Raw genomic sequence first — 144,179 nt, forward strand, 5'->3', positions numbered from 1 at the left:
GATAGAATCATAATCATGATTGAATATGGGAGCAAATAGATCACGACCTCTATGATCATCAAAATCAATGATTTCATCGGCATCCACATGATCTGATGAATCAAATAGAGGGGTAGATGAGAAGCAGACAAAGTCACCCTCTATGTTTTTGGAAAAGGCATATAAAAAGTCAAGTAAATTTTCAATGAATAATCTATCCTCGTCGTTGTCAGATGATTGACTAACATTCGGTGTGTCCTGCCAATGATCAACAATGGATGCATCCATAGATGGAGATACACATGCGAAATAATGGATGGAAGGTTCATCAAAGATGTTAGGAAATAATGGAGGGGGCTCAGATAGAAGGGAGTCATCCTTCACCGAGTTTTGATGTTGAAGCTCCCAATCATACTCTTCATGAATGACAACGTATGTTGGTTGTGCAACACCAACTCTGTCGATGGCTTGATCTTCATTCACAACAAGTGTAGAGTCTGGAATGGAAGAACACAACACAGTATCCTTCGGAGGATCATCCAAGTATGAAGACGTAGGTTTAGGTACAAAATTCATTTGACAACTCAATGGACTCACAACCAAATCTGTACGAAAATTCAACGAAGGGATGTTGGGAGGATGTGAGAGTTGAACAGATGTTTGTGTTTGTTCTCATGCATCACTCTATAGTGGTGGAGTTGTTTGATGAGGGGATGACAGATAGTCCCTTGTGACAATGACCCTATCCATTTTTTATTGCACAAATCCATCACTAAAGTATGCTGAGCGAGGCTTGGGATCAAATTTCTTCTTGGGATTGACTGATTTTTTAAGACAATACTTGAATCTATCCCAAAGATAAAGAAACTTCATCTAGCTTTTCATAGCTTCAAACTGCAAAACACGGAAGCGTTGCCAAAAAAACATAGCCGATTCATGTGGGGCCTTCCGTTGTTGTAACAATTTTTTGTCAAGAGGTTCTGGATAAAAATGATGGAAAGTAGATTCAATGAGATCACAGAACTTCTCAAGTGAGTGTGTGATGTTAGCCGGTAGTCTACAACACCACCGTAGTGGGGGTTTGCGAAGTGTGTATGCAAGAAGCAGACTGACCTCTTCTACATAGAACTCATACACATTCTCAAGGAATTCATAGAAGTCATCTAAGTACTCAAGCTAGGCCACTTCGCCTAAACCATCATACATGAATTTGGAAAAGAGATCAAAAAAATCCCTCGTGATGTTGAGAGGCTCAGTATGTGAAAAACATCGTGGAGGGGTGAGTGTAACAGAATCCATGATATATGTGAAAGGTTCAAAACAAAATGAGAGGACACAGCTTATCATCTGGCCCTCCTTCTAGTGGCAAAAATGTTGATGATGTTAGACCCGCCAACATGTTAGGGGATCTTCCCAGTAAGAAGTCCCAACTAGACCTCATACCATTTGGTGTAGGAGTCCTAGCAATGGGTTGTACGATATCGCCTTGACCATGGTTTAACACAGAGGCAAGTAATATGTCCCAGTTGGTAGCAAGGGTGTGACATATGCGACAAGTCAAGTAAGGTGCATGAGTGGTTCTACCACATGGAGGGTGAGGTGAGTGCACCCCTTGGAAACCCATGAAAGCACGAAGTTAAAAAGGGAACACAGGAGAAAAGATGCATCACAACATGGTAGGAAAGTAAGCTAGCAATGTAAAGTGATGGTTAAACCAACATCACATTTCATTATGATTCATACATGCATATACAAAATATAGCTACACATGCATCCGTAAGGAAACATATACATATATCATTTAGAGTAAACAAGATAGTTGAAATAAAATATGACATATGGATGAAGTGTGTTAGCTCTATTATATTAAGAAGAGTAAGTTCCAGTCATACAATACAACCATGACCAACTACTAGTCCTGACAACGGAATGTGATAGTCATTGTCGCCTGCTCCTCTAAAGAGATATACTAGCTCTTTACAGTGGAGAAGCCAAGGCTCGTTACAATACTCTCCAAGCTTTCTCTAAGATACTCCTATTGGAAGCTTGGATGACCAAAAATAATCTACAATTATTTATGAGGGAATATGTATAGCAAAGGGTAGGGTGGCCCTTGAAATTCCCCTTTGTGACAATTTGTCTACCCTCATGACTCTTCATCTACTCTATGACTATTACATCCAACTATCGACAATTGAACTTCCACTTGACAATATATTACATACAATTTTCACATGTACCCATGTGAGGTAAAATAGGCTTGAGCAAGCCATGCAATACATCACTATGTCTTGGATGATTGTGGGAAGACTAGCTCCTCGACATCTTCATAGTGGTCGATCGTAGTGAACTCATGCCAAGCTCGGTAGTCTGCGATGGTGTTCATGTACTCTAAGGTGACATATTTCTGGAAACAAACTCTTTCCTCCATGGCATCCGGGTACACCTCTCCAGCTCCTCTGTCCAACTTGTCTGATAACATGTGCATCATTGTCTCGAGCACGACTAGACCACCGACATACTGATGCATGGTGTCTACACTGATCACTAAGATTGGGCTGGTGGTTATGCACATTAACTCGTCAAAGTACGATTGAAGCTCCAATCGGACCTGTGCATTTTCCTTTGCCTGGGTGAGTGTCCCAATAGATGGGATCGTGTGTGCATGAACAACAAAATCCATAATCCTGAATACTTGTCCATGGGAAGCCTGGAAACTAGTGATGAGGTGTGGGAGATATTCATAGTTGTGAATCCTCTTAGGAAGGTGTAACGGGGCTCCCTTGTTTCTCATTGTCCATGTTTGCATGTAATCAACAACAACATGCACGTTCAATAAGATACGTGCTCTCATAACACATCACTGCTACCAACAATTGAGATGGACAAACACGTTATGCACAGTAGCAAAATTGGAATATAATGTCTGCATGATAGTGTCAAGGGAGAATACTTCCTCCAGCATTGTCTTCTTCAACTCTGCTCGAGCGGATGCTGTCACCAATTATCCTTCCTTCTTGGCTATCTGTAACTCCTTAGTCATTCGCTTGTTCTTTGCTATCAAGAAGCAAACAGTCATGCTAGTGGCTTCAACATATGCTCTGGTAGCATCGGCCAATGTTGTAGGATGCTTGCGCACATCAGACATGATCACTTGTTCCTCAAACTACGCAGGAGATGTGTCATCATCCGGAGTGGACACTCTGCGAGATTACACAACACTTTCTTGGCACTCATCGAATGATATGTTGTGCATCTCTCCCTCCGAATTGTCTCCAAGGATCTCAGTGTCTCCTTGGTCACTTGGGACTTGCTTCACTTCGGGATCGAGTGAAGTTGGTGGGTCAACCTCTTGGTGGTGAGGCATGAGGTCGATGTATTTCTTTAACTCCTATTGCTCCATGTATGTATCCATCTACTCAAGTGCTTGTTCCATCTCTTAAGCGAGGTCCTGCTCTTGCAATTTCTCACCTTGTCTGCTTGGTACCAACTATTCACATGAGTCGACTACTTGTACGGGTGCAGTTTGTTCTGTCTATACATGTTTCACCCCTTGTTGTACCTGTTACTGTTGCGCTTCCTTTTCCTATATGTGCATCTCATGTTCCTTTCAGAGTTTCTCCTTCAACTCATGCAACTCCTTCTATGTTTCCTCCATTATCCGTTTTTCTCTCTAGCTTTGTGTGTTCCTCCTATCGCGATGTTCCCTCTTTGCCTCTATTACCAAAGCTACTTTTTGCAGAAGTGAGTATGTTCGAAACTTGGAACTTTGTTTTTCCTCCACGCTGTTGACAAGCTTCCTATAGGCTTTGTTGTGCGTTGGTATGTTTAGCTTTGCTATTGTTTCTCTCCTGGATGTTGCTTCACGCTACTTTGCTAAACATTCAACAACGATGTTGACCAGTTAATTGGGTCTAGAGAAGTTGTAACAATATCTCCATGGGTCTTCCTTCGCCCAATGATATGCCCCTTGGATCCACTGAAACTGTACTTTCGTGAAGTGATATTTCACAAGACAATGTAGTTCATATGGATTGTAGCTACAGGCATCGAATGGATTTTTCTTGATCTCCTCTGCTTTGACATCTGCGTTCCTAAAATTTCGTATCTCGTACAACCTGATCTGGAATGGAAGAATGGGCCAAGGTGCCTTCTTCTTCTGATGCAACCTAGCTAACAGTCCTGCGAAGATGTGGTATGATACTTCTTTGCATGACGAGCTTCTCCAAGGAAAACATTGGTAGAGCATGCAAAGGACTCTCCACGTTTTACATCTGTATGAAAGTACCAGATGGTGAGGCATACCAATCTGCTATATCAATCAGTGCGTCCATTGCTTCCTTCAACATGTAACCCAAATCCTGCTCAAATATCATCCTATACACCAAGGTGAAAAAATGATCTGACAATTGTGTGATAACTCCTCTGAAGTTGCATTCAGATAACATCTTACAATAAGTGTTCACAAAGGTCTCCGCTGATATCCATGCCCACTTCAAACCCGAAAACTCCTGACGGGAATAGATTGCATCCAATATGTAAACGGGCATGTATATTTCTACTTGGTGACCTTTGGGCAACTGTCAAGTTCTTGTTACATGTTCCTTCAACTTGTGAGCCAAGTTGTCAGACTAGTTGCATTATTTTCCATTCCTATCCAGTTGGTCCAATGCGATCACCCAACTCTGCGGGAAGATCTTTGTGCTTTCTTGGGCATACAAGCGACATGGAAAGATGACCAAGTATTGATATGCCTTCTGATGTATCTTCTTCTTGTAAAACTGGTTGAGTGACATCTTGAATTTGGCCGACTCCTTTTTCCAGTTCTTCAAGATATCACTAAAGTTGGCATTATTGCTGGGTATGGTGAAGGGTGTCTCCATGGTGACCACTAGCTTCGAAATATGGTACATCTATTCATAATCCTGCACCCTAAAGGTAGCAATATCTGTCCCCCTGACACTTCTCAATGTCATCGTCTCAGGATGAGTGTGTGAGATGATCCAATGTATCATGTCCGCACATGGGAACACAGGATACCTAAACGCAATCCAATACAAGCCGGTCTTGTAGATGTTCACATAGACTCGGTAGTCTTTGAGGTCTTCCCAAAATGTGCCTATAAATGCATCATTGACCTCTTCACATTTCAGCTTGATTTACTTGTCTATAATTAGCTTGGTGTCTTCGTAGATTGCCAAACTTCTAGACACTCGCTCAACTGCTGCTCCAGTTGCGCTTCCGTCGGTGTCCTTTGATCCTACTCTCTTGGAGGCCATTGATCCTGAACTATTGAGAGGCGGACAAATACCTGTCAGATCTGAAGACATGATGACATGCATGGCAATCAATCTATCAGCTAAAACCAAATAAAACTTGCTGAACAACATGCAACATACCTCGGACTAACTGGCAAGGATTGTGCAATTCTTCATGGGAGGCTGGGAGACTGGTGACCGTCATTGTGAAAAAGGGAGCTTGGACTACTAGGAGGTTGGCTGGATGCTGGAACTACATAATTCACAATCGATACTAGCCTGCTAGCTGTTGGAATTTCACAATGCGTAATTTCTACTGGTAAGGGTTGTAGGCCCAGTGACTGCGTTGTGCAATTTCCTGGGCCAAGAGTCACTACCTCTCATAATTGTGCAATACAAGACTCGAGGACAGTCACTAGATAGGAATACGCATTTTCTAGGATGAAGGGAGAACCTTCCCTCTCAAGATTGCGTAATGATGTCTTGGTGAGGCAGAGTCTGGGCCAAGGTTTCCCAGACCCGCCGATGGGCAACTGAAAGCAAATGTGGATGTGAATGCATTGTGGTACCGACTGGAAGAAGGAGTGAATGATCACGAATAAAATAGTGAATGCAAGGTTGAGAAAATGGAACAACATGCATGTGTGTGAAGTGAGCTGTCAAATCGATGACTGTTCGTGCAAAAAAATATCATGCATGCAACAACAGTGAGATTATAGCGAAAAATGAAATGGTGCTAGTAGAAGTTAATGTGCATCCAAATGAAATCAAGCATTCATAGAAATCAAGAAGACACCACTCACATAAGCCAAAACTAAAAAAGTGACAGAAATGCTACAAAAGACAAGTTAAACGGACTTATCTGGAAATAGATGAGCTGGATGTGTCGAAGACTCATGGATGTGTTGTGGGATGTCAGAGCTCCAAAATCGATGTGAATAAGTGAGCTATGAAGCATCGAATAAATAAGTTTGACGCTCATGACATGCATGCCACAAATCTAAGAAAAAGCGACACTTGGAGGAAAGATTCTAAAATGATCTTTGCATTTAACCTCCAGCTACTAAAAATATCTCTTTAAAATCTAGGGATGCTTTTTTCATGTTTCTTTTTGCTATTTCAGGAAAAAGCAGCCCATGCATGCAAGTCAAGTTTTATCGGCCCTCGGTGGAACCGGTCAACCCGATGGCACATGCAATAGCCTGCATGAATGAGGGTAACTTTTGCATAGTTTTTGGGAGGAAGCTGGGTTGGCTGCCCAGAGGGATTGTGTAATTTTTGGGCTAACCAGTTGACTGCTACCCATGATTGCACAATTTATGGGTTGAGCAGTCCTACTAGTTCAGATTGTGCAGTTTTCTATGGGAAGGTCGGCTAGGAGGATTGTGTAGTTTCTCCGACCAGCAAGCTGCCAGAAAGGATTGTGAAGATTTTTGAGGGAAGTCTAGTTCCCCTCCATAATTTTGCAATTTCTTGAGGGAGTTTCTCAAACAGCAGCTGGACCAAGTCCGGGGAAGCAATGTCTGAGGGGAATTCAATAAGATACCATGCATAGGCTATCATGTTGCTAGAAAACCACTGAAACTTGTGTATCTGACAGTGCAAGACATGCTATTGGGGATGGTTGGTAGGGAGGATCGAAAACGAAGCTAAGAAAATTTTTTGAAGGGTGGTTATAGCCGCTACAACACTTGGTGACACACTGGTAGAACTCCAACTCTCTGAATGGACCTTGTTCGTGAAGTCTAACACCTCCGGAAGTATTGTTCAGTTATTTGTTCATCTTGGTTTCCACACTTTCTTGATTGTATGATGTAGCATCTACCAAGCACTTCGTAAGTCGAAACAAATTCTAACCCAAGCGAATACAATTTTTTCGATTGGGGATGAGGTGTATATTGGTGCACAAGCAGTACAATTGTTAGAGTTTTAGTTTCTTCTCTAGTGTTTCTCAGCTGCGAGTAGGCCTAGACAGTACCCCAATGGAATCACACAAAGCCACAAGCATGGATCTTCTACCAGCGAGCCTATTTAATACCCCATTAGAGTTACTTGCATCACCTCTTTATGCAATAAGCCTTTCTCTTCTTTCACCTTATTAATTTCCATTTTGAATTTTTTCACTTTTCATCTCTTTTGTTTTTCATTTTCATAACTGTACATAGAACTGTTGTGGTAAAACACAACCCCCCATCTTTTATTTGTTCACTTCAAATAATGGGGACCCTTTCTATAAAAAAATTCACTAAATGCCTTTTAGGATTCTTATTAAGTTGATTATCCTACAATTTTGTCAATTTTTCATTTTCTTTATATTCTTGTTTTAATTGTTTTGTTAAAATCTATTTTTTATAAGCTTCTCATTGATACTTTTTTCGCCTCATTTGGTCAACTGATTTTTAAATGGCACCCATTTGAAGTCTAATCATTTATGTCGCCTCGGTTAAAAATGGATAAAATGTATAATATTCCATTTTTGTAATTAAGTTAGTTCAATAATGCATTTATTTTAAATATTAACCCCTAGTTAGTTATTGCTAACATTTTTCATTCTTTTACTTATACAGCCAAATCATGAAGCATCGAGATTTCAGTGATTTACTCCAATTTTCAAATAGATTACTAATCTCGAAAACCTAGAATATCAAAGTGGCTGTAGTTTAGATAATTTCATAACTTAACTAAACTTCGTTAAATTAAAACCAAAATAAAAATTAATGTTAAATCTTAATTTAATTAAATTAAATTATTATATAAAATATAATTAATTGAATTAAATCAAAATTTAATATATATATATATATATATATATATATATATATATTAAATAAAACTTATTTTTTGATCGGAAAATCACATCGAAACTTTCTAATGGATGTGTTTTTTTTAACACCCGATAACCCTCATCCACGGATATGCAATCGTCAAAGTCAAACACAAACAACATTCATAAAAGCCTCCTTATAAACTTTGGTTTTCATTTGAGTTTCAAACTCATTCTTATGAATGAGTTAAATGGTAATGGAGTAGTCGTAATTTAATATTAGATTAATGTAAAATATAATTAACGTAATTAAATTAAAATTAGTTAATGGATAAATTAATATTAATTATTTAATTAGTTTATAAATAGTTAATTTATTTTATAGATAGATTAAAATTAATTGTTAGATAATTAAAGTTTAATTTAGAATTAGATTTTTAATAAAAATTTTGATTTTTAGCGCTGCAACAGAATTTCCAGATTTATGCCAGATTTGACCCATCAACTTTGGAAACTCATAGAATGAGTTTTACTTGGCCAAATGAGACCGAGGACGGCTCATTGGAAAGATAAAATCAAGGAGAAAATTTATGAGGAGGTTTCACTAATAGATTTGATCATTTATTGGGTCAAAAATCAGGTAGAAGATCAAGCTCCGAATTTTTAAAACAAAATTATTTTTTTGAGTTTTATTTTCTACATTTGCATTTGTCCAAGCCTCTTCTGAATGCAGATCTATTTGTCGATGATATCCTTGGCCAATTAAACCATACTAGGGATCAATAGAAAGTTTATATTTTATTTTCAATTATTTATTTAAATTGTATTTGATTGGATTTGTTTTAAAATCCTAGAAATGGTATTTTGATTTTATTGTTTTTTTTTTCTCGGCAAAGCTAGCTAATCTATTATATTATATACAGAGAACATTACATTCAAAAAAGCAGGCTACCCAGGGCCGACAATGGCGCCTTGGGTAGCTGTACTTGACTCAGAATTCGCCCTCGCAGGGGCAGCACTTCCAGTTTATACCAAAACACATGACACAGAGATGTTCCCAGGTAGTAAAAAAACGGCCCACGCAGGGGCATCCAACAAAACGATGCATAACAGACTTTGCCAGGCCTACTTCCCATACTATAATAAACGTGAACGTGAAAAAGAACAAAAAGGACACAAACATAGATATTTAGCATAATCCAGAAACCAACCGAGACCCCAAACCTATACCAGACCTGAGAGAGAGAAATGTATGCCAGTGAGTGCCTCTCGGAATTAATCTTCAGGTTTTTCCTCAATAATTATGCACCAGCCTTGGCCTTCTGGGATGCCTGCCCACATTTCCATAGGATCCTGCGCGGGGGCCGACATCTCTTGCTCTTGAGGTCGGGTAGGGGCTTGCTGAAGCTCCTTCTCTGAAATACCCTCGGCATTTGAGGGCTGCACCACTCGGCGTTTCTCCCTGTTGCCCTCTGGAAGTACCTTAGCGGAGACCGGTTGCATTTCTTCTGCATTCTCCTCAGGAACCTTTGTAAAAAGAACTGAGATGTGTGCGTTAATGCCAGCATTATCCCGCGAGCTGCCCAGGGTACAAATGACTGAGCCGAACGCTGGAAGCATGGGCGCTCCATCATTGGAGCTGCCGGCCTCCAAAAACTGACTGGCTGGAATTGGTGTGGCTCCCGCCCTTCTGTAGCAATAGCAGCAGCAGCATTGATGATGGACATCCGCTGCAGGGGGACACGAAGACTCACCACGCCCAGTACCTCTTCTACATGGCATTATGTCACGCAATCGCACCATGGTTTCAACGACGCCCTCAGCTTGTTCCAGAGCAGTGCTTGAGGGCCTGTTGTTACTGCATTCACCCCCAATTGTGTGTTGTCCCCAAATTGACTCGAGGCAGAGCTCAATTGTACATAAACAAAGCCCAGGATAAACAAGCAGGGGCCAAACCTCTTCCGAATGAATGTCTTCGCTCTCAGCATCAATGGCGCAACACTTTCCCTCAGAGATCTAAGTAGCTTGCTCGGCACTCTGAGCCCATAACTGCAACATTCCATCCCTCTTAAACCAGCTGACATTCCCTTGGATTTTGTCCGCATTGAATGCTCTCTGCAGGCTCGCCATCATTCCCAGCGACCTCATTAAGGATTCCGCTATGCTTCTCCCGTCTTAACGTCTCGGCGGCGAGGGGCATTAAAGTCCTTAGTCCATCACGTGGCGGCACATGCTAGGCATGTGGCTCCCCATGTCCTCGCTCGATGACACCCGCATCCGAGGTATTTTGATTTTATTGTTGCATCTTAATTTATTTTGATTTTTTTTGGCAAAGAGATATGGAGAAAAGATCTCAATCAATGAGAATGCTTCAGCAATTAAAGATTGGAATTTTGAGCAAATAAAATTGGATTGGAGAGATTTACCTTGAAAAAACTTTCCTCTCAAAAATACCTTTGGAAACATTATAAATGGCTGATTGCAGAATGTAATTAGAGGTTGTTCTCCTCTACAATTTTGGACTTCTAAAAGCATTTTTGCAATAGGAATTTAGAGTTGTAGGAGGGAGGAGAGAAAATATCAGATTTGGGAGGATTTTTCTTTTGTATCTTGAATTATGTATGATGGACAGAGTTTCCACTATTGTGGCTCTAGCTTTGAAAACAAAAGTTCAAGCAATGTAAATAACTGTTAGAGACCAGGGTCAGAGAAATGGGTGCAATAAATTAGTATTTCTAATAAACTGTTCAAATACTAGTTTCATTTTCATGATAACAGGAATGTAGCATTTTATTCATGTTTGTGCAATTGTGTTGGTATGGGTAATTTGTCTCAATATTGTTATTATGTATCTCTCCTCTTATGGATTAAATTTTTATTTCCGAGTAACTATTTACTCAGAAAGTTGTCTTATAAAATTGATTTATTAAATAGTGATGTGCTTCGAACTATTTCTGCATATTATTGTTTAATTATTAGATTTACTGATTTCATAATCAATATCATTTTTGTGAATTACTTCCTGAGTCTAGTTGGTTTATTATTTCAATTAAGAGGTCTCAATAGGATGTGTTTTGATATTCATAATATCAGCTAATTGAACTACTTCATTAACTTGGTATTCATTATAAACAAGACATATTTAAATCTCAATACTTTAATTATCTTGCTCTTAGTTGGGTTAGATCTATATCTACCTAATTCAGATAGGATTAAGATTAGTTTCTTCTACTTGCATCATAGAATAAGTGTGCATTTATATTAATTTATAAATTCTAATAAGTCCTTCTCTAAAAGAGACAAAATTTTAGTTGTGGCTTGGCTGAAGCCAAATCAGCTTAAGGGTCATTCTCTTGCCTGATCAGCAAGAAGAAGTGATCTGATATCCTTATCTATTGGTAGTTAAAGATACTTCATAAACCAATAGCGATAGGGAAAAGGTAACTGGATCTAGTTAAACCAGTTGAAGTCACCACTCCAAACAGAAAAGGAGTTGCTTTAATATTCCGACCGAGTGGTTATCCCTCAATGTTGAGGCAGACATTTTTGGCCGTCAAAATTTTTGGCGCTAGAAGGAGCGCCTGAAACTTGTTGTTTATTGGAGTCTTTTCAATTTTAACATTTTATTTAAATCATGATGGCTCCTCTTAAACTTCCAATTTGGAGTTTTATCCATCGACGTGCATCTTCCAATACTCTACCCGAAGTGGTAAGTCTCTTGTCTCAGGTAAGGTTTAACGGTAAGAGGAATTCTCTTGATTTTAATCATGTCTTTCAATTTATTCAAAATGTTTCAAATTATGATTTTTAAGGAATTGATGAAGGCATTTTATGCAGAATTTTTACTCTCACATTCTCGGCAAAAACTAAAAACTGGTGTAGAACTCTTCCAGTTGCCTCAATCCATAACTGGGATCAATTTGTTACAATTTTCATTTGTAAATTTGATGACTATGGTTATAAACAAGTATGTAATAAAATTGAATATTTGCAAAAATTTGAAAATGAGTATGTTAGAGATTTTAATATTCAATTTCATTTCAATTGTTTAAGATTTAAAATCGAAGATAAACGTACGGAATAAGAATCACTAGATTGGTTTGAATATATTTTGTCTCTTCCTCCCATTCCCAATCCATATGAAATTAGTTCAAGCTTTGTTCCATCCACTTCCAACATAAATGAGAATTCCAATATGGATGTGAAAATAAATTATGATGAAGTGGTCTCACAAATCTTAGAAAATATTTCTAATCAAATGCAAGAAGACAACAGCAGCAATTTTGGAAAAAGAGCTGCCTTGAAATTTGAAAATTACTCTGCATTAAATTCAGAAAATCAGATTGCAAATCAACAAGTGAAAGCAACAATCAAAGTAAATAATAACACACAAATTGTTGTACAAATTTCTGAATTGTTCCATGATGAGCAAATGCCAAAATCAGAGCAGCAAAGCAACGTTCTTCAAGAAAGCATGACTACACAAAGGAATGATCTAGAATCTGAAATTTATAATGAACAAAATGCACAATAGTTCTCAAACAGAGACATTTTTAAATGCATTGTTTCAGATTCACATATTTCCCTTTATCCTAATATTTTTAATAATTGTAATTTCTCCGCTCTAGCTATTAATGATATTTCAAAAAATAAAGAGGATGATCTAAATGAATTACCAATAAGTTTTTATCAAGATAGAGAAACAATTACTGATCATTCTTTTGCCATTAATAAACATCAAATTTTTATTCCTCCTTGTTTTGATATATTCGACAAAATAGAGGGAAATTTGAGAGAATATTGTGAAGTCATTTATGATAATTATTCTGACATTGAGGATATTGATTTCTATCCTCATGAGAAAACTCAAAAGACATATGAGAATGAAGAACATTTCAATTTAAAAATTATTCCAACCAATCCTCATTCTAGAGCAGAAAATTATCTTCATGATTTCACTATTCGAGAAAACATTCCAATTTATGATTCATATCATGATCAAGCTCCCATTCCTACTCGTAATCATAATTCTCTTTCTAATTCACAAGTTGGAATTGGTTATTATTCAAATTCCATTATTCTGGCCAATCCTTGTGAAAAAAATTATTTCAAGATGATCCTAGTTGTGTTGTAACATTAGTTGTACCAATAGTAATTTCATTTTATTTTTTATTTTACACTTATTTTGTTTAAATTTAGATTTATTTTTTGATTTTATTTTTCAAATTTTTGATACTTTATGCTGGCATATTGAGCACTTTACTATCAAACACTCAATTGATGCATTTTCCTATTAGGAAATTCAAGGTTCATATTATAATCATGAACATCAAAAGCTATTAATATTTCAATTTCAATCAATGCTAATGTTTTATCAAAAGCTTCTATCTTCTCGAAGGCAATGTCAACAAGAGAAGGTATTTTACAATTTGGCCAGCAATCCAATTCAATTAATAATATTCCATTATATCTAACAGACAACTATCCATTTTTCATTAAATCATTTGAAAAATATTTGAAAAGTTTTCCTTCATGGAAGATTGTCAATAATTTAACATTTGTAAATAACACTAACAATTTTTTCCAGACCTTTGAATTTAAAAGCTTATATTTACAATCTGGTCTGTCATCTTCACTTTTGAACATTTTCCAATCCCTAATGGAAATCCATCCAGATTTCTATGATCCAATTGGTATTCAATTGGAAAGGAAATTTCAAGAGAAAGAGATTATAAATAAGTTGCTAACAATAACTGTAAATTCTACTGTTGTGGAGGTAAATCCTCTCTGCGGACAGAGATGATCCCTACTAGCCCAGACTGGGTCTAGCAACAATCAAACAATGCTATCACGCAAGTTCCTAATTGCAAATTAAAGGTGGATGATGAGAACCTACTTGAATTCCAACGCTAATATTCGTAGAAGAGACGTCGCTCTCGTTCCTTTGCTTCGGCCGATCACGATCCCCACGATCTCCGTGATTGGACACCTGCACATGAAAAGAACAACACAAATACAAGCATAAAATCAAATAGATGCAATTATATATCAGTCAGAAAAGATATAACTCAACATCAATCATTACAAAAGACAATGAGAGTGGAACCATAATGATAGTCATCTATTATTGATAAACAAAAAAGAAGAATACAACCATAGTTCTGATGTCAAATCCTCCTTCGGCTGGGTGATCAGCTACACAAGTCTTGCAAAGCTTGTTGGGATGGGAAACAAGCCTCTCTCTCTTTGGTGACAAGAATCTCCTCACTTACATTTAGCCTTATGGATGCAAAGAAGGCTCTTGCAACTTCAATCTCTTGAACTCCTGGAACTCTTACTATCACTAGCACTAGCTTGCCCAAGGCATAGAGACAAGCTTTTATAGATAGAAGGGAGGAGATAAGATCAATCACAATTTCCATGGGATTGGCTTTATCACTTAGAAACTTCCATGGAAGGTGTCAAACCACTTCCCTTCTATGGAGATTCGAAGCCAAACCATCCTAACTCAACACGGATTCAGTTGGTGAATGGGTTAAGGAGAACCTTCCGAAGTTTGTTTGTTAAAAACTTTACCCAACTGGGTTGGCGCGAGTGCGACTCTGAGACAGAGCACCAACTGGTGCACCCTCTTTAGAGTATTTCCCCCATTGGCGCGGGAAGTACACTGCGGACCCGTGCTAATGCAAAAAGGGCTGTTTTTATGGGTATACTGCAGGAGATGTCTTCAGTGCATTAGAAGCTCACACTTAGAGGAATATAATGCAAGTGGTGTTAGGTTATGTCACTTCTCACAAGTCCCAGAATGATTCCTCCAATGTACGGGAGAGGGGAAACAGGGACGGTGGTAAACGGTGACAAATTACTATGTAACAGATGCCCCCTAAAGCATGAGGCCCGAGGGAGAAAGAGGGGTGAAATGCTTTTACAAGAAATGCGTAACTGAAAACACTGCCGCCGGAGAACCTATGTAAAGAAGTACAACTCATATCTCAAGTACATGATATATGTGGTATGGGCGCAGCCATCCATAATAGAGCACACAAGAATCTAGATCCAAGGTATGGGCGCAGCCATCCAGTGAGGATCGATAAATAGACTCAGGCATGGTCGAATCCATTCAGTGAATGAGTCATGTAATGATCATAATAAGCCACAAATCATAGCCTGGATGCCAACAAACAAAATCCGGGGTCTTGCGCTCCATCTCGACCCTAATAGAGTACAAGTTCAGGCATGCGAATACATGAGTTGGATTCGAACATGCATGAACATCGTCTGATCACCAGCCAATAGGGAAAACTATTAATAGATGCGAGAGGTACCACCAATAATGAAAATGGCCCTCAAGGTACTATAGGTACAATCTACGGCGTGTGAATGAGTGAGCTGACATTGAACACCCGTAGAATCATTCGATCAGAGGCCAATGATGAAAACCTCTCATCGAACACGAAGAACTTTCCATTAAGGCATGCAGGCTCCAAGGCACCAGAAGGGAGTCTCTAGATCAGCTTCCTGGATAATGAGCTGAAGTCGACAAGAAGTGACATTGATCAAAGGTGGGCCATAGTGTTTCCCACATCATTGACACAAGACAGACGAAGAATGTTGTGGTGAATCAGAATTATGTGAGGTATCAGAGGGAGGTTGTAATTCTACAGAGGTCAACTTCTCTTGAACATATCGACGGCACGACAGTGGACTTGGCAGTATTTGACATCAACGGATCACAGGTCATGGTGACAAGGCAATGAGTAGATGAGAGGTCAAACAGGATCACCCAAAACCCACGGAAGCAAGTGAAAAGCGAGATGAGATGTCCCCACCTAGACACGAAAGCAGACAAGTGCCATGTTCAAGAGCGACATACTGCCGACACGACAATAATTATGGGTCCATTTCCCCACCATTTCTGGCGAGTACCCCAGTTATTTTTAACAAGCTTGATGGGGATAGCATATGCTTGTGAGGCGTCATTCCGACGGACTCCAATGTCATCAAGTTTTAACGAGTCTGACAGAGGAAGAACTTGGCGTCTTTTCATGTTTAGAGAGTTTGAAAAGACAGAAGAAAAGAAAACTCCAAGGGTGTCCTTTTTCGTAAAGTTGTGTCTCTCGAGCCCGAAAAAGTATAAAACAATGCTCGAAAAAACCACTCGACCATTATGATTGAGGAGTACTTTTCATGAGTAGTGACATCGACCTGAAAAAGTAAAAAAGTGATCGATATCACGTTGTTTCGTAACCATTAACGATCCTGAAACGACAAAGACCCGACAATCTTTTTGTTTTTTACACGGTCAGAAAAGAGTTTAAAGACGACCGCCTCTTATTTACGTTTAACGAGTCAAGAGGAATAACTCGGCAATCTTTTCATATTTAGACGGTCGGAAAAGAGCTGAAAGCAAACCTCCATTTTTATTCTCTTTAACGAGTCAAAAAGGGAAAAATACTCGGCAATCTTTTCATCTTTTACGAGTCAGAAAAGAGCTTAAAGGAGACTCGTCCTAGAGGAACGAGTGGTATAAAGGGTAGCAACTGGTTCCGGTAATGGTGGAACTGCTCAAAACATGTAATGGTCAAGAGGCTGGCTAATAAAACCACTCATCGCTGCGGCTCCTCAGGAAAGGAAAAACCACCAAGTGAGAGCATATGATCGGCCAAAGAGATGGTAGCAATAGAATGAAACAACCAAGGCTCATTTAGCAAAATTTAGCGGATAAATACAACAATCACGAGATGTAAAATGGGTATGGGTTCATTTTTACACAAGCTTGAACCCTGGAGAACTTTGCTTGGATTCAGTTTCTTTTTTACACAAGCTTGAAACGAAAAACTATGATTGTTATGAGTTCACATGCCCCCAGGCATAATGTCGCAAAACAAGGTACATGCCCCCCAAGCTTCATTGCATTCAACAAAGTGGATGGAATGAAGGTTCACTCTCGAGATCTATGAAAGACTTGACTTATATTTTACGAGATCTTAATCAAAGACTCGATTTGGAAAAGAAGGAGTTGTTTCATTTTTTAATGAGGTTGACAGAGTAAAAGAACTATCCTCATAACCCTTGTTTCATTTTTTTAACGAGCTTGACACAAGATCAAGAACTATGCTCGACCACCTTGTTTCGTTTTTTAACGAGGTCGCCACAAGATCAAAACTATCCCCGGGACACATTGTTTCATTTTTTAACGAGGTCGCCACAAGATCAAAACTATCCTCGGGACACAAGCTTGAACCAGGAAGGACTCTGCTTGTTGGAAATGCACATGCCCCTAGTGCAATGGCGCAGGATGAGGTACATGCCCCCCAAGCTTCATTGCATTCAACAAAGTGGATGGAATGAAGCTTTACGAGATCTTAATGGAAAGACGCGATTGGAAAGGGGAAATTGTTTCATTTTTTAACGAGCTTGATACAAGACAAGGAATTGTGCTCCAACACCTAATTTCATTGTTTAAGGAGCTCGACACAGGGAAACAAACTATGCTCCTATGGAACTTCACCATAATGAATAGGAGGGTGAGGCTCCCAAGAGTGCCATTCCTAATGGAAGGCCAAAATCTTGGAAGTCAGGGCCCAATGCCTCCAGGACATTATGCATGATGGCGGCATCACTGGATCCAGACACGGGATAGGTGGCCACGTAGTTGATCTGTGATGGGGCAGATGCAACTAGTGGATGAAAACCAGGAGGGGATGACAACTGCACAGGAAGCACTCGGGGACGGACGAATGATAATTGATCTATCGTCAATATTATTCCATTGTGTGGAAAGCAAACCACATGGAAAAGTGAAGAAACCAGGCCCCCCATGGCATAAACATAGTCACGACCAAGGAGAAGACTGAAGTGTAAAGCAACTTGGGTAACTGATATGTCTATATAGATGGTCTTTCCTCCTAGAGTAACAGGGAATTGTGGAAGGATCCCTAATGGTTGACTAGTTCCTCTGTCGAAAGCCGTCAGATTCAGTGCGGCTGGCACAAGCTATGGGGAACCCAAGGCTTGCCAAGTAGTGGTAGGCATAAGACTAACCGATGCTCCCTCATCCAACACAGTGCCAGGTAGCACCTTATTATAGGCATGTACCGTGACCCAGAAAGGAACATGGGATGGAAGGGGAGAGGTAGTCAAACGACTCCAATCGAAGGAAACGACTGAACTACTTGGTGTGGGAATCATATGATTGACCCCCTGCTCTAAAGGAACTGAAGCAGGACTCTCGGGAGCAGCTGAGATAGGAGAGCCATTTCCGGACTCAGGAGAATCTGAGGAGACGAGAAGAACATAAGAGTGATGCTCTTCTGAAACAGAGTGATCGACGGGTGGTGAACTCGAGTTGACACTCTTTCCGACCAATGGTTGGTCTGGAACAGGCTGGGCACAGCCAGGTTCGGTAAGAGGAGGTTGGACAAGAGAAGAATATGAATCAATCTCTTTGTCAGTAGGGGAACGATCTATGGTTACAGAGAGACGTTGATAACCAACGGGAAGTTCGGGTGAAGGAGTTGTAAGACTTTCCAAGACAACGGAGGCTTTATCCATGAGTGGACAAAGGTGAAGGGGATGATTGCCTTCACAAAGTCTACAGGGGATTTGAATCTTCCCTTTTCCCTTACCATTCCCCACTAATAAGGTAGCATCGCCGTGAGCTTCAGAGTACGATGAGGGGCGGGCCGGATTGTGAGACCATACTTCTAGTACCCTGGGAATGCCAGGACAATCGTGAAGAAGATGGTCCTCCTTACATAATCGACAAGGAAACTTGACCTTCTGCGGAGGAACGGAAGGGGGCCCGACTTCAGGTGTACTTGAGGGGGTAGCTGCACTTGTAACCTCACCCTTAGGAGCCTTCTTCTTCTTCTTCTTAGCCACCCGGTTACTCGAATCTAGACTTTCACCAGGTGAAGTAGAAGATGAGGACGTAGAAGTGGGCGTAGAAGGGGAGAGAGCCACCTTAGAATCAACATGATGTTGTTCAGGTGGAGGGACAGATTGACTAGATGGTGAGACGGTAGGGACCAAAGAGGTTGAGAACAACCAAACCGGCAACCCAACAGTTAACCCTGGGAGGGACAACGTTGCCATATAAGGAGCACCAACATTTCCAAAAGGAGAAAAATGACCAGGGTTCCCGTCAGAGGGGGTCCCTGGGTTGGTGAACCTTGGAAAAATTGCCATCGAGAACGAAAAGAAGCCTACTTAAGCTAAAAAAAACAAGATCTAACCGGGTAAATGTGAGCGCGGCCAAATAAATTTTGAGACAAAGGAACTGAATTTGACTTTTTCATGTTTTAAGACTCGAGAAAAGGACAAAAAGGTGACTCTAGTCACCTTCGAATGTTTTGTGAGCCCGAAGTGACAAGTTCTCAGATGAGCCTTTTCGTTTAAGGAGTCTGAAAAGGATCAAATGTGACTACTCGGGAGAACTAGGCAAAAGGGTTTACCAAACAAATCCGTAAAATTGCATATACACCTTGGCAGTCATATGAAAACCAAGGACTTCTCGTACGGAAGTCAATCTTCCCGAATGCTGTGTTCGGTGCGTTACGGCTTGTAAGGTGGCAGACACGGCTTCCTGTGGATAAAGGATGATAACCTAGTGGGGTCTCCCCATATACTCGACGGTACGTGGGAGCTCAAGTCCGTGCTAGACCACTTGTTGCGTCACGGAAAAAGGAATCACCCAACCTTAAGTGAAACAAAAGTGACTAGGTTTAACGACGCCAAAGCACATCTCTAACCTAGACCTCTAAACGGTGAGCGTTATGTTCCAATGCATTTTTAAGTTCATTCAGTTCATTTTACGGTTGATCTTGAATTAGGTTTCGGTTTTCAGGTCCTACCGTATGTAATCTCTCACAATTCCCTAAATGCAAGCTATATGCCAAAAGGTATCATTTCGTTCGATGAACACTAACTACGAGAGAGTTGAGAACTTTTCAATCAAACAAAATAACCATAAACAATCAAGAACCACTCTAATGCAGCTAATGGCAATAAACGAAACTTTTCTTTGAAGTCACTAATCAATGAAAAGCTCTAATTTCCATTAACTAATTCAACGCAAAAGAGACTGTTCGTTTTCTTTTCAATGGCAAAGTGCACTAAACAAATTTTGAGAGATAATAACACCGAGTAAAAGAGACAAATTTCACTCAATGAGAACGAAATCAAGTTCCCAAAACACCAAGGCAGTCCTTCAAACCAAAAGAAAACACAAAGACCTCTATGAGCTATGTGATCTGAACCCGAACGAAACCAAGTGAAATCCAAGCGGAAAAGAAGAAAATTGCTTGAATAATAATAAAAAGCTTTGACAACCACTGAGTAGGTGCAAAAGAGTAATCACAAAGTCGACTGGATGATCAAAGAACCCAAAACTCCTAAGGTAGACTTGATGCACAAAGCCACTAGATGCCCTAGGGCTGAAATGTGAAATCGATGGAAAGAGGCAAACACCCGAAGGATGGAGGTCGAAAACCAGTCAAACAAGGATCAAACACACACTAGTAATTGAAAAAGATGTGGCAAGATTCAAATCCAAGCTTAAAAGGCTTGCAAACAAGCAAACTGGAAAAGGTGACAGGCCTAGCGCGACTGTTAGGCTGTAACTCGCGCTTTAAAGGGATTGGCGTGGGTTTTCTTTGAGCAACATGTGCCAACTGGCGCGATTGTCAAGGAAAAAAATCGCGCTAATCAAGTTTTCTAGATCAAAAATAAAAACATGCAGTCCAAGGCTTGGTTAACAGTATCTAGGCAGACCAGGAAGCAAGAGAGAGTAAAAAATCCAACCCAGAAAGCTACCTAAGCAATCAAATAAGAGAACCAAAGAGACAAGACAACTCCAAGTTTTTTACGAATCAAACAACAAGCTAACTCCCCAGCGGAGTCGCCAAATTGTTGTTGAGGTAAATCCCCTCTGCGGATAGACCGGGTCTAGCAACAATCAAACAATGTTTTTACGCAAGTTCCTAATTGCAAATTAAAGGTGGATGATGAGAACCTACTTGGATTCCAACGCTAATATTCGTAGAAGAGACGTCGCTCTCATTCCTTTGCTTCGGCCAGTCACGATCCCCACGATCTTCGTGATTGGACACCTGCACATGAAAAGAACAACACAAACACAAGCATAAAATCCAATAGATGCAATTATATATCAGTCAGAAAAGATATAACTCAACATCAATCATTACAAAAGACAATGAGAGTGGAACCATAATGATAGTCATCTATTATTGATAAACAACAAAGAAGAATACAACCATAGTTCTGACGTCAAATCCTCCTTTGGCTGGGTGATCAGCTACACAAGTCTTGCAAAGCTTGTTGGGATGGGAAACAAGCCTCTCTCTCTTTGGTGACAAGAATCTCCTCACTTAGATTTAGCCTTATGGATGCAAAGAAGGCTCTTGCAACTTCAATCTCTTGAACTCCTGGAACTCTTACTATCACTAGCACTTGTTGGAACTAGCTTGCTCAAGGCAAAAGAACAAGCTTTTATAGATAGAGGGGAAGGAGATAAGATCAATCACAATTTCCATGGGATTGGCTTTATCACATAGAAGCTTCCATGAAAGGTGGCAAACCGCTTCCCTTCTATGGAGATTCGAAGCCAAACCATCCTAACTCAACATGGATTTAGTTGGCGAATGGGTTAAGGAGAACCTTCGAAAGTTTGTTTGTTAAAAACTTTACCCAACTGGGTTGGCACGAGTGCGACTCTGAGACAGAGCGCCAACTCGCGCGCCCTCTTTAGAGGATTTCCCCCATTGGTGTGAGTAGTACACTGTGGAACCGCGCCAATGCAAAAGAGGTCTTTTTATGGGTATTCTGCAAGAGATGTCTTCAGGGTATATGAAGCTCATACTTAGAGGAATATAATGGAAGTAGTTTCAGGTCATGCCACTTCTCACAGGTCCCGTAATGAGTCCTCCAGCATGCGGGAGAGGGGTAACAAGGATGGTGACAAACGGTGACAAATTACTGTGTAACATCTACTTACGGATTTAATTTTCTTAGTTTCATTATATTTTTATTTCTATTACTAATGTTTTAATTGTACATACATGTAGAAATTAAAATGAGAGAATGGTTACATTGAAAATATGACTATACCTAGCCATTTTCCTACATATGGGTAGAATAGGAGTAGAATTAATGTATTTAATTTATTTTCAACAGTTTTGTAGATATAAATAAAGCAAATAATCAACCCTTCTCATATCATATACATCTTGAGTGAAATATTTTCTCCTCATCGGAAACATTTTTATTCTTGCTTTCCATTTTTAAATGAAAATCTATTGCAACCATACCTCTACTCTACCTATTTTGAATAATGTCTTGACTAAATTCAATTAAGTTTTCACTTGGCACCGATCGCCTCAAAGCCACTTTTCTTCATTTTGAGATTTCCTTCTAAGATTCTCTTTTGGAATTTTTATATTGAAGGTTTTGGTGATACAAAGTTTCTTGACATCATTATCCCGTGGAAAATATGACTATTTATTATAAGCTTAATTCCAATTCAATCATTATTAGTCAGTCTAACTTTTCACTATAATCACATGAAGTTTATGTTATTTCCCTCGAAATTGGTTAAAATAACCTTAAGGGTGTCTATGTTGCTATATGCACACATTTAAATCTGTGTTGATATTTTTTCACAATGAGTGGCTTTATCCCATTCTAATCTTTAGTTTATTATCTGATGTTACAATCTGCATCATATTTATTTACTAAAGGAATTATTGAATAGTCACTATAACAATATAGATTTTTCTCAAGTTAATTCAGAATGGGCAGAGGTAATAAATTGTTGTTACAATTCAAAAGGGAAGCAAATTTTCATATTTATTTCTAGTGAATTTTATGAATTTTAAATTTCTTGAACATGAATAATTGATTTCCTTAAGCTGATTTCCCACTCTAATTTAGAGTAAATAATGAGATGATTTTGCAAAGTCATAATTTTGATAAATCGAAGGAAGAATTTGAACATTCATGAGGTAAAATCTAAAGACAATTTCCTTCTAGGTACGCATTTACATGTTCATTTTCATCTATTATTGGTTTCTCTTTTCCTTAGTTTATTTTTTATTCTTGTTCTGCTTTATTTTCAGGTTTTCATTTGTTTTCGAAATTTGAAGTAAGAAGCGAACCCATTTCAAATTTGCAACAGGTTCAGAGAAATTTTATTTGTGATTCATTAGAATTTGACCATTCTTTAAATTTTCTTTCAATCATTAGAGAACCCAATTGAAATTCAAAACAGTACCACAGGATTCATATCAGAAACATTTCAACTTAATTTTCATATTGTTGATACTATAGTGAATATATATTCACAATATTCTCATCCCGCTCATCTTCGTCAATTATTTCATTCTGATATTACATCATCCATATTAAAAATATCCGTATCGCAATATCCCATCGGAAGTGACTCTTAGTGTTTATCGATAAAAAAATGTTGATACAAGACCTCTGATGTGTTACCTCACTCATTTTTTCATAAAATGCCATATCACATTTCGCATATCAGAGGTTTTCAGTTGAATATACTTCCATTATCTTGAATCACCGATCTCCGATAATCGACTTTACCAATATTGTGATGTACACATAATTCTGGACCCGATATGAAAGTTAAATCAAGTTCATAAGAAATATCACATCCGATCAATCGCAATAATGGTAGAGGCATAATTTTAAAAGTACTGATGTCTCGGATCCAATATGATATTAAATGGTCATAATAAATCCATCAGGTCCATTCTTCATCGCATATCGACGTATCAAGAATATTACATCATGTACTTAAGATTGCCGATCGCCGATTTCTTTTGAGGTCCAAAGCCGGTCCCACCTAAGAGCCTCGTCATTCATCGCAATCTCGCTATCGCAAGAATCATATTGGCATTTACGACATGACTGCTTTCTAATATCCCGATATGCTAATATCGCAATCACTTCATCGTATTTTTATTTATGCTCACATCACAATTCTGAATCTACGATGTGTGATGTATGATGTGTGATGTGCGAAGTACAAAGCATGACATGACTATCCCTGATCCTCGATATAACATTTCTTCAATGGTGTGATCGCTCGATCTCATCACACATATTATCTTCACATGTTCTCATATCGGCAATTTGTCATTGCAACTTCTGATGCGATAGACTCCAAGACATCCCTCTATGCCATTAACGTTTAATCGATATATGGCATATTAACAAAGGTGAAATTTTGCAGATTGGACTATAGGCATACTAAAGAAAGATGCAATGTGAATCATCTGATAAGGCGTTGTGTTATTTTAAAAGCAATCTTGGGTAACCGCTATGGTACTAAAGCAATTGATAACAAATTTGCAACATATTTAAATCATTTCGATTTCTCATATATTTCAATTTTAAATAATTCCATAATTAAATAAGAAATTCAAGACCTCTATCTTCACATTTAAATTTCATTATCTTGGATTTGGTCTTAATTATGGACAATTTATAAAATTATGGAGTTTATATGAAACTTATAATATTTTGAGAACATTCATTACTGCAAATTCTCATTCTCATTTTTGATGCATTTGTTTTAATTTCGATTCCCTTCAACACAAAGCATTCCATTTTTACATTTCACTAATTTCTTTAGTTTAAATAAAATAAATAATGATTTTGGGTTAGAAGATTTTGGCTAGTTTGACTTCTTCATGTTTTTAATGTTAACTAAAATAAGGAGTCAGCTAGTATTGGAGAAACTGATACCTTTCAGGTAAGATCAATTGCAATCATCCAATGGTAAGATTCATGTACCCACTTTCATTAATTACCACTTTGTTACTTTAGTTTTAGTTTTGTTTCGAAATTCTATTGATATATAAATCTGTTCTGCAACAGCTCTCCATGAAAGCTTTCAATCCTCCGCCAGATCATATTTTGGAAGTCCTATACTCTTCTCCTGGTTTTATTTCAAGAAGTAGTGATAATCTTCGTTGAAACGGCTACACTAGGAAGTTTCTGAACCTTTAATTTGTTTCTTTAAGCATTACTTTTATTAGAAAATGATTACGATAATGCTTTGAAACAAGAAGATTGATATCAGATAGAAAGTTTTCATTGTGGCTAAATTTTATCATCACTGCTATCTAAAAAGCCTAAAGAATTTACAACCCTACAAGGTATAATTTTTCTAAATCTCGACATAAGAAGGAATGATTACATGATTATTTTAATTTACTTCATTTTGTTGAGACATTGATATAAACATTCTTCTTAGAGTTTATCTTTTAAAACATAGATTTTTCTTTCCACTTTTAAATTTATTCATTTTTATTTTTGTTTACTGATTTTTCTTTTCTCACTTTAGCTCAAGAATTCTTTTCGTTTGGTTTTTAGTTTTAATATTAGTGACTCTTCCATCACTTATATGGAAGTCCTTCTTGTTATCTAACAATGGTCGACATACATAGGAAAAAATTGTTAATAGTCACCTATTACTTTTTATTAAAATCTCTTAGTAAAGTTTGTTTTTCTTATTATAAAGGTAGACATACTTAAGGAAGAGATTACCAATCAAGAGAAGTTGATAAAGTATCATAAAATCTGAAAGTTTTCTTTTTCCTCAAAATTGGAATCATTTTTAGATTTCAATATTTTATTAAGATCTTTCAAAATTTTATTATAAGTAAAGAAAAGTTATTTTTAACCAAGTAAAGAGACTTTACACCAAAGCACCTTTAACTCTGAAATTGTCATTCTTAACTTTTAAGGAGTCAATGATTCTCCCTATGTAAAAAAGTCTTATTTTTCTATAGTGTAATTCAAAAATATATTTAAAACTTAAAAGATAAGAGGTCTCATCATGAGCCTCCTTACCATGATCATAGGGAAAAAATAGGCTGACATTACCAACATTGCTAAACAAACCAAGGTAATGGCTTATGATTTCAAACAATTATAAGACAAGGGGTCTCATGACGAGCCAACTTGTTCAATCTAATTATAACCAGTGAATGGAATTGTCAAATATCTGGCGACCAAACCAGGACAATGCCTTTTACAAACTAAAAAAAATAAAATAAACATATACCAATGGGTTTATCTCTAGGTTAATAATTTTTAAATAGATGGGATTCTCAATCATTGATGATTAAAAGGTAACCCTGTCGAGACTATAGATGTTTGCTAACAGTAGTTGCTCTACTTGTAACAAATGAATATATTTTAAAAGCTAAGCTATAAAGTGACCCCTCCTTTATCTCTACAACTAATTAAAGACTGATATAGAGTTTTGAAATATTTTAATTTATGAGGAATTTGAAGAAAAATTACAATAAGATGATTCTTGCTATTATTCAGATTAATGAACCTAGTCAAGCATTCCAAAAAATAATTTTCTCTTCTTTAATTATTTTTACCTCAATTTTAGGAAAATATCATTCATATCAAACAGAGATAACTGGTTCTTCTCCGATGAGTCGCCATTGTTGTGGTAAAACAAAACTACCAATTTTTTATTTGTTCACTTCAAACAATGGGGACCCTTTCTATAAAAATATTCGCGAAAAGCCTTTTAGGATTTTTATTAAGTTGATTATCCTACAATTTTGTTACTTTTTTCATTTTCTTTAGATTCTTGTTTGATTGCTTTGTCAAAATCTATGTTTTATAAGCTTCCCATTGATACTTTTTTCACCTGATTTGGTTAACTGGTTCGTAAATGGCACTCCTTCGAAGTCTAATAATTTATGTTGCGTTGGTTAAAAATGCATAAAATGTACATTATTCCATTTTTGTAATTAAGTTAGTTGAATAATGCATTTATTTTAAATATTAACCCGTAGTTAATTATTGCAAACATTTTTCATGTTTTTAATTATATAGCCAAATAATGAAGCATCGGATTTCAATAATTTACTCCAATTTTCAAAGAGATTACTAATCTCAAAAACCCAAAATATCAAAATGGTTGTACTTTAGATAATTTCATAGCTTAACTAAATTTCATTAAATTAAAACCAAAATAAAAATTAATATTAAATCTTAATTTAATTAAATTAAATTATTATATAAAATATAATTAAATTAATTAAATTAAAATTTAATATAGAAAAATATATATAAAATAAAACTTATTTCGTAAAATCGCAAGGCGATTTTTCAATGGACACATTTTTTTTTAACACTCGATAACCCTCATCTGTAGATATGCACTCGCCAAAGTCAAAGAGCATTCATAAAAGCCTCCTTATAAGCTTTGGTTTTCATTTGAGTTTCAAACTCATTATTACGAATGAGTTAAATGGTAATGGATTAGTTGTAATTTAATATTAAATTAAATATTTAAATATCTAATTTTAAATTAATTAAATTAGTTAACATGTAAAATATAATTAATTAAATTAAATTAAAATTAATTAATAAATATATTAATATTAATTATTTAATTAGTTTATAAATAGTTAATTTATTTTATAGATAGATTAAAATTAATTATTAGATAATTAAATTCTAATTTAGGATTAGATTTTTAATTAAAATTTTGATTTTTAGCCGAGCAACAGAATTTTCAGATTTATGTCAGATTTGACCCATCAACTTTGGAAGTTCATAGATTGAGTTTTACTTGGCCAAATTAGGCTCAAGACTGCTCATTGGAAAAATAAAGTCAATGAGAACATTTATAAGGAACTTTTACTAACAGATTTGGTCATTTATTGGACCAAAGATCAGGGAGAATATCAAGCTCCGAATTTTTAAAACAAAATTAATTTTTTGAGTTTTATTTTCTGCATTTTCATTTGTCTAAGCCTCTTATAAATGTAGATCCATTCATCAAGGATACCCTTGGCCAATTAAACCGTCCCAGACATCATAGAAAGTTTATATTTTATTTTCAATTATTTATTTAAATTGTATTTGATTGGATTTGTTCTAAAATCCCATAAATGGCATTTTGTTTTTATTGTTGCATCTTAATTTATTTTGATTTTTTTTTGCAAAGAAATATGGAGAAAAAATCTCAAGCAATGTGAATGCTCTAGTAATTAAAGTTTGGCATTTTGAGCAAATAAAGTTGTATTGGGTATATTTACCTTGAAAAAACTTTCCTCTCAAAAATACCTTTGGAAACATTATAAATGGCAGATTACAGAAAGTAATTAGAGGCTTCTCTCCTCTGCAATTTTGGATTTCTAAAAGAATTTTTGCAATAGGAACTTAGAGTTGTAGGAGGGAGGAGAGAAAATCTCAGATCTAAGGATTATTGAGGATTTTTCTTTTGTATCTTGAATTATGTATGATGGACAGAGTTTGCACTATTGTGGCTCTAGCTTTGAAAGCAGGAGTTCAAGCGATGTAAAGGACTATTAGAGACTAGGGTCAGAGAAATGGATGCAATAAATTGGTATTTCTAATACTATTGTTTCAAATACTAGTTTCATTTTTATGATAAGAAGAATGTGGCATTTTATTCATGTTTGTGCACTTGTGTTGGTATGGCTAAATTGTCTCAATATTGTTATTATGTATATCTACTCTTATGGATTAAATTATGATTTCTGAGTAACTATTTACTCAGAAAACTGTCTTATAAAATTGATTTATTAAATAGTGATGTGCTTCGAGCTATTTCTGCATATTATTTTTTAACTATTCGATTTACTGATTTGAAAATCAATATCATTTTTGTGAATTACTTCCTAAGTGTGGTTGGTTTATTATTTCAGTTAAGAGGTCTTAATAGGATGTGTTTTGGTATCCATAATATCAATTAATTGAACTACTTCATTAACTTGATATTCATTATAAACAAGACATACATAAATCTCAATACTTTAATTATCTTGCTCTTAGTTGGGTTAGATCTATATCTACCTAATTGAGATAGGATTAAGATTAGATTATTCTACTTCATCATAGAATAAGTTTGCATTTAGATTAATTTATACATTCTAAGAAGTCCTTCTAAAAGAGGAAAAAAATTAATTGTGGCTTGGTTGAACCCAAATCAGCTTAAGGGTCATTCTCTTGCCTGATCAACAAAAAGAAGTGATCTAATATCCTTGTCTATTGGTAGTTAAAGATACATCATTGACCAATAGCGATAGGGAAAGGGTAACTGGACCTAGTTAAATCAATCGGAGCCACCACTCCAAATGGAAAAGGAATTGCTTTAAGGTCCAGACTAGGTGGTTATCCTCCAATGTTAAGGCAGTCATTTTTGGCCCTCAACATTTTTGGTGCTAGAAGGAGGGCCTGAAACTTGTTTTTTATTGGAATATTTTCAATTTTAACATTTTATTTAAATCACAATGGCTCATCTTAAACATCCAATTTGGAGTTGTATCCATAGACGTGCATCTTCCAATACTCCACCCAAAGTGGTAAGACTCGTCTCAGGTAAAGTTTAACAGTAAGAGGAATTCTTTGGCTTTTAATCATGTCTTTCAATTTATCCAAATGTTTCATATTATGATTTTCAAGGAATTGATGAAGGCATTTTATGCGGAATTTTTACGCTCACATTCTCGGCAAAAGCTAGAAACTGGTGTAGAACACTTTCGGTTGCCTCAATCCACAACTGGAATCAATTTGTTACATTTTTAATTTGTAAATTTTATGGCTATGATTATAAACAGGTATGTAATGAAATTGAATATTTGCAATGATTTGAAAATGATTATGTTAGAGATTTTAATATTCAATGTCATTTGAATTGTTTAAGATTTAAAGTCGAAGATAAACCTATGGAAGAAGAATCACTAGAAAGGAAATTTCAAAAGAAGGAGATTATAAATAAGCTGCTAACAATAACTGTAAATTCCACTTACAGATTTTATTTTCTTAGTTTAATTAGATTTGTATTTCTATTATTAATGTTTGAATTGTACATACATGCAGGAATTAAAATAAGAGAATAATACATTGGAAATATGACTATACCTAGCCATTTTCCTGCATATGGTTAGATAGGAGTAGAATTAATGTAGTTAATTTATTCTCAACAGTTTTGCAGATATAAATAAAGTAAACAATCAGCACTTCTATTGCAACAATACCTCTCCTCTGCCTATTTTGAATACTATCTTAACTAAATTCAATTAAGTTTTCACTTGGCATTGATCGCCTCAAAGCCACTTTTCTTCATTTCGAGGTTTCCTTCTAAGATTCTCTTTTGAAATTTATATATTGAAGGTTTTGGTGATACAAAGTTTCTTGACATCATTATCCTGTAGAAAATATGATTGTCTATTATAAGCTTAATTCCAATTCAATCATTATTAGTCAGTCTAAATTTTCACTATAATCACATGAAGTTTAGGTTATTTCCTTTAAAATTGGTTAAAATAACCTTAAGGGTGTCTATGTTGCTATATTCCCACATTTAAATCTGTGTTGATATTTTTTCACAATGAGTGGCTTTATCCCATTCTAATCTTTGGTTTATTATCTGACGTTGCAATCTACATCGTATTTATTTACTAAAGGCATTATTGAACAATCACTATAAAAATACATATTTTTCTCAAGTTAATTCAAAATGGGCAGAGGTAATAAATTGTTGTTGCAATTCAAAAGGAAATCCTATTTTCATATTTCTTTCTAGTGAATTTTATGAATTTCAGATTTCTTGAACATGAATAATTGATTTCCTTAAGCTGATTGCCCACTCTAATTTAGAATAAATAATGAGATGATTTTGAACAAAAACAGAAGTTTGATAAATCAAAGGAAGAATTTGAAGATTCATGAGGTAAAATCTACAGACAATTTCCTTCTAGGTACGCATTTACATGTTCATTTTCATCTATTATTAGTTTCTCTTTTCCTTAGTTTATTTTTTATTCTTTTTCTGTTTTATTTGCAGGTTTTCATTTGTTTTCGAAACTTGAAGTAAGCGGCAAACCCATTACAAATTTGCAATAGGTTCAGGGAAATTTTATTTGTGATTCATTAGAATTTGAAAATTCTTTAAATTTGCTTTCATTCATTAGAGAACCCAACTGAAATTCAAAACAGTAACATAGGATTCATATCAAAAACATTTCAACTTAATTTTCATATTGTTGATACTACAGTGAATATATAATCGCAATATTCTCATCCCGCTCATCTTCCTCGATTATTTCATTATGATATTACATCATCTATATTACAAATATGGGTATCGCAATATCCCATCGGAAGTGACTCTTAGTGTTTACCAATAAAAAATTGTTTATACAAGACCTCCGATGTGTTACCTCACTCATTTTCTCATAAAATGCCATATCGCATTTTGCATATCAGAGGTTTTCAGTTGAATATACTTCCATTATCTTGAAGCACTAATCTCTGATAATCGACTTTACCAATATTGTGATGTACACATAATTTTGGACCCGATATGAAAGTTAAGTCAAGTTCATAAGAAATGTCACGTCCGATCAATTGCAATAATTGTAAAGGCATAATTTTAAAAGTACCGGTGTCTCATATCCAATATGATACTAAATGGTCATAGTAAAACCATTGGGTCCATTCTTCATCGCACATCGGCGTATCAAGAATATTACATCATGTACTTAAGATTGCTGATCACCGATTTCTTTTGAGGTCCAAATCCGCTCCCACCTAAGAGCCCTGTCATTCATTGCAATCTCGCTATCACAAGAATCATATTGGCATTTCCAACATGACTACTTTCTAATATCCCGATATGCTGATATCGCAATCGCTTCATCACATTTTTATTTATGCTCACATCACAATTCCGAATCTGCGATGTGCGATGTATGATGTGTGATATCTGAAGTACAAAGCATGACATGACTATCCTTGGTCCCCGATATAATATTTCTTCAATGGTGTGATTGCTCGATCTCATCACACATATTCTCTTTGCATGTTCTCATATCGGCAATTTGCCACTGCAACCTCCGATGTGATATACTCCAACACATGCCTCAATGTCATTAACATTTAATCGATATATGGCATATTAACAAAGGTGAAATTTTGCAGATTGAACTTTAATCATAGTGAAGAAACATGCAATGTGAAGCATCTGATAAGGCGTTGTGTTATTTTGAAAGCAATCTTGGGTAACTGTTGTGGGGAAAAGTATCCGATGCAGATGACACTAACCCTTCTAAAGGTGACAGTCTTTAGCAACAACTGAATGATAAAGTTTTCATGTTCCACTTTATGAAAGTACAGAGAGAATAGTAAGAAGGTCAACCAACCTGGTGTCTTGCGCTTAGTCGATCCTTGTCCTTCTCTCTTTGTATCCTGCTCCCAGCTCTTTGCTCTCCTAGCCGATCCAGCTACATACAGATCCAGCACAAAACAAGAGAACAAACTACAAGATACATGTACTCATAACTGAAGCATGGATTAGGGTGCATCAAATATACATGTAAACAAAAAGCATCTATGTAAAACAAGTATATAGGAGAACATGAAAACTTTATTGATAGAAAGTAACAGGGTTCCAGAGGAAGTTACAACCAATGATGTTGGATCCAATCCAGCAGCACTTCCTCGGCAGCAAGAACTCTCCTCTTCACCTCTAGTAAAACAATCACCCAATAATCCTGGCGGTATACCAACAGCACCTCCTTGCTTATACTAAATTCCAGCCTCCCTAGACCTCATAGAAGAGCTCTATATATAGGAGAGAAGAAGAAAGGATGAGTAAGCTTGAGACTGACATGAAGCTGCCTTGTGTCCTCTTCCTCTTCAGTTAATCTTCAGTTCTTGAATCCACTTGGAGATCCTTGCTTACACATGGTGATCAAGTACCTCTTACTCATCACAAGGCGAATCTGATGAACCAAGTGTCAGTTTGGAAGCTTCCTGGGCAGTTGACACCTTGCAGGATGACTGTGCCACTTGGCCAATCTCGCCCAGCGCAGGTAGCCTTCATTGTTTTTGACTTCCAGCGCAGGTACAGAGTGGGACAGTTGCAATACAGCGCAGATGCTCAGTTAAGCAGCTGACATGATCCAAAATAAGCCTGTTTTGAAGTGTTTTCAGGTGGAGAACTGATTGGAAGTGCTGTTGTTTGATGACCTTGTTCTTTTAGGGGTAAGAACAACATATTTAGGGACTGAGGATCCCTGTAATTATTGACATTCCATGCTCCTTGACGCGAGGCACAAAAATGTCTATAACAGTTGCCCCCTAAAGTATGAGGCCGTTTATCGGGTGAAATGCTTTAGCTAGAGGATCCGAAGTTCGTTCCAGTGCTGAGGAGAGTGCCCTGTAATACAATACAATACAATACACTATTTTTCATTCATCATTATTCTCATGATCTAGCTGAGGCGGGCATTCCCATGCTCAGCTTTCTATAAATACATTTTGGTACATATGACAGACGATCGTCTGAAGATAGACTGATAATTTTCTGCTGAAACTATCATCCTTTGAATAGGATGATCATCTGCTGCAATGATGTACATGGCAAATGTTTTTATATTTCCTGAATATATATCGCAGCCCGGATGGATGAAACTAGATCCGGGGTCTTCAAACTCGTTCGATCTTCACTCTAAGTACAAGTCGATCCATGTGAGAATTGCGCTGAAGTCGAACATGGAAAGACATCGCTTGATTACCGGTCAATAATGAAAACCGTTAACAAGCGCGAGAGGGATCACCAATAATGACGATGACCCTCAAGGTACTGCAGTACAATTCACGTGGCGTGAAAAAGGACTTGGCGTCGAATGCCACGCAAAATCTTCTGGTCGAAGGTCATTGATGTATACCTGTCGCCGGAAGTGAGAAACTCGCCATTGAGGCATGCAAGCTTCAAAGTACTGATGGGGGTGTTCCTAGATCAACTTCTTGGATAATGAGCTGAAGTCAACAAGAAGCGATCCGTCAAAGGAGGGCCTTAATGAATCCCACATCAATGACACGGAACGGAGCTAATGACTTTAGTGGAGGTGAAAACAAACTATGAAATATGATTCAGGGTGGCGATCATGAATGGATGAAGGATAATGTATGGTAGTGGATGGGACACGGTTGACACTTCCAGAATGACCCCTCTTGAACATATAACGACACTGATGCGATGGATCGGTAGCATTACCCCAAATGTGGATGGTGTGGCGAGGACCATGGTGATGAGACCGGTGAATGAAACAACCCAACCCGATATGGTACGGAGGAAAAGTGTCATGTCCAAGAGTGACTTGCTACCTTTAAACTTTGATGTTCTCCCAATTTTTCCCCAGTCATTTCTGACCAGTACCTCTTTATTTTTGTCAAGCTTGAAGAGGATAACATATGCTTGTTCTATAACCTGCCCTTCGGGCAAGCCCATCGCTATGATTTAACGAGCCTAGCGATAGGGAAACTCGTTCTCGTCTAAAGACAAGTTTGTCGCTATTTAATCATTTTAACGAGTCTAACGACAAAGAAAACTCGGTCCTTTTCATTTTTAGAGAGTCTAAAAAGGTACATAAAGTTAACTCCGTAATGCCTTTTTCGTCATCTAATCCCTTAAGTCCGAAAAAGTATAAAACAATACAGAAGGGATGGCTATTCGGTACTTTTACGAGCCGAACAAGACAAGCGCTCGATCTTTTTGTGCAATAATCCCTCAGGTCCAAAAAGATTAAAATCTAGAGGAGGGATAGCTTTCGGTCGTTTAACGAGCTAGAAGGCCAAAAAAACTCGGCAAACTTTTCATATTTTACGAGTCAGTGAAAAGAGCTCAAAGAAGACTCGTCTTTTGAGGAACGAGCGATAAACAGAGATAGCAACTGATTCCAGGTACAAATTGGAATTTTCCAATCACGGTAGTGTCACAAGGATGGCTAGGTGAAATCACTCTTCGCAGCTGTTCCTCAAAATAGGTAAACACACATATGGGGGTGAACGATCGGCCAAATGAAATGGAGGTGATGGATGAAAACACGACCAAGGCTTTTAAGGCTTATAAATTTGCGATCGCAATGGCTATTTACCGAGATAGGTTCATTTTTTAATGAGCTTGAACTTTGGCGGAAAAACTCTGCTCGCTTCATGGTCAAATTTAATTTTTTACTTTTACTAGCTTTTCTCTTTTCAAATGTAGTACTTCATCTTCAATTGCTGCAACAAATTTTGTTAGAAATGGACAATATTTGCATGAAAACGAGATTATAACCCTAATATTTAACTTTAAACTGTGTAAAAGTCATAAAAAGGGGTTTTTACCTCTCATTTACCATTTCATTTGCATTTTGCTTGTTGGAGCTCTGGAGGTGCCTCTTCTTCCTTGATTTTCACCAGCTGATTCCGGGAGATTCTGTGGACGATTTTCGGTGCCGTTTGGACCAGGTAGGAGCTAAACCTTAGCCCTTTACTTTCATGGTTTCCTTTTTCAGTTTCATGCACATTTTTCAGGTTTTCTGGGCCCCAGGGGTTTCATTAGAGCGCCCTGGCATCAGCGCAGGTTTCCCTTTCGAAACTTGCGCTGTATTTCAGGTGGTCTTAAAGCAGACTGCCTCTCAGTGCAAGGGGAAGCTTCTCTGCCTGCGTTGGGCCTAGAAACACTGATCCTGCATGTGTTTTTTGATGATTTTTTCGCCAGTTTTTCATCAAAATTAGGAACTTACTCCTTCTCTTGTTTGCTTGCAAGGAACTTTGAACAAAATGTCCCTTACATGGCGAGAACGAGAACATGAAGCAGAGGATAGGGTTGCACTCCATGACCCGGTTACGGTGAGCGCGCTTCAGAACTGTGGCCTACTGAAGTTCTTCCGTATCTCTAGCATGAGAGCACAGATTTCTTTACTGCAGTATATGCTTGATGCTTGGGATCCTGTTAACCAAGTATTCCAGATTAGGGGGACGTCCTTCCCTTTGACCATAGAGGACATGTACTTCTTGACTGGGTTGTCAAGGCGGGGTGCTCCCATTTCTTTGTCAGGTACGTCTCGAGGGACTACTTCCACCAGAGACTATATCCGTCAGTATTGCCGGGAAGGTTCACAGCCGAGCAAAGACGGCAAGATCAATATCCGTGACATTACTGACAGGTCTCTCAGGTCCATTCTGTTTACTATTGGTAGGATGGCCGGTAGCGCAGCTTTGCATGTTGCCAACAGATCTTATATGCAGCACACCTTGGAGTGTCTCCAACCGAAAGTGTTTAACTGGTGTGATGCAGTACTTATCCAGATGAAAAGTCAATTGACCAAGGTAAAGGACGGGGGGCTGAAGAACTTTGGATTTGGTTCCATTCTGACTGCCTTTGTCTTGGAGAAAATCCCATTGATGCAACCTCAGTACATCTTGCTTGATGTGCCTTCTCCGACCGAGCCACGCATGCAGAGGTGGGTTGACCATATGTCCCGGCATGCTGGTCAACCTCATATTACATTCACTGAGTCCTTCTTTAGGTGGTTCGAGCGTCAGGAGATGGCATTTTCTGAGTATCCATATGTGGGTATGGACTACCGAGGTGATCCGGACTTGGTGCTTCCGGACGGCGAGCAATGGGGTGCTATTGGTAAAATCTCTGACCATATCACTGTTTATTGTTTTCATTCATGATGTTTACTGTTCAAAACTGATCGAACTCTTGGGTGCATGCAGATGTTGGTCCTGTTCGTCCAGTAGCTCGTCCACGATCGCCAGTTGCTGCCCCAGCAGCAGAGCCTGCTAGGAGAGTTGTTATTCGCGACCTTGGTGATACTGAGATACTTGCAGCTGTGCAGGAGCAGGTTGAGAGCCTTACTCGTGGTCTTCCGGATGTACAGATTGACGAGTTACCTTTACAGTTGCAGCGGCACACCATCGGCGTGCCTAGACGATGGACTCGTCTCTTGCGCATGATCGCACAGACCGTGACGTACTTTCATGAGCACCACTAGGCTAGGGTGCCCCCTAGGATCTTTTTGAGTTCTAGGTCAGATGACCAATTTTGTTTTGATTACAGCACATTATGTACAAACTATAAACAGCTTTATATATTTTGATTTTCGGAGTTTATTTCAGTTTATTTGTGATCCACTTACATAGCACCGATGCATCTCTTTTTATATATGTTGTAAATGTCTATCTAATACATAGTTTGCCAATGAATCTGTTAATGTGTTCAAGTTTCTAGAAATATGCTGGTATTGAATTGAATCAAACTCTCTTTCCAAAATCTTAACTCTTAGAAACATACGATAAATAGCTGGATTGCGGACTGAATATATACCAGTGAGTTGTAGTATCACAAGTTGTGAGTCTAGCCTAACAATTAGTCGGCGTATACCATGAGCGATGGTATCAGAGAGGAGTTCGATCAACGCACTATACTCAGCGATATTGTTTGTTGACCGTCCAATACACACACCTCTGAAACTCACTAACTCGCCGCTTGGATCAAAAATGGCCCAGGCAGCGGAGGACAAATTCCGCGTACTACGACTTGCTCCGTCGGCATATCCCACATATGTATCAGAATAATTTGACATCTGCAACAAACGAGAAGGGTGGATTACTACCGAAACAAACATTTTAGCGAAAACAAAATACAACAAAAGCACTCAGGTTACTATTTAGGCATAGTAACGCTTGAGGAACAACCCGTTACGGGGTTGCGCCAGTGGTATTCCGTCATAATCCATTAACTCGTAGGCTCCTTTTGCTAACACCCTTTTAACAATATAGGGACCCATCCATAAGGACTGAAATTTTCCTGCTCCTAATTTATCGGATTCCTGGTCGTAAAGCAAAACCAAGTCACCTTCAGAGAAGTTGCGCGGTTTGACATTCTTGTCAAACTGTGCTTTGACTCGTTTCTTATGAGCCTCGTTCGCCAAAGCGGCATCACGATGGTTTTCATCCAACTGGATCAATTCCAGGAAACGAGCCTCTTCTTCTGAGGTTCCGGGGAGGAGGTCAATTGCGAGTTTAAGAGACGAAATTTCGCACTGGATCGGTAAGACTGCCTCCAGGCCATACACCAATTGGAATGGTGTGAACCCAGTGGCGTTCTTTACCGAGGTTCGGTAAGCCCATAATGCTGAGTACAGGATTAGATGCCATCTTCTCTTGTGAACCCCGATCATCCTTTGCAACATACGCTTCAGGACCTTGTTGATTGCCTCAACTTGTCCGTTGGCTTGTGGATAATACGGGGTAGAGCCGTCGTGTGATAGCCCTAGTTTGGCAGCTAATTCAATCATCATGTGATTGCGAAAATGCGATCCATGATCTGTCACTATAGCTTGCGGAACGCCGAACCTGGCGACTACATGATTAAAAAAGAAAAGGGCAGTTGTTTCACCAGTGTTATCCAATGTAGGCATCGCCTCGGCCCATTTGGTAAAATAGTCAACAGCGACTATAATATACCCATGCCCCCCGGTCGAGGTGGGGTTACATTGCATGAAATCGATGTCCCACTTGGCGAAGGGCCCAACAGCAACTATTGGCTGTAAGGGTGCGGGCGGTCTTCTGGTTTTGCTATCAAAGATCTGACATGCATGGCAACTTCTGACAGCTATTATGCAATCTTTAAACATAGTTGGCCAGAAATATCCTGCTCGTAAGATTCTTTGTGCTGTTGCATATCCAGATTGATGTCCTCCGCACGCGCCTGAGTGACAATCATTCAGGGCTTTTTCGGCCTCCTCATGGGTAAGGCACCTCCTCAGAACCGTATCGACGCCCCGACGGTAAAGTGTATCACCTACGATCATGTAGTCTTTTGATTGGTATCGTATACGTTTCCGTTCTGAGTGTGAGGTATTAGGCCTAAATTTTTTGGTTTGGAGATAAACAATGATGTCTCCATACCACTCATCGCTTACTGATATCAGAAACAAATTTTCATCCACGATTGACTCTTCTGATGTTTCATCGTTGGACGACGATGGGAGATCGCACAATAATTCCGCGAAAACTAGAGCTTTCTTCGATTTGGATTTTACAAAATCTAAATCAAACTCTTGAAGGATGGCTATCCATTTTGAATATTTGCCCCCAAGCAACTGTCGCGATAGTATATATGTCATGGGATTGCAATCTGACAAAACGGTAGTTTTCCTAAAGAGGACATAATGTCGAAACCTTTGAATCGCTTGAACAGCAGCAAGCGCTAGTTTTTCAACATAGGAATATTTACTTTCTGTATCATTTAAGTTTTTACTTAAATAATAGATAGGAAGTTCGATTCCATCGACTTCTTGCACTAAGACCATCGCAATGGTCGTATCTGCTGCAGCTAGATACAGGTTAAAATCTCTTTGATAGTCCGGGGCGTACATTAATGATGCTCTTACTAGACAATCTTTCAGAGCGTCAAAGGAAGCTTGCGCAACCTGGTCCCAGACAAAAGGTACATCCTTTTTCAAAATACGAGTATAACCTTTGGCAAGTTCTGCGTAATTCGGAATGAACCTCCTCAGAAAGTTTGCTTTCCCTTGGAGTTTCTGAATCTGAAGCAAATTTGAAGGTGGAGGCAAATTAATGATTGCCTGAACCTTACAGGGGTCGAGACGAATCCCATCCTTAGAGACAACAAAGCCAAGTAAACGACCAGAACCGACGCAAAACACACACTTGTGCGGATTGAGTCTTATCTTATAATGTCGGCAACGTAGAAATATTGCTCTCAAATGCCGCGGATGATCAGTCCGCTTTCGCGAATGAGCCGGAAGATCGTCGAGATAAGGTTGAACAATGTTCTTGATGTCATGGAAGGCATAATTCATTGCCCTCTGAAACGTCGCCCCTGCGTTCTTTAAACCAAAGGGTAATTTTCGATAAGCGAATGTGCCCCACGGACAGATGAATGCAGTCTTAGACTGGTCCTGTGGGCGGATATTTATTTGATTATACCCGGAAAATCCATCCATAAAGGAAAAGATTTCACATCCGGCGCATTCATCAATTATCTGGTCGATGAAGGGTGTAGGGTAGTTGTCCTTTGGACAAGCTTTGTTTACATCCCTATAGTCGACGCACACTCTTATCGTCCCTTGTTTTTTCATAACAGGGACAATATTCGATACCCAATCGGTTAGAGGAACCAGGTAGATGAATCCAGCATGGAGGAGTTTTTCAACTTCCTTCTTAATGGCAGCGGATTTCTTCGGATGTACCTGCCGAAGCCGTTGTCTTACTGGTTTGACATCAGGATACATTTTAATTTCATGTTCAACTATGCTCGAGTCAATGCCTGGCATTTCATCATATGACCATGCAAAGACATCTCTAAATTCGCGAAAGAGAGCACTATATATTTCCAGTTCTGAAGGGGAACAACTTTTGCCGACATGAATATTCTCAACAACATCAGATTTCGTCGAGATGTTTATGGCTACTGTCTCTTCAATATTGGATAGGTTTCTCTTTGAATCCACCGTATTTACAGTATTTGTTAGGAATTCAAACACTGAAGGGTGGTATAGGTCGTGATGAGTTTCTTCTTCACATTCTGGAAGAAGGGAACGATGGTGGTGATCATTCCATGGTGCCCCCTCAATCATCATTGATTGTAAGATTCCTTCGTCAGTCCCATGAACTTTTGACCATGGATCTAATGGGGTACCATATTCTTCGGACCTATCTACCCAAACGCTTGACGAGCATTCATTTGGGCTTGCCTCCCATGCCTGAAACATTGATTGCTACAATATTTCAATGGGGCTAGGAGGCAAAACCACTTGATGATCCATGACGACTTTGTCTTCTGCGACTTTCGATGAAGATATCATGTTGCATGTTGCTACAAACGGGATATTCCCTTCATGGAAAGGAGGTGGTAACGCGAAAGTTCCCATCATTGTGGGATCTTTTAGCAAGCCTACTCCTATATCTTTTATCGAATGGTCGCTCCCATGGATCAGGGGAATGCTTCCAGTAACTTGTGAACCATTAGGGAGGAAATTCTGTTGGTCGACGATCGTAATTCCCCCTTCAAATGGGAATGTGATCTTCCTAAAGTATGTCGACACTACAGCTGCCATGGCATATATCCATGGTCTTCCCAGTATGATGTTATAGTCAAGATTGCCATCAATGACTTCGACATCAATTTCCACTGTTTTTCCTCCTAGTTCAACCTTAAAGTTATTTAGGATACCGTACGGAGTGTACGATCTACCGTCAAATGCTTTCAATGTCGTCGAAGATCGCGACAAGGTTGGAGATCCGAGATTTTTCCAGCAACTCATCGACATGATACATGTCGATGCGCCCTCATCAATAATCGTTCTATGAACAGTTTTGTTGAGTGCTTTCACTTGAATAAGGAAAGCTAATTGCGCTGGTAACTGAGGATCATATCCTTTGTGATCAAAGGATACAAGACTGGAATCTTTAGGATCCACTCCACCAATTGCAGATAACAATGCCTGTCTTTGGGATGGGCAATTTTGTAGTACCTCAAGAGTCGACATAGCAGATGGCGATTGGGCCAAATCCTCCACTATATTATAGTGTTGCGCCGCTCTGGCGCGAGGGTTGAACGTCGATTTGTGCACTACTCCCTTAGGCGGCTTTATTGTTAATTCATGCGTGAGGGGGGGTACAACTTCTGCCGAAGTCGTTGTCGAACTACTGGGTTGATCTTTCCCTTTGTCGTTCGACACCGGCGGATTCCCATAATCTTTATTCCTAGTCGATATCAAAGCATCACTTTGCTTAGAAACCGACAGCATAAGCACTTGAGACGGGGAAGCATTTCCACTATCAACCATATTCTGACCTGGGGTAGGAAACGGATCAGTCAACACAGCTGAAGTTTGGGAACTTTTTAGGAACCTCTTTAACTCAGCTTTGAACGGACAGTTCTTTGTTGAATGATTTTCATCACATATTTGACATGGAGGAAATTGTTTCTTTTGCCCAGGAGGGTTTGAAGAAGTTTTTTGAGGGGATGATCCACCTTGTTTCTTCTTCTTCCCTTTGTTTTGTTTCTTCTTGCTTCCTGGTTGATTGGAGTTTTTGTCTTTATCCGTAGATACAACATTTACCTCCGAAGCAAGAATCTCCTGATTTGCTTTTTGATTCGAAGTCTTACGGGCTTTCTTATTCGAATCCCTTGTCGACTTAGCGTTTGCAGTTCCAATCACGCCATCACCGGCATGAGAGTCACTGTTCGATCCGGGAGGAGGAGGGATTGAAAATTCCGGTCTGGGGGCGTCAGGTATCTTATCATAGAGCGTGCCCGACTGAGTATACACTAAGTCCAAATATTGAGCACGAGCAATAACTTGCTCCTCTGTTACGACGCCTCCCTTGGCCACATCTTCTGTTATTGCCGGCAGAAGCGACTTTATAAACCACTCAGCTAATAGCTGATCTGGAACATAGGTCTTTACCATTCTGCGATGATGACGCCACTCATGTATATGATCAGATATATGTGTGGCTGTTGTCTGCTTGAAATTGGTCAAGATTTCTGTTCCAGTTTCGTACCTTATAGGTAACTGAAAGTGTGTTAAGAAAGTCGTGGCTAGGGAACTAAAATTGTCGAAAGAGGCTCTGGGTAATTCAATATACCATTTGGCCGCCGGACCAGTCAATGTCCTCTGGAAAAGACGAAGCCTTATCGAATCATCATTCAAGGTATTCGACGAACACCACAGATGGAATGTCATCACATGATTCGACGGGTCTTCGCCCAGATTTCCATTGAATTTAGGAATGTCCGAGGGAAGTTTGTGAGGAATCGCTGGCCACCAATGGGCATAGGCGATTGGATCGTTCGTCAATCGATGTAAATCTGGTAATTCTAAGGTTGCCACGAATGGCAACTGCTGATTCAGGTTTGGCGAGGCGTACCCAGGATATGATGGAATCGCCTGAGCAGTAGGTCTTTGCACACCAGCATAATGCAACTGATGTTGATATGACTGATATGGCTGGTGGGCTTGGCCACTGTAAAGTGGTTGGTTTAACCCGTTCTGAATATAGGGTTGCCCACTATTCGCAAAGATCTGTTGTTCAGATCCTTGGTACACCTGTTGAAATTGAGGTTGTTGGTATTGCACCATCCATGGTTGTGAAGCCATGTTTTGCTGAGCAACACTAACCGACGGACCAAGATGCGGGGTTATGGTCCCCGTTTGTATCTGTGTCGTCCCGGCAGTTGGCGATTGTGGTTGTGTTGCAGGGTCAATAGGCCGTTGCATTACAACTTGTGGTTGACATACAACAGGTATCGATTGAACTTGCGACACGGTTACAATTGCTGGCGTCGTCGGGATACTAGACATAGGTACAGATTGTTGCATAGAATATACAACTCTTGGTTGTTGGGGTAACATAGGTACCCAACTACTCGTCGTTACTTCAGTCAAACCTGAATGTTGTTGAAAACTGCCGTATGGGTATCCCCCCGAAAGGGGAAGTGAAAGGGCATATTGCCCCCCATATGGTAACAATCCGGAGCTCAAGGGTGTAGATGGCCTTTGAGGACTGGATGGCCCAAAATGATTCCCAAAGGGATCAATTTGTCTAGTTTCAACATAAGAATTACCGGGTATTATACCGGAAGAACAAACTGGAACAGACCAAGTTGTCATAATAGTCCCTGGGTGGACTCCTTCTAGCTGATGAGAGCTAGTCGGGACGGATGGTATGCCGGCAAACATCGTTGGAGTGACAGCAGGAGCTTCTGCTATCGCCGTGTCATTTGGCATAGTCCTAGATGTCGACGGTTGTTCAGACATTTTAAGTCTATCCAATAAACTTCCTAACGATTCTTCAGGAACTTCTGGTGGCGATAGACAAACTTCTGATGCAGAAGGAAAGAGAGGGGTACCTACTCCAAAATGAATTGGAGTATTTGCTTGCTGGTCCTCTACGATTTCCTCTATTGCAATCAGACCAGGAGGAAGAGGCAGACCGTCAGGTCCGTAAAAGATTTCTGGTGCCGAAGAAGGAGTTGCTTCGACAGCGACAGTCGTTTGAGAAACAAGACTCTGTGGACCGGTTTCAGATGGAACTGGTTCAGTTATGCAAGTACTCGTCTTCAGACTAGGATCAGTACAACTGTCCCTCTGTTGCTGTTGAACTTCTTCAATAGAGGCAGGGATTCCAGAAATATTGGGAGTGACCAGAATCTCAGATGTTGTTGGAACTTCCGTTCTAACTTTAAAAGGAGATTTTGACCTGGTCAAGCGAGTTCGCTTTGTCCGTACTACTCTCGGTTCCGGAGACAAAGGTGGTTGACTCGCAAGCCTCCCTGAACGACGGGGTTTTAATTGACTTTCCTCCACGGTTGCGGATTACTTGATCAACTAAAATACAAAAAGGGGAATTATGTTTCCGTATTGAATGAATTTTATTAGACGCTTTTAGACACAACTTTGCTTTTTCATGTTTTAAGAGTCGAGAAAAAGCTAAAGATGACTCTAGTCGCCTTCGATGTATTAACGAGCCCGAAGTGACAAATGCTCGGTTGGACCTTTTCAGTTATAGAGTTTGAAAAGGGCCAAAAGAAACTGCTCTGGAGATCTAGGCAGAGGGTGTGCCAAACCTTTCGCGAAACCACAGAATATGTTTTACGGTACGGGTGGTCGATCTTCGTGAATGCTGTGTTCACTGCATCGCGATCAGTAGGGCGGTCGACACGGCTTCCTAAGGATAAAGGATAATTGCCTATAGGGGTCTCCCAATATACGCGACGGTACGCGGGAGCTCAAATCCGTATTAGTGCTATCGTCCCTCAGGAGGAATCACCCACCTTCGTAGAGATCGACAGTCACTACGTTTAACGACGCCGGAACACGTCTCTACCTAGACCTCTATTGTGAGCGTTATGTTACAATGCGTTTTTAGATTCATTCAATATATTTTAAGTTGATCTTGTTTATCAGTTTGTCTTTCAGGATCACCACGAGATGTATTGGTACAAATTCCTAAATGCAGCTAAAATGATAAGCAAGCTTTCACAATCTTTTTAGCTTTGAAAATCCTAACTACTGAGGGGAGAGAAAAACAATATCTTTCCACACAGAGCACAAAGCACAAACTAATGCACTTTCTCCTAGATCAGACACCCAAACTTATCAAAAATGCAAATGCAAGATGCATGTATTTCTTTTCTTTTCCTTTAATGTTGATGCTAACAAAAGGAAAACTGTTGTATGACTTTCGAATTCAATTTGAAGCGTAAACAAACCAGTTTTTCTAAAATGAAAAGACGCTTTACAGGTACTTGTTTCAACACTAAAAATATATGAATTCAAACCATAAAGTGAAAAACAAACAAACTTAAACAGCCATGAATAGTAATAAAACTAGCTCATAAGATCTCAAAGACACTTTTACAGTTCAGGATCTAAGAGGTCACAGCTATACTGGTTCGCTTTTCACAATGGGAAACTGTAACTGCAACAAGAAATACTGAAAGAACATTCACAGTTTCATCACACAACTGAGGCGGAATAAAGTCAAGGAGAAGTGGTCTACAGCAAATACAATGACCAGCAAGCAATCAGCCAAAAACAAGTGCAAACAGGGCCAAGACACAAAAGGAAGACTGAGCAAGACAAGGGCTAACTGGACCAGCGCAGGTTCTAGTCTGCCAATCTCACTCTCAGCGCAGTTCCCGAAGGGAGCACCTGCGCTGTAATGCAGACTGCCTGTGGACAGCCTGCACTGACTTACGAGAGTTACGTCTGCTAAGAATTCCGGGTCATAAAAAGCTCAAAAATGCACTGTATTTGCTGAAATAAAAAGCTATAGGTCAAGTACAGGCTAAGGGATGATCAAGAGGATAAAGATCTATCACAAAGAGTAAAGATTCATCTGTAGATTAGCTCTTTAAATCTTGAATTTGCTCAGCAAAGGAGCAAGAGTAGCAGTCCCTCTACTTCGCTTTTGATATAGTCAAAAGCTTTTCGATTTGGTACTCTTTTCTTCAAGAAATGAATAGCAAAATACTACAAACAACAACAAGATACTAGGCTCCCCAGCGGAGTCGCCAGTTTGTTGTGGGGAAAAGTATCCGATGCGGATGACACTAACCCTTCTAAAGGTGACAGTCTTTAGCAACAACTGAATGATAAAGTTTTCATGTTCCACTTTATGAAAGTACAGAGAGAATAGTAAGAAGGTCAACCAACCTGGTGTCTTGCGCTTAGTCGATCCTTGTCCTTCTCTCTTTGTATCCTGCTCCCAGCTCTTTGCTCTCCTAGCCGATCCAGCTACATACAGATCCAGCACAAAACAAGAGAGCAAACTACAAGATACATGTACTCATAACTGAAGCATGGATTAGGGTGCATCAAATATACATGTAAACACAAAGCATCTATGTAAAACAAGTATATAGGAGAACATGCAAACTTTATTGATAGAAAGTAACAGGGTTCCAGAGGAAGTTACAACCAATGATGTTGGATCCAATCCAGCAGCACTTCCTCGGCAGCAAGAACTCTCCTCTTCACCTCTAGTAAAACAATCACCCAATAATCCTGGCGGTATACCAACAGCACCTCCTTGCTTATACTAAATTCCAGCCTCCCTAGACCTCATAGAAGAGCTCTATATATAGGAGAGAAGAAGAAAGGATGAGTCAGCTTGAGACTGACATGAAGCTGCCTTGTGTCCTCTTCCTCTTCAGTTAATCTTAAGTTCTTGAGTCCACTTGGAGATCCTTGCTTACACATGGTGATCAAGTACCTCTTACTCATCACAAGGCGAATCTGATGAACCAAGTGTCAGTTTGGAAGCTTCCTGGGCAGTTGACACCTTGCAGGATGACTGTGCCACTTGGCCAATCTCGCCCAGCGCAGGTAGCCTTCATTGTTTTTGACTTCCAGCGCAGGTACAGAGTGGGACAGTTGCAATACAGCGCAGATGCTCAGTTAAGCAGCTGACATGATCCAAAATAAGCCTGTTTTGAAGTGTTTTCAGGTGGAGAACTGATTGGAAGTGCTGTTGTTTGATGACCTTGTTCTTTTAGGGGTAAGAACAACATATTTAGGGACTGAGGATCCCTGTAATTATTGACATTCCATTCTCCTTGACGCGAGGCACAAAAATGTCTATAACAGTAACCGCTATGGTACTAAAGCAATTGATAACAAATTTGCAGCATATTTAAATCATTTCGATTTCTCATATATTTCAGTTTTAAATAATTCCATAATTAAATAAGAAACTCAAGACCTCTATCTTCACATTTAAATTTCATTATCTTGGATTTGGTCTTAATTCTAGACAATTTATAAAATTATGGAGTTCATATGAAACTTATAATATTTTGAGAACATTTATTACTGAAAATTCTCATTCTCATTTCTGATGCATATATTTTAATTTTTATTCCCTTGAACACAAAGCATTTCATTTTTACATTTCACTGCTTTCTTTAGTTTAAATAAAATAAATAATGATTTTGGATTAGAATATTTTGGCTAGTTTGACTTTTTCATGTTTTTAATGTTAACTAAAAGAAGAAGTCAACTAGTATTAGAGAAACTGATACCTCTCAGGTAAGATCAAATGCAATCATCCAATGGTAAGATTCATGTACCCACTTTCATTAATTGCCACTTCGTTACTTTAGTTTCATTTTTGTTTTTAAATTCTATTGATATATAAATCTATTCTGCAGCTCTTCATGAAAGCTTTCAATCCTCTGCCAGATCATATTCTGGAAGTCGTATACTCTTCTCCTGGTTTTATTTCAAGAAGCAGTGATAATCTTCATTAAAAGGGCTACACTAGGAAGTTTCTGAACCTTTATTTTGTTTCTTTAAGCATTACTTATATTAGAAAATGATTAAGATGATGCTTTGAAACAAGAAGATTGATATCAGACAAAAAGTTTTCATTGTGGCTGAATTTTATCATCACTGCTATCTAAAAAGCCTAAAACATTTACAACCATGCAAGGTATAATTTTTCTGAATCTCAACATAAGAAGGAATGATTACATGATTATTTTTTGTTACTTCATTTTGTTGAGACATTGGTATAAACATTCTTGTTAGAGTTTATCTTTTAAAACTTGGATTTTCCTTTCCACTTTTATTTTTGTTTGCTGATTTTTTTTTTTCACTTTAGCTCAAGAATTCTTTTTCTTTTGTTTTTAGTTTTAATATTGGTGACTTTTCCATCATTTATATGGAATGCCTTCTTGTTACCTAAGAATGGTCGGCATACATAGGAAAAAATCATTAATAGTCACCTATTAGTCTTTTCTTAAAATCTCTTAATAAAGTTTGCTTTTCTTATTATAAAGGTAGACATACTTAAGGAGGAGATTACCAATCAAGAGAAGTTGACAAAGTATCATAAAATCTGAAGATTTTCTTTTTCATCAAAATTGTAATCATTTTGAGATTCCAATATTTTATTAAGATCTTTCAAAATTCTCTTATTAGTCAAGACAAGTTATTTTTAGCCACGTAAAGAAACTTTAGAGAAAGTCACCTTTAACTCTGAAGTTGTCATTCTTAACTCTTAAGGAGTCAATGATTCTCCCTGTCTAAAAAAGTCATATTTTTCTAGAGTGTAATCCAAAAATATATTTAAAACTTAAAAGATAATAGGTCTCATCATGAGGCTGCTTACCATGATCATAGGGGAGAAATAGGCTAACATTACCAACATTGTGAAACAAACTAGGGTAATGGCTTATGAATGCAAACAATTATAAGACAGGGTCTCATCACGAGCCAACTTATTTATTCCAATTATAACCAATGAATGGCATTGTCAAATATCTCGCTACCAAACCACGACAATGGCTTTTAAGAACTAAAAATAAGTAAATAAACATATATAAATGGATTTATCTTTAGGTCAATAATTCGTAAATAGATGAGATTCTAAATCATTGATGATTAAAAGGTAACCCTTTCGAAACTATAGATGTTCGCTGGTACCAGTGGCTCTACCTGTGACAAATGAGTATATTTTAAAAGCTAAGCTGTAAAGTGACCGCTGCTTTATCTCTACAACTAATTAAGCACTGATATAGAGTTTTGAAATATTTTAATTTATGAGGAATTTTAAGAAAAATTACAGTAAGATGATTCTTGTTGTTATTCAGATTAATGAACCTAGTCAAGCATTCCAAAAAATAATTTTATCTTCGTCAATTATTTTTACATTAATTTTAGGAAAATACCACTCATATCAAACAAAGATAACTGGTTCTTCTCCCATGAGTCGTCATTGTTGTGGTAAAACACAACCCCCCATTTTTGATTTGTTTACTTCAAATAATGGGGACCCTTTCTATAAAAAAAATCGTTAAATGCCTTTTAGGATTTTTATTAAGTTGATTATCCTACAATTTTGTTAATTTTTCATTTTCTTGGGATTCTTGTTTTGATTGCTTTGTTAAAATCTATTTTTTATAAGCTTCCCATTGATACTTGTTTCGCCTCATTTGGTCAATTGGTTTGTAAATGGCACTCCTTTGAAGTCTAATAATTTATGTCGCCTCGATTAAAAATGCATAAAATGTACAATATTTCATTTTTTAAATTAAGTTAATTCAATAAAGAATTTATTTTAAATATTAACCCCTAATTAGTTATTGCTAAAATTTTTCATTCTTTTACTTATTAGTGAAATCATAAAGCATCGGGATTTCAGTAATTTACTCTAATTTTCAAATAGATTACTAAACTCAAAAACCCAGAGTGTCAAAGTAGCTATAATTTATTTTTTTATTATTTTCAAAGTGGCTGTAGTTTAGATAATTTCATAACTTAACTAAATTTCATTAAAATAAAACTAAAATAAAAATTAATATTAAATCTTAATTTAATTAAATTAAATTATTATATAAAATATAATTAATTTAGTTAAATTAAAATTTATTATATAAAATAAAACTTATTTCACGATTAGAAAATCGCATCGGGACTTTCCAATAGACACATATTTTTCAACACCCGATAACCCTCATCCACCGATATGCGATCGCCAAAGTCAAAGAGCATTCATAAAAGCCTCCTTATAAACTTTGGTTTTCATTTGAGTTTCAAACTCATTCTTGCGAATGAGCTAAATGCTAATGGAGTAGTTGTAATTTAATATTAGATTAAATATTTAAATATCTAATTTTAAATTAATTAAATTAGTTAATATGTAAAATATAATTAATTTAATTAAATTAAAATTAATTAATAAATAGATTAATATTAATTATTTAATTAGTTTATAAATAGTTAATTTATTTTAGAGATAGATTAAAATTAATTGTTAGATTATTAAATTCTAACTTAGAATTAGATTTTTAATTAAAATTTTGATTTTTAGTCGAGCAACAGAATTTCCAGATTTATGTGAGGTTTGACTCATCAAATTTGGAAGCTCATAAATTGAGTTTTACTTGGCCAAATGAGGCAGGGCGGCTCATTGGAAAGATAAAATCAAGGAGAACATTTTTGAGGAGGGTTCACTAACAGATTTGGTCATTTGTTGGGCCAAAAATCAATTATAAGATCAAGCTCTGAATTTTCAAAACAAAATTAATTTTTTAAGTTTTATTTTCTGCATTTTAATTTGTCCAAGCCTCTTCTGAATGCAGATCCATTCGTCAATGATATCCTTGGCCAATTAAACCATCTCAGGCATCAATAGAAATTTATATTTTATTTTCAATTATTTATTTAAATTGTATTTGATTGGATTTGTTTTAAAATCCCAGAAATGGCATTTTGATTTTAGTGTTGCATCTTAATTTATTTTGATTTCCTTTTACAAAGAGATATGGAAAAAAGATCTCAATCAATGAGAATTCTCCAGCAATTAAAAGTTGGAATTTTGAGCAAATAAAATTGGATTGGGCAGATTTACCTTGAAAAAACTTTCCTCTCAAAAATACCTTTGGAAACATTATAAATGGCAAATTGTGGAATGTAATTAGAGGCTTCTCCCCTCTGCAATTTTGGACTTCTAAAATCATTTTTGCAATAGGAATTTAGAGTTGTAGGAGGAGGAGAGAAAATCTCAGATCTGAGGATTATTGAGGATTTTTCTTTTGTATTGAATTATGTGTGATGGACAGAGTTTGCACTATTGTGGCTCTAGTTTTGAAAGCAAAAGTTCAAGAAATGTAAAGGGTTGTTGGAGACTACGGTCAGAGAAATGGATGCAATAAATTGGTCTTTCTAATACTACTATTTCAAATACTAGTTTCATTTTTATGATAACAAGAATGTGGCATTTTATTCATGTTGGTGCACTTGTGTTGGTACGGGTAATTTTTTTCAATATTGTTATTATGTATCTTTGCTCTTATGGATTAAATTATGATTTCTGAGTAAATATTTACTCAGAAAGCTATCTTATAAAATTGAATTATTAAATAGTGATGTGCTTCGAACTATTTCCGCATATTACTGTTTAATTATTAGATTTATTGATTTGACAATCAATTTCATTTTGTGAATTACTTCTTGAGTGTGGTTGGTTTATTATTTCAATTAAGAGGTCTTAATAGGATGTGTTATGGTATCCATAATATCAGTTAATTGAACTACTCCATTAACTTGATATTCATTATAAACAAAACATATTTAAATCCCAATACTTTAATTATCATGCTCTTAGTTGGGTTAGATCTATGTCAACCTAATTGAGATAGGATTAAGATTAGTTTATTCTACTTGCATCATAGAATAAGTTTGCACTTAGATTAATTTATACATTCTAATAAGTCCTCTTCTAAAGGAGGCAAAATTTTATTTGTGGCTTGGTTGAACCCAAATCAGCTTAAGGGTCATTTTCTTGCCTGATCTATAAGAAGAAGTGATCTGATATCCTTGTCTATTGGTAGTTAAAGATACATCATAAATCAATAGCGATCCATAATATTGGTTAATTGAACTACTTCATCAACTTGATATTCATTATAAATAAGACATATTTAAATCCCAATACTTTAATTATCTTGTTCTTAGTGGGTTAGATCTATGTCAACCTAATTGATATAGGATTAGGATTAGTTTCTTCCACTTGCATCATAGAATAAGTTTGCATTTAGATTAATTTATACATTCTAATAAGTCCTATTCTAAAAGAGGCAAAATTTTAGTTGTGGCATGGTTGAACCCAAATCAGCTTAAGGGTCATTCTCTTGCCTGATCAGCAAGAAGAAGTGATTTTATATCCTTGCCTATTGGTAGCTAAAGATACATCATAAACCAATAGCAATAGGGAAAAGGTAACTCGGCCTAGTTAAACCAGTCGAAGACACCACTCCAAATGGAAAAAGAGTTGGTTTAAGGTCCAGACCGAGCGGTTATCCCCCAATGTTGAGGCAGACATTTTTGGCCCTCAATAAGAACTTATTCAATTCAGAGGCCAAAGAGAGATCCCGAATTATGGAGAGTAGAAGAGGTTGTTCTTTCAGGGAAGTAGTTTTATATATACCTCTGACATGCTTGTTAGGGTTTTTCCCCTCACCATACTCTACTTGACTCAGCTGACAAGGGTTAAACAAAAAACAACGGACTATAGTAGGTGACACTAGTTAGTGTGCAATTGTTGTGTTTTCACGAAGGTTCACATCGAACGGTATGTGTTTTCCATTGATGTATCATGGACTAAAGATAGCAAGTTCTTCATATAGAGGCATGATGACAGTTAACCAAGTAGTGATAGTTTCACAAGTCTTGTACTTTACACATCTTGCTTCAAGGGTCACACAAGGTTTCATGTGAAACTAACCTACGAGTGCAAAACAAACAAACAAACAAACAAAAAGGCAAAGCAAAAGTAGCAGTAACTGCAAAAGCAAAGGGAAAAGCAAATAAGAGAGAAAAAAAAACAAACATGTTAGGTAAGTAAGAAAACAAGCATGTAAGAAAACAACCAAAAGAAAACACTACTCTTATTCCTAAGCTAATGGTGCATGGGTCTGATCACATGAAGTGATACTTCCAATGCAGCTATCGGCGTATTGGTTAACGCATGTTGCTGAAGGTATGGTTCGCAAAAAAACAGAGTTGTGTGAACTAGCAAACATGAAAGATATAACAATGAAGACAAACACACTCCAAGTTTCAATGTGTCCACAGAATATGAGAGTGCAAGTGCATGACATATAGTCTATGGATTTGTCATGTTGTTGTGTGACATTACATGTAGTTGTTAAGCATATGCATACTCTTGACTACGACATGAAAGCAAACGAAAGAAACAAAGACAAATTGTGTCATGTACTTGTGCTTGATATGTATGATTTCTCCAATGCATGAGCAATAGAATCATGTAGTTCGAGCGGAGACGTATGATCTGTGTGTGAGATTGGTTTTCAATGCATACAAATGAGTGATGAGGAGCCCTGGGTGTTTCAAGAATTTCCTGATCGGAAGTGAAACCAACCTCGGGATAGCAAGGGCCTGACATAACCATCAACTCGGGCTTAAGTGCCTTGACAGTCTGGGGGGCTTCAACTTCGTTGACAGATAGATCGTCATAAACAGGTGGCTTCAAAAAATCAACCATGATAGAATCATAATCGTGATTGAATACAACATCAAATAGATCATCAAAGCGACAATTAGAAAAATTAATGATCTCATCAGCGTCCTCATGATCTCATGAATCAAATAGAGGGGTAGATGAGAAGCAAACAAATTCACCCTTTTTGTTTCCAGAAAGGGAAGATGAAAAGTCAAGTGGATTTTCAATGAATAATCTATCCTCTCCATTTTCGGATGATGGACTCACATTCGGTTTATCCTCCAAATGATCAACAATGGGTGCATCTGTAGATGGAAATACACATGCGAAATCATGGATGGCAGGTTCAATCAAACATGTTAGGAAAGAATGGAGGGGGCTCGGACATGAGGGAGTCATCCTTCACTGAGTGTTTATGTTGAAACTCCCAATCATACTCTTCATGAATGACAACGCATATTGGTTGTGCAACACCAGCTTCGTCAATGGCTTGATCCTCATTCACAACAAGTGTAGAGTCTAAAATGGAAGAACACAAGACATTATCATTCAGAGGATCATCCAAGTATCATGATGGAGGTTGAGGTACAAAATGCATGTGACAACTCAATGGACCCACAACCAAATTTGCGTGAAAATTAAGTGAAGTGACGTTGGGAGGATGTGAGAGTTGAACAGATGTGTAATGGTGGAGTTGTTTGATGAGGGGACGACAGATAGTCACTTGTGACAGTGACCGTGTCCATTTGTGATTGTCGAGCTCCATCACTAAAGTATGCTGAGCGAGGTTTGGGCTCAAATTTCTTCTTGGGATGGACTGATTTCTTAAGATAGTACTCGAATCTATCCCAAACATAAGGAAACTTCATCTGGATTTTTGAAGCGTGAAACTATAAAACATGGAAGCGTTGCCAAAAATAAATAGGTGATTCATGTGGGGCCTTCCATTGTTGTAACAATTTTCGTTCAAGAGGTTCTGGATCAAAATGATGGAAAATAGATTGAATGAGATCATAGAATTTCTCAAGTGTGTGCACTCTATCAGCCGGTAGACTGCAGGACCACCATAGTGGGGATTTGTGAAGTGTGTATGCAAGCACTAGATTGACCTCTTCCACATAGAACTCGTTTTCATTCTCAAGGAATGCATAGATTTATTCTATGTACTCAAGCTAGGCCACTTCACCTTCACCATGATACATGAATTCAGACAAGAGATAAAAAAACTCCCTTGTGATGTTGAGAGGTTCGTAATCCAAAAATAATTGTGGAGGGGTGAGTGTAACATAATCCATGATATATGTGCAAAGGTTCAAAATAGGATGAGAGGACATATCTAGTCATCTGACTCTCCTTCTAGCGCCAGAAATGTTGACGGTTTTGGACCCGCCAGCATGTCAGGGGATCTCCTTGGTAAGAAGTGCCAACTAGACCTAACACGGTTTGGTGTAGGAATACCAACAATGGGTCATACGCTATCACCTTGACCATGGTTTTGCACAGAGGAAAGTAAGATGTACCTATTGGTAGCAAGGGTATGACATATGTGGCAAGTCAAGGAAGGTGCATGAGCAGTTCTAACACACAGAGGGTGAGGTGAGTGTGCCCCTTGGAAACCTATGAAATGATGGAGTTAATAAGGGAGCACACGAGAAAAGATGCATGACAACATGGAAGACAAGTAAGCTAGCAATCCAAAGTGATGGTTAAACCAACAACACATTTCAGTAAGATTCATACATACATATGGAGAAAATAGCTACACATGCATGCATAAGCAAACATATACATATACCATTTAGAGTAAACAAGAGAGCTAAAATACATTACAACATATGCATGAAACGTGTTGGCTCTTTTATATTAAGAACTGTAAGTTCCAGTCATACAATAAAACCATGACCAACCACTAGTTTTGACAGCATAACGTTACAGTCACTGCCGCATGCTACTCCAAAGAGATATACTAGCTCTACACGGTGGAGAGGTTGAGGCTCGTTACAATACTCTCCAAGATTTCTCTAAGATAGTGCTATCAAAATCTTTGCTAACCAAAAATCCTCTACAATGAGTTATGAGGGACTATATATAGAAAAGGGTCAGGTGGCCCTTGACATTTCCTTTTGTGGCAGTTCATCTACCCTCATGACTCTTCATCTACTCTATGACTGTTACATCCAACTATTCATACCTGAACTTCCACTTAACAAGACATTACATACAATTTGCACATGTACCCATGTGATACAAAATAGACTTGAGAAAGACATCCAATACATCACTATGACTCCAATGACTGTGAGAAGACCAACTCTTTGACATCTTCGTGGTGGTCGATAGTAGCGAACTGATGCCAAGATCGGTAGTCCGTGACGGTGTCTGTGTACTCTAAGGTGACATATTTCTGGAAATGAACTCTTGCCTCCATAACATCCAGGTACACTACTCAATTTCCTCTATCCAAATCATCTAATAACATGTGCATCATTTCCTTGAGAATGGCTGGACCAACGACATACTCATGCATGCTGCCTGCACTAATCACCAAGTATGGGTTGGTCGCTATGTGCATCAACTCATCAAAGTATGAGTCAAGCTCCAGTCGGAACTGTGCCTTTGTCCTTGCCTGGGTGAGTGTCCCAATAGATGGGATCATGTGTGCATGCACAAAAACATCCATATTCTTGAATACTTGTGGATGGGAAGCCTGCAAACTGGTGATGAGTTGCGGGAGATCTTCATAGTTCTGAATCTGACTCCAAATGTGTGTCTTCAGCTCAATCGATCTGGGCTTCATCATCTTGGGCAAGTGTAACAGGGTTCCCTTGTATCTCATTTTCTATGTTTGCATGTAACCAATAGCAGCATTCATGTTCAACAAGATACTACATTATGCACGGTACCAAACTTGGAATACAACGCCTGCATGAATGTGTCAAGGGATAATACTTCATCTAGTATTAGCTTCTTCAACTCTACTCGGGAGGATGCTATAACCAATTCTCCTCCCTGCTTGGCCATTTGTAACTCCTTATCAATTCACTTGTTCTCTCTTATTAGGAAGCGGACACTTGAGCTAGTGGTTTCGACATATGCTCTAGTAGCATCGGTCAATGATGCTGGATTCTTGCACACATCAGACACGACCAATCATTCCTGAAACTGTGTAGCAGATGTGTGATCATCCAAAGTGGACTCTCTACGAGATTTCAAAACTCTATGATGGGACTCATCGAATGAGATGTTGTGCATCTCTCCTCCAGATTGTCTCCAAGGATCTCAGTGTCTCCTTGGTCAGCCAGGACATGCTCTACTTCTAGATCCGGTGAAGCTGGTGGCTCGACCTCTTGGTGGTGAGGCATGAGGTTGATGTATTTCTCTAACTCCTATTGATCCATTTCTATATTCATCTACTCAAGTGCTTATTAAATCTCTTGAGTGAAGTCCTGCTACTGCCACTACTCACCTTGTCTACTTGGTGACGGCTGTTCAGATGAATCCACTACTTATAAGGGCACAGTTTCCTCTATCTATACATGTTGCACCCCCTATTGCACCTATTCCTGGTGCACTTCCTTTTCCTATCTGGGCAGCTCTTGTTCCTTCTAGAGTTGCTCCTTCAACTCATGTAACTCCTTATATGTTTCTTCCATTCTTCGTTTCTCTCTTTGCCTTTGCACGTTCCTCCTATCGTGTTGTTGCTTCTTTTCCTTTATTTCCAAAGCTTCTTTCTGCACAATTGTGTATGCTCAGAACTTACAACTTTGTCTTTCCTCTGCTCTGTCGACCAGCTTCCTCTTTCCTTTGTTGTGCGTTGGTATGTTTACCTTTGTTGTTGTTGTTGGTGGTGCTCTCATGTATGACGCTTCGCTAACCATTCCACAACAATGTTGATTAATTCATTGGGCCTGTAGAAGTTGTAGAAATATCTCCATGGGTCTTCCTCCACCCAATGACATGTACCGTGGATCAACTAAAATTGTACTATCGCATAGTGATCTTTCACAAAACAAAGGAGGTCATACAGATTGCAGCTTTGTGCATCGAATGGATATTTATTGATGTCCTCTGCTTCGACATCCACATGCTTCAAATTCTGTATCTCATATAACCTGATCCACAATGTAAGAATAGGCCAAGGCGCCTTCTTCTTCCAATGTAGCCTAGCTTACAGTCCTGGCGAGATGTGGTATGATACTTCTTGCATGACGACCTTATCCAAGGAAAACTTTGGTAGAACATGCAAATTCTTCTCCGCATTTTACATCCATATGAAGGTGTCAGATGGTGTGTTATAGACATATTTGGGCACTGCAACCCCAATCACATATGTTGATAAACCAAGGGCTCTCAAACCCTTAAAAGTGTTGTTTCAAACCCTAAAGGATCAAGGTCAATTGATTACATCATTTCCCAGAAGTTCTACCTGAAAAACTACTCAGAACTATTAAAAACTAGACCATACAGATTGCTCCATGCTGAGGGTGTGATGCATCTCACCTATTACACACAAAGGATGTGATGCATACTGAAAAGCCCTTCTGTAGGGTGCGATGAGTGAGAGCAGATACATGGTAGAGGCAGTTTGCCAGGTGGAAACACAAAGAATCTTTTAGAAACTACTCATATGACACTTGCCTCTCTAAATTCACCCAGGGATGAGTAAGAGATCATGAAATCTCTAAGTGGAACTAAGAACTATCAGTGAAATGAAACTAATCAAAAACCCAGAAGCTGACTCAGCCCCCTAGAAATATCTATATATGGATCCCACATCCTAGAGATCCAAAGGCTGAAATTTTGTAATTTGTAAGGAAGTGTTGTTGGTTTCTCTTTGAGACATCGCATTGTTGGGTGATCTTGCTTTTCATGAGGTGAAGAGGGCTTTCATGTTAGGAGGATGATGCTCGATCAGACAACTGGGCTATAATCCTCTCTTCTACTTCTACTATCAATAAATCTATTTGAGTTTTCCTCCATATACTTGTGTACTTGTAAATATTGTATTTGTGAATGCAATTGTATGATTAATGTACTTTTGATTCTGCATTGTTTATGGTATTATAGATCTCTATGCTTTGATGGTATTTTGTTGCTTTGCCTCTATAAGTGTTCTTTGAAGTGGGACAAGTGAGAAAGGAGTGGTGAAGCTCTATCAAAGGAGAGATGAAACAATCAAGGAGCCAAGCAAAAGACTATGGTTGGTGCTCTCTGTTTCTCTCTCATCTATCTCCCATAAAGGAAAACACAAGTTACTTTGAATTGTTTGTTTCTAAGATAGCTACCTATCTTAGTGGGACTAGTAGATCTGAATAGACACCAATTTTCCTGGAAAAAAAATGGCGACTCCACTGGGGAGCGAATAGTTTGTTTGTTTGTTGCTGTTGTTTGCTTTATAAACTACAGACAGAGCCTGAAGTTAAGCCAGCTAGCCTTCGAACTACTTTTGCTATGCAACTGCAAAGTATATCAATGCTTCTTCAGTCAATCTCTGGGTTGGTTTATGAACTAAACATCTAACTTGTGAGCATTCTATGTGCCCTGGTGTTAGCTCAATAACATCACTAGATCATACCTCTATACTTTGTGCTTACTGTCTATCATAAGTGTAGCCTAAACCCCTGAACTTAGTTGCAAACTGTGGGTGAAAACCAAGCTCAATCTCATCCCTAGACCATCGCACTGTATCTCATTGGTAGTCTGGATGCATCACACCTCGTGTGTGCTGCAGGTGAGATGCATCCTTGTTTCCCTTAAGGATAGGCGCGATGATTGAATGAGACTGTTTCTCTCTCCATATTTTGGTTTTTCTTTATTTTTTTTAGCTCTATTCAGTAATTTTGTAGCCTATGATCAGTATATCACTGTTGAAGCCTTCTTCCTTTACATTATTCAGCCTCCATTGATAAGGAATTGTGAATTTTTCTTATGTATTTTTCGTCATTTATAGTCCTCCTTTGCAAAAAGTAGCTTAATCAAGCTATCGTCTTTTGATTCGAAAGTGTCGCAATGGTCGTTTTCAGTCAAGAAAAAGAGTGTCGTAAAGTATTCCTCTTTTAGATATTCAATTGTACTTTTGCCATTGTATTTGATTTGAATTGTCAATTATTTAAAGTGTCCAAAGCAGTTTTCCATTCGAAATTGAAAGTGTCATCTTAGTCTTCCTTTCGTTTTTGAAAAGAAATTGTTGAAGTGTCGCTTTGAAGAAAAGTAGTTCAGATCTATACTTAGTTTTCTTTTTGGCATTCTCACATTAAGGAAACTGAAAAAAATATACATGCATGTGCATTTGCATTTAGACTGCATGCGGAAATTGATTTAGGAAAAGTGCATTTAGTGTGTACTCTCTGCTCTCTATTGAAAGAATCATACTCTTCTTTCCTTAGTAGCTAGGATTTTCATTGCTAAAAAAAAAAAATAACCGTTTATCATTTTAGATTGCATATTTAGGAATTGTACATCTACATCACGTGGTGAACCTTGAAAGGAAAACTTCTTAAGAAAGATCAATTGTAAAATAAACCTCAATGAACATAAAAACGCTTTGGAACATAATACACAACATCTAGAAGTCTAGGCTAGAGATGTATTCATGAGTCGTAAAGCCTGGTAACTATTGTTTTCATTGTAGGTTGGGTGATTCCTCCTCTTTGATATGACAAGTTCCAGTACGGACTTGTGCTCCCATGTACCATCGAGTATATATTGGGAGACCACAATAGATTGATATTATTTATCCTTAGGAAGCCGTGTCTATCACCCTATCGATCACAATGCATTGAACACAACATTCAGGAAGATTGACTGCCATACGTAAAGTCCTCAGTAATTTCTCTATATTTCACCACCGAGGTGTATATTGCAGTTTTGCGATTGGTTTGGTAATCCCTCTGTCTAGATTTCCAGAGTAGTCACTTTCGTTCCTTTTCGAATATTTAAAAGAAAAGTTCCATCTGAGCACTTGTCACTTAAGGCTCATTAAAAAACGAAGGCGACTAGAGTCACCTTTAGCTTTTTTTCGACTCTTAAAAATTGAAAAAGTAAAGTTGTGTCAAAGCATCATAAAATTCATTTAATTCGAAATAACATTTTTCCCTTTTAATGTTGAGTTGATCAAGTAATCCACAATTGTGAAAAAAGTCAATCAAAACCTCGTCCTTCATGGAGACTAATGAGTCAACTGTCTTTGACTCCGGAAGTGAAACCATTCCGGGCCAAACTGTCTCGTTTAACTAGGTCGAAATCTCCTGGTTTATTTGAAACTTGTGTTGCAACATCATTAGAGACCCCAGTTACTCCAATTATTTCTGGTACCCTTCCCTCTACAGAAGAAGTTCCGCAGTTACAAGAGGACATTAGAACTGATCCTAGTGTAACAGTAAACACTTCTATTCCTAAACCAGCTCCATCTAGGATTGATTCGAAAGGTGTCACCCCTCTAGCATCTGTTGCTGCAGAGTCTATACCTTCTTCGGCACCAGAAATATTTTACAGACCTGATAGTCTACCTCTTCCACCTGGACTGATTGCTATAGAAGAGATTGTGGAGGATCTTCCATCCAATACCAGGTTGCATTTTGGAACTGGGATCCACCTATATCCTTCTACCACAAAAGTTAGTTCTTTTGATCATCCTTCATCGCAAGTTCCGGTCAAATTCGTAGGAAATATTTTGGATAGATTGAATATGTCTGAAAAACCGTCAACATCCAGGACTGTGTCATCTGATACAACTGTAGCAGAACCTCCTGCTACCACTCCTACGATGTTCATTGGTATACCATCTGTCCCAACTAGTTCTCAACCACTAGATGGAGTCCACCCAGGGACCATTTCAACAGCATGGTCTGTTCCTATTTGTTCATCTAGAAACTTATCTAGAATTTCTTATGTTGAGACTCAACAAATTGATCCTTCACATTAGTTTCAATTTGGGTAGTCCAGTCTCCAAAGACCAAACCATTTGAACACTGGATTGCCACCATATGGGAGGCAGTATGCCTTTTCATTGTTCCCTCCAGGAGAGCAACCATATGAGAGTTCGCAACAAAATTTGGGTCAAGCTGGAATTATATCCAGTGGTTGGGCACCAATACTACCTCAACAGCCAAGAGTTGTATATTCAATGCAACCAAATAAACCTGTGTCGAACATTCCCACTACACCAGCTATTTTGACGGTGTCGAAGGTACAAGCGCTGCCTATTGTATGTCAACCTCAAGTCTCTCAGGTCGTAATACAATAGCCTCTTGTCTCCATGACTCAATCACAACCGCAGATTAGTGGCTCCTTAACTGAAGTGACTTAGGCTCAAACAGGTACTATCACCCCTCATCTTGGTCAAACATCCAGTATTGGACAGTAGCAAATGGTCCAACAACCATGGCTAGTACAATATCAACAACCACAACTCCAACAAGCTTACCGAGGACCTGATCAACAAAACCTTGCGGGTAATGGGCAGCCATATATTCAAAATGGTTACCAACAATCATATTATAATGGTTATGCCCATCAACCTTATCAAAGTTATCAACATCAAATACATTATGCTGGTGTGCAAAGACCCACTTCTTAGGCAATCCCATCTTATCTTGGGTATGCTTCGCCAAACCTGAATCAACAATTGCCTTTCGTAGCAACTTTAGAATTACAAGATCTGAATCGGCTAACAAACGATCCAATTGCTTACGCCCCTTGGTGACTAGCGATTCCTCATAAACTTCCATCAAATATTCCTAAATTCAATGGAAACCTTGGTGAGGATCCATAGAATCATGTAATGACTTTTCATTTGTGGTGTTCGTCTAACACCCTCAACGACGATTCGATTAGGCTTCACCTTTTTCAGCGAACGCTAATTGGTACGACAGCAAAATGGTATATCGAATTGCCTAGAGCTTAATTCGATAACTTCAGTGCCCTTGCCACAACCTTTTTAACCAATTTTCAGTTACCCGTAAGGTATGAAACAAGAACGGAGCTCCTTACCAATTTTAAACAGGCAACAGCCACTCACATATCTGATCATATTCATGAGTGGTGACGTTGTCGTTGAATGGTAAGGACATATGTTCCTAATCAGCTTCAAGCTGAATGGTTTATTAAGTCATTGTTACCTTCTATTACAGAAGATGTGGCCAAGGGAGGAGTTGTCACTGAAGAGCAAGTCATTGCTCATGCACAATATCTAGACTTGATCTATAATAAGTCTGGCATGATCTATGATAAAATTCTTGATGCTCCTAGACCATAATTTTTCGTTCCTCCTCCTCCTAAATCAAACAGGGAATCTCATGTCAGCGATGGCATGATTGACACCTCAAGTACGCAAACCGCAAAGGCTCAAACCGGTAAAGCCCTTGCAGTTTCTAGCAAAAAATCAAATGACAAACTTCCTGCTTCGGAGGTTAATTTTGTATCATCAGACAAAGGCAAAGAACCGAAGCAACCAGGGGGCAAGAAGAAAGGGAAAAACAAAAAGAAGAAACAGGAAGATTCACCTCCTGAAAAACATTCTAGAAACCCTACTAGGAAAAATAAACCTAATAAGCCATGTTTCATATGTGATGAGGACCATTATACGAGAGATTTTCCACATCGAGTTGAGGTCACGAAGTTCTTCAAGAAACCAAGTACCTCGGCAGTATTGACTGACCCATTTCCAAACCCAGAAACCAATCTAGTTGCTATTGATAATGCATACCCATCCCAAGTGCTTATGTTATTCGTGTCAAAGCAGCAAAATGATGCTTTGATATTGACAAGGAACAAAGGTTACAAGGATCCACAGATCTCAAACAACAACAAGGCTACTGATCAACCTAGTAGTTTGACAACAGCTTCATCAGAAGTTGTGCCACCCATCATTCCTGAACTAACAATAAAGCCGCCAAAGGGAGTAGTACATAAATCGACATTTAATCCTCGTGATCGAGTAGCACAAAATTATAATATAGTAGAGGATCTGGCCTAATCTCCATCCGCTATGTCGACACTTGAAGTACTGCAGAATTTCCCCTCCCAAAAACAAGCTTTATTATCAGCAGTAGGTGGGATTGGCCCAATGGATTCCAATATTGTGGCCTTTAACCACAAAGGATATGAGCCTCCATTACCGGCCCAACTGGATTTCGTTATACAGGTAAAAGCCCTCAACAAAACTGTTCATCGAAGAATCATTGACGAGGGTGCATCTACCTATATAATATCAATGAGCTACTGGAAAACTTTAGGCTCACCACCCTTGTCGCAATCATCAATGACATTCAAAGCATTGGATGGAAGAACATACACGCCATATGGGATATTAAGTAACTTTCAAATTGAAATGGGGGGTAAGACAGTGGAAATTGATGTTGAAGTTATCGATGGAAACCTTGATTACAATATCCTACTGGGAAGGCCCTGGATTTACACTATGGTTGTTGTTGTGTCAACATACTTTAGAAATATTGCATTTCCCTTCCAAGGCGGAATTACAAATGTTGACCAACTAACCTTTCTCCCCAACATTTCACAAGTTACGGGAAGCATTCCTATGATCGATGGAAGCTCTCAATCACTTCAAAATGTCGAAGTAGGCCTCCTAAAAGACCCTGCCTTAATGGGTACTTTTGCCCTCCCACCTTCGAGTAATCTGGCGGAAGTGGCCACGGTGGAAACCTGTAATATGGTATCTTCTACATCAGCAAAGATTAAGAAGATTTCCAAACATTTTGTTAGCATGGATCATCACCAGGTATTGCCTCCAAGCCCTGTAGAAATTTTGTAGTAATCAATTTTCTTGGCCTGGGCGGCAAACCCAAATCAACACTCATCGAGTGTTTGGATAGATAGGTCTGGTGGGCTCCAGTATTGCAGCAATAATGCTACAACTCCTGGGACTCCCTTCTTTACTTTTATCAACCTCGTAGTTTGTAAAAAACATGGAAGCGGCGGTGCTGTATGCACAAGTACTAGCTTTTGCCACAGTTGTCACTTGGTCAGCTGGCACAAGTCCGCTATGGGCTTAAGCCAATTTATATGAGCTCTTAGAAGAAGCTTTTTAACTGATGGATGAAAGCTAACTCAAAGGAAGCTAATCTACTTGCGGAAAGAACTGAAAGCCATAAAGTAACGCAAACCGTAGCAAACCCTAACTCTACAAGCTAGTCCTACTGATGCAAAGGAGAGAATGCAAACTATTGGAAGAGATGCCATTACTTCTATGAAGGTAAAATACATGTGTCTAGACTACCTCTATTTGAAGAAAACATCTTTTTGTATTTTTGATTAAGTCGTCAGTTTCATCATGCATATGCTTTCACTGTTCTTTGACTGTGCAGGGGTGGATCAAGGAGGAGAAATGCTTGGAAGAGGCCAGCAAGGTTTAGAGAGGGTCTAAGGAGTCCCTAGCACCCTTCCAGAGATTTTCAAAAAGTTTGGTGATTAAGAAACCTCATTTGCGAGCTTCTATAGGAAGTCTGCAGGGGTTCTACAAGATGTTCAGGAATTTCTACAGGATGTTCAGAAATTTCTACAGGATGTTTAAAAATTGGATTTTGGAGGATGGGTGAGTGAGGGAAGATGCATGAAGGGATATGGAGGTAGGATAGGGGTCTGAAGTGGCCCAGGGACTGGTGGATGGAGTGGTTAGAAGGTGTAGGTGGCTAAATTGGCTCAAAGAAGGCTGAAACAATGATTGCACAAAAAGGTAGGGTTACGTGGGCAAGAGGACAGATGTGAGACACGGAACCTAGCTAGGAGATGGAACAGATGGCTCTGATGAAGCTTAGGTAGATGAGAGAGTGGTAGAGATGCCCTGTACAATGTACATTTAATCGAATCAACAACGTCTTACAAATAATCAAAGTCCTAGCTAATCTAATCTAACTGTCAATAAAGCGAATGAACAACAGCTTTATTTGGAAGAGAACCATGTATATCAACTATGAAATGAAACATTTCAGAGATCTGAACACATAAACAACTTCTGCAAATGAAAACAGTACACTAAGGATTGCATGGTAAAGCAAACTAGTGTTTTTGTTTGGGACAGCACTGTTACTTCAATTCCAGCCCCTGATCCAATAAGGAAGAGGTGAAACCAAAACTGTTTTTTGACCCTTTTTTGGAGCCTTTTTCCTGTTATTATCCTGCCAATCTATTCTAAACATAAAAAACTACTTTAACCATCAAAAGAAATCTAAATAACAAAGCAAGATTTAAATCTAAATAGCAGATTTTATTCTAAGAATGCAGCAAAAAAACATAAAGATAAACAAAGGAGGTACTGAGCACTTGAGATGGGCCCAACCCCAAGAGCTACAGCCTCCTAAGAGAGATTTAGAACTGGTGCAAAGCTGGACTCATCTTTATTGAGCAAGAAAGGAAGAGTTACATCAAAACTGTCCACAAGGGAAAGCTTGAAAATGTGCTGAAATGCAAAGCTAATCTACTGACTAAAATCAAACTACAAGCTAGCTAACTTCTGCCTACAAAGTGAATAACTACTGGCTAACAAAAATGACTAACTAAAATGAGGCCCTAAGCCCTCTTATTTATACAAATTGAGGACCCAACAGTCCTCCTAAACTTTAGGGACTCGGCTGCCCAAAACTTGCAGTTAATAGCAGTCCTACTTGACTTGCTTGGCTGCCCTTGTGATAATCGATTTGGTGGCTCTTGAACTCCAAGATGATGGTGGAGAATTTGAGGTAAGGGCCCATAAATGAAGGGGACACCTTTCTACAAATCCTCTCCCTTGTTATCCCACGAATTTGGCTGCCATGTGCTCATTAAAACCTTTGATTTTGTCTCGAAATTGACCAAGAAGACTACACAAAGCACACATTAGACTTGTTGGCATAATGACTAACCCAATTCACTCTATTAGCATAAATATAATAAAAAACATGCAATAAATTAATGAGAATGGTGGATTAGGTCAAATTAGGAGGTTCAATGAGCCCATATAATTATCCATTTTTGGGGCTCATCAAGGTCTATGGAATATGAAACCTCTTCAGATCCTTGGTCGCATGTACATTCTACAGATGAAGGAATCATTTAGTCAATGATGATAGGACAGGCATCATGGGAAGATTACTACCATCGTTCCCATCTTTAGGATAACAATGAAGATTATTCCAGTGACCTTAATCATCCATCAGTTTTTTATTTTCGATCAAATACTGTAAATACGGTGGATTCTAAGCGAAATCTATCCAATATTGAAGAAACTATCACCATAAATATCTCAACTAAACCTAATGTTGTAGAGAATATTCATGTTAGCAAATATTTCTCTTCTTTGTTGGATGTGGAGCATGATTGTTCAGAGGTCTTTGTTTTAGTTGGATGTATACCCCAAGAAGTTTGTACACCCCTCCATGCGAGGGGGTGCGGGGGGGAACTTGTCCCACCTGTGGGGGTCTGGGGGGGCCGATCCCCCAGGCTGGGGGGTCTGAGGGCCAGCAGTCGCGCGACGGGGACTCGGGGGAAGTGCCCCCTAAGCTAAAAACAGATGTAAAATTGCCTTGTAAAAGTATAGTAATTTCTAGTCAATCTGGGTCGTTCATTAGGCGGATGATCTGACGGTAGAACTTATGTTTAGTTTAGGGATTTTTGCCCTAGAAGGCAACCCCTCTCTAGATATGAGGGCATTGTATTGAGGCTGTGTAATATATGTGTATTCTCCGAGCGAGAAACAGAGAAGTGAGGCTGTGAGAGAAAGCAGAGGATATTACAGCGGATCTACTGTAGGTTGTGTCTCTTCATTTTGCTGGATAATAGAAAGGAAGCACTGGCTGTTCGGGGTGGATGTAGCCCAAACTGGCTGAACCATGTATATTTGTCTCTCTTGTTTTATGCGTTTTCTGTGTTTATATTTCTGCAATATTTTATGTGTTCCATTGCTCCGCAATATATAATTTTCTAACAACTCGTATAAGAGCCAAAGGCCTGTTTGGCTAATAAAATCGCAGGAAAGAAGGGTTCCTGGTTCGAGTAGGAGCAATGGTGGAAGATGGTAAGTTTAGGGTCGAAAAATTTAACAGCTGAAACTTCTCGCTATGGAAGATGCAGATGGAAGATTATCTGTATCAGAAAGATCTATACCTACCATTTTGTGGAAAAACAAAGATGCCAACGGGTATGATAGATGAAGAATGGAACCTTCTCGATAGAAAGGCACTCGGAACAGTACGATTGTGCCTCGTAGGATCAGTTGCCTTCAACATTTCAAAGGAAACAATGACAGAGGGTTTGATTAAGGTGTTGGAGAAATTATATGAAAAACCTCGGCCTCAAACAAGGTATTTCTTATGAAACGGTTATTTAATATGAAGATGTTGGAAGGTGGATCCGTTGCAGACCATCTAAATGATTTTAATACTGTTACAAGTGAGTTATCTTTTGTAAGGGTAAACTTTGATGATGAGGTTAGAGCTCTGTTATTCTTGTGCTCATTACCAGAAAGTTGGAATGGTTTAGTAATGGCCATTCATAACTATGTTTCTGGATCTAGTACTTTAAAGTTTGATGATGTTGTCGGTGCTATCCTTAGCGAGGAAATGCAATGGAAAAACTCTGGTGAGACATCAGGTAATTCTTTGAGTGCAGAGTCTAAGGGAATAAAAATGGAAAGAGGAAAGAGCTTAGGATATCGCAGTAAATCAAGGAAAGGTAGATCCAAGTCCAGATCAGGGATAGTGTGCTGGAAATGCGGAAAGAAAGGACACCTAAAGAAAGATTGTAAATCTCGGAAGGGAAAATAATGAGATGCATAGCAAGAAAAAAATCATGAAGCAAATGTGACAGGTGATGTGTTACAAGATGCTTTGATTCTTTCTTTCGAAAATATTACTGATTCCTGGGTGGTAAATTCAGGGGCATCATTCCATGCCACACCTGATAAGAAATAGTTTCATGACTATGTTCAAGGAGATTTTTGACAAGTTTGTTTGGGTGATGATAAACCCTGTAAAATTGTTGGAATGGGTAAGGTTCTTGTAAAACAACAGAATGGAAACCAATGGCTATTAAAGGAGGTAAGGCATGGTCCAAATCTAAAAAAAAATTGATTTCAACAGGGCAATTAAGCGGTGAAAGTTGTGTGACAACTTTCACAAATAAATCTTGGAAGGTCATCAAAGGAGCCCTGGTAATAGCAAAAGGAGAAAAGGTTGGTACATTGTATTTATGCAATGGTATTTCTAACTCTGTTAATGCTTTAGCTTCTAAAGGAGAAGATGTAGCATTATGGCATCATAGGCTCGAACACATGAGTGAAAAGGGGATGAAGATTCTTCACTCAAGAAATTTGTTGTCAGGTTTGAAGAATGTTGATTTGGACTTCTATGAGAATTTCATTTATGGAAAACAAAAGAGAGTCAGATTTTTGAGATTTGGGAAAGAAAATAAGAGCGAAAAATTAGAGCTTGTGCATACAGATGTATCGGGACCTGCTCAGGTATCATCTCTCAGTGGTTGTCGTTATTATGTTACTTTTATTGATGATGCAACTAGAAAAACTTGGATTTATTGTATTAAGAATAAATTTGATGTATTTGATACTTTCAAGAAATGGAAAGCTTTGGTTTAGATTGAGACAGGAAATAAATTGAAGTGTCTTAGATCAGACAATGGAGGTGAATATTGCAGCAAAGAGTTTGATAGGTACTGTTCAGAGCATGGAATTCACAGAGAGAAGACAGTTCCAACAACACCACAAGTAAATGGTGTGTCAGAAAGGATGAACAGAACAATCATGGAGTGTGCAAGGTCGATGAGATTGCATGCAGGATTGCCTTTACAGTTTTGGGTAGATGCTATAGATACTGTTTTTTATCTAATAAATAGAGGGCCTTCAAGTTCTTTGGATGGTGGTGTTCTAAAGGAAGCATGGATAGGTAAAAAGGTAAACTACTCTTTTTTAAAGCCTTTTGGTTGTGAGGCCTTTGTCCATATTGATAAATAAAATAGAACAAAGCTTGAGGCAAAGTCAAAGACATGTACCTCTATTAGATATGGTGTTAATGATTTTGGTTATCGCTTAAATGATTACGAAAATCACAAAATCATTAGGAGCAGAGACGTAATATTCAATGAAAAGGTCTTGTATAAGAATCAGTTGTAGGAAAAGGAATAGGAAAAAGAAAACAAGGAATATGTAGTCCTTGATGAGATCACTAAAAATGTAAAGGTGCCTGAAAATAATAATAATCAATAACCACAACAACAGCAACCACCACAACAGTAACAGGCACCCCTAACACCTAAAAGTGGTGTTAGAAGATCTACCAGGATAAGTAGACCCCCTGAATGATACTCTCCTTCATTATATTATTTATTGTTGACTGATTTTGGTGAACCCGAATGTTATGAAGAAGCAATGCAGGCTGAAAGTAGGAAGAAGTGGGAGGTAGCCATCGAAGAAGAGATGGACTCCTTAATGCATAACCAGACTTGGAACTTAGTCAGGTTGCCTGCAAGAAAGACTACATTGAAGAATAAATGGGTTTACAGGCTGAAGGAAGAAGATGGAGGAAAAGAAAGGTACAAAGCTAGACTTGTGGTGAAGGGGTTTTCACAGAAGAAAGGTATTTATTTTGATGAAATATTTCCTCCTGTTGTTAAAATGACTTCAATCAGCACTATTTTAAGTCTAGTAGTAGCTCAAGATTTTCATCTTGAGTAGTTAGATGTAAAGACAGCCTTTCTCCATTGGGATTTGGAGGAAGAGATATATATGCAGTAGCCACAAGGATATGAGGTAAAAGGGAAGGAGAAACTAGTGTGCAGGTTGAAGAAGAGCTTGTATGGCTTAAAACAGGCTCCAAGGCAGTGGTATCTAAAATTTGACAAGTTTATGTCTGAACAAGGTTATACTAGATGTCACTCTGATCATTTCGTTTATCTAAAAAAACAAAATGATGGTAGCTATATTATATTGTTATTGTATGTAGATGACATGCTTGTTGCATGGTCTAACATGCAGGAAATAAATGTGCTCAAAAGAAAATTGGTAAATTCATTTGCAATGAAGGATTTGGGCACTGCAAAACAAATCCTTGGTATGAGAATCACTAGAGACAGGAAAAATTGCAAATTAACATTGTCTCAGAATGAGTACATACAAAAGGTGTTGAAAAGATTTAATATGAACAATGAAAAACTAGTTACTACACCTTTTTCTAGCCATTTCAAACTTAGTAAGGAAATGTGCCCAAAGACCCAAGAAGACATGGATTATATGTCTAAAGTTCCATATGCATCAACAATTGGAAACTTAATGTATGCAATGGTCTGCACAAGGCCTGATATTGCACATGCAGTGGGAGTTATAAGAAGGTACATGAACAGACCAGGAAAGGAACATTGGATGGCATTGAAATGGATTCTCAGATATTTGAAAGGTACCACGAATCAAGCATTATGCTTTGGTGGTTCAAACATTTCTCTACACGGATATGTTGATGTAGATATGGCAGGTGACAGAGATAACAGGAGGAGCACTATAGGATATGTATTTACTATTGGTGGAACAACTGTCAGTTGGGTTTCAAAAATCCAACGTGTTGTTGCACTTTCAACAACAGAAGCAGAGTATGTTGATGCTACAGAGGCTAGTAAAGAAATGATTTTGTTACAATGTTTTATGGGTGAATTGGGTAAGGAGCATGATATGGGAATGTTATACAGTGATAGCCAAAGTGCCATTCATCTTGCCAAGAACTTAGCATTTCATTCCAGGACTAAACACATATAGCTCAAGTACCATTTCATATGATCAGTGTTGGAAGATGGAGAGTTGAAGCTGGAAAAGATACACACTAGCCAGAATCTTGCAGATATGCTAACAAAAGTTGTAACCAGGGAGAAACTGAGAATATGCTCAGTTTCAATTGGTCTTCAAGGATGATGATGAATATGAGAAACAACCAGGTCCAAAGAGGAGTCATTGTCCAGCAAATGAAGCAGCGATGGAGTTGCTACAATCATTCTCCAAGTGGGAGATTGTTGGATGTGGAGCATGATTGTTCAAAGGTCTTTGTTTCAGCCGGATGTATACCCCAGGAAGTTTGTACACCCCTCCACACGGGGGGGTGCAGGGGGGGAATCATTCCCCGCACGGGGGTCCGGGGGGGCTGATCCCCCCCAACTGGGGGGTCTGGGGGCTAGTGTTCCCTCGACAAGGAAAAACATATGTAAAATTGCCTTGTAAAAGTATAGTAATTTATAGTCAATCTAGGTCGTTCATTAGGCAGATGAGCTAACAGTAGAACTTATGTTTAGTTTAGGGTTTTTTTCCCTAAAAGGCAACCCCTCTCTTCATATGATGGCATTGTATTGAGATTGTGTAATATATGTGTATTCTCCGAGCGAGAAATAGAGAGGTGAGACTGTGAGAGAAAACAGAGGATATTACATTGGATCTGTTGTAGGTTGTGTCTCTTCATTTTGTTGGATAATAGAAAGGAAGGACTGGCTGTTCGGTGTGGACGTAGCCCAAACTGGGTGAACCATGCATATCTGTGTCTCTCTTGTTTTATGCATTTTCTATGTTTATATTTCTGCAATATTTTATGTGTTCCATTGCTCTGTAATATATAATTTTCTAACATTCTTCAGAACTGGAAATATATTGCACTCTCTTTCGCGAATTCAGAGATGTCGTTGCATGGTCATCTGAGAAAATTTCAGGCATGGACTTGAGCATAGTTGAACACGAAATCAAGATATATCCAGATGTGAAACCAGTACGACAACGGCTTTGACAGATTCACCCGAAGAAAGGCGCTGCCATAAAGGCAGAAGTTGAAAATCTTTTACATGCTGGTTTCATTTACCCTATTCCTCTAACTGATTGGGTATCGAATATCATTCCTGTGCTGAAAAAACAAGGTACGATTAGAGTGTGCATTGATTACAGGGATGTAAATCAAGATTGTCCAAAGGAAAACTACCCTACACCCTTCATCGACCAGATAATTGATGAATGTGCCGGATACGAAATCTTTTCATTCATGGATGGATTTTCCAGGTATAATCAAATAAACGTTCGCCCACAGGACTAGTTGAGGACTGAATTTATATGTTCATGGGGCACATTTGCGTACCTTAAACTACCCTTCGGTTTAAAGAACACACGGGCAACATTTCAAAGGGAAATGAATTATGCCTTCCACAACATCAAGCACATCGTTCAACCATATCTCGACAATCTACTGGTTCATTCGCGAAAGTGTACTAATAATTCGCAGCATTCGAGAGCTATATTTCTACGTTGTCGACACTACAAGATACGATTCAATCCACACAAGTGTGTGTTTTGTGTCAGTTCCTATCGTTTACTTGGTTTCGTAGTTTCCAAGGATGGGATTTGGCTCAATCCATGTAAGGTTCAAGCAATCATTGATATGCCTCCACCTTCAAATTTGCTTCAGATTCAGAAACTCCAAGAGAAAGTAAACTTTCTGAGGAGGTTGATTCCAAATTACGTCGAACTTCTTAAAGATACACATATTTTGAAAAAAGAAGTGCCCTTCAACTAGGATCAAGTTGTGTAAGCTTCCTTTGATGCTCTAAAGGAATCCCTAATAAAAGCATCATTAATGTACGCTCCTGACTATCAAAAAGACTTTAACCTATATCTAACTGCAGCAGATACACCCATCGCAATGGTTTTAGTACAAGAAGACAATGGAATCGAACATCATGTCTATTATTTAAGTCGAAACTTAAATGATACAAAAAGAAAGTACTCCTATGTTGAAAATCTGGCTCTTGCAGTTGTTCAAGTAGTATAGAGATTTTGACACTATATCCTCTTTCGCAAAACAACCATTTTGTCAGCTTGCAACCCTATGACTTACATTCTATCGCATTAGTTACTAGGGGGAAAATATTCAAAATGGATAGGCATTTTGCAAGAGTTTGATATGGAATTCATAAAATCCAAATCAAAGAAATCTCTATTTTTCACGGAGTTACTATGCAACTTCCCATCGTCATCCAACGATTTAACATCTGAAGCATCAATTGTGGATGAATCTTTATTTCTGATATCGTCGAGCGATCTGTGGTATGGAGATATAATAATCTATCTCCAAACCCAAACATATAGGCCTAATACCTCTTTCTCCGAAGAACGACGTACTCGATACCAAGCAAAAGACTACATGATCGCCGGTGATACACTTTAACGTCGTGGTATCGATACAGTTCTACAAAGGCGCCTCACGCATGAGGAGGTCGAAAAAGTACTGAATGACTACCATTTAGGTGCATGTGTGGGGCATCAATCTTATTACGCTACAGTGCAAAAGATCTTATGATCAGGTTACTTCTGGCCTACTATGTTCAAAGATTGCATAATCGCAGTCAGAAGTTGCCATGCTTGTCAAATCTTCGATCGCAAAACTAGACTACCACTTGCACCTCTGCATCCAGTAATTGCTATTGGGCCATTCGCCAAATGGGGCATAGATTTCATGACATGTAACCCCACCTCGGCCAGGGGGCATGGGTATATCATAGTTGCAGTTGACTATTTTACAAAATAGGTCGAGGCCATGCCCACATTAAACAACAGCAGTGAAATGACTGCTCTTTTCTTTTTCAATCATGTAGTCTCTAGATTTGGTATTCGACAAGCTATAGTCATAGATCATGGATTGCACTTCCGCAATCACATGATGGTCAAATTGGCTACCAAATTAGGACTATCCCACGACAATTCTTCTCCGTATTATCTGCAAGCTAACAAACAAGTTGGGGCCATCAACAAAGTCTTGAAGCACATGCTGCAAAGGATGATTGGAGTCCACAAACAGAGTTGGCACCTAATCCTATACTCGGCCTTGTGGGCATATAAGAAATCGGTGAGAAATGAAACTCGATTTACACCGTTTCAGCTGGTGTATGGCCTGGAAGCAGTCTTACTGATTCAGTGTGAAATTTCATCTCTCAAGCTCGCAGTCTACCTTCTCCCCAGAACTTCAGAGGAAGAGGCTCATTTTTTGGAACTAATCCAGTTGGATGAAACCCGTCGTGACACCGCTTTGGCTAACGAAGCTCATAAGAAATGAGTCAAGGTGCAATTTGACAAAAATGTCAAACCCCGTGTCTTCTCGGAAGGTGTCCTGGTCTTGCTTTACGATCAGGAATCTGATAAATTGGGAGCAGGTAAGTTCCAACCATTGCGGATGGGTCCCTATATTGTTAAGCGAGTATTAGCAAAAAGGAGCCTACGAGCTAGTATATTACGATGGGATTCCACTGTCAGAACCCCGAAACGGGTTGTACCTTAAGCGTTACTATGCTTGATTAAGTATAGTAATCTCTTTATATGCTTTTGTTAAATTTGTGTTTTCATAAAGAGTGATCATTTTGGTTAGGCAGTCCACTTTTGCCTTTGTTTCAGATGTCAAACCTATTGGAATCATTTGTTGGATATGCCAACGGAGCTACTCGTAGTAAGCAGAACCTATCTTCTGCAGCTTGGACCATTTTTTATCCAAGTGGTGAGTTAGTGAGTTTCAAAGGGGTATGTATTGGTCGATCAACGAACAACATCGTTGAGTACATCGCGTTGATAGAGCTTTTCTCTGATGCCATCGCACATGGCATACGCCAAGTTGTTGTCAGGCTAGACTCATAACTCATCATCCTACAGCTTACTGGCATCTATTCCATTTGGAATCCAGCTATCTATCATATGTTCCTAAGGGTTAGGATTTTGGAAAGGGAGTTTGATTCCATTCAATGTCAACACATTTCCAGAAACTTAAACACATTAGCTGATTCATTAGAAAATTATGTGTTAGATAGACATTTGCAACATTTATAAAAGAAAAAGCATTTCAATCAACACTTGCATCAAGATCATATAACTTAACCAAAATAAAACTCCAAAAATAAAAAATACATATAACTGTTTATAGTTTTTACAAAATGTTCTGTGTCTAGGAAAAAATCGGTCATACAACCCAAAAACTCAAAAATGTAGGAAAGTACCCTAGACTAATGGTGCTGGTGATAACAAGTCACTGCCTATTCGATCATGCGTAAGAGCCTAGTCCATCGACTCGGCACGCCAGTGGTATGGTGTTGTAATCTCAGAGGTAACTCGTTGGTCGTCACATCCTGAATACCAGGGTGTGACCCTCGATCTGATCCTGCAATACTGCAAGGGTCTCTGCTATGTCCAGATCACAAAGGACAGCCCTCCCTATAGCCTCATCTATTGGAACGGTAGCTACTACCCTCGAGCACACTGCTAGTCGCACTGGTCCAATATCTGCACAAATATATGGGTTTGATTAGTCTTGGTAACATTTAAAAATCACAAGAACATTATAAAAGCAACAAAGAGAAATATGGTCAGATCTTTTTACCTATGACACCCCACTGCTCGCCAGCCGATAACACCACATCCAGGTCACCTCGAAAATCCATCCCAACATATGGATACTCAGCGAAGACCATCTCCTAATGGTCGAACCACTCAAAGAAGGAATCAAAGAATGAAATATGTGACTGACCAACATGTCTGGCCATAAGATTAACCCATCTTTGCATCCTTGTTTCGCTCGGTGCTGGTAGTCTGAGTGAAATGTACTATGGTTGCATCAGTGGGATCCTCTCCAAGGCGAAAGCGGTCAGAATCGTACCATAACCAAAGTTCTTGGATCTTCTGTTCTTCACCTTGGAAACTTATTCTTTTATAACCGAGAGTACTGCATCACGCCAGTTGAATACCTTTGGTTCAAGGCACTCCAGGGCATACTTCATAGAGGACCTGTTGGCCAAGTGAAGAGCCACGCTACCAACCAATCAAGCAAAGGTGAATAAAATAGTCATCAAGGACTGGTCAGTGACATCTCGAATACTGATCTTGTCTTCCCTTCTCGGCTGAAATCCATCTCTACAGAACTGGCGAATATAATCCCTCATGGATTCACCCCCATGGGCAGATCCTGATAGTGAGAGAGGGGCACCATGCCTCGATAACCCGGTCAAGAAGTAGATATCCTGATAGTGAAGAAGGAAAGTGTTCCCTCTGTGGACAGCGGGAACCCCTCTAGACCTAGAGTGGGTCTAGTCACAAACAAGGACAAATCAACAACAATTCTACTTAAATAGTTCAAGTTGGAGGCCTACCCCAACCGGTGGTCGATGGAGTTCCATTGCACTGCTCCAACTTCCACTTCCTAATGAGTAATCAACCTGAAACAAAGCAAGGAAATATAAAAAAGCACATAACCGAATACAACAAAGAACTATTTACCTATAAAGTCAAGAAATCATGAGCTATCTAGTACATTGCATACAAGACATAGGAAAACATCATTGATTGCATTAAAGATAAAATAGAGTAAGCTTAAAACCCAGGTCTTGACGTCACAAGCCTTCTCAGGAGGGTCCAACCAGCATGTTCCTCAAGCATTCACCCTTGAAGATGGATCTCCCAATACAAGTCTCTCTCACTCACAAGTTCCACACAAGATAAAATCACTTCACAACCTTCCTCAAGCTCTCAAACAATCCCACACTTGTCACACCCGCTATCTATCAAGCTCACAATACTATCAGCAACACTCCAAAGACTAAGAATTCCAAACTAGCAGCTCATAGCAATGGTGAAAGCTTAAATAGGAGAAGGAGTCTCCACAAATGGTGGGAAGATGAGCTTCTCTCCAAGGAGGGTAGCACAAACGACGGAACAACCACACTAGAGAAAGGAGGGAGACATAAACAAGGCCAACAACTAGGTCTGGAGTCATCTGGAAGGCTGACTATTAGAACAAACTCACCCAAACTAGATCATCGCGGGTACATAACCAGTCTCTCCCGCTGACATCGGCACTGCATAATGGAGCTAGTCATGTCATCGCGGGAAAATACAAACAACAGTTGCGCTGCCATATGAAATTTGATCATCGCAAGAATCAAGTGTACTTTCGTGATGGCAGTGCATATGGACTTTTTTGGAGCGCTCATCAGTGCGTTTATTTGGAAAATAGACGTGATGATATAGAAACTTTGGCAAAGTGGGTCATTTGGCAACATGAGAGAGCATGAGCATGAATGATTTTGGACTCATGACACAGTAGGAAGACTAGGATGAAGTCAGTGACAAATTACTGTGTAACAGGTGCCCCCTAAAGTATGAAGCCTGAGAGAGTGGGAGGGGTGAAATTCTTTACGAAACTGACTGAACTGGAACACCATATGGAATAACCTGCATGCAAGTACAACTGATATCTCTGATAATGAATTACATGTAGTCTAGGCATGGGCACAACCATCCAAAAGAAATACGAAATAGTTATGTGGTATGGACACAGCCACCCAGCTAATGAGACGATGATGATAATATGGTCGCAACCATCCATAAAGACTCAAGTATGGTTGCAGCCATCCATCAATGAGTCATGTAATAATAAAACCAATCCACGCAGCCTGAACACGTGTGATCTGAGTTCACGGTCTTGAACCCGTCCGATCATAGTACAAACCCTAACATGTGAATAGAGGTGCTGAGGTCGAGCATGATAGAATATCACTTGATTACCGGTCAATGATGAAAACTGTTAACAAGTGCGAGAGAAACCACCAATAATGCCAATGGCTCTCAAGGTGCTGTCTAGCACAATCCACGAAGTGTGAAAAAGGAGCTAAAGTCGAACACTCGTGGAATCACCCAATCGACGACCAATGATGACATTTGACCATCAGGTGTGAAGAACTTGCCATTGAGGCATGCAAGCTCTAAGGTACCAAAGGGGATCTCTAGGTCAATCTCTTGGATGATGAGCTGATGTCGATAGAAGACGGCCCGTCACAGGAGGGCCATAATGTTTCCCCCATCAACAAAATGAGATAAGAGCAAGTGGTAGATGGTGAAATAGAGTACTAGAGGAGAATTCGAGGGTGTAAACTGCAAAAGGATTATACTCTTGAACATATCGGTGACACGACTCCGGAAGAGGGTGTGGCAGCATTCAAGCATCGATGGATCAGAGGCTCGAAGGAGACGGCATGAATCGAATGAAATGAGGCTAGAATGATAATCCAAACCCCTGGAAGGCCAAATTATGATGTATGGATGTCCCAACCCAACAAGAAGCAAAAGTGTCAATGTTCAAGAGTGACTAGCTGCCATAGACAATCAATGATAAACTTGCTGTAAAGCCCAACCTAGTAATAGTTTAAGGAGCCCTAGGAAGGAGAAGCTCGAGTCTCGTCATGGTGACGATTCCAATGTCGTTAGGGTTTAACGAGTCTGACATAGGTAAAAATTAGAGTCTTTTTCATGTTTAGAGAGTTTGAAAAAGACACTAAAAAGAAAAATTCGGGGGGGTCCTTTTTCATAGAGTTGTGTCTATCAAGCCTGAAAAACTATAAAACGATAGTCGAAAGAACTGCCTGACCTTTACAATCGAGGAGTACTTTTCGTAAATAGTAACTTTGACCCAAAAAGTAAAAAAGCAATCAGAAGCACGTCATTTCATAACCAATAACAAGCCTTAAACGACAAAAACCCGGCAATCGTTTTATGTTTAAACAGTCGAAAAAAGAGCTTAAAGGTGACCGCCTCTCATTTCTTTTAACGATTCAAGAGGGAAACTCGGCCATCTTTTCATGTTTCAAGTCAGAAAAGAGCTTAAAGACGACTTTTTAGGATCAAGTGCATATAAAGTTGTTGTAATTCCACCATCTGAGATTCTGCACAAAGAACACTTCACACGTAAACCTGTTCAAGATAATATGAACAATGCGTATAAGAACACAGTTAAAAACCATATTTTGACCATGCATATAGCAAAAACCATGAGAAAAACCCACACTTATGAAATGTAATATTTATTTCACAAAATTACCATAAATAGGGAGGTTAAACCATAATTTTTTACCACTGTTACCGTTTAGTCACTGTGGAGCAACTTGGAGCATTGAGGTTGGTGAGCGAAATTCAGCCCCGTCGGTGCATCATTCGTCCCGAAACCAGTTCCAGGTAGGCACACGTTGCCCTACGCTCTAATTTAATGCCTTTTTAGCTGCATTTGACAGTGGGATGTGTGAATTTGGGTGGATTTTCAATTCGCATTCCACTCTCGGTCATCGCGGGTTTAGCTATCGGGTCCGCGATGACCGATAAAAATTTACACAGACCGTGCCCCGATCATCGTGGAAAAGTGATGTACTTCCGCGATGACCAAGGAAAAATAACACTGGCGCCCCATGATCATCGCGTCTGTTTTAGAAACAGACGCGATGATGCCGCGCGACCATTTTTTAATAAAATTTACGTTTAAAACTTTGCAACCAAGGCGCTAATGGAATTTTTCATCATGCAGGGTTATAATGGCGTTCGTCTGGCAAGAACGCGCGCATGATAACAATGATATAGAAGCTTTTGCTGATGCGGGGTGCCGAAACGCATTACGGGGATGCGGATTGCTCAAATTTTTCCTAACTCCACGCCTACGGGCACAACCTGACTTGCTGGAGCTACTGATCAGGGCCTGGAATCCCAAAGATGGGAAAATTATCATTCGAGGCCGGGATATCGAGTTCGATTCTATAGACATATATTTTTTGACCAGGCTGTCTCGTTGAGGTGAGAGGCTCATTCTGGAGGGGCAGCGACCCGGGGATGATACCTTAGACATGCTGATGGCTCAAGTGTGCCCACAGGCATGCAAGTCAAGGAGTGGGAAGGCGGAAATCCCAACAATAGAGGACATAATCCTTCGTGCTATGCTTTTCATGGTGACATGGGCAGCGGGCTCCCAAGCCCAACATGAGGCTTCGAAGACCCATCTCCAACTGTCTCTCGAGTGTCTCAATCCCACCATGTTTAATTGGGCAGAGGCAGTAACGGCAAGCATGCAGAGGAAACTCACCAACTATTATCAAGGAGAGACGAAGCAGTTTGGTTATGGATTGATCTTAGTCCTGCTCATGCGGGAGTGGGTGTCGACACTGCAGTTGCAAGACATGGCTTTGGATGCACCCAGGCCATGTGAGACAAGGGCCACGCAATGGGCTCATGTCATGGCACAAGGAGGTCGCGGACAACCAGTGGCATGGGGGACATTTTTCCGAGAGTGCCTGGAGCAACAGATGATCTTTGTGGAGGATTGGCCATATGCCGGCATGGACTTCCGCGAAGATCCTGACATGCAGCTGCCTGCTGGAGAGTAGTGGGATGACGGTGGTAAGACACTTGATCACATTTTCTAATTTTTTTATTTTTATGATGTTTTTTTATTTTTTCATGTACATGTCCTAATGATGAACGCTATGGTATGCAGATGTAGGACCAGCGAGACCCCTTGGACTGGCTCCAGAGGAGCGGAGGGACACGCAGGAGGTTGGAGCGCTAGCCCAGGCTCCTCCGGAAGATGACATGATGGAGATAGTGATCCAGAACCTTGAGGGCCTGCTAGCAGGGATTCCAGATTACATGGGGATCGAGGAGGTCCCCAGAGCATCCCAAATCCACACAGTAGGAGTGGAACCCAGGATGCATCGCCTGTTGAGGCGGGTGGCACAAGCGGCTGTGCACTATAGGGAGCACAACCCAGTGCAGTAGACACCTAGGTTTTTATTTCCTGCTGGTGATTTTTGAGAGACATGTGTCTCAGATGTACAGAGAACGTAGACTCTATTTAGACGTGTACACTTTATTTTCGAGTGCCTCGATGCGCCACACGATATATATATATATATATATATTATATATATATATATATATATATATATATATATATATATATATATATATATATATATATATACATATTCCTATGGCCTATTAGTGTGCTTTATATGCTTTCTTGTACGATGTTTTGATTACATGTTACACAAATGTCTGTCTAATACATGATTAGCCAATGCATCAGTTAATGTGTTCAATCGTCGTGGAATATGCTGATATGTAATGAAATCAAAATTCCTCTCTAACAATTTAACACGTAAATACAACCTTAAAATGCGATGGTCTCTGACGGAATATCGCCCATTGAGCTGGTGGACGACAAGTTGAGAGTCCAGGTTCAGAACCAATGTACGAATACCGAGATTAATCACCTCAGCCAGTAATTCAATCTCAGCACTATATCTAGTGACATTGTTTGTGGTACAACCTAAACACACACCTTGAATATCTATCAACTCACCATGAGGATCGTAGATCACCCACACTACAGAGGACAAGTTGCTGGTGTTGCGGCAGGCACCATCAGTGAAACCAATGTAAGGTGCACCAGACATCTGCACAAGAAGCAAAAGACACAATACGCGGCAATCACGCCTTCAGACCAAGCCAAAAACATGAAAACACACACACACAACACACCTGCTAAAACACACGTATGTACAAACCGAAGTGGATGGAATTCACGCATAGTACTTTTTCAAGTACAACCCATTTTGGGGCTTATCGAGAGGATTCCCTTCGTAATAAATTAGCTCGTAGGCCCCTTTCTGCAAAAATGCCTCTACATTGTAAGGCCCCAGCCACATGGGCGCGAGTTTTCCTACCCCAGCTTATCATTCGCTTGATCGTAAAGTAGGACTAAATCTCCCTCAACAAAAGAATGAGGGTGGATAGTATGATCGAAGTGAGTTTTCACTCTCTTCTTCTGTGCTTCGATAGCTAGAGAGGCTAGCCGACGGGTCTCGTCCAGCTGTTCTAGGTAAAGAAGGCGTTCTTCTACCGGAGTAGTGTTGGGAAGTAATTCGATGGCCAACTTTAACGAAAGGATCTCCCACTCGATTGGAAGGGTAGCCTCCAGTCCATAAACTAATTGGAATGGAGTGAAATGGGTGGCATCCTTCACAAAGGTTTGGTAGGCCCACAAGGTGGAGAACAACATCAAGTGCCAGTTAGACTTATGCATGCCAATGGTATGTTGAAGCATCATAACCAGAACCCTCGTGACGGTTTCAACTTGGCCATTGGCCTGAGGATAGTATGGATTCAAACTATCATGCAGTAAGCCTAGCTGGGTTGTTAGCTCGGTCATCATGTGATTATAGAAATGCTTCCCGTGATCCGTGACGATGGCCTGAGGGACTCCAAACAATGAAATAACATGGTTTAACAAAAATTGCGTCGTTGTGTGACCATCTTTAGTCAATGTGGGCATCGCCTCGGCCCATTTGGTGAAGTAATCGACGACAACGATAATATACCCATGCCCCCCGGTCGAGCGAGGGTTACAGGTCATATAATCAATGCCCCCTTTCGTAAAAGGGCCGACGGTGACAACAGGGTACAATGGAGCGGGAGGCGCACACATCTTCCATTTGCAGATCTGGCACTCGTGACAGGGGTGGACGGTAAGAATGCAATCCTTAAATATGGAGGGATAGAAATAACCGATGCGGAGGATTTCTTGAGCAGTAGCATATGTGGACATGTGACCACCACAGGCGCTAGAATGGCAGTCATTCAAAACTTGCTCAGCTTCCTCGAAAGTTAGACATCGACAGAGAATGGAGTCAGCACCGAGACGGTACAGGGTGTCCCCAATGATACGGTAGGGCTGAGACTGATGACGGACCCATCGCTGAGCATACTTGGACAGAGCGGGACGAAAGGAGGACGTCTACATATATACAATGATATCCCCGTACCAGGGATCGAGGGTGCTAATTAGGAACAGATTTTCGTCCAAGATATGGTCCTCTGACCAAGAGGTCGCGGTAGGAGATGGCAAAGAGCAAAGTAACTCAGCAAATACAAGGGATTTCTTAGACTTGGCAGTGGTGATTTCTACGTCAAACTCTTGGAGGATGACGACCCACTTCGAGTACTTTCCCCCCAGCAACTGACGTGACAAAATGTACGTCATCAGGTTGTAATCAGAAACCACGGTCATAGTACACAATAAGATATAATGGCGGAAACGTTGGACGGAAAAAACAGCGGCCAATGCCAACTTCCTGACGTAAGCATATTGAGTTTCCTTATCTAAAAGATTGCGACTGAGATAATATATGACATGCTCAGTGTCATCATTGTCATCTTGAATGAGAACCATGCCAATAGTGATATTGGCAGCAGCCAAATACAGAGTATAGTCGCGATGATAATTCAAAGGATGCAACAATGGAGCAGAAACAAGGAGACCCTTGAGACGCTCGAAGAACTCTTGAGTGATGGCATCCCAATGAAAAGGGGTATCTCGCTTCAGTAACTACGTGAATCCTTTAGCCACTTCGGCATAGTTCGGAATCAATCGTTTTAAAAAATTCGCTTTGCCCTGCAAGCTCTGCAATTGATGCAAAGAAGCAGGGGGAGGAAGATTCAAAATAGCCTCGACTTTAAGGGGATCCAAACGGATGCCCTCTCGGGAGACGATAAACCCGAGTAGTTTGCCTGACTCAACGCAGAAGGCACACTTATGAGGATTGAGCCTGATGCGGTAGTGTCGATAGCGGAGAAAGATTTCACGAAGATGAGCGAGATGGTCCTGGCATTTGGCAGAATGAGTTGGTAGATCATCCAGGTACAGTTGTACAATGTGACGAATGTCATGGAAAGCATAGGACATTGCACGTTCGAAGGTAGCACCAGCGTTCTTCAAACCGAAAGGGAGCTTTTTTTAGGCGAAAGTGCCCCACAGATAGATAAAGGCAGTTTTGTGCTGATCGGCGGGCGCAATATTGATCTGGTTATACCCAGAAAAATCATCCATGAATGAGTACATTTCACTCCCAGCACACTCATCAATGAGCTGATCAATGAAGGGTGTGGGGAAGTTATCTTTGGGACAGGCCTAATTAATATCACGGTAATCAACACAGACTTGAATGGTGCCCTATTTTTTATTCACTGGGACGATATTGGAGACCCAATCTGTGAGTGGGATGGGGTAGATAAAACCAGTTTTAAGAAACTTTTCAACTTCCGCTTTAATGGCTGCAGCCTTTCGGGGGTGCATGGGGCATAGACGTTGGCGAACAGGCTTAGCACTGGGATATGTAGGTATCTCTTGCACCACTATGTTGGGAGCAATGCTGGGCATTTCTTCATAGGACAAAGCAAAGAAATCACGAAATTCATGAAAAAGATCGGTATAGATCTGAATTTCCTCTGGAGTGCAAGTGACTCCAATATGAATATGATCGACAATCCATAGTTTCACAGAGATGTTGATGGGTGGGTCTGCGTGATGTTTCTCATATTTCCTTCAGAGGACACTTGATAAACTTGAATGCATGTTTGAAGGGGTTGAGATGGGAGACGAGGAGAAAACCGCTCGAGACAGGTAAGCATTTCCCGATGGACAGGAGAAATGAGGAACAATGGTGATGATCAGACCAAGGAGGTTCCTCGAGGGACATAGTCTCGATAATGACTTCATCATAAGGGAAAGTTTCCTTTAAAGGATCCGAAGAAGCGTCATCTTGAAGCCAAGGATAATGAATTTATGAGTCGGGAGCCTTGCTCGAAGGAGCAGGTTTAGAAGGGGGAGCCGATGCAGCAACAATTTCGATGTAGTTGAGCTCGACATGACTCAACGGCATCTCATCGCCCCATGATTCTACCTGATCAGCGGGGGGAAGAACCCACGGATCAGAGCAAACAGAAATCATATTGATAAGAGCGACGTTAGGAGGTGGGAGTGAAAAAACACCCATCAGGGCAAGATCTTTAAAAAGTCCAGCTCCCACACTCTCATATGGTTTGGAGGTATGCTCCACAAAAGGCACATTGCCTTCTGAAGAGGAGGCAAAGAAGGAGAGCTGGTCTACGGTGACAATCTTCCTAGGTCAAAAGTAATCAGATCCGAGTTGGCCGGGTGTATGCCATCGATGACCGATAGCAAGGACTTCCTCTAAGAGGGGCAACTCTAGAGTAATTCTAAGGTGGACATAGCAGATGGAGCCTGAGCTAAATCCTCAACGATGTTGTAGTGCTGGGCAGCACAAGAATTAGGGTTGTAAGAAGATTTCCGGAGTACACCTTTCGGAGGGGGTCGGATGGGTGTCTCAGTGCTAGGTCTCTCGATATGGAGCGGACCAAAACTGGACAAAGGAACACTGGAGGGGACCTCAGGCTCTTTACCAGTAGGCAACGGATACTCTTTTTCCCAAGTACTGATGTGGACAGGAATCGTCCCAACCATAAATACTTGAGAACCAAAGGAAGAAGAGGGTTGAGATGGATCAACTACCATTTGCGTTTGCTGCGAGGGAAAGTCTCTTTGAGCACAGCAGGAGTCCCGGGAGCACCTTTCAACAAACGACTAACTTCAGACCGCCTCAAGCAGTCTTTGGTATAGTGATCCTCATCACAGATAAGACAAGGGTACTTGGGCTTGCGTTTGGCTCCTTCCTCGGGTGGAGGTTTAGGGGAATCCTGCTTAGGTTGATCCGTTTTATTCTTTCCTTTTCCCTTCTTCTTTCCTTTCGACGCTTTATCGGCCGTGGTGGACTGGACGGCGTTGACCTCAAAAGTATTACCAGAATTAGATACAACCTGAGAAGTATTTTCATTCGGAGCATTCGACTTTTGCTTCCCAGGGTTCGTGAAAGTTTTCTTTGAGGGCGGATTAATGACACCAATTATACCGTCAACAGAGGGTGTTCGCAGGGCTTTGGAAGTTCTTGGTCTTGGGGCATCAGGCAAATAATCATATAACGTACCAGACTGGGAGTAAATGAAGTCAAGGTACTGAGCGCGCGTAATAGCTTGCTCTTCAGTTACACATGCCCCCATCACAATGTCCCGTGCTATCGGACCAACAAATGAAGTCATGAACCAGTCGGTGAGAAGCTGATCGGGAATCCAAAACTTAATCAAATGATGACGTCGTCTCCATTCATGGATATGATCAGAGATATGTGTAGCCGTTGTCTATTTTAAGGATGTCAGGAGGTGTGTGCCTGTTTCATATCGAATCGACAACTGAAAATGAGTTAAAAATGTCATAGCCAACGAGTTAAAATCTTGAAAATATCCGCGAGATAACTCAATATACCATTTAGCAGCAGATCCGGTGAGAGTCCTTTGAAGAAAGCAAAGCTGAATTGAATCATCAAGCCATGAATTCGATGAGCACCATAAATGATAAGTCGTGACGTGAGCTTGAGGATCTTCTCCTGCTTTACCATCGAATTTGGGACAATCACTGGGAATCTTAGTTGGAATCGGTGACCAATACGGATTATGAAGAATAGGATCATTGGTCAGTTTGGACACGTCTGGTAATTCCAACGTCACTAAAAGGGTAATTGAGGGTTAAAGGACATGTGGGGTTGCGGATAGGAAGGAGTACTAGAGTTCCAGCCAGTTGGCGGTTGCCCCATTGATTTTGTCCAGACAGATTTGGCCCCGAAGGGTTCTGTCTGTAGGGATTTTGTCCATAGGGGTTATAAGATGGCTGACCCTGGATTTTCCCCCCAGCATTCCATTGATTACCAACTTGGCCTGCAGGAGCAATATAAGGTTGTTGGTAATTCTGATAAGGACTCACCTGCAGTTGTTGATAATTTTGATACGGGGCAAATTGAGTTTGCCCTTGGGATTGCTGGAAACCATAAGGCGGCTGGGTTCCAAACTGAGCCTGAGAGGCAGGCTGCATTTGATAGGCTAGTTGGGATTGAAATCCAACCTGCATTTGAAGACCAGATTGGGTCTGGGGCCCAGCCTGGGGCTGAAAACCGGGTTGAGCTTGAGAAGCAACGATCATTTGAGTGCCCGGTTGAGTAGGCCTAGAAGGATGTCCTTGAGAGAGCTGAGGCTGAGCCATCTGGCTAGAAGGTTGACCTAGTTGAGATTGAGATTGGCCCATCTGCCCAGAAGGCTGAGCTTGCTGGGTGTTGGGCTATCCTTGCACAACTGAGGGTTGTCCTGACAAACCGGATGGTTGAGCGGATTGGACAGTTGGTTTACCAGATTGGATTTGAACCCGACCGACCTACCTAGATGCTTGACCATACTAGATAGTGGGTTGGCCTTGCTGAACATAAGGTTGACCAACTTGCCCAGAAGGATAACCTTGTTGGACACCAGGTTGACCTTGTTACATGTAAGGTTGTCCTAGATTACCAGAAGGTTGAGCAAAATAGGTAAAAGATGGACCACCAGAGGCTGAAGGTTGTGCTTGAAAGGGTTGTCCTTGTGGGCCCCCAAGTTGACCTGGATAAGACTGCCCGTAATACTACTGCCCTTGAGAGGTTTGTACGTAAGACAGTTGACCTTGATTAGGTGGTCCTTGAAGATGTGCACGTGCTACTTAACCACCATGATAAGTGGTGGTGCCCCAAGCAACTGATAATGGAACCGAGACCTCAACAGTAGGTTGAGATGGAAAGGATCCACTAAGATAAATGTGATGTCCTACAGGATCGTAGTAATGGAACGGACCTTGTGAGCTCGGATGTTGGACAACTTGTAAATACTGATCGTATGCCCCCCTGCTGAATGGAACCAGAAGAAGATGGGGCATTTAATGCAGGATTAAAAAACCCAGGTATGGATTCCGATGGGCCACTGTAAGCTGACCCTGAAGAAGGCCCAGCAGCAGCGGCCACAACTGAGGATGCAGTAACAACACCGACAACGGAGGTTGAAGAAGCCACATAAACAGTTGGAATAGTCGGGACAAAAGTGACAGACACATTGTGAATTTGAGGAATAAAGGACTCCGAGGTCGGAGTGATCGTGTGTGACCATATAGAACTCGTAGAGGGAGTCCTAGAAGAAATAACATCCCTTAACACCTTATAGTGTAGAGGCAACGTAACACCAAGAGGGGCGCTAGGAAAAGGTGTAATTTTCGTTGCAGGGGAATTTAACCGCTCGTCGCAACAGATTCTTCACTTGTGACAGGGGATATGTCTTCCATATCAGAAGAAGACATTGGGACCGAAAAACCAAGAGGAGTAGGATGGATATCTTCTTCAGAAAGCTCCAAAATGTGGTTCCAGTGAATTTTGTAAGCCTCGTCATCTGGAGCACGAGAGTTGATCGATTGGATACTCGGAATAGTAGGGAGAGTATCACTCACAACCGGTACCTCAGGAGCAACAGAGGAGGGAGACCCTTGGTCACTCGGAACGGGGGACGGGATCGGTGATTCCGCCAGGATGACAACTTCAAAAGATCCTAGGCAAACTAACGAGAAAGTACCCTACTTAGGCTAACGCAAACAAGATCTAATCGGGTAAATGTGAATCATGGCCGAATAAATTTTAAGACACAGGAACAAAACTTGACCTTTTCATTTTTAAAGAGTCGAGAAAAGGACAAAAGATGACTCTAGTCACCTTCAAATATTTAATGAGCCTGAAGTGACAAGTGCTCAGATGGACCTTTTCTTTCAGGGAGTCCAAAAAGGAACGAAAGTGACTACTCTCGAGAACTAGGCAAAAAGGTTTACCAAACAAATCTATAAAACTGCATATACACCTTGGTAGTCATATGAAAACTAAGGACTTTCCATACGGCAGTCAATCTTCCCGAATGCTGTGTTCGGTGCATTACAGCTTGTAAGGCAGCAGACACGGCTTCCTATGGATAAAGGATGATAACCTAGTGGGGTCTCCCCATGTACTCGACGGTACGTGGGAGCACAAATCCATACTATACCACTATTAAGTCACAGAAGGAGGAATCACCCAACCTTGAGTGAAAACAAAAGTGACTAGGTTTAACGAAGCTGGAGCACATCTCTAGCCTAGACCTCTAAACGTGTGCATTATGTTGCAATGTGTTGTTACATTTATTCAGTTCATTTTAAAGTTGATCTTTGATTATGTTTCAGTTTTCAGGCCTTACCGTATGTATATTTCAAAGCCTAGGATGCAGCTAAAATCAATGAAGTATCATTTTTCTTCGATGAACACCTACCTACAGGAGGGTAGAGATATCATTCCCAAACCAAGAAGACCAAGGCAACACATAGTCACTCAATGCAAGTAGACATCAATTCCTAAAATGCATGGATACTACTAATGGGAGATATAAACATTCGCTTTTCAATATGCAACTTGAAATGAAAATTTACTTTCATTTTCACATGCTAAATGAAATGCAATTTTTTATTTTGATGCCTTTAATCTAAAGAAACCAACAAGCAACAAACAAATGTGGAAAACCATTTGACCCAAACAATTGTAATCTATGTCTGGGTAGTGAAGAGAAATCAAAACAATGCCAAGATTGGTTCAACAACGATCACTAAATAATCAACCAAAAGTAAGCAAAGGGGAAGGCTCAATCAAACCAACAATAAGCAGCAAACAAATCTTTGCAAACAAGAAACCAAGCATAGCTGACCCAACAGACTTGAAACAATAAAAATAGGTCACAAAGCAAAAAGGCAAGATTGTCTCAAAAAAGCCCACAAGAGAGTGCCTCAACCTCTAAACAGTGGAAAACAAGTTATCAACCAAGTGAGAACAACAGGGACTAGCAAGACTGATGGATTTAGGAGGCAGAATTGAAAAAATTCAATTCTACAGCAATCACTGTGGGTAATACACAACAACAAAGTGCTGATAAAGAACGACACGCAGCAACAATGCGATGTCAGTGCGGAAGTACACGCCTTTTCCGTGATGGTTCGATTTACAGAACCGTCGCGATTGTTAGGTGTAATAACGTGATGGACAGGAAATTACAAAAAGGGTGGCAGGATGACAACATGACTGTTAAATTAAAAAGTGTGATGATGTTCAAAAACAGCCAGAGCCAAACCAAAACTCCCAAACCAAAATAGTCAATCTTTAAAAAAAAAAGAACACTTCCCAACTTAGGCCAGGAAACTCAGAAAACAAACAACTAATCCCCAAAAACTTGAAAAGAGACCAAAAACCAAAACTCAAGGCAAGAGTGAACAAGGAAAAAACAATGGCCAGCCTCCCCAGCGGAGTCGCCTATTTTTGAAGCGGGAAAGTGTTCCCTCTGCAGACAGAGGAAACCCCTCTAGCCCTAGAGTGGGTCTAGTCACAAACAAGGACAAATCAACAACAATTCTCCTTAAATAGTTCAATTTGGAAGCCTACCTCAACTGGTGGTCGATGGAGTTCCGTTGCACTGCTCCAGCTTCTACTTCCTAACGAGTAATCAACCTGAAACAAAGTAAGGAAATACAACAAAGCACATAACCGGATACAACAAAGAAATATTTACCCATAAAGTCAAGAAATCATGAGCTATCTAGTACATTACATACAAGACATAGGAAAACATCATTGATTGCATTAAAGATAAAATAGAGTAAGCTTACAACCATGTCTTGAAGTCACAAGCCTTCTCAGGAGGGTCCAGCCAGCATGTTCCTCATGCATTCACCCTTGAAGATGGATCTCCCAATACAAGTCTCTCTCACTCACAAGTTTCACACAAGATAAAAGCACTTCACAACCTTCCTCAAGCTCTCAAACAATCCCACACTTGTCACACCAACTATCTATCAAGCTCACAATACTATCAACAACACTCCAAAGACTAAGAATTCCAAACTAGCAACTCATAGCAATGGTGAAAGATTAAATAGGAGAAGGAGTCTCCATAAATGGTGGGAAGATGAGCTTATCTCCAAGGAGGGTAGCACAAATGATGGAACAACCATGCCAAAGAAAGGAGGGCGACATAAACAAGGCCAACAACCAGGTTTGGAGCCATCTCGAAGGCCGACTGTTAGAACAAACTCGCCCAAACTGGATCATCGCGAGTACATAACTGGTCTACCACACTGACATCGGCACTGCATAATGGAGCTATTCATGTCATCGTGGGAAAATACAAACAACAGTTCCACTGGCATATGAAATTCGATCATCGCGGGAATCAAGTGTACTTCTGCGATGGCAGTGTGTATGGACTGTTTTGGAGCACTCATCAGCGTGTTTATTTGGAAAACAGACGTGATGATACAGAAACTTTGGCAAAGTGGGTCATTTGGCAACATCATAGAGCATGAGCATGAATGATTTTGGACTCATGACACAGTAGGAAGACTGGGATGAAGGCAGTGACAAATTACTATGTAACACCCTCGGTGCCGGTAGTCTAAATGAAATGTACTATGGCTACATCAGTGGGATCCTCTCCAAGGCAAAAGCAGTCAGAATAGTACCATAACCAAAGTTCTTGGATCTTCTGTTCTTCACCTTGGAAAGTTGTTCTTTTATAACCGAGAGTACTGCATCACACCAGTTGAATATCTTTGGTTCAAGGCATTCCAGGGCATACTGCATATAGGACCTGTTGGCCAAGTGAAGAGTCGCGCTACCAACCAATCTAGCAAAGGTGAATAAAATAGTCCTCAAGAACTGGTCAGTGACATCTCGAATACTGATCTTGTCGTCCCTGCTTGGCTGAGATCCATCTCTACAGAACTGGCGAATATAGTCCCTCATGGATTCACCCCGACGGGCAGATCCTGATAGTGAGAGAGGGACGCTTTGATAACCCAGTCAAGAAGTAGATATCCTCAACTGTCAAAGGGATGGATTTACCTCTAATTTGGAACACTTGGTTGGTAGGATCCCATGCATGGAGAAGATATTGCAACAAATTAATTTGTTGCCTCATGTTGGATATGCAGAAGAATTTGAGCAAGCCACAGTTTCGCAATGTAGTAACTGTACCTAGATCATGTAAGGCAATCACATCCTCTTCTTGATGCTCGCATTCATGCCATGTAATGACCATCTTGATCTGATGAATCTCTGAAAAACAAACAATAGAAGAATTAGGATCATGATTTGGGAAAAAACAGGCAAAATTTCCATGAAAAAACAGTGCATAAACTTTCCTCCCTGTGCCCATCGCACCCCAGCTATGTATAGGTTGGGATGCATACTGACTGGCCAATGGCCAGCTCAGTATGCATTGCACCTTTCGATGTATACTAGGTGTGATGGGGAGAGAACGACTTGTTCAAACCCCTGAGGCCCAGAAAAATAGGGAAAGCTACTCAAAATCAGAAAAGGAAAGAATGAAATTGAAGAGCTCAAGGTTAGCTCCTACCTGGTCCAGACGGCACCGAAAATAGTCCATTGAATCTCTTGGAATCAACTGATGAAAATCAAGGGGAAAAACACCTCCAGATCTCCAACAATCCCAAATTTGATTAAAATGGTAAAAGTGAGAGGTAAAATTACTTTTATGTTACTGTTCACGTAATTCAAGTATGATGTTGGTTTTTAACTCATTTTTCAATAATGTATTTACATTTCTAACCAATTTGATGGAGCAATTGAATAGGTAGTACAACCGTCAAAAGAACATAGTGTTAATGGTGAATTTAACATCTTTGACTATTATTCTGAGCAATGTTTCCACAAAGTTCAAGCTCGTTAAAAAATAAACCTAACAATGAGCACATGTTCGCACAAGGTTCAAGCTCATTGAAAAATAAACCCACCTTTTGGTAAATAACCTTTGTGATCGCATTACTATTAGCCTTTTGAGCCTTGGTCGTGTTCTTACCATCCCCTCCACTCTTTTAGCCGATCATACACCTCCACTTGATTGTTTACCCTTTTGAGGAACAGCTGCGACGAGTGATTCTGTTAGCCACCTTCTTTACACTGCCATGCTTGAAAAGTTTCAAACATACCTGGAACCTGTTGCTACCCGAAAACATCACTCATTCCTAAAAAATGAGTCTCTTTTAAGCTCTTTTTAGAGTCATAAAATATGAAAAGATTGCTAAGCTACTGGCCTTTCCAGCTTGTTAAAATAAAGGGAAGCACCATCCCTCCTCTATATAATAATCTTTTTAGACCTGAGGGATCATTACACAAAAAGATCAAGCGCTTGTCTTTTTTGGCTCGCTAAAACTATCAAAAAGCCATCCCTTTCGTATTATTTTATACTTTTTCAGACTTAAGGGATTATACCACGAAAAAGGACTATTGGAGTTTCCTTTCCATCTCTTTTCAAACTATTTAAATGTGAAAAAGACCTAGTTATCTTTGTCGTTAAACTCGTTAAAACAATAGCGACAAGCTTGTCCATCCAGACAAGAACGAGTTTCATTGTCATTAGGCTTGCTAAAACATAGCAACGGGTTTGCTCGAAGGGAAAATTATAGAACAAGCATATGTTATCCTCCTCAAGCTTGACAAAAATAAAGAGGTATTGGTCAGCAATGACTGGGGAAAAAGGGAAGAAAACTTGAAGAACTTCATTGGTAGCAGGTCGCTCTTGAACATGACACTTTCACTCCATCGCCATGATTGAGTCGGGTTGGGTTATTCCGTTCACCGGTCATATCACCATTGGTCCTCCGTACCATCCATTTTTGGGGTTAATGCTACCAATCCATTTTAGTGTCACTGATATGTTCAAGAGAAGTCGTTCAGAGAATTCACCAACCCATCTAACGCCTCATCCACTACAATACCTTCACACTCCATTCTTTCATGACCACCACCCTGAACCTTGTATCATCAGATCATTTTCACCTCTAGAAAATAATTTTCTTTGTTTCGTGTCGTAGATGTGGGACTCATTAAGGCCCTCCTTCGATGGGTCACTTCTTGTCTACATCAGCTCATTATCCAAGAAGTTGACTTAGGAACAACCCTTTCTGTACTTTGAAGCTTGCATGCCTCAATGGCAAGTTTCTCACTTCTGGCGATAGGTTTACATCAATGGCCTTCGACCGAACAATTTTGCGAGGTGTTCGACATCAGATCCTATATTCACACCACGTGAATTGTATTATAGTACCTTGAGGGTCATTATCATTATCGGTGATTCCTCTCACGCATGTTAATAGCTTACATCATTGGCTATTAATCAGGCGATGTCTTTCCATGTTAGACTTCAGGACATATTTTCACATGGATCCACTTGTACATCGGGTGAAGACTGAATGAGTTTGAAAACCCCATATCTAGTTTCATCCATCCGGGTTGCGATATATTCCGGAAAATAAAGACATCAAATTGTTGTTGGGAAAAGTATCCAATACGGAATGACCCTATCCCACTCTAAGGGTGATAGTACCTCAGGAACAATCGAAGCAAAGCTATCTAAGATTTCTTCTTTACGAAAGTAAAATAGGGGAGAAAGAGATCCACTAACCGATGTCTTTCGCTAATGGTTGATCCAATCTTCTCTCCTTGTTGCTTGCTCCCAGCTCCTTGCTCTTTCACTGGCCCAGCTACACCAAGATCCTGCAAAATGGCAAGAGAGGGAAACTACAAGAAGCATACATTCATAATTGATTCAAGGATTAGAATAAATCAAATACACAAGCGTAACAATACACCATTGAGACACATGCATATAAAAGAACCTCAAATGCTTTATTAATGGAAGAAGTAAAGTTCAGGAAGTGATACAACCATAAAAGTCCCAATCCAGCATCACCTCCCTGCAGAAAGAAATCTCCTCTTCACCTCCTTCAAAGCAAATCACCCAATAGTTCTAAACTCAAACCAACAGCACTTCCTTACATTCACAAGATTCCAGCCTCCCTAGACCTCATGAGAGAGCTCTATATATAGGAGTTTTGGAGAAAGGATGAGTCAGCTTGAGGCTGGCATGAAGCTGACTAGTGTCCTCTCTCACTTTAGTTATTCTTCAGTTCTTGAGTCCACTTGGAGGTTCTTGCTTCCACTTGGAGATCTAGAGCCTCTTACTCATCACCAGTTGAATTCTCTGATCCAAGTGTCATTTTGGAAGCTTCCTGGGCATTGACACCTTGAGGAATGACTGTGCCACTTGGCCAAACTCACCCAGCGCACGTAGCCTTCTTTGCAGTTGACATTAAACGCAGGTACACAGTGGAGCAGTTGACATTCAGCGCAGATGCTCAGTGGAGCAGTTGACATGATCCAGAATTAGCTTGTTTTTGAGTGTTTTCAGGTGGAGAACTGATATTCAGTGTTGTGGTTTGCTGACCTTGTTCCTCTAGGGGTAGGAACAACATGTTTAGGGACTTTGGATCCCTTAGATTATTGGCAGTTCATGCTTCATGCTGTAAGGCACAAAAATGTCTATAACAGTTGCCCCCTAAAGTATGAGGTCATTTATCGGGTGAAATACTTTATCAGGAGGATCCGAAGTTCATTCAATCGTGGAGAGGTGACCTGTAATAAAATACAATACAATACATTATTTTTCATTCTACTTTTATGATCTAGCTGAGGTGGGTATTCCCATGCTCAGCTTTATAAATTCATTTTGGTACATAGAACAGACGATTGTCTGATGGTAGACTGATAATTCTCTGCTGAAATTATCATCCTTTGAGTAGGATGATCATCTGCTACAATGATGTACATGTCAAATGTTTTTATATTTCCTGAATATATATCGCAGCCCGGATGGATGAAACTAGATCTGGGGTCTTCAAACTCGTTCGATCTTCACTCTAAGTACAAGTCGATCCATGTGAGAATTGCGTTGAAGTCGAACATGGAAAGACATCGCTTGATTACCGGTCAATGATGTAAACCGTTAACAAGCGTGAGAGGAATCACCGATAATGATAATGACCCTCAAGGTACTGCAGTACAATTCACGTGGTGCGAATATAGGACTTGGCGTCGAACACCACGCAAAATCTTCTGGTCGAAGGTCATTGATGTATACCTGTCGCCGGAAGTGAGAAACTTGCCATTGAGGCATGTAAGCTTCAAAGTACTGAGGGGGGTGTTCCTAGATCAACTTCTTGGATAATGAGCTGAAGTCGACAAGAAGTGATCCGTCAAAGGAGGGCCTTAATGAATCCCACATCAGTGACACGGAACGAAGCTAATGATTTTAGTGGAGGTGGAAACAATCTGTGAAATACGATTCAGGGTGGCGATCATGGATGGATGAAGGATAATGTATGGCAGTGGATGGGACACGGTTGACTCTTTCTGAACAACATCTGTTGAACATATAACGACACTGATGCGATGGATCGGTAGAATTACCCCAAATGTGGATGGTTTGGCGAGACCATGGTGATGAGACCGGTGAATGAAACAACCCAACCCAATGTGATACGGAGGAAAAGTGTCATGTTCAAGAGTGACTTGCTACCATTAAAGCTTTGAGGTTCTTCCAATTTTTCCCCAGTCATTTTCGACCAGTACCTCTTTATTTTTGTCAAGCTTGAGGAGGATAACATATGCTTGTTCTATAACCTGCCCTTCGGGCAAGCCCATCGCTATGTTTTAACGAGCCTAGCGATAGGGAAACTCATTCTCGTCTAAAGACAAGTTTGTCGCTATTTAATCATTTTAACGAATCTAACGACAAGGAAAACTCGGTCCTTTTCATTTTTAGAGAGTCTGAAAAGGTACAGAAAGTTAACTCCAAAATTCCTTTTTCGTCATCTAATCCCTTAAGTCCGAAAAAGTATAAAACAATACAGAAGGGATGAGTTTTCGATAACTTTAACGAGCCGAATAAAATAAGCGCTCGACCTTTTTGTACAATAATCCCTCAGGTCCAAAAAGATTAAAATCTAGAGGAGGGATAGCTCTTCCGGTCATTTTAACGAGCTGGAAGGCCAAAACTCGGCAAATTTTTCATATTTTACGAGTCAATTGAAAAGAGCTCAAAGAAGACTCGTCTTTTGAGGAACGAGTGATAAACAGGGATAGCAGCAGATTCCAGGTACAGGTTGGAATTTTCCAATCACGGCAGTGTCACAAGGATGGCTAGGTGAAATCACTCTTCGCAGCTGTTCCTCAAAATGGGTAAACAATCATATGGAGGTGAACGATCGGCCAAATGGAATGGAGGTGGCAGGTGCAAAACACGACCAAGGCTTTTTATGGCTAATAAATTTACGATCACAGTGGTTATTTACCGGGGTAGGTTCATTTTTTAATGAGCTTGAATGCTCAATCTTATGTTTATTTTTTAACGAGCATGAACTATGTGCTAAAACTGCTCGGATATCGCTTTTCTATTTTTTAACGAGCATAAATTCCGCGGTAAAACTGCTTGATATACCAGTCATAAGATAAGAATGTCTCCTGAAAGATCCCATTTTTTATAGAGCTTGCGCCTTACCAAAGCTATGCTCCCTCTCATCCTTTCTTTATGCAAGTTCGGAAACGGCTAATCCCAAAAACAGATAAATAACCGCTCTTAGCTTGCACTCCAAAAGGTTTGCATGCCCCCAGGTATAAAGTACAATTTCAAGGCTGCCCATACTTATCCGTTAAAACATTTTTTTTAAAGGGTGAGGCTTGCCTCTTTCTGGTTACCCAAAGATTGTTTTGTTAACTTCTTCAAACGAAAACATTTCCTCGGCACTGTCTACCGAAGTAGACAATGGTGAATGACCTTTGTCAAACAAGTAACCTTGACAAAAGAATCCTATTCTAGAACAACCCCTCTGCCATCCACGGATGGGGTACGGACTAGTCATATTCTCTCGCGGAAATTCTACCTTATACCCAGGGTTTCCTCTGCCTGAAGCAGACCGGGATGCATGCCCCCTGGGTTCCAGTCCCATCTTTCCGAATCACTCGCACTCATCGGGAAGGAGGACTGTGGGTGGAGACATTTCTTGATTGAATAGACCATTCAGGGTTGGTATGTGACTATTTGCGATGCGTGATCTCGGAAATGAAAGTTGGTCTACGAGCTTGACCATCCTTCCTTCGTGCGGAAAACACATTACTCTAAAGAGTGAGGAGACTATTGCTCCCATGCAATATATATAGTCTCGTCCAAGGAGTAGGTTATAATCCAAGGGTCCTTGAACGACCATCACGTTCATTTGAACGGTCTTCCCTTTCAATGTAACAGGCACATTGGGGAGGATCCCTAATGGTCGACTGGTTCCTTTATCAAAACCCGAGAGATTTCTTATCTCAGGCAAAAGCGCCGGGGAACCCAGTGCTTTCCAAGCAATAGAGGAAAGGATACTCACAAACGCCCCTTCATCAATGATAGTGCCAGCCATTACCATTCTATAAATTTGGACTATGATTCTGAATGGTATACTGGCTGGCAACCGGGGTCTACCTAGTTGGTTCCAATCAAAGGACACAACCAGGTTTCTTGGTGGTGGGACCGAATACACGGCTGGATATGACCCTGACGATGTTCCTTCCTGCGATAAAGGAATGGGCGCATTTCCTTGATGCTCATCAGAGTCGGTGTTGATGAAAAGAATCTGGACGGTGTCATCCTTATTCTCTTCAGTGAGGGTGTCATTTGAAGATGAATCTTCATTGACGGTGTCATTTGAAGATGAAACCTCTGAAGGCAGAACCGGGTCAACTGCCATTTCGACCTTTGGACTTCCGTCCGGTCTGGATTCAGTAGGTTCATTTTCAATGACTGACACTTCAGCTGACCACTTGAGCGGGCCAGCTGTATTCTCAACCAACTAAGGACTTGGCACGAGTTTTTTGTATCCAGGAGGAAGTCTCAACGGTGAAACCGGACGATCTTCCAAAACTCTCTTCGCTTTGTCTAAGAAGGGACAACGGTGGATGGCGTGATCACCTTCACACAGTCTGCAGGGGAATCTTGCTCCCTCTCTTTGTCTTGAACCTTCACTTTCGCTGGTTGACGGTAAGCATTCAACATGGCTATCAGAGGTTGATGCTCCTGAATTGTGCAAACGAGGGGACCAGTCCCTTAGTATCCGGGGAATACAGGGACAATCTCTATGGAAGTGGTCTCCTCTACATATGACACATGGCGATTTAGGCCCGGTCTGTGCTGTGTGTGGATTTTTGTCAGATGTCTTTTGCTTGCCCCCAGTCACCTTAGGCTCCTTCTTCTTCTTCTCTCTCTTCTTCTTCTCCTTCTTCTCCATGGGAGCTTGGCTTTTGCCGGCTCTACCTTGCGAAGATGAAGGATTAGATGAAGAGTTATAGGAAGTAGAAGGCTGGTGGGCAGCTCTAGACTGATCTAACTGTTGACTCAACTGTTCAGGAACCATGGTGTTCTGAACTACATTGGTTGAGAATAGCCAAATTGGCAGGCTAATTGTCAGTCCTGGAAGCGACAATGTGGCCATGTGGGGCGCACCAACTTCTCCCCAAGAGGAGAAAGGACTAGGATTTCCATCATGTGGAATTCCTTGGTCGGGGCGTTCCATGTTCTCGACCTACAGATCAACGCAGGAATAGGAGGTGATTATGTTCCGTTTAAAATAAATTTTATAACGACACTTTAGACACAACTTGCTTTTTCACTTTTTAAGAGTCGAGAAAAGGCTAAAGATGACTCTAGTCTCCTTCGATGTTTCAACGAGCCCGAAGTGACAAATGCTCGGATGGACTTTTTTAGTTATAGAGTTTGAAAAAGGCCAAAAGAAACTAGTCTGGAGTTCTAGGCAGAGGGTGTGCCAAACCTTTCGCAAAACCACAGAATACGTTTTACGGTACGGGTGGTCGATCTTCGTGAATGCTGTGTTCACTACATTGCGATCAGTAGGGCGGCCGACACGGTTTCCTATGGATAAAGGCTTTATTCCTATAGGGGTATCCCAATATATACGCGACGGTACGTGGGAGCACAAGTCCGTATTAGTGCCACCGACTCTCAGGAGGAATCACCCACCTTCTTCGAGATCGACAGTCACTACGTTTAACGACGCCGAAACACGTCTCTAGCTTAGACCTCTATGTGTTTGCGTTATGTTTCAATGCGTTGTTATGTAAATTCAATTCATTTTAAGTTGATCTTGTTTAGCAGTTTGCCTTTATGGATCACCACGAGATGTATAATACAACTTCCTAAATGCAGTCTAAGATGATAAGCAAGCTTTTCAATCTTTCAACTTTGAAAATCTTAACTACTGAGGGAAAAGAAAGACATCATCTTTTCACACAGATCATAGAGCACACACTAATGCACTTTTCCCTAAATCAACATACAAACTGTCAAAATGCACATGCACAATGCAGGTATTTCTTTTCTCTTTCTTAATGTTGGTGTAATACAAAAAGAAAGCTGTTGTATAACTTTGAATTCGATTTCAAGTGAAAGCAAACAAGCTTGTCCAAAATCAAAAGACACCTTAAGATTTACTTGTTTCGACACTAGAAATATATAAATCCAAACCATATGACGAAAGCAAAAGCTCAATCAGCTATGAACAGCAAACAAACTAACTCTTAAGATCAAAATGACACTTATCACAGGTCTAGATCTAAGAGGCCACAGCAAGACTAGTTCACTTTTCGTTATGGGAAACTGCAAATGATATAAGAAATACACAAAGAACAAATACAGTTTCTTTATACAACCGAGGCAGAATAGTGGCAAGGAAAGTTGGTTTCAGATAGGTACATTGACTGATAACAGGCTGCAAAAACAAGGGTGAAAATAGGGCAACAAACAGGAGGGAACCCCAGTAGCACTAGGCAAAACTGGTTCAGCGCAGGTAGCCCCTTCGGGATCTGCGTTGAAATGCAGAATGCCTTCACAGTGCCTGCAATGAAGAGATAAACTTTCGTTTTTCTCAGTTTCCGGGTCACAGATTGCTAAAAAATTCACAGTTTTTGGCCAAATCAGAAGCTATCAGTGAAGTACACACTAAGGGATGAAAAGGAGGATGAAAAGCTATCACTAAGAGCTATTTAGAGTCCTTGTGGATCAGCTCTTAAAATCATAAACATGCCCAGAAACTGAGCTAGAGTAGCTGCCCTCTACTTTGCATTTGAAAGATCCAAATGCAGTTCGATTCGGTACTCCCTGTGTTTATGAAATGAATAGCAAAAACACAAACAACCAACAAGATACGGTCCCCAGTGGAGTCACCAATTTGTTGTTGGGAAAAGTATCCAATACGGAATGACCCTATCCCACTCTAAGGGTGATAGTACCTCAGCAACAATCGAAGCAAAGCTATCTAAGATTTCTTCTTTATGAAAGTAAAATAGGGGAGAAAGATATCCACTAACCGATGTCTTTCGCTAATGGTTGATCCAATCTTCTCTCCTTGCTGCTTGCTCCCAGCTCCTTGCTCTTTCACTGTCCCAGCTACACCAAGATCCTGCAAAATGGCAAGAGAGGGAAACTACAAGAAGCATACATTCATAATTGATTCAAGGATTAGAATAAATCAAATACACAAGCGTAACAATACACCATTGAGACACATGCATATAGAAGAACCTCAAATGCTTTATTAATGGAAGAAGTAAAGTTCAGGAAGTGATACAACCATAAAAGGCCCAATCCAGCATCACCTCCCAGCAGAAAGAAATCTCCTCTTCACCTCCTTCAAAGCAAATCACCCAATAGTTCTAAACTCAAACCAACAGCACTTCCTTACATTCACAAGATTCCAGCCTCCCTAGACCTCATGAGAGAGCTCTATATATAGGAGTTTTGGAGAAAGGATGAGTCAGCTTGAGGCTGGCATGAAGCTGACTAGTGTCCTCTCTCACTTCAGTTATTCTTCAGTTCTTAAGTCCACTTGGAGGTTCTTGCTTCCACTTGGAGATCTAGAGCCTCTTACTCATCACCAGTCGAATTCTCTGATCCAAGTGTCATTTTGGAAGCTTTCTGGGCATTGACACCTTGAGGAATGACTGTGCCACTTGGCCAAACTCGCCCAGCGCAGGTAGCCTTCTTTGCAGTTGACATTCAGTGCAGGTACACAGTGGAGCAGTTGACATTCAGCACAGATGCTCAGTAAAGCAGTTGACATGATCCAGAATTAGCTTGTTTTTGAGTGTTTTCAGGTGGAGAACTGATATTCAGTGCTGTGGTTTGCTGACCTTGTTCCTCTAGGGGTAGGAACAACATGTTTAGGGACTTTGGATCCCTTAGATTATTGACATTTCATGCTTCATGCTGTAAGGCACAAAAATGTCTATAACACTAATGTACTCCATATCTGCACAGATGATCATCCAAGCTAAGGGATGATGGTTCTACCAGAATCATTAGTCTGCCACATAGACAATTGTCTAATCTATGTACATGAAAATGAATTTATAAAGTTGAGCATGGGAATGCCCGCCTCAGCCAGATCATGAAAATAATATGAAAATAATGTATTGTATTGCATTTTACATAGGTCACCTTGCAGTTCAAAAAACCTTGGATCCTCATGAAAAAGCATTTCACACGACATCAAAAGATTTATGACCTCATGCCTTAGGGGGCAACTGTTATAGACATATTTGGGTACTGCAACCCCAATCACATATGTCGATAAACCAAGGGCTCTCAAACCCATAAAAGTGTTGTTTCAAACCCTAAAGGATCAAGGTCAGCTGATAACATCATTTCCTAGAAGTTCTCCCTGAAAAACTACTCAGAACTGGTCAAAACTAGACCATACAGACTGCTCCAGGTTGAGTGTGCAATGCATCTCACCTGTTACACATAAAAGGTGCGATGCATACTAAAAATCCCTTCTGTAGGGTGTGATGAGCGAGAGGAGGCAAATGGCAGAGGCAGTTTGCTATTAGGAAACTCAGAGAATCTTCCAGAAACTGCTCATATGACACTTGCCTCTCTAAATTCACCCAGGGATGAGTAAGAGATCATGAAATCTCCAAGTGGAACCAAGAACGATCAGTGAAATGACACTAATCAAAGGCCCAGAAGCTGACTCACTCCCCTACAAATATCTATATATGGATCCCTCAACCTAGATATCTAGAGGCTGGAATTTTGTAATTTGTAAGGAAGTGCTATTGGTTTCTCTTTGAGACATTGCATTGTTGGGTGATCTTGATTTTCATGAGGTGAAGAGGGCTTTCATGCTGGGAGGATGATGCTGGATCATACAGCTGGGTTGTAATCCTCTCTTCTACTTCTACTATCAATAAAGTTATTTGAGTTTTCCTCCATATACTTGTGTACTTGTAAATCTTGTATTTTTGAATTCAATTGTATGGTTAATGTACTTCTGATTCTGCATTGTTTATGGTATTATAGATCTCTATTGTTTGATGGTATTTTGTTGCTTTGCCTCTATAGGTGTTCTTTGAAGCGGGACAAGTGAGAAAGGAGTGGCGAAGCTCTATCAAAGGAGAGAGGAGACAAGCAAGGAGCCAAGTGAAAGACTAAGGTTGGTGCTCTCTGCTTCTCTCTCATCTATCTCCCATAAAGGAAAACACAAGTTACTTTGAATTGTTTGTTTCTAAGATAGCTACTCGTCTTAGTGGGACTAGCAGACCTGAATAGATACTAGTTTTCCTAGAAACACGGTGAGGCATACCAATCTGCTATATCAATCAGTGCCTTCATTGCTGCGTTCGACATGCAAGGCAGATCCTGCTCAAATATCATCGTGTACACCGGGTTGATGAAATGATCTGACAGTTGTGTGATAACTCCTCTGAAGTTGTATTCAGACAAAATTTTACAATAAGTGTTGACAGGTAACAAGAAATCTTTACAAGCACAAATTGCATCCAAGATGTAAGTGGACATGTACATTTTTTCTTGCTAACATTTAGGCGACTGTTGAGCTCTTGTTACCTGTTCCTTTAGTCTGTGAGCCAACATGTCAGACCAGTTGCATGTTTTTCCTTCAACGGCTAGTTGGTCCAATGTGATCACCCAACTTTGCGGGAAGGTCTCCATGCTTTCTTGACAATACAGGTGACATGAAAACATGAACAGGTATTGATATGCCTTCCGCAACATCTTCATCTTGTAAACTTGGTTGGGTGTCATCCTAATTTGGCCGGCTCCTTTATCTAGTTCTTCAAGATATCCCTAGAGTTGGCATTGCTACTGGGTATGCTGAAGGGTGTGTCTCCATGGTGACCACTGGCTTTGACATGTGGTACATCTGTTCATAATAATTTTCCCTGGAGGTAGCAATCTCCATCCCGCTGACACTTCTCAATGTAATTGTCTCAGGATTAGTGTGCGAGATGATTCATTGTATCATGCCTTTGCATGGGAGCACGAGATACCTGCATGAAATCCGGTACAAGTCAGACTTGTGGATGTTCACATACACTTGGAGGTCTTCGAAGTCTTCCCCAAATGTGCCTGCAAATGCGTGATTGACCTCTTTCAATTCCATCTTGGTGTCCTTGTCTACAATTAGCTGGATTTCATTGTAGATTGGGAAACTTGTAGACACTCACTCAACTGTTGCAGCAGTTGCGCTTCTGTCGGTGTCCTTTGATCCTGCTCACTTGGAGGCCGTTGATCCTAAAATGCTGAGAGGCGGACGAACACCTGCTAGATCTGGAGAAATGGTGATATGCATGGAAATAAATATGTCAGATAAAACCAAAGAAAACTTGAGGAATGACATGAAACATACCTGGGGACTAACTGGTAAGGGTTGCATAATTTTTCCTGGGAGGCTGGGAAACTAGCTTCTAGAACTGCACAAAAGCAAGTTTAGATTTATGGGAGACTAGATAGCCACTGAGAGGCTAGCTAGCTACTGGAATTGCATAATGTGCAATCTAGACTGGCCTACTAGTTGTTGGAATTATGCAATGCAAAATTCCAGCTAGCAAGGGTTGCAGGCCCAACAACTAGATTGCGCAATATTCTGGGCCAGTAGTCACTGCCTCTCATAAATGTGCAATGCAATATTGGAGGAAAGTCGCTAGGCAGAAATGCACATTTAATGGGAGGAAGGTAGAGCCTTCCCTCTGAGGATTTCATAATGTTGTCTTGATGAGGCAGAGTCCGAGCCAAGATTTCCCTGACCTGCTGACGGGCAACTGAAAGAAAATGTGGATGTGAATGCATGGTGATACTGAGTGTCAGCAGGAGTAAATGATCATGCATGCAAACATGAATGAAAGATTTAGAAAATGGAACAATATTCATGTGTTTGAAGTGAGTTGCAAAAATGGCAACCACTCCTGCAAAATAGTGTCATGCATGTGAAAACTGAAATAGTGCTAGTACAAGCTAATATGCACAGAAACGGCAACAAGAATTTGTTAGTGTCGGTATCTTCATCCCTCCATCAGTGATCAAAATTCTCTTGTTGCATTGAATTTTAGGTGTCTCATCTGATCAGCTGCATTCCATTAGGATCATGGATCATCTGATGGCAGTGGCATATTATGAATTTTCTCCTCATGATCTTTACCTGCTCGCCCATTTTCATACATTTAGGTCATTTACAGTCATTTTTTGTCTTTACATCTGCAAAAGTCATTTTTAGGGTTTTATGTCTCATTAGGTCTAGGGTTTCATCTTTAAAGTCTTGTAAAAGCTCAATAATGGTCAGCAGGCATATGAGGAAGTAAAATAAAGTATCAGCAACAAAAATTTCAATAATCACATGCTCAGTGATTGACTTTTCCTCAAAACACTGTTTTGAGGAAAAACAAAGTTTTATTATTTTATGTATATAAATTTCATGTAATTTCATTTTTCCTATATGTAGTAAGTCTGAGATGCAGCCCTGGTCACCTTGCCAAGCTCTTGCACCCCAGCTCCTGCAAAAAAGTGAAAAATTCAAAACATTAGTCCATCAAAGGCAAAAAAAGAACTCAAACTGCCAAAACAGAGTTTTAAAAGACAAAGTGTAATCCTAACATTAGAAAAGTGGGTTTCTTTTAAGTGAAAAATTAAAGTCATGGGTATATAACGTAATTTTCATCTTGAAGACATCATTTGTGCCCAAAGAAAGAGTGAGCAAGAGCCAAATCACATTTGAGGCTGATGGAGTGAATTTACAGCAAAAAATTGTGAAAGTTCCTGGCGTGGCGCCCCTAGGTTGAGGCGCAACGCACCTAGTCGGCGCGTCGCAAAGAGCCCAGGTTTAAAACTGAGAATTGCATGGGTGTGGCACACTAGTGTGGCGTGGTGCACCTGTTTGTGGGAACGATGCACCTAGCTTCTAAGCTCGAACTTCGTCCAAATCATTTCATCAGCCTCCAAAATTTGCAAATTTCTTCCTTCCAAGTAATTCAAGCATCCCAAAGTCCCTTTGCAAGAGTTTTCATCAGCTTTCATGGTGTTTCAATAGGTAAAAAGTAAAACCCTAGTTCCTTGCATAGTCAAATTGAAAAGCTTCCTAGGGTTTGCAAAGTTGTAATTTTGTTGTTTTATCCCCTTCTACCATTTTCACATCCCCTCACTACATTTCACTCCCCTCATTTCATTTTCCCTCCCCTTTCTCATTCACACTCATCATTCCCTTATTCCCAAAACTAAAACCCTAATACCTAATCCCACTACTCCCAAACCCTAATTGGCATCTCTAAACCCTAATCCTTATTCCCCAAACCCTGCCACTCCCAAAGACCCTACAGTCATCACAAACTCCCACATTCACAGTCCCCACTCATCAATCCCTTTCATTGAACAACAAACACCTATTGTTCATATAAAATCTCTTCATACTCATCAAAGAACATCAAACAATGGCAAACATGGAGACAGATTCATCTTATGACAGAAATGAGGAAACAGTAAGTGATTCCTCCCAAGAAATTCATGCACCAAGGAAACCTCACAAGGGAGGAAAACACATCCGGGAGGAGCCCACTACACTTACTGAGCTATTGGCTTGTCCTCTTGCTGTAGCATGTTTCAAACATCAGTCTTGCTACCAGTTTTGTGAGATAGTGGAAAGAGTAAAATACCACCATGAGCTTGCAAGATTGTTTGTCCTCCATATTCACAATGGCCAGGTCGATTTGGCAGGTGTTACATTCACTTTGACACCTGAAACTATAGCTGAAGCAACAGGTATTCAGAATGTGGGAGAACAATGGAAAAAGGGACAATTGGTTGACAAAGAGCATTATAAGCCTTATATCAAGGTTGGCTGTTAGAGACAAATAAATAGAGTTTTCCCTTTCAGATACCTACAGGACACATATGCTCCATTGATGAAGCTCATAATCAAATATTTCAGCTGTGAAGGCAGATTTTCTTGCTTGTACGCCTACGATATTAGATTATTGATGCATTTCACTAGGGTGAGGATGATGAACTTCCCCTATTTCATGTGTCAAAATATTGAGAAAATGACCACATTTATGAAAAGAAAGCCTCTTCATCAACAATACAACAACATTTATCACTTTGCATTAATCAAGATTGTGGTATTGCATCAGTTGAGCTTGCTAAATGTTCCATGGGATGATTTCATTTCACAGGAGGTTTAAGTCCTTAAGTGACCCCATCAGTTTTTCATGAAGAAGGAAGGCCTTCACATCAGCGACAAATGCTTGAAACTCAAACCACCATTGTGCCAGTATTCATCACTTACCAAAAGGGGTCAAGGAGGCTATTTGCAGCAGCAAAACGAGTACTATCTCCACCCGGGGTGGAAGGGGTCTCGTTTCCTTCAATAGCAAAGTAGGTATAGGACAAAGGTAAATAGCCATTGCATGATGAGGGGCCTTCAAAAGGTCAAGAGAGGGAGTTCATTCTCATTCAGGATGATGACATTGATTTGGGCTCCCAAAGCTCAAAACTTGAAGAGATCATCGAGGAACAACAAGCTGACATTCATGCCTTAGCTCTTAACATGGAAAGAGCTAAGTGGATTGTCAATTATCTTGATCAAAGGAAAAAGTGGTTGGAGGATCAGTAGATGATCATGGAGCTGTAAACTATAAGGGAAAACCAGCAAGCAACCAAGAGGAGGAAAATCAAATTGACACCAATAGAGCAAGAGATTGAAGTTGATCGTGAATCTTGGCCAGAAAGGACAAATATGCACTTGGAGAAGCTACTGGAGAAGGACAAAAAAGAGAAAAGTATGTTGAGGCACATGGCCTATCACTATTTGGCGAGAAACAAGATTTGCAAAGTGAGAATAAGGACCTTGGAGGCCAAATTGAGGAAAACTTTGAGGAGGAAGAAAGACCAAGATAGACTCAAAATTTTTGCTGAGGATTTCTTTGCCCAATATACTACCTGATGTAGCTCACGCAACCCAAATTTCAATAAATTTGGCACACTTTTTGTCAATTTTGAATTTTTGAAGCAAAACACAGATTTTTCTGCCTCGTGTGTAGCGTCACCTGGTGCTCGCTTTTGCTAGGGACATCCTCTGGAGGAAACCTATTCATTTTTGGATTCCTCATGCAAAATTATGAATGCCCAAAAATGGCTAGAAAGTTTTGTCAAGTTTTGAGCTTCCAAAAGGGTCAAAAACACCTCAAAAATACCCTTTCTACCCCTTTTTGGCTACACAGGAAGCAATGTTGGGAGAACTCAATTTTGGAGGGGAAAATGGATACCAAATTCCAAAATTCCACCTGTTCTGGAAATTAGACAGAAAGAACTTTCCAACAATCCCACTTGGAGAAAATTTGGTGCAAGCGAAGACCTCCAAAATCAGTTGCAAGAAGGCATTATGCATAGGGACAGTGGCGCGACGCACAGGATGGAAAATTGTCATTTTTGCCAAAAAACTCTGTTTTTCGCCTAATATTTTCTCAGTTTGACCTTTTTCTCTCTTATGGTCAAACTCATGATGTAATTTGATGTAACGTAATATAATTTGATGTAAAAATGTTGAAAATTCACTCATAGAGGTAGATACATCATGAAAAGGTAGTTTTGAAACTGAATGAATCAGTTTCCTAGATTTTAGAGGCAAGCTATTCCACTACCTACTTTTCAGTTCTTAGTTTATATCTTGTTGGAACAAATACTAAACTCATGAATTCAACCCCTAAAGCATAGCATGAGTTGCTTTTTGCCTATATCTAGTACTTTTTCAGTCATTTGTCAAGGTTGGACTTTTGTGAAAGCCTTAAGCAGCATTGTACATTCATCTCTGCAGTTTGGCAAAGGAATAGACCAGGGTTCACAACATTTTGTGGGATTCTTGTGGCAAGTTGATTTGGTATTGTTTCTTCTTCTGTAATTCAAGTTTTGCATGTTTTTATGTATGCCATTATCTCTCTCTTTCAGTTGAACTAAGTGAATCAAGGATAAAGGTAGAAATCATTAATGTTGTAGTGCTCTACCTAGGGTTTGTTTAGTTATTTATGTTTTCTACTATTTGAAGAGGATCCCTAAGACTCTCATGGCCTCTCCAACTCCTCAGTAGTCTTAAGACTCTCCATCTCACTCAATTTCAAAGTAATAAACCATTTCCCTACCTCACCCCACAGAAACCTTTGCAAGACTGTGTCCATTCCCCAGACCCAAATCTGCCTTTCACATTTGAGCCAGCAAACCAACATTAAATTCAATCAAAATTCTCTGAGAATATACCTAGCCTAAAATTAGTTTTTACATCAGCCATCTCAAGCTTTATTGGTCATATTTTCCTGAGATTGACAAGGAGAGAGCCCTCTCCAGACCTGGTAGGGCTAGCTACCAGGTTAAGCATGGTTTGATGTTACCCTAGGTCTTGCCTTTCTCAACCTGAGGTAGATTTAGGCCCTAACATAATTCACATAAATCAAGTAGAAAACACTCACACAAGCCAAAACTCAAAAAGTGATAGAAATGTGGCAAAAGATAGGTAAAGCGGACTTACCCAGAAAGAGCTGAGTTGGATGTGTCGAAGAATCCTAGATGTACTGCAGGATGTCAAAGCTCCAAGATCGATGTGAAGAAGTGAGCTCTAAAGCGTGGAATAAATAATTTTGAGGCTCATGACACGCATGCCACAAATCTAGGAAAAAACAACACTTGCAGGAAAGATTCTAAAATGATGTTTGCATGTAACCTCCAGCTGCTAAAAATAACTCCCTAAAATATAGGGATGCTTTTTTCATGTTGCTTTTTGCTATTTCAGGAAAAAGAAACCCATGCATGCAAGTGAAGTTTTCTCGGTCCCAAGTGGAACTAGTCAACCCAATGGCACATGCAACAACCTTCCTGACTAAGGGTAACTTTTGCCCAGTTTCTAGGAGGAAGATGGGTTGGCTGCCTAGATGGATTGCACAATTTTTGGGCTTAGCAGCTTACTACTGCCCAAGGTTGTGCAATTTCTAGGATGAGCAGTTTTGCTGGGTCAGATTGAATAGTTTTCTCTAGGAAGGCGTACTAGCAGAATTGCGCAATTTCCGAGCCTAGCAGGCTGCTAGACAGGATTGTGCAATTTCTGGAGGGAACACTAGTCCCCCTCCAAAATTGCACAATTTCTTGAGGGAGTTACTGAGCCGGAAGCTGGACCAAGTACAGGGAAGGAGCCTGTGATGGGAATGAAACAAGTTGTCACGCACAAGCTGTCATGCTACCAGAAAACCACTAAAGCTTGTGTACTTGAAAGTGCAAGACATTCTGTTGAGGATGGTTGGTAGGGAGGCTCAAAAATGAAGCTAAGGGAAAATTTTGGAGGGTAGTGGTAGCTGCTACAATAGAAACTTAAGCAATGTGATGGTTATAGCTTAGGAAATCTCAGCAAACAATCTTTTCATGATTCACATTCCAGAGAACATAGAAAATTGAACTTATTCATTCATACATATGTGGCCTAATAATTGTTCCTTCTGCAAATGGAAATAAATATATGATGACATTTATTGATGAAATGCACTAGAAAGTGTTGGATTTATTTATTGAAGACCAAATATGATGATTATCAAACATTCAAGAACTTTCATGCATGGATTGAAAATGATGCACAATCCCATATTGGCTCTACTCGCACTAATAATGGAAAATAATAGACTTCAAATGAATTTTAAAACTATCTTCACCAACATGGGATCAAACATTAAACAATTGTGCCTTATCATCCCCAACAGAAGGGAGTAGCTGAAAGAATGAACATGATAATCTTAAGTATGTTACATTCCATGATGTTTTTAAAGAATGTAAAATTGATGTTTTGGGCTGATGCAGTTCTATGTTCTATGTATATAATGAATAATCATCCATCTAATGCTACTAGAAACAAGACTCCTTATGAAATGAGGTATGGCCACATGCCTTCGGTAAAGCATCTCTAGGTGTTTGGTTCCACCTATTATGACTTGATACCTAAGGAACAAAGAAACAAACTCGGTGCAAGGAGTCGTAAGTGTATCTTCTTGGGGTATTCAAATACCTCCAAACCATATTGTTTCTAAGTTGATTTTAAAAATAAGCTTTTACTATCTAGAGATGTGATATTTCTTGAATCTTCTAAGGCTGACAATGTTGTTGAGTGACAACCTAATTGCTTGGATAGATTTAGACATGCCAAGTGCTTTCAAGAATTTGATAATGAGATTCCACATCTTGAAGGGGATTCCTATACTGGATCAATCTATGCAATATTCCTTTGAAGCACTCTCTCCTCCACATGAAGCTCCAGCCAGTGATGACACTTTGAGTGATGTGATTGACAGAATTAGGAGACTCAATCATAATTCAGCCGCAACTTAGTCAACTAAGCAGCATGGGCCATTTCATATAGGTCCTCCAAAATGTCTAACAAAGACACTTGAAAGTGTTCATCCCGATGAAGTTGGAAATACGGAAACAAGAAATAAAACGAGACGAAATCGAGGTGACGTAAAGAATTCCGATTCACCTATTCATATGGATGTTTCTTATAATTGTGAACTAAATTTTTCTTCAGATTTCGAACCAACTTCCTTCAAAGAAGTCGCTTGTCATGATGAATGGAAAGAAGTGATGGAAAAAGAGTATGATGCCTTGATAAAGAATGGAACTTGGAAGTTTGTTGATCCTCCATTGGGGACCATGTTATAGGAAAAATTGACCTCCTAATCAACTCAGAGGAGAAGGACAAGATGACTGAAATATTGACCATAGTTGCAGGCCCATAATCCACACTAACGCTCTCTGTACATTGATAACTTGCTTTATAAAGCTTGTTTACAAGCATAAAGGAGCGTTAGTCAACTTGCTAACTCATTTTGTTAGACCAAGGGGAGCATTAGTGAACTGTAGTGATGCTCAAGTGGTTATGCCAACGAATCTGCCATAAAATATCTAGATATCATTTCCCTAAATTTATGCAAGAAAAGCAGGGAAACTCCAAAAATCAAGATATTCAGAGAAATTCTATTTCGGAAATAGAGGCAAATGGGAAAAAGCTGGTAAAAGAGGCAGATTCATGGTTTTTACCCAAATGAACTATAGGTGGAGTTGGGAAGCCCTAATTTGATTGCTATTTAAGCAACGAGAGGGCCATTACACAAAGGTCAGAGCATTTAGAAGGATAGTACATGGTGCTATTGTGATATTGTCATATTCTTTGAGGAGCTAGCTAAAAGAAGGAGAGAGAGAGAGGAAGAAGGGACAAGGAAGGAAGATGTAACAGGGTTGTTGTAATCACTCTTCTGTTTTGAATATAGGACTGCGGTTGTGTTCCACTACTCAAAGTGTCGGTGATATTATGCATTTATTTGTCCATTTTGATGCTTGTTGTGTTGAGTAGATAAGTTACACATTTATACATGTTTGTTACAGATTCTTTCATTAATTGTCAGAAGTATATGCTGTGATTGGTTTTCTTTGTTCTTTTGTTCAAGAATCGTCTTGGAGCTGGTCAGGAGGAGTTCTTCTTACCGCACAGAGATCCCCAAGCGAATCTAGAAAGAACCAAAGGTGATCCTTTCTCCATATCCTGTCAATATATGTTAGATAGATGAACATGTGTGTATCAGGTACCTTTTGCAGATAACCTTATGGTCTGTCTAAAGTCCTGGGAAGATATTCGAGGGTAGTTTTCATCCTGTGCATTTTACCCCATAGCAGAACTAGCGACTTCGCTAGGGACTATACATTTAGTTCCCGGTTATCCAAAATCCTCTCAAATCTCTTCTCTCTTCCTCATATCCTTCTCTGATCCACCATCTAGTTTGTTGCATCCTGTAAAGTTTCTTTCTCTTCAGAAACCGATCCAAAAATCCCACTTTTTGAGCTCTTTCCCTCACTAACGCGGGTTGCTGGTCTAAACAGAGCTTTATAAAGCTCTTTGACTATGCACAGGGAGCGTTAGTGGCCAAACTAAAGCTCTGTTTATACATAAACAGAGCGTTAGTGATCCATTTCCATGTCTTTCAAGAGATTTTGTGGACCAAAAGGGGGGGAACTTGTCCCAAGGACTAAATTAAGATCTGCAACAGTATCATGCTAACAAATTTGGTGTCTTAAAATTTATTTTTTAAGAAAATGCTTTAGTTTTTCTCTCATAAAAGAAATTTTTGTTGAAAGAAAAGCTAATAAAATGTACATCTCCTTCTGTCGAAATAGTTGTAGGCTGCTTTTTATTTTGGTTCAATTGTTGTTAGGGAATATTGAGAAAAGGAACTTTTGGTTATGCGAATGAATGACTTTAGATGCAATGGTGAATACATGACTATGTGAAATGATACATGTGTAGAATAAGACTTGTTTGCATAAGAAATTGAAAAAAAATTCAAAGCATAGTTCTACGTAGTTTATCGAGTCGCGAGTCTCATCATATTCATACGTCAACGCCCCCTCTGAAGACAAATAAGAAAGTACACTAAAATTTACACTAAAATCAATCAGATACTCTTTTCTAGAGCAAACCAACATTAGATAGATTAGGACCTTGGGATAAGAAAGTGAGTCAACTACCCAAGGTTGAAAATCAAACTAGTGTCTGTTGGGTCCCTATAATACTAGTGATTACCCCATTACTATTGTAGTTATACCGCTTATTAATATTGTTGTGCCCCTATTGCCCCCATATTTTTATTACTGTGCCCCATAGAATCCCTCTATTGTTATTTTTGTGGCTTTATATTATTATTGTTAGGTCAGTTGGATTATATTGTGACTCCTTAGACTCCTATATATAGAAAGGAGGTTTTGTCATTTGAATCATACAAGAATTGTTCATTTATGTAATGTAAAGGAGGTTGCCCCCTTAAAGAGGCTAAATTCTAAGGCGTTGATCTATCTTTTCTATCTTTTCTTGAGCTGGTTTCATAACATTTGGTATCAAAGCTTTGGATTCTAGGGTTTCGCTGCTCCAAACAGGTCATCATGGCATTTTTTCTATAAAAAAAAATTCTGCGATGCTTCAGTAGTTGCAAAAAAACCCCATTTGATAATAAATCATGTTTAACCTCGGGTCCAAATTTCAGAGCTTTTCGTGCTATATTTGCGGAGATATGATCTGAGGAAGTTGGTCTTTTTGCAGACTCCTGAATTACATTCCAAATAGGTGACCTGGGGAAAATCATCATAAATTTCTCTCTGGGGATTGGATTGAAATTTCGTAAGACGGTACAGAAAGAGAAGGGACTATAGTTTCTTTTATGAATTTTTCAGATCCAAAGGTCGAAACAGTGACTCGTGGCACGTCGTACAAGTTTGCTCTACTGAACTAGTCTATAATCAAGTCACTGTGGGAGATTTCTCATAACTCTTCCTTGGAGAATCCAATTTGGGTTAGACTTGTGGAATTTGAAAGAGGACGCAGAAGGCTACTACAAGTCGCAATTTCAGAACTGGAGGATCTGAAATTATAGAGATACATCAGATTAAATATCAGGCTTCTACAAAGTGAAAAAAAGGTGTGTAGTTTTTTTTTTTTGTGTAAGCTTGGTTTGAAGGAATTCAAAGGGCATAGTAAAGCATTATTATCGGTAACTTTTGCCTCGAGGAAAGAAAATGAAAACACCTAGTAAGGAACCTGAAAGCTCTAGCATGACTCATGAAGAAGAGGAAGAAATGCTACATGATATATCAAAATTACAAGAACAAGTGCAACAAATGTCACGCTCAAAAAAGCTAACAAAAGCTAAGATAAATGGCGTGGAATCTAAGATAAAGGGCATGGAAGCTAAGATGGATGATTAGAATCATCAAATTTGAAGAGGGACATGGCAGATTTGAAGACAGATTTGAAGACAGACATGGCAGATTTGAAGATAGATTTGACAAATTTTCTACATGAAATACCTACTAATGGTGAAAAGGTTGTAAAGGAAACACATGATGTGAACAAAAGAAATGTTAATCATGATTCCATAGACTCTAATGTTGGATCGAAGACCCACCATATTCCAAAAATCGATATGAGGAAGTTTGATGGCAAGGATCCCGCCACATGGATATTACAGATGGAGCAATTCTTCGATCTCAATAATGTGCAAAACAAACAAAAGGTACGTATGGAAACTTTATATTTGGAACCAAATCAGTTTGTATGGTATCAATGGCTTTGGTCTCATAAAACATTTATCACTTGGCCAATTTTTACGGGGGAATTGATAGCACATTATGAGGACACAAAAATAAACACTTTTTTTAGCCAATTGATAAGTCTCAAACAAAAGGGTTCAATAATGAAGCACATTGAGGAATTCCAAAAATTGAACGTAAGGGTAAAAGATATTCCAGAGGAGCATAGGATTGATGTGTTCATAGGGTCTTTAAAGGATTATATCCAACATGATGTTCTCCTTTGGGAACCTGATTCGTTAGAGAATGCATTCAGTTTAGCAAGAAAAATGGAAAGCAAAATTATGGCAACCAGGAAGCATACCACTCACAACAATAAAGACGGAAGTGTTGTTGCCCCTAGTCTTCCACAACCTATAAGGTTGACACCACAACAATTGGAAGAAAAAAGAGCAAAAGGGCTTTGTTACAGTTGTGATAGAAAATACACTAAAGGTCATAAGTGTGTTGAGAAGAAATTATTCTACATAGATTGTGAAGAGGAAGAAGAAAAGGAGCAAGAAAGGTCAAAAGAAGAGGATATACTCCAGGAACAAAGCCTAGATGAAGAAAAAATAAATCCAACCATATCTTGTAATGCATTGGTGGGAATTACCACTCCTCAAACCATCAAGATAGAAGGACAAATCAAGAAGAAAAAGGTAATAGTGTTGATTGATTCAGGAAGCACCCACAATTTTATTCATTGTAAGTTAGCAAAAGAATTGAATTTCTTCCTATATCCAACACCAGAGTGTCAAGTGATGATTGCAAATGGAGGAACAATAAATTGCTCTGGAAAGTGCCATAATATCAAGCTATCCATGGGAGAATATGTATTGACTAGCCCAATGCTTTCCATTCCAATGGGAGGTGCTAATGTTGTACTAGGAGTCCAATGGCTACAATCCTTGGGTACAATAGCTTTTAATTTTCAAGAACTTTTCATCAAATTTTCTGTGGAAGGAAAGGAAGTTGAATTAAGGGGTATTGCAAGGAAACTAGGAAAGATAATCAGCTCTAATGGTATGACAAAGCTTCTAAAAAAGGAGCAAAGAGGTGTAATTGCACAATTATGTTCGCTAGATGTTTCCACATCGGAATCATCTATTTCTCCAGATCTCCAAAAAGTCCTGGACAATCATTCCAAGGTATTTGAGACTCCCAAAGGTCTCCCACCTATGCGTGATCATGATCATGCTATTCATCTGATTCTAGAAAGTGTTCCTCCAAACATCAAGCTGTACATATATCCTTATGTCCAAAGAGTGAAATTGAACGTATGGTTGCAGAAATGCTAGAGGCTGGTATAATTCAACTGAGTCAAAGTTCTTTCTTTGCTCCAGTAGTATTGGTGCACAAGAAGGATGGATCATGGTGCATGTATCCGGATTATAGGGAGCTCAAAAAGCTCACTATTAAAGATAAGTTCCCCATTCCTGTCATTGATGAATTACTGATGAATTGCATGGATCAATTTACTTCACCAAGTTGGATCTTCGTTCAGGATATCATCAAATCAGAATGAAGACTGAAGACATTCCGAAAACAACATTTAGAACTCATGAGGGTCATTATGAATTTTTGGTCATGCCTTTTGGCCTTACCAATGCACCTTCAACATTTCAAGGTTTGATGAATTCAATTTTCAAACCATTCCTTAGAAAATTTGTGTTAGTATTTTTTGATGATATACTAATCTACAGCAAGTCTTGGAAGGATCATGTTGAACATGTTGATAGGGTGCTACAACTATTGGAGGAGAAACAGTCATATGCAAAGATCCAAATGTTTCTTTGGAGTCCAGGAGGTGGAATATCTGGGTCATATTGTATCTCATGAAGGAGTTAAGGTAGACCCTAGCAAAATTAAAGCCATTAAGGAATGGAAAATCCCCACATCCATAAAGCATCTGTGAGGATTTCTCAGGTTGACAGGGTATTATCGCAAGTTTGTTAAGAATTATGGGAGAATAGCAGCACCTCTAACAACATTATTGAAGAAAGATTCATTTTCATGGACTCCGGAAGCAACAAAGGCCTTTGAACATCTTAAAGAGGCAATGTGCCAAGCACCGGTCTTAGCTACACCAGACTTCACAAAAACCTTTATTGTGGAATGTGATGCTTCAGGAAATGGAATTGGTGTTGTTCTAATGCAAGATGAAAGACCCATTGCTTTTGAAAGTCATCCAATCAAGGGAAAGTTTTTAAGAAAAGCTATTTATGAGAAGGAAATGTTGGCAATACTCCATGCACTTAAGAAATGGCGACCCTACCTAATGGGAAGACACTTCAAGGTAAAAACGGATCATGATAGCCTTAAATACTTTTTAGAACAAAGATTATCCTCTGAAGAGCAACAAATGTGGGTCACAAAGATGTTGGGTTATGACTTTTAAATCATCTACAAAAAAGGGAAGAAAAATGTGGTGGAAGATGCACTCTCAAGGAAGGATGAGGATGTGGAAGCATTGTTGTGCGCCATTTCTATTATCCAAACAGATTAGATAAACAAAGCAACGGATGAATGGAAGAGTGACGAAGAAGTGTGGGAACTTATTCGAAAGTTACAACAAGATTCTAGTACGTCTGATACATTTAGCTGGAAAAATGATTCATTATGGTACAAAGATCGCTTATACCTCTATAAGAATTCCCAGCTAAAACAAAATATTCTTATGGAATTGCACACTTCTCCCTTAGGAGGGCACTCAGGATTTTTAAAAACTTACCACAGGGTTAAGAAGGAATTTTTTTGGGATGGCCTTAAATCAGATATTCAAAAGTTTGTGGTAGAATGTTTGGTTTGCCAACAAACTAAGGTTGAAGCAATTAAGGCACTGGGTCTATTACAACCTTTATCCAGTCCAAGCCAACGTTGGGAGGAGGTTCCAATGGATTTTATCACAGGCTTACCTAAGTCTGAGGGAAAGAGTGTCATCATGGTGGTAGTTGACAGACTTACCAAGTATGCACACTTTTGTGCATTATCACATTCATTTAAAGCCAGTACAATTTCTACTGCATTTATGGAAACAATTCAAAAGCTACATGGAAACCCAAAGATTATTGTAAGTGACAGAGATCCAATTTTCACGGGAAATTTTTGGACAGAATTATTTTCTTGTCTTGGTACTCAGTTAGCTCATAGCTCATCTTATCATCCTCAATCTGATGGGCAAACTAAGATAGTAAACAAATGTTTGGAAGGATATCTTCGTTGCTTTGTATCTGATAAACAGGCACAATGGGTCAAATGGTTGCCTCTGGCTGAATGGTGGTATAACACTTCCTTCCATATAGCAACAAAAATGACCCCATTTATGGCACTTTATGGGTATCAACCACCATCCATCACATCATATTTAAGAGAAAATTCTAAGGTTCAGGCAGTGGAACATCACATCGAACATCAACAACAAGTCCTCCAACTCTTAAAGGATAACCTCGTGTTGGCACAGAATAGAATGAAACAAAAGGTAGATCAACATCGTAGCAAAAGAAGTTTTGATGTAGGTGATTGGGTATTCCTACGGCTACAACCATATAAGCAAATGTCCCTCAAGCAAGCTAAGAAGGATAATAAATTATCACCAAAGTATTATGGTTCGTACAAGGTGTTGCAAAAGATTGGTACTATGGCATACAAATTGGAGATTCCTACAGCTTCTCGATTGCACCCAGTTTTCCATGTTTCATGTTTAAAGAAGGCTATAGGAGACAAGATCCCAGTTCAAACAATATTGCCAAAACTTGACGAGGAAGGAAAAATTATATTGGAACTGAAAGCAGTCACGAAAACAAGAACTTGACAGCTACGAAATCGATCAATTTCAGAGTATCTTATCAAGTGGAAGAACTTATCCGCTGAAGATTCCACGTGGGAGGATGAGAATTTTATGCATAAGTATCCAGAACTACTCAAGCGTTGAGGACAACACTTTTTTGAAGGAGAGGGGCATGTTGGGTCCCTATAATACTAGTGATTAACCCGTTACTATTGTAGTTATACCCCTTATTAATATTGTTGTGCCCCTATTGCCCCCATATTGTTATTACTGTGCCCCATAGAATCCCTCTATTGTTATTTTTGTGGCTCTATATTATTATCGTTAGGTCGGTTGGATTATATTGTGACTCCTTAGACTCCTATTTATAGAAAGGAGCTTTTGTCATTTGAATCATCCAAGAATTGTTCATTTATGTAATGTAAAGGAGGTTGCCACCTCGAAGACGCTGAATTCTAAGGCGTTGATCTATCATTTCTATCTTTTCTTGAGCTGGTTTCATAACAGTGTCGTTAAAGAGTGAAAAATCCTTCTGCACTCATATTACTAGGACCGCTCCACTCACACTGGAGTGAAATACTAGACAACATCAGATTGTAATCAGAGGTAGCATGTCTTCTTTTACAACTCTTTTGGGCATTCTGTGTAATGGGGGTCCCTTCGGGGATTTCGGAACTGAGTCGGGGACTCAAGTATCCTTCCGACAGTGCGTGCTGTCTATGACTATGTTCCCCCTAGTCATGTCTGTGATTTGAGGTATCTCTAGTGGCCAATACTCCTAGGTACGTACCTAAGGTGATTGGGAGGGGCTGTCCTGGTATCTCTAACGGATGGATCTACTTTGTCTTCATTTTTTGGGAGGGTGCTAATCTTCACGAGAGTACTTGGCCCCTCAATCTGAGGTTCTAGTGAAGCTCAAAAGTAATCGTAACCATACATTTGGTCATCCTTCTCTGTTACTCATTGAGAGACTGGGTTTCATCTCCAGTAATTGGTGTTTATCAGACAAGGTAATTTCACTTTGTTTGCTGATTGTCATTTTTAGTGTATTTTTTCTTTTTAGGTACCTGAGTGCTATCGTTTTTGAGACTTAAAGAATATCACCTTAAAATTTATCTGATAAAATTTACTAGTCATTGTGGCTACATTCGGCCCTCACCATCAATCCAGATGGTTGTTAGGACTTCCTCCACTCACTGTGGAGGATCTATCGAGATCCACTAACTCGGATTCCTCATCTTCGAGGAATCAGTCTCCTAAATCGCACACGGGATCATTCTGGATGACCGACGATTCTGATTTGCTGGAGGATTTCTTCACAGAAGGATTTCTTCCTCATTTTAACACTCTGCTTACAAATCAGTCAGATCCTGTTATTGCTCCCATCATACTAGTACCTCACTCTTCACTGGGAGGAACTCCCCCATCTATTCAGTCGACACCTCAAGGGTTGTGGAATTACAGAGACACTATGGGTCCTTTACCACTTCCCCAGTCGACAGTCATCACAACACTGGCAATGTGGAACCCCACAATCTTGTTTGTCCCAGGTACTGCAATTCATGCAACACCCTCTATTAGTGGAACCCACCAGATGTCAGGTTCCACTCCTATGGTGTGCCAAAGCATACCTTCGACTAGTGCCACATATAGTGCTCCATATAACACTCAATGTTTTACTATGGGCACAGTACCAGTTTACCAAAACTAAGGTCGATCGCCAATGTATGGTTCTAACCCCCAGATTTAGATATCTGGGGTGGTTCCCAATATGCACATGGTGGCGGGGAATGTCACAATTCCCCTGCCGTTCTCAGGCATGCATGGATAGTCACTGATTGACATGAGTTTTCCCTCTATCAATCAAAGCCATATGGTTAGTTTAGTGTCAGTTAGGAATCCATAAGGGATCCCCACCCAATCCATGGGGGCACCCTACTCACAAGCTCAAATGAGTCAAGGGGGCACCACTTATACTGGGGGAAACTTCATACCCCAGTATCAAAATCCTCATGGTAATCCACTTTACAACACCATACCACAAAGCAACTGCTACACCTCGTAGCCCATATACAACATGGGGAACCAAATGATGGGCGAAGCGCAGAGCTCCTTAAGTCATCCTTCATCACAATGGTCTGAGTCGACAGCACCCAACAATTTGCCTTTTTTGGAAACATTGGATATCCCCAACTTATACAAGTTGACTAACGACCCCATCTACCTTAACCTAAAGTGGCCGCCGATCCCACATAAAATACCAACCGATATTCGTAAGTTCGATGGAAAAGAAGGGGAGGATCCAAGCACTCACATCACCACTTACCATCTATGGTGTGTTTCTAACTCCATGGTAGATGATAGTCTTCAGTTGTGTCTTTTTCCACGCACCCTCACTAGAAATGCTGCAAAGTGGTATATTGAGTTACCACGTGCGTCAGTGAATAGCTTTGACGCTTTAGTGATGAAGTTCCTAAAGCACTTTTAGTTACCTATCCTTTATGAGATAGGGATGGAGCTCCTTACTTTGTTTCATCAGGATACCGCCACCCACATCTCTGATCATATCCACGAATGGAGACGTAGTCGGAGGTTAGTGAAAACCCGTCTCCCTGATTTTCTCTTACTAGACTGGTTATGTAAGTTTCTACTCCCACAAATCGCTAGAGATGTCACTCTAGGTGGTGCGGTCATGGAGGACCAATCCATACGTCGTGCCCAGCACTTGGATTTAATTTATTCACAATCTGGCACTCTCTACGACATTATCCCCTATGCTCCCGGTAACCCCAATTCTCCCACCACTCAGCGCCCTGGAGCGCATGCCGACGGGATCGTCGGCGCAACCTACACAAGTGCTGTAAAACAAATCAGTGGGTACATTTCGAAGTTAGCAGTGGAACCCTCTACCAAAACAACAACTATTCCTGCCACCACGATTAACTCTGTGCAATCTACACAGAAATCCAGTAGCAAGAACAAGAAGAAACAAAACAAGACCGCTCCTTTTGAGGAGCAGTCATATAAGTAGTCCAACCCGAAACAGAAGGCCACTGTGCCTACTAATATGGAAAAGGATAAAGGCACCAACTATTCGTGCAAAATCTGTCTTGAAGATCACGTAACCTACTCTTGTCTGCATCTTCAGGAATGAACGGATTACCTTATCAAGAAAGATTCTGGTGAGGCACCTGTTGTCCTTAGAAATCCTTTTCCTAATCAACAACAACAACATCTTGTTGCCAACCAATCGCCACCCATGTCAGGGGCCAGTGATGGTTCGCAAAAACCTTTAGCTGGTGAAGCAAGTTCTACCATTTACACATTTGAAACGGTAGAACTAACAACCAGAGCCAAATCTTATGAAGCTCCTATCTCTCTGGCAGCAGAATCATCCGCAAGTCAAAACCCATCGCCGCTCAATGATTTGTGAATTGAAAGGCCAGTTGAGGACTTTGTAATTTGACCCCCCAAAGGGGCACTTCGACGCACAATGCACAACACATCTGCACATGTTGCCCAACACTACAACATCATAAAGGATTTCGCGCAAGAGCCATCGGCTATTTCGGTGCTCGAAGTATTACAAATATGCCCCAGCCAAAGGAAAGCTTTGCTTTCGGCTATCGGGAGTAGAGACCCTGTAGATTCCATGCTTGCCATTTTTGACATGGACTAGTGTAATCCTCCCCTTTCCAACCAGCTTGCATTTCAGGTGCATATCACTACGAAAGGGAAAGGTATACACCGAACTGTCATCGACGAAGGTGCTTCAACCTGTGTCATGTCGGCTTCATGTTCTCTCACCTTGGGTTCCCCAACCCTCTCACCACCGTCGAACTCCCTTAAAGCTTTTTACGGCCACACCTTCATCCCAAAAGGATACTTAACCGATTTTCCCATCACCTTTGCTAGGAAAACAGTAATGGTGGACATAGAAGTTGTAGACCGAAAACTCGACTATAATCTGTTGCTAGGTCGCAGTTGGACATATGCCATGACGACCGTCGTATCCACTATCTTTCGTATCATCCAATTTCTATTGGATGGAAAGGTCATAACAGTGGATCAACTGTCTTTCTACACTTTTGATTATTCACCATTACCACACGGTTCCATACCCCTAGTAGGAGGTGTAACTGATAGTTTTGTTAGTGTTGGTACCGGTCTGTTGAAGGCTTCCTCCTTGATGGGTTGTTTTCCTCTTCCGTCACTGCAGGTTCCACAATCGGTCAACATGCTTTCATTAATTCCTCATGAACTGACCGACCCCTGGATCCTAACGGCGCCTTCAGACCTTGACACATTTGGAGACTATATGCCGTTGTCATCAACTGAATCAGCCTACCAAGTCTATCAATCAGTATCCACATTTCCGATCAAGTTGGCTATTGCCCATGATAACACCCCCCTCCCCATAACCACTCTTCCTTTAGATCCGTGCAATCAACTTCCCTCAACAGACGAAGCCGTTAGAGAAATCATGAGTTTTGTAGAGAAAAATTGGGAGGAATGGCATCTTTGGTGTCCGACATCTGATTTGGACATGATGTCTCTTCAAGTCCTGTCCTCTGACATAAATGAAATCATTTCCCCACCCTATACAAGCATTCAAACTTATGGATTGGAAGAAAATATGGACGACACTTCTAAGTCAATGCCCATAGATATTTCAGTCATGACAGTCACCATGGAAGATACCCAAATGAGCACAGATTGCAGTCTTGAGGAAATTGCAAACTCCACCTCCCTACAAGAGGAATTCCATGAAGAATTTGTTTGGTCTCAGGAGGAAATGCCCGACTTTAACCTGCCATTTGTCGCACATGAGATCCAACTTTATGACCAAGCAAAACAGAATGGGTGGCCACTTCCTTCCCTTGATATAGAGTTGAACCATGCCCGACCCTACAGCTAAAGAAGAACATCTATTATACCTCAAACAACTGGATAAAACCTGTAGAGCTTCCGATTTAGCACTCACAACTCACAAGGAGCGGGTACAAGCTAGATTTGCATAAGCGGTTAGGTTTTCTTCTTTCCAAGAAGGTGGCTTTGTATCACTCTATCATCCAAAAGACAATCTCTTGGAGGCATGCACGCTTTGACCCATTTGGCTAGGTCCCTATGTGATAACTAATGTCCTCCCCTCAGGGTCATATGAACTACAAGACTAGGACGGAAATCCACTTTAGGAGCCCACATACGGGCTTTATCTAAAAAAGTATTGTCCCTAGTGTCGTGTTGGGTATGTGCTTTGTAATTTTATGTATTCATAAGTTTTGCATCCCTTTTTTAATGTGATTGGATTGTTTTTGTTATTTATTGGAGTACTTGTCTCATACATTCTGTTCGCAATGCAGATGTTATCGTTGCCCCTAGCATACATAGGATACACAAATGGTTCTATTCATCACACACGGCACATTGCATCAGTTGCTTGGGTCATCTATACACCCGAGTCAGAACTATTTTGCTCCGGGGGAGTCTTTATTAGTACTGCCACCAACAAAATTGATGAGTACATGTCTGTCATTTTGCTTCTCACGGAAGCGTCATGAAGGGGCATCTCCAATCTGGTGGTCAGGTTAGACTCCCAGCTAGTCATTATGCAATTGACCAATCATTATCACGTCCGTAATCCAACCTTGTTACATATCTATCTAAGGGTACGCCTCTTGGAACGTCAATTTGATGCAATCACATATGAGCATGTTCCTTGAGAATTAAATACGGTCGCTGATTCGTTAGCTAAATATGTATTAGATTGGCATTTGTCACATTTGTTATAATAAGCATGCATGAGAAGTAAAAACATTTACTAAAGTTAAAAATTTGTCACAAAAAACATTTTTTAAAAACACATTTACACCACCAAAAATACCAAAAATATCTATATATATATATCTATCTATATCTATATCTATATATATATCGAAATCCAGTTTTTACATCAAAAATATTCCAAAACTTGGATGAGTTAAGTACAAAATGGCTCAAATACCAGCTATAAATGCTCATATGGCTATGCCAGAACACCTGCTACAATGAGCCTATTGCTCCAGAAAATATAAAACAGCTCTAGCTACCCTCTGAAGAGGAACCCGAAACTGCTCAGGTACACCAACGGTGTGTCGCTGCATATGAGCAGGAATCTCCCTCATAGGAAGGGGAGGGAAACCCATAGTCAAACCGTCTAGGTTCCTGAAAACCTCACAAAGACTGTCGGCATCACCCCCTCCAGCATGTAATTGGCCACCTCATCGCACATATCGAGGTTGGCCTGCAGGTCATACTGGTGCCACATCTGTGTTAAGCATAAAAGTTTCATGTCAGTTCTTATCTCATCCTTAAAAGACATTACATATACATTCAAAAGTACAAAAATACTTAAGTTCTATCGACATTATTCTCACCTTGAGGACCCCAGTTGGTCCCAGGTGGTAGCATCAAGTCTAGGTTGCCGGTAAATTCCATGCCTTCATAGCATAGTCATCAACAATCACGATATGGCTGCGAAGCCACTGGAAGAAATCTTCGTCAAAAAAGTGGCGGAGTGGTCCTCCTCCTGTGCAAGGATCAAGTGATGACCAATGAATTTTCCTTCACTCCCTTGGATCAAAGGGACTTAAGCTCACCCGTGGGTGCATGACAGGTACCCTCTCAAGGATAAATGAGACTATGATAGTATCGTACCCAAAACTGTGTTGGGTACGGGTCTTGCACGGTGTCAATTCTGCCTTCAACTGGCGAAGCACTGGTTCACACTAGTTGAACATCTAGGGCTGGACATAGTCAATGGCAAGAAACAGTTGGGCCTTTGTTTCTATGTGGGGACTTTTTATCCTCGCCAAATGCATAATCAACCATAAAACTACCCTCATAGACCGAGCTCAAATCCTCTCTATCGGGACTCTGTTGCTGACTAATCCACTCCTACGGATGCAGTAGATATCTACTTGCTCTGAAGTAGATCAACGATCTGACCTGCCACCGGTAAGGTTTGCATGTGCCCCACGGTATGATGAACCAGTCAAAGAGTAAATGTCATCTCGTTCAATTGCCAGCTATTGATCTCCAATCCTGAACACTTGCTCGTGTTCATCCAAGCACTGTATGATCCATCTCAGTAGCTCCTCCTATCCTTTCGTCAGCTCTAACCTTGCATAATTCAAAAAAAAATAGCGACGCAATGCAAGTATGCAAGCTAGATCATTTCACATTAGCAATTCCTCTTTGTCATGGGCCTATTCTCTCCATAGGTGAGTCATTTCAGCTCAAAACCTGCAGAAAATAACCCTAAAATCAATTAAAATGGGGCAAAATCGCTTAAGGAATCCATGCATGAGGGTTTCAAATGCACCCTACTGCCTTAATGCCCCTCCCAATGTTGCAAAATGAGGATTAACACCCTCCCATGGTTCGTACAGAGCATTTAATGCTCCCCACTGGCCTACTAGAGGGTGTTAGTGTGCAAACATGGCTCTAGGGAACCTCAGATTTGCAAATTTCCACCCACAAAACTAATAAAAAAAGGTTTAATAAAGCATAGAGCAAGGTTTTAGCTCTCACTTGGAACTTATGGCATGTCGAATGGCTTCCCGGATCTCCTGCAATGGTCCACGGAAAATCTACTCCTCATTAGCTCCAACTAGCTCTCACAAACTTCAAAATAGTGAAAATGATACATGTGAAAGCTCAAAGCATTTCTTTATATAAATAAGAGAGATATGATTTTTTGAAAAATCATTAAATAGGAATAGTCCATTCTATATGATTTTTTATCATGCATAAACCCAGATAATAGGAATTGTTGCCTTTTTTACTGCTTTTGATGAAAGTACTTCAGGAATGAAAATCAGTAAAAGCTGCATGCAAGACTTCCTAGAGCACTATTAGGGATATTTTATTGATCTTTAAAAAATATAAACATCCCCGAGATTTTTTCCTTGCACTCGTTAAATCTATGCAACGATAAATAGAGCACTTTTGGAGACATTTTATCGCTCTTTAAAAAATATAAACACCTCTGAGTTTTTGTAGTAGAGCTCGTTAAACATATATACCACAATCTATAAAGCACTTTTTTGGGATATTTTATCGCTCTTTAAACAATATAACATCCATGAGCTTTTCATCATTTGCACTCGTTAAATATATGCAAACGATGCTCTGAAAACCTCTTTTTTGTTCTAGTTCTAGCTCATAAACTAAAAAATACCAACGGATCATCCTTTTTAGGGACTTTTTTCTCACTCTTTAAACTGAAAAAATCCCAAGCTGTGTCTTGCTGCTCATCAAACATGTTAAAGATGACTCGAGCATTCTTTTAGGTACTTTTTTCAAGCTCGTTAAAAAATGAAAAATCATAAGTTTTTGTTACTGAGCTCATTAAAGTGTCACGACAAAACACGAGGTTAGTCCGTTGCCTCGTACTCGTAACAAAATGAGGTCGACATCTATTGGAAAAAGGTTTCTCTTTATCCAGGTCCAATAGCTTAAATACGGAAAAGTCACGGATACGGGTATACTATTAACCTTTTGTCACACCCGTTTAACAAACTATGACAAAGGGACCACCATGAAGTCTCTCTTTACGATATTTTTCAGACTCTCTAAAGATGAAAGGATCACCGAGTTTTCTAGTCTGGACTCTTTATATACACAAATAAGATATAGAGTCATTCTTTTTACGATACTTTTCAGACTCTTAAAAGATGAAAAAATCAACGAGTTTGCTTGTCTAGACTGATTAAACTAATCAGATAGGGAAAAGAGTCGTTATTTTTATGATCCTTTTCAGACTCACTAAACATGAAAAGATCGATGAGTTTACCCATCTGGACTCATTAAAAATTAGATGGGGAATAGTGGAAATACAATTGTATTCTAAAGCGTGGTTTGGCAGCAAAAGTTCATTTGAACATGACACTCCCTCAGATAAACCATCATTTTGATAGCCTCTCAATATGAACCCTACCAACCTATGGGTTTTTAGCCTATATACCCTGATGCCATTGCATCTCCGTATCTTAAACATTCTGTAGTGTTTAAGAGTCTAGTGTTGTCTGTTTAAAACCATTGTCATGCCTTTTATTGTTCAAGGGTCCCTACTTATTTCCTCAATCAACTGACCCTACATATCCTTTCATCATGTCCTCCGTTGTTTAGACCAAAAAACTCAAAAGATTCCTCAAAAAAAAAATCATCCTTTTCCGGTTTCATGTCAACTGATGTAGGTCACGTCATTACCTACCTTTCAACAGGTTCCTTCCTATCGACTTCAACACTCTATCTAGGAAGATAACCTAGAAACACATTCAGTGCTTTGGTGCTTGCAGACATTAGTGGCAGGTTACCTCGTGCTTGATCACGGGTTTTCATCATTGGCTCCTGGTTAAGAGATTCGACGATTGTTCAATGACAAAAAATCTTTCACACTCGCTAGTTTGCACTGTGCATATTGGAGACCATCACCATTATCGGTGGCCTTCCTCACATTTGTTAACAATCTCCATTATTGGCTAGTAATCAGATGATTCCATGCATGTTCGATGTCAACTCACTTTATCACATGTACCGATCTATGTTGTTCGGTGAAGCAGGAATCAAGACCTTGGGTAGAGGCTTGCATCATTCATCCTTGTTTCCTCTCCCAAGCTGCGATATTGTTCTTTGAAGACAGCCATTTTAGGATAATCTATTATGACACTGGATCCACCCTGTGCCATATTGACGGCCATCATTGTTATATCTCTGAGGAGAAATTTACTCTGACATAGCTACTGAGCATGGGAATGCTCGACTCAGGACATGATTTTAGCAGTTCATATATATGTACTTTTGTTGTATCAGGTTTTCCTTATCACCTGAAACTTCTCTCTCTCTCTACAGAGATTTTGACAGGAAATTACAGTATTTTCATAAAGTATTTTGGCCATCGTCTCTGCCTTTGATCTCATACTTTATGGGGCATCTGTTATAGGACAAATTGACCTCCTAATCAACTCCGAGGAGAAGGACAAGATGACTGAAGGATTGGCCACAGTGGCAAGCCCAAAATCCACACTAACGCTCTTTGTACATTGATAACCTCCTTTATAAAGCTTGTTTACAAGCATAAAGGAGCATTAGTCAACCTGCTAACTCATGTTGTTAGACCAGGGGGAGTGTTAATGAACTTTAGTGATGCTCAAGTGGTTATGACAATGAATCTTCCATAAAATATCTAGATGTCATTTCCCTAAATTTGTGAAAGAAAAGAAGGGAAACTCCAAAAATAAAGATATTTGGAGAAACTCTATTCCAAAGGCAAATGGGAAAAAGTTGGTAAAAGAGGTAGGTTCATGGTTTTTACCCAAATGAACTACAGGTGGAGTTGGGAAGCCCTATTCCGATTGCTATTTAAGAAATGAGAGGGCCATTTCACAAAGGTCAGAGCATTTAGAAGGATAGTACATGGTGCTATAGTGATATTGTCATATTCTTGGGGGAGCTAGCTAAAAGAAGGAGAGAGAGAGAGGAAGAAGGGATAAGGAAGGTTGATGCAACAGGGTTGTTGTAATCACTCTTCTCTTCTGAATATAGGACTGCAGTTGTATTCCACTACTCGAAGTGTCGATGATATTCTGCATTTATTTGTCCATTCTTATGCTTTTTGTGTTGAGTAGATAAGTTACACATTTATACATTTTTGTTACGGATTCTTTCATTAATTTTCAGAAGTATACTCTATGATTGGTTTGCTTCATTCTTTTGTGCAGCAATCGTCTTCGAGCTGGTCAGGAGGAGTTCTTCTTACCGCACGGAGATCCCCAAGCAAATCTAGAAAGAACCAAAGGTGATCCTTTCTCCATATCCTGTCAATATATGTCAGATAGATGAACATGTGTGTAACAAGTACCTTTTTCAGATAACCTTACGGTCTGTTGGAAGTCTCGGGAAGACTTTCGAGGGTAGTTTTCATCTCATGCATTTTACCCCATAGCAAACCAATCCAATAGGCTACAAGTGGGTCTACAAGAAAATTATAAAGTCGATGGCTCACTTGACAAGCAGAAAGCTAGGCTTGTGGCAAAAGGTTTTACATAGAAGGAAGGGATTGACTATGAGGAGACTTTTTCCCCCACAACAAAATGGGCTACCATCTGGATACTCTATTCTTTGGCAACTCAAAACGGTTGGAAATTCTATCAAATGGATGTAAAAACTTATTTATTGAATGGAGATATGAAAGAGAATGTTTTTATGTCCCTGCTAGAAGGATTTGTTGGGAAGGGTCAAGAACATAAAATATGAAAGCTTGTAAAATCCTTGTATGGCCTCAAGCAAACACCGCGAGCCTGGTAAGAGAAGTTAATGGAGAATCTTCTAAAAATCAGCTTCAAACATTATGATATTGATGATGCAACTTTGTTTGTTAAGAATGTTGACAAAACATATGTATATCTTGTGGTGTATGTAGATGATCTTTTGATGACAGGGAACAATGAGAGATACACTGCATACATAAAGAGGGAATTGAGGAAATTTTTTGAAATGACATACTTGGGGTATGTTCACTACTATCTTGGTATTGAAGTAACTCAAAATTTGAATTTTATAATTTTCACTTAGAAAAAGTACATTGGAGATATGTTGAACAATTTTGGCATGGCTAAGTGCAATCCTTTGACTACTCCAATGGAACAGAACTTAAAGCTGACATCCATTCAAGGAAATGAATTTGAGGATGGAACAAAGTATAGACATCTTGTAGGAAGTCTCAACTACTTGACTACTAGTAGACGAGACATTTCATTTTCTATTGGAGTCCTCTCTAAGTTTATCTAGAGGCCTTGTGAGGGACATTGGTCTGCTATAAAAAGAGTTCTAAAGTAATTGTAGGAAACTCAAGACTTTGGACTTAAGTATACATAAGTGGAAGACTTCAACTTGATTCGATACTCTGATTCAAAATTCAAAGGAGATAAAGAAACCGGGGTATCTTATGTTATGAGCCTTAGATCTGGAGCTATATCCTAAAGGCCGCGCAAATAATCAGTTCCAAAAAATTCCAAAACAAAGGTAGAATATGTGGCAGGAGCTGAAGCAACAAAGGAAATTTTGTGGCTCAAGAAAATTTCAGAAGATTTACAGGAGAAACAAGTTCATTCAACTCCACTCATGATTGACAACATTCTTGCAATAAATTTGGCCAAGAACCCAAAGTTCCATGATTGAATGAAGCACATAAATACAAAATACCATCTGATTCGACTTCATGTATATGCTAAGACAATCCATCTAGACCATTATACCATAATTGAGAAGATTTTAGACATATTCATCAAAGCGCATGGAAGAGAAAAGTTAGAAAGATTGAGAATGATGCTTGGACTCACAACATCCCTTCAGATTAAGGGGGGAATGTTGACACCTAATCATAGGGATTGGGTGAATATATGTAAAATCGTGTAAATATAAAATAACAAGAATAGGGATATGAAGATACACTGGGAGATGAAGCCCAAGAGTCTCTCTCTCCATGTATATATCTATGATCAACATTAATGGAAAATCACAAATTCATTTGAGGAGTTACCCACTCGCTTGAAACTTCCTTATTTTCGTTCATCCTTTATCCCATATGTGACAGTTAGTCTTCCAAATCGGATACATAGTGCTAGAAATCTTCTATTTCTTCATGAGTCATGTATGAGATTTTTTGAGGTTTAAGTGGTGAATAAATTTTGAAGCACCATTAGGAGTCATGTGAGAAAATAATAATTCTTCTACTTTCCCCTTTGTCACATATTTTGAATCACTAAAAATACATACTATAATCAATATTTTTCCAATTATAAGTTATGTACCATTCGAACTGATAATTTGTAGACTCTTTGGCATTGATCTTTTCATTCATATATCTTGGAAATTTGAGCCCTTATAAATTTAAAATTTTGACGTACAACTCTATGATATATGTTCTCTACAATTCCACGTGTATGGCTGAAATTTGATGTGCCAAGTGAAAGTTATGTTAACTTTCCCAAAACTTGTTTATCTTTTGGCATCTTCCTAAGAGAAAACTTGTATATCATGCCACCTATCCAATTATCCAAATTCGATTATGAAATTTTCACCAGAGGTACTTTAGCATGTGGCCTTAGATCTACGAAATTTGTATAGGATGAAGTGTCCTAAAAAGAAATTATAGTGAAAATTCCATAATCTCTCACTTTTGGGACCATTCATAAACCCTATATTTCACAAATTATATCCAAAAAGTTATAGTAAAGGATAAAAAATTTTTTTGAGAAGATGTTTCTTCAATATGAACAAAATTTTAATTTCGTAAAATTCCTAGAAAAAGAAGTTTAAAAAAATTCCATGATTACTCATTTGAAATTGATTTCAGGAACATTCACAAACCCATTGTTCCACAGGGTATACCTATGAATGTATAGCAATCCAAAATCCAAAATTTTAAAAAATTGAGTTGTTTTCTCAATCTAATCAAATTTCATAGTAAAAAGAAAAAAAAAATTATAATGAAAATTCCGAGATGACTTGTTTGAATCAACAAAGCCCTATGATCATAGCTCTTATACCAAATGTTATAAAGCTTTCACCTTAAAAATAATAAGTTACCATTAATTACAATTCACTTTGAGTAGGAAACCTTCTTTGAAAATGCATGCAATGTATCCGAAAAAATTTTATGATGCTAAGATTAAGTCTCCTTATTATATATTTAGGAGACAAATGGCACAATTATAATGAAATAGTATAGTGAAATTTTCTTACCAACATAGCAATAGAAATGTAATAATTTTGTATCTATAGGGTTAATATGGAGCTTATAGGACTTAAGATATGCCAAGAAAAGTAAAATAATAAATAGTTAAAAGTAAAAATAATAATGAGATTTATATGGTTAGAAATCTCTTAATGAGCTTAAGATGACGGTAGCCTAAAAAATGCAATTTGAGTTGAGTGAAAGAAAAAAATTATAATTCTCATCTCCTGCTTAAGAGGTCGTAATGTATTCTTTATGGCAAAAAGATAAAAATGACTACACATTCCATTAAATATTTTTATTTGTGACCAAATGTCTATATAATTTTATTATTGAAAACTAAATTAACTAAATAAATAAACACAATAAGAAATATTTAAAACAATTAAAAAAATAAAAGAACAATAAAAAATCAATTAAAATTAAATTTAAAATTTTATTTTATCCCTCCATTTTTTTAAGAGAAAAAATTGTTTAATATTGATTAAATCCTCATTATCCACAATATATTTATTATTAAAGATAATCTCACTTTAAAAACAAATACATCTATAAACATAAACATAATGTACCACATGATTTAAACTAATTTAATATCATCATTTACCATATAATTTTACCTAATTTAATAACTTAATTCCTCAATAACTTTGTAAGCTTTATAATAAGCTGAAATGTGAAGGCCAATGATGTCAATGTCAAACTATGAATTTAGTTGTGACTTTTAAATGTGTAACTATTATCTATAAATCTTTGTAAGTGGAACCTCTACCCAATACAAACATGTTGTATCCAACTTACGTAATTTTTTCTAATCTTTCAAATAGTCCAGGTCAAGATATTAAAAATAAAACAATTTTGCATGGTATTTTATAAAACGTTAATATTAAAATACAATGAACTCTCTCTCTCTCCATAAATATAAAAGCAAAGTGATATATGGATATAGAGTCTGAGATTATCATAAGGTGATATCATATATATATATATATAGAATCATTTTTCATATTCAAATCTCCATAGAGTCATGTTTCTCCTCGTCTTGTGTGCTCAATGCCTCATCTCTATGCTATTTTTCTAATTTTAAATGTTTCTAAAATTTTAACGTCAAAGTATTAAATGTCTTATGATACACCCTACCACTTATTAAATGTCTTATGATAGACCCTACCACTGCATATATTATAGTGCCTGCCTAGCCTATGTAGACATTTGTCACCTTTTCGTGTCTTGAATGCCTCATCCCTGTGCTGTTTATTTTCTTTTTAAATATTTTCAACTCCAACTCAACCTACTAAATGTAACTTCAAATGTGTCATGAGAAAATGAACAATCCTATCCTCTTGGAGAAAGAGATGTTGAAGTTGGTGGGAATATCAATCATCAATGGTCAACAATAAGGGTTTGTTTTTCAATTATAAGTGAGGGCTTAGTTCTTAATTAGGGTTTGTTTTTTATTGATGGTAACTACATGATGAGTGATTTAAATAGTTAGGGTTTTGTTTCTAAATATTTCTTTTGAGTGCAGGACTAGTGATCCAAAATGGATTTTGGGCAGAGATCTTTCCATTGTGAATCTATTGCAACTTGAATGGGAAAAAATGGACTTAGGATGCAGAAGTTAAAAATAAAATGCCCTTTGTTCTTTGGGAAAAAAGGCAAAATCCCCTACAATGGGAAAAAAAATCCTTATAAAGGAAGATCGCATCGGAGAAGGGTCCAAAAGGTGGACTTAAGCGGAAAGGGAAGAGATGCCCGATCTCTGATCCCCTATATATTGGGTTAGAGATAGCCTGTGTGCAATGGCAAGACCCGAGCAATGCGATTGCAATCGCCGATATCAGCGGATCAGCATCGGCAATGGCATGAAACAAGGGTGGACCCCCGAGCCAATGCGACTTGCAATTGCGATATATCACATCGCAGTGATGTAAAAGGGGCAATTACAAGCCGAACCTGATGGGGTTTATAAACCCGGCCTAATAAAATTTGAGTTTTGGTAAAAGGGAATTTTTTTGCATTAACACTTTTCGGTGTAAAAACTAAAATACAAAGAAAAGATGCCCGAAGTGGTAAAGCCGAACCCGCAGGGGAATTACAAGCACAATTTATAAAATTTGAGTTCCATAAGTGGGATTTCAGGCGGGGCTTAAGTGGTAGACAGTATTGGACTGGCTTTGCCTAATCCCATACAATGAACGATGCATGGCTGGCGGAGGAGAGAGGGAAACCACCTTTTCGGGCGGGTAACCTCCCTACCATTAAGCCACCCGAAACCGCATATTGACCATTGGATCAGAGATCCCGCAGATCGATGGTGGGGCTTGTGCTAGTGGCCAAAGGCGGACCCGATGTGATTATAGGGTGGATGCGATACATTTTGAAGTCTGATAGAGAGCGCTTTGTCTCGTTTTTCACGTATTTCCTGTGTATTTGGGATTTTACCCAAAATAGTTATGTGTTGCAATAAAACGCCTAATGGTAGACCTAATAGGGATTTTAGGGGTGATTGAATGGGATTTCAAGTCTGAAAATCATGCCGGATAGTGTATTTTGTAGACATTCTCTGTGTAATGGGATTTTCTCACTTTTTGGGTTTTTTCCTAAGAGAAGGGCCTAAAAACCTCTGTAACCACTCCAAACCCTCATGCCACACTACAAGTAGGTGTTTTTATAGGCAATGATGCATTTTGAAACCACGGAGCCGTAGAGCCAGATGGCGAGTCGAATTGAAAAGGAGCAGGGAAGTTGCAGAGGCGCAAAGAGATGATGATACGTAGAGAAATAGCTTGGGTAGCCGAAAAGCCGAAAAAGTACCTCAAAGGAGGCAGAGAGCTCAATTGAGAGTAGGCAGAATCAAAGAGAGAAGTAAGGCTAGGAAAAGCTGAAGCGCAGAGCAGCTGAGGGAGGTTTCTTGAGTTGCTTGGAGGTCAAGCATAATTCTAGAGAGCTGAAGATTACCGAGGGAGCTAGAGGACTGCTGAGAGCTCAGAGAAGCCAGAGCCGAAGAGCCAAAGCTAGAGCCAGAGCCGAAGAGCCAGAGCTAGAGCCAAGAGCCAAAGCCAGAGCCAGAGCCAGAGCCAGAGCGAGAGTGAAGAGTAATAAAGCCGAGATATTCAAGATCCAGGGATAAGATGGTGTCTAAAACCATAGTGTTCCGTGTAAACCAATGGAGTTAAGCCAAGAGCTTGTAAAAGGACTTATACCATAATCCCAGAGAGCCTAGTCGAGTTGACTAGAGCTCACAAAGACGTAGCCCAAGAGTTTTGGGTGAACTCCTAATTAAATTGTTGTCTTATGTGTTTGTTTTATGGCTACATTATTTACTGTTATATGTATTTATATGTCAGCTTAAGCACATCAACTTAAAGCAAATAAAAATTTTAAAATAGACCAACATACACCTTATTTTCAAGCACATATTTAATTCCACATTGGTTAATCATAAAGACTTGGGAAATATTTAAGCTTTGGAAGTGGGAGAGGTTCTTGTGAGTTAGACAAGAAGCCTAAGTGCCCCATTTTCTGATCAGGTGGTATCAGAGCTTGAGATTTATTAACCCCACCTTTAGAGAAGGTTATATCAGAATGCTTGATTGACAAAGAAAAGATTTCTTGTCTAAAATGTGTTTAAACAGTCAGAGGTTGATTGTATGCTTGTTTCCAGACTGACTATTTTCTGAGTTTACAGAGGTGAAGGGAAAGCTATTGATAGATCAGACCAGGAAGGATAGGAAGAAAGAAGGGCTAAAGGAATTCTTATTATCCCAAAGAACCTCAACGCAATCCTTGGAGCACAAGAGGTTTGTTGCAAAAGGTTGTTGAATAAGCTCTTTGTTGATATTGTTTGAAGTTCTTTTTGGTATTATGATAACTTCATCAAGTGAGTCCTCAAATTCTTCTTTCTTCACAAGTGTCATTGATGAATACATGAAGGAATATTTGGCCACCATGATGGATATGGTGAGAGAAATGTATGAGGATGGAAGGAAGAGAAGCATACTTAGAAAGTAGTTGAATTCCATGGAGAAAGAGAAGCAGTTGCTTTCTGACAAATTACAAGAAATGGTGAGGCAACTTCATATTGCAAATATAAACCTAGAAAGGATGCATGAGTTAGAGTCACAGCTCTTTGTTGCAAAAGAAGCCTTGGTCAAGTATCAGCTTGAAGAAGAGGTAAATAATTCCAGTTTGTCTTCAATTCTAAGCTAATGTCCAAGATAGGCTATGAAGGAAAAGGCTTGGGTAGACATGCACAAGGTATTGTTGAGCCAATAATAGTTGAGGAAAGGTCTAAGCATTTGGGTCTTGGCTATGGACAAGCTTATGGAGAGAGTTCCAAAGCTGCCATGAAGACCATTGAAACAACTCCAAGAAGGAGTCGCATTGCAGGTCTTCCACCTCAAGAGTGTGAAGATTGTATTCTGGAGTAATGCAATAGATTGAAACATCATTTGTAGGATGCAGGTGTTCAGAAGCACACACTTGAACCAAAGAGTTGTGGAAACTTTGAAAGCCTTGAAGAGATTGATGGTGTTCCAAAGGGAGCCCCTCCCTCATTTGATTCACCTCCTCAAGAAGGAAATAAAGATGAAAGGGAAAGGTATAAATTTGGTTCTAATCATCTTCCTTTTGATTTTGCAAACCATGATAAATTTCCACATAGATATGGGAAAAGAATTGCTTGTTCCTTTTGTGGTTTGGATAACCATCATGTTTCTAGATGTTGGAAGAGAATGGCCACATACAGGAAAATTTTGAAGGAAAGGAAGCAAGAAGCCAAAGGTCCATTGGAAAAGGCAAATCATGTTGTCAAGAGAATGCACATGCAATGCACTTACTACCATAAGAAAGGACATCTTGTTGAAAAGTGTTTGACTTTGAATCCAACAATGCTTCCACAAAAGCTGAAGAATGTGGAAAGAGAAGATGGTAGAAATGGAAAGGAAGATTCCATGATTGATGTGTTTCAGGATGATTCACATGCTGATGCTGATGTGCAGACAAAGGTAGTACCTTTGAAAGGGATTGGTGAGGAATGGTTAGAGTTCTTATCCAATTAAGATTGCATGTCTATTGATGCATCTATTTGCATTTCTTTGTTAATGGAATGCAAGTCGCTGGATTTTACTAAGAAGGAGAATGGAGAAGTAGAGTAGGAGACTCACTTTGTTGCTGCAACATTATATTTCATTCAGCTACGAAAGTATAGTGTGCTTAAGCAAAAGTTGAAGGATGAAATGCATGCATGTGAATGTTGTGCATGAACACAGGGATGTTGATGATTTCCTTGTTTTTGAACATGTATGTGTAATTAACTTGCAGGGCTGATTGCTTTGACATGCATGTGATGCAATGTTGACTTGAGGAAAGTTAACTTGGTCTCCAAAATGGAGATAATGATGAAGTGTTTCATATTTTCAAAAAGATTCCTAATGTTCTTTTTCTACATGATTGACTTGAAGGGTCAATTGTTTTAAAGGCATGTTTTGTGGGCTTGTTATCTAGTCCATCATTTGTATGCAGATGTAATACATGGAGGTGTTCACAAGATGTGAAATCTATTTCTTTTGTTGAAGCAGGAGTTTAGCCCATCTAGTTGTTATATGTATTTATGTTGTTGTTAATGGTTATTGTTGATAGCTTGTCAAATAGGTATAAATGAAAGTTTTGTGACGCGGATGAACTTCACATTTATTTGAGCCACCTTGGATCAATGATCAAGGAAAAGAAGTTCAAACTACCTTCTATGACCATTTTAGCAGAAGTTCTGCAGGAAGGCAAGGAGGAAGACAGTTCTTCCCAAGAAGACCAGCCCATCCAGGAAGGGAAGAGGTCAGAGACTTTGATTCAGAGGCACTATGCAAGGCAAGTGTGTAGAGGTTGAAAGAAGATGGTGTTTTTACTCTCATTTATTGTTCAGATCAGTATATCAGTCTTTTGGAGACCAAAAGTTCTTTTAGCGGGAAGGCATGATCCAAAATGGATTTTGGATAGACTCCTAAGTCCTAGTGTTCCTCATAGAGGAAAATGAAAGTCCAAGGAAGTTCTTGGAAATAGCCCCATGGCAGAGATCTTTTCATTCTGAATCTACTACAACTTGAATGGGCAAAAATAGACTTAGGATGCAGAGGTTATCGCAGAAAGAAGATGCCATTTATTCTTTGGAAAAAGAGGCAAAATCCCCTAAAATGGGCAAAAAAACCCTTATAAAGGGAAATTGAAAAAGAGAAGGGTCCAAGAGGTGAAATTAAGTGGAAAGGGAAGAGACCCCCAATTTCTGATCCCCGACATATCATGTCAGAGATAGGCCTATGTGCAAAGGTGGGACCCCGAGCAATGCGATTGCGATCGCCAATATCGGTGGATCAGCATCGGCGATGGCATGAGACATGGGACAGACCCCCGGGCCAATGCAACTTGCGATTGCGATAACTCGCATCACAGTGATGTAAAAGGGGCAATTACAAGCCGAACTCGATGGGTATTATAAACCCGGCCTGATAAAATTTAAGTTCCTGTAAAAGGGATTTTCTGTGTATTAACACTTTTCAGTGTAAAAACCGAAATATAAAGAAAAGACACCCGAAGTGGTAGAGCCGGACCCGAAGGGGAATTACAGGTGCAATTTATGAAATTTGAGTTCCATAAGTGGGATTTTGGGCGGGCCTCATGTGGTACATGGTATTGGTCCAGCTCTGTTTGATCCCATACAATGAACGACGCTTAGCTGGTAGAGGAGAGAGGAAAACTGTCGTTTCGGACGGGTAACTTCCCTACCATTAAGCTGCCCAAAATCGCATATTGAACGTTGGATCAGAGATCCTGTAGATCGACAGCGGGGCCTGCGCTAGCGGTCAAAGGTGGACTCGATGTGATTATAGGGCGGATGCGATAAATTTTGAAGTCTGATAGAAAGCGCTTTGTCGGGTTTTTCACGTATTTCCCATGTATTTGGGATTTTACCCAAAACAGATGCGATGCGATATAATGCCTAATGGCATACCCAGTAGGGATTTTAGGGGAGATTGAATGGGATTTCAAGTCAGAAAATCATGCCCGATAGTGTATTTTGCAGACATTCTCTGTGTAATGTGATTTTCTCAATTTTTTGGTTTTTGCCTAAGAGAAGGCCCTGAAAACCTCTGTAACCGCTCAAGACCCTCATGCCACGCTGCAAGCAAGAATTTTTATAGGCAATGATGCATTTTGAAGCCACGAAGCTGCAGAGCGAGATGGCCAGTCGAACTGACAAGGAGTAGGGAAGCCGCAGAGGCGCAGAGAGATGATGATACAGAGAGAAATGGCTAGGGTAACCAAAAAGCTGGAAAAGTACCTCAATGGAGGTAGAGAGCTCAATTTAGAGCAGGCAGAAGCAAAGAGAGAAGCAAGGCCAGCAAAATCTAAAGCACAGAGCAGCTGAGGGAGGTTTCTGGAGTTGCTTGGAGGTCGAGCATAATTCTAGAGAGCTGAAGGTTTCTGAGTGAGCTGGAGGACTATTGAGAGCTTAGAGGAGCTAGAGTCGAAGAGCCAGAGCCAAAGCCAAAGCCAAAGAGCCAGAGCCAGAACCAAGAGCTAGAGCTAAAAGCTAGAGCCAGAGCCGAGAGTGCAGAGCCAGAAAGCCGAGAGCTTCAAGATCCAGGGATAAGATGGTGTATAAACCCATTGTGTTCTATGTAAACCAATGGAGTTGAGCGAGGAGCTTGTAAAAGGACTTATACCATAATCCCAAAGAGCCTAGTTGAGTTGACGAGAGCTCACGGAGACGTCGCCCAAGAGTTTTAGGTGATCTCCTAATTAAATAGCTATCTTATGTGTTTGTTTTATGGTTGAATTATTTATTTTTATATGTATTTTTATATCAGCTTAAATACATCAACTTAAAGCACATAAAGAATTTAAAACAGACCAACATACACCTTATTTTCAAGCACATATTTAATTATGCATTGGTTAATCATAAAGACTTGGGAAATATTGAAGCTTTGGAAGTGGGAGAGGTTCTTGTAAGTTAGACGAGAAGCCTAAATGACCCATTTTCAGATCAATTAGAGTAAGGTGCAAGAATTCAAGGAGTGAACAATTTCTATACAAATTAGGGTTTTGTTTTGCAAGTTTCAAAAGTCTCTCTCGCATTTCCAGTGTTGCATCTCAAAGTGACTCCATGGATCTCACATTCACAATTAAATGTTGGTACAATAATATACCATATATTATACCCAACACATGTGTTTTAATGGTTTTTTTGGGGAAGTCGTCTTACCTCATTTTGATTTGATGATATCCAAAATGGAGACCCAAATTCATAAAGAAACTTGGTCGATGCAATTCACCTAATAATTCACCAATGGTGACTTTGTTAGTTGTTTTATTGACTTGTTTTTAATATAGGCACGTATGCCATGAACCTTTTATTTTTATAACCATCACCACTTATAAAGAAAAATCACTTTGTCTAGGTTGAATGATGCCATCCTTTAATATTTATTGAACCATACACTCAATCCCACTCTTCTATGCATATGAATACTTATGAGTCCTAATTTTAGGTGGTATGCTTCGACGTTGCAAATTAATAGCATGGTCATTATCTTGACCAGGTGGTGGAAGCTTAGGCATCTTTGCAAATACCTTGGAATAATTGTTGCTAATTTTTTGGAGATCCAACAGGGAAGGGTATATAGATGTTTGAATATCAAATTAACATAATTGGGTAATTACACTAAGGTATGCTTTTTTTAGCAATTTTGTTAAGCTATTAAAGCTTATCAATTTATAGGGTTTCCCTTGGATGCCTACAAGCTCAATTTCCTTTCCTTTTGACCAAAATCCCTTAAAAATATCCTAAAATTTAAGGACCATTGTTCTTAGCAATTGAAACTATTAGACACTAATATGACATTAGCACCACTCTTTTTCATTCCAATCATTGGATTATCTAGTAAATACTCCCCCATATTTGGCTTAAAACTATGGCACTTCCCTAAACATTTTATGGTGCCTCCATTTGCATTCATTACATGAAATTCTGGTGTCGGATATACTAAGTATTTAAGAAGCTTTTCCAATTTGAAATTGATGAAGTTATGTATGCTAACTAAATTAATGAACATTATTACCTTATTCTTTTAGATATATCCTTACATCTTGAGGGTTTGTGGAGTAATAATACTAACCTATATATGACAAGATATTGTTGTAGTCTCTTCTAGTTCTAGATATGATGGCTTGAATTCTTTATCTTCTTCATCTTCACAGTTTGTGTAGAATAATTATTTTTCATGACATTTATGCCTCTTACTATAATTTCTTTCACTATTGAAACGTAGTCCTTGAGCTCTTATTTCATCCATATGCTAAGGTTTCAACCATGTCAGTTAAGGAAGGGGGGCATTATGTTCTCTATACTTATTAGTGCCCAATTTTCTAGTAGTTATATTTTTACTTTCACTGATCCTTGCTAGAACAAAAGCATGCTCTAGGGATTTAGGTTCAAAGATGCACACCTCATATTGGATGTGATCCTTTAAAGTTCCCATAAAGAGGTATAACAAATTACCCGATAAAATTTTCCTTAACCTAAGACTCAACTTTTGGAATTGTTTAGTTGTTATCTAATTGGAAATTTCTACTGAATATTTATGAATTGACTAAAAAATGCATTTCTCTTAATGCCCCCAAAATGTGCTATCAATTTTGGCTTAAAAGTATATTAAAATACAATATAATCCTTTTTCCTTTCATAAAGGCATTAATACCGTACAAAGTAATCTTCTTCTAAATAGATGGCTCCTATATTTACCTTTTGTAAGGTCATCAATTGGTGTATATCGAAGTATCAATTGGTGTATATCGAATTATTTCTCCATTTGGAATATCCATGTTAAAATATCATTACCATCAAACTTCCTCATAATTATCTTTAGAACGTAGTAGTTCAATGGTATTGGCTTCAAGCCCTAATGTTGTGGATATTGGATAGAAAAGTCATGATTATGGTTCTATGATTCAATATTTGTTCTCTCAAGTTGTGATAAAATACTTGTCATTGAATTTCAACACCATGCTTTTCTTTATGTTCATGATTTTCCTAGATATCTATATCCCTTTTATGTAATAACATGGTTTGTAATTTTTTAATTTATTTTTCCATTTTAGTCATGGATTTCTATATTTCTTCTTTGAAATTTTGTATTTATTTTTTCTTTTCTTTTCCACAGATTCCTTTTTATTTCTTCCACGACATTTGCATTTCTTCCTTCAGCCTTTGTCCCATGTATCACAACTGATCCTCCAAGATGGATACCTAGTACTAGTCATCTTATATTTCTTCATGATTCAAGGATGATATTTTTTGAGGTTTAATTGGTGAAATAAATTTTGAATCAACCTTAGGAGCCATGTGAATAAATAATAATGCCTCTATTTTTCCTCTTTGTCAAAAATTTTGGATCATTAAAAAGAGATATTCTAATGAATCTTTTGCTAATTGTGAGTTAAGTACCATTCAAAACACTAGTTTGTAGACTCCTTGGATAACAGACATTTTTTTTGATATATCTCAGAAATTTGAACCCTTGTAAATTTAAAATTTTGACATACAATGCTATGATATATGCTCATTACATTCTACAATTCTCACTAAAATTTGATGTTACAAGTGAAAGTTATGTTAACTTTTCCAAAGCTTGTTGATTTTTGGTGGTTTCCTAAGAGAAAACTTGTTTAGTGTGCCACTCGTCTAATTATTTAAATTCGATTATGAAAATTTCACTAGAGGTAATTTGGCATGTCCCCTTAGATCTATGAAAATTTTATAATCTTAACTGTCCTATAAAACAAATTATAGTGAAAATTCAATAATCACTCATTTTTTAGGAACATTCATAAACCCTAACTTCTAAAAAGTATATCTAAGAAGTTATAGAGAACCATAGCACAAAAAATTTACCCGATGTTCCTTGAGATATTTCTTCAATATGATAAAAATTTTAATGAATTAATATTCCTATAAAAATAATTTTAGCAAAAATTCCAAGATCACTCGTATGAAATTGATTTCAGAACCATTCACAAATCCTTGGTTCCACACGGTATACTTTTGAAAGTATTAAAAAAAATCCAAATTTAAAAAAAATGAGATTTCTTCTCAATTAAATCAAAATTTCATAGTAAAAAAGATAAATTATAGCTAAAATGCCCACATGACTTGTTTGAAGTAATAAAGCTCTATGATCATAGCT

Source organism: Pinus tabuliformis, chromosome 8 (genome assembly GCF_031772625.1).
Source record: "Pinus tabuliformis cultivar Carrire ecotype Pingquan chromosome 8, CPIR1, whole genome shotgun sequence".
Classification (NCBI taxonomy): Eukaryota; Viridiplantae; Streptophyta; class Pinopsida; order Pinales; family Pinaceae; genus Pinus; species Pinus tabuliformis.